This window comes from Candoia aspera, chromosome 3 (genome assembly GCF_035149785.1).
Source record: "Candoia aspera isolate rCanAsp1 chromosome 3, rCanAsp1.hap2, whole genome shotgun sequence".
Taxonomy (NCBI): Eukaryota; Metazoa; Chordata; class Lepidosauria; order Squamata; family Boidae; genus Candoia; species Candoia aspera.
Window position 1 is genome coordinate 79,571,935 of NC_086155.1, and position 119,727 is coordinate 79,691,661.

The following is a 119,727-nucleotide window of genomic DNA, read 5'->3' on the forward strand; positions in this document are numbered from 1 at the left end:
ACTTCTTAGAAGGACTAATATTTGTGGAGTTCATCTCCTAACAGATGTTTGGGTAATAAAGTAAAAAGAAAATTACTTAAAATTAAAATTAATTAAATCAATCAGATACTGCATCAGCCCAGAATCAGCTAAATTATAGTCCGATTTTTTAAAAAAGAACCCTACATGTCCTTATCAAACATGTTCAAGGCAGATAGATGACAGACTCTATTTCCTTCCTCTGATCTATGATGTTTGCGTACTGTATTTCCTGATCTTCCCTCCTTCAGTTTCAGAACAACTAACGGGATTCACTAGGAACTGAGTTTAACTTGGACATTTTATCTTTTTATGGTTACAGTGAAAAATGGTTAACATCCTGTATAAATCAATAAATAGTGGCCTCCTTCATCATTTGGGCTGGGTTTAGTGTGAAATGGACACTCATCCATCATGAATAAGTATTTTGTACAAGCTAGGCTACAATGGATTGATCAGCAAACCAAGTTTAAAAAGTCTTGCTTTTACATTATGTGAGAACCTGGACACTGGTTAGGTTTGTGTTAAGCCATAATATGGCTGTGTAGTTTGGCTTAGAGTGATGTGTGATCTTAGCTACTATTTCACAGAATGAAATTAGTTCATACAACTTGCCTAAGTCACTATTTCATGATGGTTTACTGAATGAAACATAACTCAGCTTCTACAGTATAACGAACAGTATGATATGGTTTACAAAACACAATGGCTGGGTATGCACAACACACCATGCCATAAAATACCAAGCAACAAACTTAAAGCGAACCATGTTTAGTGTGCTGTATAAAGACAGCCTAAGAATTTCCACTTGTGAAAAGCATCAGCAGGCTCCCCTTTGAGATACAGTGTTGTATCATGGTCCAGGAAGCATGGAAAGTCTAAAGAAAAGCCTTTGATAGAGGTCGTGCAACAAAATCACAAAACCTATTATCAGGGATAATCAAAGGAGGATGCCTCATGTGGCGCAGAGTGGTAGGTGACAGCATTGCAACCAACACCCTCCCCATGATCTGGGTTTGATCCCAGTGGAAGCTGGATTCTTGGGTAGCTGGCTCAGGTCGACTCAGCCTTCCATCCTTCCAAGGTCGGTAAAATGAGTACCCAGCTTGCTGGGGAAGGTGACGACTGGAGAAGGCAATGGCAAACCACCCCGCTATAGTCTGCCAAGAGAATGTTGCGAAAGTGGCATCCCTCCCAAAGGGTCAGACATGACTCGGTGCTTGCACAGGGGACCTTTCACCTTTCATCAAAGGAGGAGGATAGGTTTTCTTATGGAAGTGGGAAGTTAGAAACAGAGTTTAAATGAAATGGGGGGGGGGGCATGAAGTTTGATGGAGCACCAATGGTGGTAAAATCTGCCTAACTGGTGCTTTTTTTAGCTGTGCTAAAGGCTTTTCTACAGTCATATGAATATTACAGTATTTTCTAGAGCAGTTAAAAACTTCCTAATTTGACTCAGCCTTTAAAGGCTTATGTTACCTCAATCTGTAGCTGATGCAAACCATGCTAAGCCAAGATTATTTAATCAGCATTTACTGAATAAAATTATCCTACTTCAAACAGATTATGCAAAGACCTAACTCTCTGGAGAAAGCTTTAATGCTGGCAAAGGTGGAAGCAAAGAGAAGAGGACGATCAGGAGCAAAGTGGATGGACTCAGTTACAGCAGTGATCGGTGCACCATTTAGAAGACCTGAAAGAGCAGGTTAGGGACAGATCGACATGGAGGAAATCTATCTGTGGTCACTAAGAGTCAACAACAGCTTGATGGCTCATAATCATAATCATTTATTGAATAAACCACAATTTGCTGGATTCACACAAAAACATTATTAATTATCAGGGCTGCATTCATACATTATGAGGTATTGAAAAGTCTGAACTCAGCCTGTATGTAGCTTTTACAGACTTTCTGACTATGTAAGGTATGTTTTTATTATGTTTGTATTTTATTTTAATTTTCTAATTTCAATTGTACACTGCCCAGGAATATAATGACCAGCGCGCACACACACACAATATATATACAACAAGTAGTTCAATTAATACAGATTACATGGCTGTTGGGTAAACAGCGAATGTCTGAATGATAGGTGCTAGATATAGTGTGTTTATCCATCGTTCAACCATTTTCTAGGTTTGCACAACACACAGAATCATAAAACTAAACCATGATCTGGATTTGCATAACCCCCTGCCAACTGATTCCTGGGGACTATATTGAGACATCCATGTTGTTTCTTGTTACTTTCCACAGCCTTTTTGCAGGATGATTTTGCAACTTTCTAGTCTACAACCCAGGCATTTCCTGATGGTCTTCCAACTAAGTTCCAACCAGCTTAGTAAACTGATTAGCTCTTTTTTTAACTCAGGCAAGGTTGGTTTACTGTTTTACTGTTCTGCTGCTACCTGCCTAGAACTGTAGGCTAGACTAAGAAGTGGAAAAGACATCCAACAAGAAGACAATACAGTACAGAAAGCAAACCGCTTTTACTCTTCCCCCCAAAAAACACAATGCAACATCGTTACATCAAGCACTTGACTCCTGATCTAATCAGGGATCAAGTTTGACTGAAGGAAGAAATTACCTTTTTTGCAAAAATGCTAGGCTAAAATATGGTTGGGTAGGTTGTGCAAAATACAGCCATTAGGAAGAAGGCCTGTTGTTTCCTTGCCTGGTTGGCCATTGGTGGAAACAGGATGCTCACAGAAACAAAGTTTAGCTCCAGCTTGACTTATGATGCCTCCTGGGGTCTCCAGGCAGAGCAGCTCTGGGGCAGCAGCACTATTCCAGGGCAGTGGGATGGCGGCCCTCCTAGTTTAAGGAAGTGGGGAATTCTCCTGTTTGAAGAAGAAAGCTCTGTTTGCACCAGTAAGCCCCAGTCACCCTGGAATCTATGGACCCAGGTAAGAAAAATCATTCCAACTTTAGCTAACAGTGTAACTAGAGAAAGAAAAGTATTCAGGTTGGGTAAGTTAGTCATTACTCCTGTTCCTCAATGGAAGGATTTGCCTTGGCTCCGTAACACATTTGGTTCCTTTGCTCCCTTGTTTTTTTATACATATTTAACCAAATTCCTGTTGCATTCTCACCACTTCCACCTAAACTGCACTGATCTCTTTTTAGTAATATTAGTGCGGCTACTAGAAGTAGGATTACTGGAGGGAAATTTGGTGCATATATTGCCTCTCAGTGAATTGTGAATCACGCTATCTTTCTGGATTAAAACAATCCTTTCCTTTACAAGGAAACTGCTCGTCCTTAAAGACGAAAGGGTTAAATTCAGGAGAAATAATTTAAGTTTCTCACTGACGCGCCCACGACATCCTTTGCCTTAATTTTTTCTCCTTCCTTGTGCAAGCTTTTATTTCATGTCTTTATAGATGTGTGCTTTTAAAATATGATTGCATCATAAGTGAAGGATGGACGGATTTGTTGATTTTTTTAACATCCCGTCCTTCCGCACGTTTCTTTGCAAGATGCTTCTCTGCTTGCAATGGAGTTTGCACCCGAGGAGGTATGTTTCGGGATTGTAGCTCCGACCTGCTAAGCCAGCCCGAGGCACTCGCTGTCCTCCAACACAAAAATGGAGGGTCTAAAAATACGTTTTATTCCCAAACGGTCTATTCTGGAGTTTTGGACTACGATTCCCAGCATGCCGTCCTCCATGACAGCTTCTTCTGATTGGCCGCTCCGTGTTCTAGTTGGAACTCGGCATGTGGCTGCTGCTGTGCTGGGAGGAAGGCAATATTTTTGCTGGCTTTATATGTATGTATATATGAAAAAAGGTAAGTGAACTCTGCTGCTGCTGCTGCTCTCTTTAGAATGGGATGTTTTCCTTCCTCTTAATTCTTCCCCCCATTTCTTTGTTCCTGATCTAGTTAACGGTGAGCATTGCCCTGAAGCAGCTGCTTTCAAAAGGCATGTTTTATATTGGTGTGTGTTTAGGGAAATTTAACCAATCCGAAACTGGAAAAGCAAAGTGATGCACTGAGGATGATCCCAAAGGGATAAAGAAATATATGCAGCCCGAGAGCTGTGAAAACACCAGTAGTGATTTTTCCTCCATGAATGTAAATGCTTGCTACAGTATTTCTGTTTCTTCTTGGTGGGAAGCTTTATTAACAAGCAAAAAAAGTGCAGTCTTAATGTGGGAAGAATCGGTTTGCATTATCATTTTTATTAGCAGTTACCCTTGAAAGGACTGGTGTCTTTTAAAGTCATTGCAGAGAGAGAGAGAACTGTGAGATGTTTGGTTTGTTTATTTCAGTCCTGTTCTGCATTCCAGTTGAAATGCTGCTTTTTTTTTCTTTTAAGTTTGTCTAGAATGGTTTAGGAAGTTGTTTTTCTTCTTTCAAAAGCAGATTCTGACATTTTGAAGGACCTGAAAAGCTTTGCATCTTTTTTGTTAAAACTACTGGGAAGATTTAAGACTGCAAATTATATAGGTAATAATTTCTAAACAACAAAACTTGAAGCTGTTTTTTTTAAATGACAGGAAAATTGTGTGTGGTTTGATTTCACTTTCAACTATCACAACATTGCTGAGGATGGCCTGGAAAAGAAAATTGTTTGGACACTGCAGGTGGAGAGCTACCCATAAAATTATTCTTTTCCCATTCATCTGTGTTTTTCAAATTAAATAGGCTAAGGTTCAGGTGGACAGCTTCAGACCTGAAATTCTCCGAGTTTAAGTTTCTATTATTTTTTACACATTTTTTTCTTGCTTTTAAAGGGTGGCACCTTCCGAGCCAGAGTAACGATAAATAATTCAATCAAACAATAACCATCTCTAAGCAGTTTAAATAGTATTTTTTCAGCAAAAACCTTGAGCAGCCAGGTTAGTTATAAAAATTGAGCAACCTCTGGATGAAAATATGAGACTGCATGAGGAAGAGTTGAATTCTCTTTATATGCTAAAGTATAAGTTACATGCAAGCACATGCAGCCAATCTGTAAGATGCACTTTTGTATTGTAGATACTTTCTTTGTGGGGTGGTGGGGGAAAGGGACAAGGATTATATTGCTGACAGTTGGGTCTACACAGTCATGAGTTTTTACAAGCAAGATTTGTAAAATTTCTTGGGGCTTGATCCTTAAATTCTGTTTTCAGTACGAGCCTTAACTTTGGAATGTGATGAAGATGGGGCATGTCTTAAACACATCCTTTGCCACTATGGAAAAAGTAAAGTCTCTTTCTAATCAAGACCTGGTGACTTCACAGACCCATCTGTGTGGTTTTCTCGGCAATATGGAAGTGATTTGCATTGCTTTCTTCCAGAATGTTGTTTTGATTTCCCATTCCAACTTAAAGCCCATTTTCCTGGTAGTCTCCTATCTAAGTGCTAATTGTGTTTTCCTGATTTCCTGGTGGTCTCCCATCCAATGCTTACCATGTCCAAGCTCGCTTAGCTTTTTGAAATCAGTCCAAGTCAGCTAAATGCTGCCACTATAGAAATATAAGCAAAGCCAGTTCATTAGAAAGTAGGAAAGGCTTTCAGGCAATTCTGAGTCCTGACATACTTTTAACAATCAGTTCCATTCCCAAATTCATCTTTTCTTTATTCTTCTGTCCATATAGTGACTGAGGAAGGAAGGTTATAAATCAGGAATTTCTCATTCAAATGTCATTCCGTTCATAAGTTTCCTGACTGCTCACAGGCAAACTGCTATCCTCAGGCCCCTTTCACAGGTGGGTCCAGATCCTCCCCACTTTCACCTGGACATGAGCTTTATGTGGAACTTGGGAAGAAGTCATACCTCATCCCACCAGCCAGTCCCAGGGGACAGGGATGCCCAGGGACTGGCAGGCAGGGTGAGCATGACTTTTTCCCTGGCCACTCCTCCACGGTTATCTTGGAAGACAATTTGGTTTCTCTACCACCCCTAATATAGCCGGTCAGGTTTTTAAAACTATTTTTCCTCACTGTGAAAACATACCATAATAAGGAAAAGGCAAGGTGCTTGCTAACTGTTGGTTTTAGCATTCCCTCATTGGCCAGTAGGAAGAATAATTTCCCAAGTCAAGGGGAAATTCAGAAGACTTGCTGAGTGCTGCTCAGCAGCTGTACACTGCTTTCAGTTTGGGGACAGGGGTGCGTGCAACACCAAGCTGGTGGCTACATGGAGGAGGCCTCAGCCTTCCCATTCCCAAATATGCAGTTTGGTGCTTATGTATCCTTGGTGTGATTATTGAGAAATGCATGTAAAGTGCTTTGAACATTTGAAACCACTATATAAGGGCAAAGTAGGAAGGAAGGATGATACAGAATTTAAGCAAAGACAGTTCTATGTCATGGACTCCATTAAATTGGTTTTTAAATTCCCTTTTAAAAAATTGAGTGTTACTTGTTTTTAATGAAGTTTTTGGGTACTGCTCCTCTTTTTAAGAAAAAGAATTATTGCTATTATCATTGCATGTTTTCAGATTCTAAATCAGCCTTCCCCATGTTGTCCAGATATGCTGGTCGTCAGTTTCTTTAATTTCTAACTATCTGTGCTCTTTTAGCAAATGGATTCTTGATTCTGGGTATTTAGTGCCTTTAAAATCAACAGTTTTCAGCACTTGCCTATAGTTTTTTCTTCTCATCTTTCTCTTCATTTCTGATGTTCAAGCTTTAAATACACATTTTTTATGTAGTCAAAGTTTACTGTCCTGCCCCTGCCCCCTACCCTCTGGTACATAAAAGAGATATCAATAAGTCAGGGGAACTTCCAGGTTTACAAAAGTCTATTTCAAAATCAGAGAGAAAAAATGAACACTGGGGAAGAAGAATATGGGCTTCAGTTCAAAAGCTGCCCCATGAGGACTAAGAGCATTACAGGCATGGCTTCCGATCACAGGGGAAAGCTTTCTGGGCATTTTCTATTGCGCCAGGTCCCATATTCTACCAGCAGTGATGACAAGGTTTTGTAGAAGGAAGAAACTTCCATGGACACAAACTTGGCTATCACAGCAGGTGGAAGCTAGAACCTTGACCACCAGTGATAAGCATTCAGCAACACTGTCAACTGATGGGCAAGCGGCTGTATTTCTTTCCTACAAGAAAAGCCACATTTGGAAAGCCCTCGGGAATACTTAAGGATCACAGAAAACCAAATAGGAAGCAAAACAGAATGTAGTTTTATGGAAATGGGCACACATGATGGAAGCTGGGATAGTTAATGTGGCGTTACAAGTATTTCTTATTTGCCTGCATTTAAGATGCAGACAGTGTCTAAGCAAAATGAATACAAGTAGTCCTTGCTTAATGACCACAATTGGGACTGGAATTTTGGATGCTAAGCAAAGAGGTCATTAAGTGAATCCAACCCAATTTTATGACATTTTTGTGGTGGTTAAGCAAATTACTGCAGGTGTTAAGTGAACCATATGGTTGTTAAGCAAATCACGCAGTTCCCCATGATTTTGCTTGCCAGAAGCCAGCCAGGAAAGTCGAAATGGCAATCACATGACCACGGGATGCTGCGACTGTCATAAATGTGAACCGGTTGCTAAGCGCCCAAATCATGGTCACATGACCACGGGGATGCTGCAACAGTCATAAGTGTAAGAACCGATCATATGTAGTTTTTTTTCAACACTGTTGTAAGTCTGAACCATCACTAAGCAAATGGTTGTTAAGTGAGGACTACCTGTAATGCTTTTTCCTTTGACTTCTGTATGTACAGACATAGCTGCAGAAATACATATTCAATACCTCCCATTCACATTGTCCTTCCCATTCCACACATAAGGTATATGGTAACTGTGAAGAGGAGGTGGAGAAAATCTAGATAGTCCTCACTTACTGACTGCAATTGGGAACGATAACTCTGCCTTTAAGCAATGCAGTCATAAAGTGGAACATGTGACTGTGTCATTAAGTGCATCACCGAGTGACCACGACTTGCGACTTCCTGCAGGCTTCCCCATTGATTTTGCTTGTTGGAAGCCATCTGTGAAGGTTGCGAATGGCGATCACGTGGCACAGAATGCTGCGACTGTTATAAATGCATGCCAGTTGCCAAGCGCCCAAATTGCGACTGTAGGGATGCTGCGACAGCCACAAGTTTGAGGGCCAGTTGTAAATCTCTTTTTTCAGTGCTGTGGTAACTTTGAATGGTCACTGAACAAGCAGTTGGTAAGTGAGGACTACCTGTAATCTTCTTGACAAATGGATAAGCTTTTATGGGAACAAACATAACTTTTAAAGTTTTGGAGTTCTCTCCCCACAAAAACCCTGCTTTATGTATTTATTAGATTTTTACCCTGCCTTTATTTTTTGTCAACTAATGGCGTCATAGATACTTAATGCTCCTGCCTCCTATTTTCTCCACAACAAATCTAATAAACAATAAATGAATGGTCAAGAAATAATTTTCCAAATTATTGGAGGATCCAACATTCCAAATATGAGGATCATATTCCAAAACTTTTGGAAGATACTAAATTGGAAAATGTAAGCTGAAAAACATCCCTGAAGAAGACAAGCTACTTTCATATCGTTGCCAAGAAAACTATGTGGTTGTACCTCTGTAGTTACCAGGATCTGAGCTTGACACAAGGCATTTTTACCTTTTAAATATTTTATAATTTAATAAGCTATAAATGTTCTCCAGTAATAGTTTAGTGTTTCCTTTCTATAGTCTGTTGTGAAAGGAGTAACTGTAAAGTCACATTGGACAGGTCTCCTGTTTGCAGCTTGATGTCCAATACTTTCTCAATTGAACCTGTAGAAAAAGGCTAAAACTCCTTTGGAGCCTCTTGCATTCTGGAAATACTAAATGTGCATCCCACATTTAGTGCTGAAAAGAATCAGTACAAATCCAAACCTTACCAGCCGCCACCATTTCATCTAGTTCTTCATAAATGCTCGTGCTTCTGAAGGTAACCTAAGTGGGTCAGCTCTCTCCCCTTGACTCACATCTCACTCTTACGCAACTGAGTACAGTGAATGGAGAGGGAAAAATTCTTGATGTAATACCAGATGAGGAATGTGTATACAGCCATAACTAATAGTCCTTAGGGGTATATGAATGTGAATCAGTTTGAAATAACCTGGTCAGTGAGTGTTACTTGCAATCAAGAGAGTTATCCTGTATCTTCTAGCCACAGAATAAAATAATATATTATTTTGCTCTTTTCTTTTCAACCTCTTCAAGCCTGGTAGGTAGAAGTGCTAATGGAATTCTTCCATGCATTCATGATGAGAAAATACTCATTTGCTTTTATTGAATCTTTATAATAGCAAACATTGGAGTTACTGCTAAAGGAAAATCCAATCCAAAGAAAGTGGCTTGGGATGTAAAGTGATAAAATTAAACTTCTCCCTTGGGTTGCGTAAACACAAGCAAATTCTGGATTTTGGGAGCTTCTTGTGCTGTTCTGAAAAATACAGGAGGAATGTTATTGAAAGCTAGGTGAATGCTGTCATGGTTTCCTTTAAATTTCTACGTGTAAGAGTTGCCCCATTTTTCAACTTGCCCTTCCCAACTCACTTACTTACTCTAAACAGTCAGACACATAGGAAGTGAAATCCTTTCTGTCACTATTCTGTTTGCTGGAAAGAGAAGTAAATAAAGACAGTTCATAAAAGAAGGGCTTGCATACAACCTCTGAATCATGTTACCTAAATGGCCAATTGGTGGCTGCCTGTTGTTGAAGAATAGAGGAATCCAAAAAACTTTGCAAAAGATTTTTGCTTTGGCTCCCAAGAAAACAGTGAACATCTACAGGTCTTAATAAGTGTTGTGATTACAAAATACAGAATCATAGAATTTGGAGAAAGACTTGTCAGTTTATCTAAATGTCTGTCTGGTGCCAGAAATTTAGAATTAGTGTATACTGTGTATATCTGTTCTCTGCTTGAAAATCTCCAGTGATGGAGAGAAGTCACCACCTTATTGGGAAATTAGTTTCATTTGTTAAACATGCTCTTATCATCACCTTTTCCTAATGACCCTCCTTTAGTTTAAGCCTATGAAATCTAATCATACTCTATGGCACCACAGAGAACAAGTCTTTTCCCTCATCTGTGTAATAGGCCTTCAGGTACAGTATAAGTTACATGCTACCATCTTCCCTTCCTTTCCAGATGTAGCATTGTAAGATGCTACAAGATGTAGAGCTTGAAGAAAGCAGAAAGAGGCAGAGAGAAAATAAGAAATTCAAGCAAAGCTATATTATATTGTCAGAAAGGCAATGCCTAGGTCAGGGTGGCATTAAAAGAACTAATTTTGGATCTAGAGTGGTCTTCTTCAAAAATCAATCTTCTGATGTTTTCTGGTGACAACATCCAAGTTCCCAGCTGAGAAAAGGCTGTCTAAACCATAATATGGCGTTTTCTCACTTCAAACTCCTGCTATTATTGCATGGTTCTGCATCAGAGCCGTTCTAGAATAGCTTCTGCATTGCTTTTCCACAGAAGTGGGAAGTACAGTTACTCAGACATGCCACCCAATCCAAGGGCAAGGGTCTACATTTTCTCAGACTTGGTGAAGCTGTGGCATCTCTAAAGTTACCAGCAAGAGGAACAAAGGAGCTTTCTCACCTTTCTGGATTCTTTTCCCTTACTTGCCAGAAAATACTTCCTCTGCCTTTGTTTTTCTTGGCAGCACAGAGTAAAAAAGTTGAAGCTCTGATTGCCGTCTCCTTTCTCTTCCTTTCTTGCTGTTCTCCCAGGAGGAAGTCTGGAAAAAGGAACAAGAGAGTCAGTTGTCAAGCAATCCTACTTTTACGCAGCTTCAAAGATGCTGGGAAGATTTCTATCCCCTTCCATCCTGTCCTTGCAGACATACTGTTTTGACCCTAAAATGGCTGAACAATAGTTGCAACTCAGTGCTATGGAGTGCCTGCTTCTTCCCCATTTCAGAATTACGCTCCCATTGTCCAAATGTAAAGCCTGTGCACTGTAGGAGAAAGCATAGGCCTGGTTACACCAGATACAGCAACAGGGAACTTGCCATCAATTAGATCAGAGAAAGGTGAGAATACAGTACAAGAAACCCTAATGAGCCATAGGCTGAACATGATAATGTTTCAGGTCTGTGCAGTGAATAAGTGAATGAGGGACGACAATGTCAGATAAAAGAATTAATAAGGAACTGGCTGTTGTTGCAGGATTGACTCCTTCCCCTCTAGTCAAATTATTAAATTAGCAACTTCCTCTCTTTGCTTCCAGTTAAAGAAAGGGTCCTTGGAAAATTGCATTAATTATATCTCTTTTGGCATTGTATGTGTGTAATCCAGCAGTGTTTAAACTTTGACAATGACGAGCTAGATGATAGGAATAGCATTTTTTGTGCAACAGAAGACAATACTTTTACAGAATTAAATAGTAATGAGAGGTTCAAACTATCCTGACACTGTTGGAAGGAACTCTGTTAGGATTTAAATATCCAATATGTTTTGGATTCACCTTGGCTGACAGCTTCAGCTCCCAACTGGAGAAAAGAACAAGGCGATCTGCTGTCCCAGACTTAATCCTGACCAAGTAGGAAGAAATGATTGATAAAGTGACCTATAGACAATATGGAGGGGGAGAGGGAATGCCAACGCCATTTGGGAATCTGTAATATTAATGGTGGATATTTTCCTTGGACATTTGGAAAGATTTTTAGAAGTGCAGAAAAAAGCCAGAAAAGATCACATGATTCCAAATTAAGAAGAAAGAAAAAAAAACTTTAAGGACTCAAATACTTGTAGTATAATCAGTAGTATAGTATAGTAGTATAAATACTTGTAGTATAATTGTAGTATAGAGTTAGTACCAGTGGAAAGGGGGAGCTGATGTACCTCCACCGAGAGCTCACTAATAAAAAGAGTTTTTTTAAAACAGGTGGAAATATTACCAAGGAGGAAGACAGTAGATTATTCAAAACAAGAATAATGGTAGAAAGATAAGGTCCAGCTTAGCTGAGGCTTGTCAGGAATGCTAAAAATGGATATTTTTTTTTGTCATGCTCCAGGCAAGAAGATGATTAAGGAAAGGATAGGTCTGCTGCATACAGAAGGGTAAATGAAAAACAGTGGGAGTTGGGGTCAACCTGGAATGAGTAGAACACACACACATATACGTGGACTTGGCGCCCAGGGCAGAGAAGTAAATGGCTAGAAAACATCCATCTACTTTAATTAAATAAAAGTCTCCTGAGATTCAAACTGTACCCAAAGGCTTGAGGAAATTAATTTAGAGCTACTCTTGCAAAGTTTAAGAAATCAAGAACTCTGCATGAGATACCAGAAGACTAAAAATTCTAGAACAGATTATTAAATGGTGATAAGCATCTGGAACAGAATGCCCTGAAAGAACATGGATTTGTCAGGACAAAGTCATATCAGACAAGCTTTCTGTCTGTTCTACCAAATTAGACTCTTACAAAAAAACACACCAATACTAATTATTTTTTAATTTTTAGCCTGCCTGTATTATTTTTATGAATAACTCAAGGTGGTGAACATACTTAATATTTCTTCCTCCTCCTATTTTCCCCACAACAGCAACCCTTTCAGGTGAGTTGGGCTGAGAGAGAGTGACTGGCCCAAGGTCACCCAGCCGGCTTTCATGCCTAAGACGGGACTAGAACTCACCGACTCCTGGTTTCTAGCCCATCACTTTAACCACTAGACTTGGACATAGCCAAATGTGAGTTAGATGATACTACCGTTGGATGGATCTGCAGAAGGTTGAGCAATAGCTCTCAGCAAGTAAGTGCTCACTAATGGCCTTCAATCAACCTGGATCAAGAACTGACCAACATTATTACAAATTATCTACATGAGAATGTAAAGAGATTGATGATACAACACTAAGTGGGGTAGCAAACACCATAGAAGACTGAAGTAAGAATTCAAAGGATCTTAACAGACGGAACAGTTGGCCTGAAACTAATAAGATAAATGTTAATTGATATAAAGGCTGGCATTAAGATACAAAGAAATCTGAAATCTTTATGAGAGTGGAAAGGCTTGACTTAATAGCAGGGAATGCAGAAAGGATCTGAAGTGTTTTAATGGTCTTCAAGCGGAGTGTGAGCCAACTGTATTTTTTTATTTTTAATCTGTTCAATCGTGTCTGATTCTCAGAGGCTGCCTGGACAAGTCCCTGCAGCTACAATTTTTTTAAAAAGCTAATTCAGCTTTAATTTTCATTGATATAAACGTAGTATTCTCATGGAGGGAAGTAGTTCTACTTTGTTCTGTGCTTGTTAAATCATATTTGGAGCCCCCCCTTTTTTTTCCCCTCTCTGTGCCGTTGAGTCAATATTGACTCCTGGTGACTGCTTGGATGAGTCCCTACAGTTTTCTTGGCAAGTATTTTTTGGAAGTGATTTGCCATTGCCTTCTTCCTAGGGCTGAGAGAGAGGGATTGGCCCAAGATCACCCAGCTGACTTCGTACCCAAGGTGGGACTAGAACTCACGGTCTCCTGGTTTCTAGCCTGATGCCTTCACCATTACACCAAACTGGCTCTCTCCTTGGAGTTCTTACCTTTCTTTTTTGTTGTTGTTAGTCAATACATTTTAAGAAGGATATGGATAAACCAAAACCGTTCTAGGAAAGGGGGACCAAGAAACCAAGTCTTATGAGAAACAATAGGACTCGACTGTGCTTATCCTAGAGGAGGGAAAGTTATGAGAAGACATTATAGGAGTTTTAGTTAACTAAATGGTTACTATGTAGAAGATGTAGGATGATTCTCTGGTGCTCTAGAGGACAAGTCTAGACCATTGGATCAGCATTGCAAGGAAGCAGATTTGGGCTAGGAGAAACTCTCCTGATGTTAAATGCTGTTCACCAAGATAACAGATATTTCCCCTAAATAAGAGGCATTGAAGCAGATCTGGATGGCAATGTGTCAAAGATGCTATAGTTGCATTCTGCGAAGAGTAGGTGAAAACTATATAGGAAAACGGAAGGATTTTCTGTATTTAAACAAGCTTCTCATATTAATTTATTTCTTAATATATGTGTGAATATTTGCAAACAGACCTTTCACATTTTAAAGAATTTATGTGACACTTTGAATGAAAATAATATGAAATACATCATATCCTTTTCCATTTGGGATGGGGGAAGAAAGGCTTGGGAGAATGAAAAAAAAAGCAGTACTTTCCCCTCATTTTTCCCCATTATTTTCCACTTCTTAAATTGGAGGAACAAACAAAGAATTGATTTCACATTGTATTATTGTATTATATTATATTATTGCATTAGATTGTATTATTGTTGTAAAGTTTTAAATTTATCATATGCCATGTGTGGGATCCAAAAAGGGACTTGTGGAAAAGACATTGGTCCCAATCTACTTCTACTTGGCAGGCCCACCCAGAGACGCCACCAAACCTCAAAAAGGATATTGTAGAGCTAGAGAAGGTGCAAAAAAGGGTAACAGAAATGATTAAGGGCAACTCTTCTGTGAGGAAGACTTACAACAGTCTTCTTCAACCTTTCAGATATGTGATTTCAGTTTGACAGCACTACAATATTGGGGATCATCTCACCTATAAAATGGGAATAACTGTGTCTCCAATCCCACACAGGGGACTGACAGTGTATACTATTTTCATGAGGTAAGGTAGGCACTTGTTGGAAGAGGTCAATATGGTTCCTGCATATCTGTCCTATTCCCATTTATTCTTTCTAACCCAACAAAATGTTAGAAAGAAATTATGTAAAGGGGTTTAGGACTGTATCTGTCGTCAGGATATCTCTCCTGAAATAGAATGGGACCAAATTTGGTATGGGAGAGAAGCTAGTCAGAGAAAAACAAAGGTTGAAAATGGACTGTATCTGACCGGGATCTGCAAAGAAAAAAATAAAAAACAAATCCAGTGTGTCCCTATAAGGGAGGCAGAGGGGCAGCAGCTTGTGGTGCTGTTGACTGCTCTATTCTTCAGCCCCCGTCCTTCAGGTCACATGACCCAGGGCGTTGCTATTAAGCGGTTGGAAAGAATTCCAGGAGCCATGCCCTGCGTGCTTTCCCTACCTTGTTCTTAAAGTGATTTCAGAGTTTGCTGTTTGTGCCCACAGTTCATTCATCTGCACAGCAGTATTGTCAAGCCTGTCGCCAGAGGGAGCCCATCCAGTTTCCTAGAGCAAGTTAAGTAGGGGGCCAGATGTTGAGAAAGAAGATGAATTAAAAAAAAAAATACAAGTACTGTTTGTGGAAATGGAGGTGCTGATTTCATGGCACGTCTAGAGTGCCAGTTGCTTTCAGCTGGTCTCAGGCCACCACTGCATATTGGCATTTCGTAAATGGAGAATGGGTAAAAGAGAATAACTTGCGGAAACCTGTCCACTGCCTTTCTGGGCAAGAATACCCTTGCTGAAATGAATTAATATGCAACCTGTTGGAAGTTTTTTGTTGATTATTAAAAGACCTTTTCTTTAAACTCCATTGAAGTTGCTTTGAGAGCTATGCAGTGTGACAATCTATGTGTCTATTCTTTTTCTCTGTTTTAAAACAGTTTAATAGGAAAAGCAAGGTTTGATACATTCACTACAATGCTTGTAAATACACAGAGCTTTTTTCTTTATCGATTTAGTTCCTGACATAAAACATACCGCTGACGTCCCCATGCTGTCCATTGACATGGAAAACAAGGAAAATGGATCTCTGGACAAAGAAAAGTAAGTGGTCCTCTTATATATTGTATATTGATTTACGGAGCTGAAGTCTAATTCTTTTGGGTACCAAAAATGGTATAAATAGTTTTATCTTTAAAGACTGTTAAAATGTTATTTTGCTGACTTCACAATATAGTCAGTACAAAAGGAGTTTGTTCTGACCTTGAAATCTTTGTTGCACTAAGAAGATTATGACCGAAGCATATCTCTGATTTAAAGTATTTTATATCAACACTCTCTGGCCTCACTTGTAACCCTAACCTTTTGACACACATTGGAGTATAAGGCAGAGTTTCTCAACCTTGAAGATGTGTGGACTTCAACTCCCAGAATTCCCCAGCTAGCATCCTGGGGAATTGTGGGAGTTGAAGTCCACACATCTTCAAGTTGCCAAGGTTGAGAAACACTGTTCTAAGGGTTTAAAGAGCCTGTTTACTAAGGGGCTTCATGGAGGGTATGGGCAGTTACGCAGTAAAACAAAAAGATTGGTGGAGCAGGTTCTACTGACTACCAACCACTTAAGAACATACAGAGCTTGCTGTGAGCCCACCAGGTTCCCTCCAGGTGACTGATAAGAGAGTATGAAGAATGACATCAGTCAAGCCCCTTCCTCTGAGCTGCTGCCAGTCCTCAGGTGAAAACAATCTTCTCCCTGCCCCCCGCCCCATGCAAAAGGGAGAGAAAAGCAACTGCTAGGGCCCTGCCCCAATCTGTATTTTTAATTCATGTTGTATGCATTTGTTTCCTTCTTTGCAAACACAATCAAACAACCTAGTGGTGGCTGTAAGGGGGAAATGTCTGACTCCAAAGCTGGCATTCCTCCTGCTGCTAAAAGCCTTTTGAAAACTGTGAGGATGAAAGGAGAGCATCTTGGCAATTTTGCTATTCTCTTGAATAGTTATAACGTGGCTACACATTGCTGCAGTGGCAGAAGAAGAGGCCTTTCCCCATTTGTATCTAAGTATCCTTTTTTCTGTCATGTCCCCATAATAGAAGAGCCTGTGATGGCGTGAAAGCAGCATTTTCCTCTAAAGCCACAGAGCATCCAGTGACAGTCTCAAAGTGTGTTAAACTGGTTATGGATTCTCATTCATTAAGTTATAGGTGAAATCAGGTGACTGCTGGTGGGCGGGATCAAAGTGATGCCAGTTTCCCCTTTCAGACTTATGTGGGTGCACCCCTCTGCTCACTGGGCCCTGGTCTGGCTCACTGGCCACCATTGCACCGTGGTCTCTCTAAAGCACTAAATATAGCAGCACTGTCCCAGTGTTCTGCCAAAATTGTTCATTAACGCAAGGCTGCTTAGTCAGCAGTACCGGAAGTACATACATGTTTAGCAGAAGGCAGAAGTAGTGAAACAATGGAATGATAGGGTCAACCCCGCTTTCACCTTCCATTGCCAGCAGAACAGAGTGCAGAGAAAGCTAGAAGTCTGCATTTGTTGTCTATATAAAGAAAGGAAGGGGCAAAGAAGCCCTAAGAAAAGGTAACTCAGTTTCAAGTCATAAAGGGAGCAATTTTATTTCAGTCAAATAACGACAGAATGAGGTACAGGAAAGGGAGCACAGGAAGTCACCTAGAGATGACAACCAGACACATCCCTTCCTTGTTGCAGCCCTATGCTTTGCAGATGTGTTTCTGCCAGCATGTGAGATGCATAAAATAAAGGATGATAAAGTTGGGTCTCATCTAAGCATTTTGCTTATCATGTGCTGCACACATAAAATCAGCACCCCACTAATTGGCAGTGAATCAAAACAGATGCAATAGAGGCAGGACAGAGATTGGCAATGGGGGCAGCACATGACATGCCAATATAGGTTTCTGCTAATTCAAGGATGGCAGAGAGCACTTATTCCTGGATTAGAGTAAGGAAAGGCCCGTTGCTTGTACGGGCCCCAAGAAGAGACTGTTAAAACTCTGGGTTGGGTTGGGGAAAGAAGAAGAATCATGATCACCCTGAGCCAAAAGGCAAGGACAATAATTCTTACCAATTGGAAGAACCATCCACAAGCTCAGCAGTGTTAAAAGAAAACATCAGCTTTGCTCTCATGTCAGATAAACTACAATATAGCCCCACTGCAAAAACCATTAACTTAGTTGTCAAAACCAGCTATTGTGCAAATGCCAGGTTCCCAACATCTCATGCAGAAATGTCCTCAGGATAAAAACAAAAGTCAAAACCATCAACAGTAAACAATAACTAATAAAGAGTGAAAATTTAAAAGCTGACTTTTAGATTAAAATCACTTTCATTAATACTAATATGTATTAAAACAACTATTAAAAAGACAGAAGAATTGGGTCTAATAAACTGGACATCACAGTTCTTTCCTTTGTTCGCCTTATAGGAGCTTGAGATGATGATCTTGAGTATGCATAAGTGGGATAAGACAATTCTTAAATCTCCTAATTCCAGGTTGCTTAGGATTTACAAAGTTAGCAGCAGTACTTTAAATTGGGTCTGGAAATGGATCAGCAATATACTGTGGGATGCAGTTTAACTTGTGACAGTATTCTAATTGATGTTTCCAGGAAATCGTTAAAGATAGTACCTTGTAATCTGATACGGAGTTGCATCTAGCACATCAGACTTGGCTGGTAGGCCCTTTTGGCTCCAGCAGTGATACAGGATCAAATATGAGCTTGAATCTTCATGAGAAGTGCAAAACTATATTGAACTATCTGAGTTGCCACTGCCCATGTCAGGCCAGTTTTCTACCGACTAATTTTTGGTCTTGGTTGAATAGAGGCCAGTTTATTGGTCCTTGTCCAGATCCTAGGCTCTTTTTTTAAGTACTTCTGAAATACTTATATGGGAAGTAGACCTGGGTGTCATTAGTGCATTGATGCCACACTGCTCCAAATATCTGTGTGACCTTAGCAGATGGTTTCATGTCAGTGTTTAAACAGAAGGAGATGAAATCCTAGCAAACACTGTGGCATTATGTTATGGGCCTGGAAAATAACCTACTCCAGGAATTTGGAATTAACCTTCCAGATAGTAGAAGCAGCACCTAACTAAGGTGCATTGCAAACATGGCCAGCCTGTGAAGGAGAACATGAAGCTTAATGGTACTGAAAGTCACTGAAATCTAGAAGAATTAACAAACTTGCCCATCCTCTCTCATAAACCCTATCCATTTTTAAATTTGCCTTTTGGTAGAATTATCAATAAAAGCCATATTGTTGTTACTTACGTTTTGTATCCTTAATCATGGGGCACTTCCACATCACCGTGTCCACTCCTCAGTTCATCGATCATTTTGAATATGATTTATGTTTGGTTGTATAGTGCTTAGATGGCTATTATTCTCCCACAACCTTGTTTTTTATTTATTTTTATTATGTTTATTGTTTAAAGTGTTTTAAAGGTTGTGATATGGTTTTAATTGTTGTACACCGCCCAGAGTCACGCGCAGTGAGATAGCAGCCATGGAAGGTTAATTTGCTACATAAATTAAATAAACAAATAAATAAATTTCCACATACCATAAAGTAACGAGGATTGAAAATAACTTCCCAATCTGTCATATTTTAGAGTGCTGTAACAAAACCCTCGTCAACCTCTGTCCCATGCCCTTTTTGGGGGAAAAGTTCCCCAAAAGGGAACTTTTTAAAATGCGTGCACCTCCCACCCTCCATATCTTTTTTTTTATACCATGTGCATAATATCCAACGATGCAGAGAAAAATCAAAGCAGTGCCTGATGGGGGGATCTAAACTATCAAGCTGCCTTTCCTCTTGAAAGACCTGGTGGGATCAGATACTGGGAGGCAGGGTAAACAACATAAATTCAGCTCTTTAGCTTTTTCCATTCTCCCAATAAATTTGGTTTATGAAGTGAGGAAACCTCTGGCATGTGAAAACTGAACTAAGAGTTCATGGCCTCCTTTAGGTGTATTTTGAACTGCCTGCCAGTAGGTGTCATTATAGCAACAAAGTTGTACAAGGTGGAAATGTGAACCTGTGTTCAGCTGGGTGATTCTTGAATGGAACCTGGAATTGCATCATGTAAGCCTTGTAGATACTTTTTCAGGTTACCTCCCATGTATATTCATGTCACTATGGAATTAAGAATAGCTTCTACTACAGGTATACCATGCAGGTTCATCTAACATTTTATTTTACAACTAATTTGGAGGCAATTAAGATCACTGCACTGTTGTTCAAAGACAGAGCCCATTTAGTCTCTTACACTTATAGTTAAAGATCTCCATTTTTCTCATTTTGTATAGTATATATTATTTGCTGTATTTTTTCTTCCATTCTTTCCATTCTAATTTTAGCATATATATTTCTTAGCTGTGGGAGGAAGAACCTTACCTGGAATTGTGTTTTAATGTCATTGTATTGTGAAATTCACAATCAAAAATTTTTGTAAGATAGAAATAAATATTTTTGCCCTGCCCTCCTAATCCTTGCATATACAGGTAGTCGTCGTTGAACAGCCACTCATTCAGCAACCATTCAAAGTTACAACGGCACTGAATGAGAGGTCTTACGACAGGTCCTCGTAGTTGCAGCCGTCGCAGCAGCCCCATGGTCATGTGATTGTGATCTGGGCACTTGGCAACTGGCTTGCAATTATGATGTTGCAGTGTCCCGTGGTCACATGATCACCGTTTGCATCCTTCACTGCTGGCTTCCCACAAGCAAAGTCAACGGGGAAGCCAGCAGGCAGTTGCAAATGGCAATCACATGGCTGCTGGACGCTGCAACCTTGCAGGATTTGCCTAACTGCCGCAACTGCTGTTGTAAATCAGCATGGTTATGTGACATTGCACTTTAGGACTGTATCGCTTAGCAACGGAGTTGCCGGTCCCAATTACCATAGTTAAGCAAAGAGTACCTGTAAAGCAGTTCTGCGAACTGAGTGAAATGTTAGCAGTGCTGATAGAGGTTTTCTACACTATTTAAGGTCTTATCTTGATAACATTTCTATTTATAATTTCACAGGTGAAAGATAACATAGATAGATAAACAGACAATAGGGCTTGGATTTCCAATTAAAGGCCGTTGGAACCAGGTGTTTGCTGGGATTTCTCTTCCAGACTCCACATTATTTCATTTTAATTTAGATTAATTTGGTCTTGCATTAAAATAGCTTAAATGGGAAGCTTGCATGCAAGCAAACAGATGTGTAAGCCACATGTACAACCTTTATTTCCAAGAATATGTATGGTTCCCACGTGGTCCTCCCCATTCCAGGGTTGTGGGGGATATTCTTAGAAAATAAAAAAGTGGTTGCTTGCCTAAAGCTTTGTTTGGAAGTGCTTCCAGCTACCTAGAAAAAAGACAAAAGATAAGCGGAAGACGCTGGAGTGAATGGTAGGAAACAAGCTTGCCCATTTGCCTTCTTGTAAATAGGTATTTTCTGACCAGCTGAGGACATCATGATTGCAGTTTTGCAAAACGTGTTTTCAGGATATCTGTGAGCCTCTAAATGTTAGAAACCTTTGGTATAAGCATCGTCTTTGTTCACAGGGCATCAGTTGCTTTCAAATACTGTAGTTACTTATTTATTCATTTAGGCTTAGGCCTCTAAGCATCACGTTGGGCAGGTTGTGACACAAGTAAATAATTTATCTTCCAAGATGGAAGGCTCTTGCTCCGTATACAACGGTGCTTAAACGTTTGTGAACCTATTTGAATAAATATGATCTAAAATGTGATCAGTTCTCCACACAACTCCTAAAGCTAGATAAAGAGAACCCAATTAAACAAGTGATTCAAAAACTTGTTCGTTGATTTATTGAGGAAAATGATTCAAAACTACATATTTGTGTGAATGTCCTTTTAAAAGAAAGCCAGTTGATACAGAAACAAGCCAGAACAAAACTGTGCTTTGAAAAATATTCTACACATAAAAAGTATATTGCTCCATGGTGTGGATTGCCTTCAACGTTTAATTTGTTGAAAGACAAGGTTCCAGCCCATTTAAAAATTTTGGGACACCTCTCATAGATACATGCTGACACACATGTTCCTCCTCCTCTTGCTATTTGCCATTTCCCTGCTGTTGTGCACAACAGAACAGATATATGGATAGTGGAATACATGATTGCAGAAGTCAAGGGCAAAGAGTAAGAAATCTTACACGTCTCTTCGCTGGCAATTCTGGAAACCATCCGCTTTTTAAAAAAAATAATGTTATTAAAGATTATAATTGCAATAGTAAAAACTAATACAAACTAAAAGAAAAAAAAGTAGAAAGAGTAAAAGTGCAAAGGAAAAGGAAGGAAGGAAGGAGTGACTTCCAACCTTTATCACAACAAATATAAACAATTTTAGTAACTTTTCACCTCCTCTTAATTTGCAACCAATGATCTCTTCATCCCATGTCCCATCTCTTATCTATAAACAAATCCATAAAGCATCATCATTTCAGCCCTGGTGTCAGCAAAAGTCCATTAAGGGTTGTCAGAAATAATAAAAAAAATCTATTTTAACCTTGATCAAATAAACCAACTTTATATTCCTTCCTTTTACTTCTAACAATCTTAATCTTTAGTACATTCAAGTAATGTCATAGAGCTTGATTTTTTCATTTCTTTTTTACCCCTTCTCACAAGATTCATCCAAGCTTTAACAAGCCTCTTTTGTAAGTCCAATATAAAAGAATTATCCAGGTCATTCTCTTGGTTTATTATTTGTAATTCCCTTTTGATTTTTAAAGGATCAAACCATTTCTCTTGTATGTTCAATAAAACATCTTTTTCCATGTCATTCTTGTAGCCTGTCATTTGTAGATCCATTTTCAGTATCAACTCTGTCTCTGTCTTGTCAGATAAAATTTGTTCCTCTTCTGCCATTTCTTCCAAAATATCTTTTGGACACAGTCTATCCATAGAAGCAAACATCACTATTGATACTGTTGATATTAACTTCTGATTCCATTTTTCAAAAGTATCCTTCAGTATTTCCAATATTACATATTTTGTGTCATTCTTTAGCTGTTAATCAGGTTTATATATTCTTTTCCTTTAATTAAAATCTTTAGTTGCCTCTGGTGTCCAATTTTTGAAATTGTTAATCTCGTTCATGTTCAAAACAATTCGACTTTCCCATGGGAAAGATTCTTATGATTAATTCCAAAATCTTATTTCAAACTTATCTGGACCCTTAATCCATTTATAACTTTCTAAACTCAAAGTCTTAATTAGCTTTTTCTTGTTTATTTCAATCTTTTTAAAGTGCTTAAGCTTTTAGTTAAAAATTTCTGTCATTAAGGATTGAGGGCAGACTCAGCTGGTGTTTTCAGACTTGTCGATCCAAAGATTTCTAACAGCTGAAAAGTAGTTAATAAGCAATTTCCAAATGTGATTAGAAAAGGACATATGTGAATTTAGTGTCCTTTTAAAGGGGTCAACCGTGGTTTGAGCAAAATGGCTATTCCCTTGTCTCCCAGTGCTCAAAACCCTCCGGGGACCACTGTATTGTGGCTTCCTCGCAAGTAGCTACTGTCTGGAGCACTTGTGGGTGATCTCCTATCCTCTCTTTGTCCGGGGAGGAATTACGATGCTCTTTGAAAAAGCAGAGCAGACAACTGTAGCAAAGAGATTTTCGCAGAACTGTCTTCAGTCAGCCATTTCATCCTCCGGAAGTTTACCAAAGGTCTGGAAGTTAACAGAAGCTCAATTCTGGAAATCATTTCCAAACCCCCCCCCCAACAGAGCCTAGATAATACAGATAGACCTAACTTAATGACTGCCCTGTTTAGCAACCATTTGAAGTTACGTCAGCACTGAAAAAGTAACTTTACGACCAGTGCTTGCATTTATGGCTGTTGCAGTCCCGCAGGCATGTCATTGCCATTTGCTCGCTTCACAACCAGCTTCTGACAAGCAGAGTCAATGGAGAAGCTGGCAGTAAAATCACAAGTTGCGGTTACATGATGTCTCACTTAACAATCCATGGTGACTCGCTTAACAGCCAAATTGGACATGATGTCATAAGTCTGTCACAGTCACGTGATGTTTTGCTTAGTGACTGTGTTGCTGTGAACTCAGCTAGAATAAACATGGTTGCCTATCACACAGAAAATCTGTCTGCATTTCCATCCCTGTCTGAATCATGTAGACATTGGAGGAAATATCCTGGGGCTTAAAGTGGATTATGAGGTAGAGGTGCATCCTCAGTATCTCTTTTGGAGGCAGGAATGGCACAGGTAGTCCTGTCCAGCTTAATGCAAAACTTTATTCAAGCCTCTCAGTTATTAGCTTGCTTAGTCCTGCATAAGACTGCATTATTGGGGGAAAATAATAATAAAATGGCTCTCCTGCATTTGCAATAAAGGTAGTATGTGTGCCTACTGCCATATCCCCTTTATTAGTCCATCCTTTTTTGACAATACGCAGATATTAACTGGGTGGGGTAGTGAGAGGGAAAGCAGACTTGGACTAAGGAAATCAGGATTCAGATCTCAAGGTCACTAGATGACTTTGGGACAGCTTTGGGAGACATTTGGTATTTAGTTTTGCTTAATGGAAGAACAAAATTTATTTGCAGGGAGCTCCTAACACAAGCCCAGCTCTAAAATACAATTTTTCACTCCATTCCCACAGGATTAAAGTTATATGTGTCTGACAGTTTAAGTGCTAGGCTTGGAATAACCTCAGGCTCAAAACTCCATGCAGCCCTAATATTTCTGCCAGGAGACCTTATGCCACCTCTCTGCCCAGCCTGCATCATAGTTCATTGTGCCTGGAGGTGTCTGGAAGGAGACTCAAGAAGCATTATTTTCACAAGGCAGTCTTTTGGATGGCGCTAAAAGGTAGCTACGGACCAATGGTGAAACTAGGTCATGTTGTAGGTGTGATACCCTCCACATATGTTAACTGAGGATGATATTGGGGATTTAGTCCAACAGATACCAAATTGCTTTAGGCTTACAAGGAGGCAGGATTTAGAGTTGACTGCTTGAAGTATAGAATCTTTAAAAGGTGGTCATACTATTTCATTTTATTTATTAATTTAGCCCATTTTTCCATTGCCCATCTCAAACATGACTCTGGGAGGCTTACAATACATTAAAACAACAATGGTTCATATCAATTAAAAACATTATAAAATATAAATATACAATATAAAAACTCTAAATATATATATGTATTATAAAATATATAAGGTAAAAAGCTAAAACCCAAGATGGAAGATGTTCAAATTCCCCTGGGCTGTATTATGGCACCAGCCACACCACAATGAACTATTCCCTCTTCTGCCCCAAGCGAGGTGGCACAGCCACGTCTTAAGCCCCTTCTGGAAGGCCAGAAGGGTAGGGGCTTGCCTTATCTCTGGGGGTAGCTTATTCCAAAGGGCGGGAACTATGGAAGAGAAGGCCCTCCTCCTGGACCCTGCCAATTGACACTTTCATGGACATATCAACAAGCAAGCTAGCCTTCCTACCTTGATGGTTTTCTTTTTCTTGAAGGAACATTTAAATAGCATATGTGCCACTTGGTACGTCCATGCCAAAATTAATGTTTTGTTTGAATTTCTTAAAACTCCATAGCTTGGTAGAGAATGGAAGACCTCCTGATCCAGCTGACTGGGCAGTTACAGATGTGGTGAATTATTTCAGAACAGTGGGCTTTGAAGAACAAGCAAATGCTTTTCAAGAGCAGGTAAATCTATTTGTACAATATCTTTTTACTTTTAGTTTCCAGCTTGGGGAGATTTCAGAGTAGAGACCATTACAGGCAAATACTTGGAACTGCAAAGACCCAGGTTCAAATCTCCTCTTAACAACGCTGGGTCACCTTGGACCAGTTGTGCTCTCTAAGACCAATGTGCCCCACAGGTTTGTTATGGGATTAAAATGAAAGTCCGCCCCCCCCCATACTCTGCTTTGAGTTCATAAATGAAAGTGCACTAATGCAATAAGTAAATAAAATAAGTATTCGGTAATAGTGAATTGCTTGGCAGTTTTAAATGGGTTGAACTACATTATGGAAAATGAGCATGTGAATGTCAATCCTCTACACAGCATTATCAGGACGATGTCTGTACCCTTCCAGTCTCTTGATAGACTTGCTTAGGTTGGCATCAAGACATCTCAAATAAGCAAAAGGGAGGAGGGATAGGAGGTGATGGGTTTTGTGTAATAACATCTACATAATTGTATTTCCATTAGTTGCTATGACTGTCTAATGAAAAGCTGCTAATCCAGCAGGGCTTACTTACTCCTCAGTCTTCATTATTAATTAAATGCTCTTTTTAAGCATGCTTCAGATTTTACTGCTAAGGAAACTCAGCAGGGAACAACAGCAGGATGAGCAATTGAGCTGGCTCCAAGTTTTGAAACGGGATCCCAAAGCCATAGGGAAAGTGTGTATTTCATGCTGTGTGCTAAAAGCCCATGTACTTTGTCCATATTTTGGAGAGTCCGTTTTCCTTAACTCCTTGGTAGGACGCTAGCTTTGCATAGGATTGTGCAATGGTGGTGGTAGGGTCACTGATGGTAAGGGAAATGGTGTTAAAAGTACAGAAATGGGGAAAACAACAACTTCAGAGACTTTGAGTAGCAAGACAACTTTAAAAGAGACAAAGATCCATTTGGTCTGGATATAATCATTCTAATGGTGTTGCTGTCCTGTGATAGCGACTTTCCAAAGGCAAGGAATGTCAGATGTTTCAACCATACCCTCAGTTCTTGGATGTTTTATGTGTCTTTCTTTTTCTTTGTAATCTTTCATAGATTATTACAGGAGTCATTTTTCCATCATTTCATCTAGTGCTGCTGTAATAACATTTAAAAGGCTGGTTTGGCATGGCTGGAGTCAGTTGCACAGGTCATTCTCCTCCCCAGATATTGTGGGGAGCAAATGCGATGCATGTAAAAAAAGGAACAGGGCTTTGATTGCACCATCTCAATTTTTTTAAGAATGACAAACACAGACACACCCCAGACAGTCCTGATCCCACTAAATCCTGGTCTTCGTTTTTTGGCTTTGTGATCAGCTCCAGGCATAGGATTCTGATATTTCACCTGTTTCTGCAGTGCTGGATCTAAAACAAAGCAGTGAGAATCATGGTTGCTAGTGCATGAAGTTGCCCCCATCTTGCACTTGTTGGTATCTTTCAATTCAGTTCAATCCCTGATTCATTTTTTTTAGCATGTCAGAAAATGCTGCTGTTCCATTTAAGGATAGTCACTAAAACTTCTCATGTTGAATGACGTTGTTGGTATAAAGGACAGCTTTTTAAAAACAGCACCTTTGTATGACTTTTAAAATCAGAATTTTATGTTATTTATTGCATTTCTATCTGATCTTTTGTACAGGAGCTCAAGCAGCATACTACTGTTCCCTCCTCCTATTTTTTCCCCACAACACCCCTGTGAGGTAGATTAGGCAGATAGTGACTGGTCCAAAGGCACCCAGTGAGCTTCCATGGCTGAAGTTGGACTAGAATCTGGGTCTCCTGGTTCCTAGTCTAGCATCTTCACCATTCCACCACCTGGCTCTATTTGAGGATTTTCTTTTGCAAAACGATCAGTGAAGTTTCAACGTATGCTGCCCAGAGTCATGTTATTGGGGTAAGCAGAACATGTTTATAGAACTTGGAAAAACCTTTTTAATAAAGAGTTATTTCTTATATTAGATTCTGTCATGAGTAAGGATGGCGAGCAGGGGGCTCCCATCCAGACTGTCAAGCGCATGCGTAGCACTGATGAATTGTTCAGCCATTCAAAGAGACACAGATCGGGACCGCCTTAACCCTTGGGGGTTATATGTCTGGGTTTTCCCCACGCTTCTTCAGTTTGTTAGGATTCCTGTTAAGTACTAGCAATAAATATTAGAGACCAGTTCCTTGTCTCAGTGTGTTTCCTGGTTGTTAGGACAGATTCTTTTGAAAATCATGATCTTCTTTATAATACCTATTTTAAAAGAAACCCTTCTGACCGCTTAAATTTCAACCGACATAATGTTTTATGACATAGCGTCGCTCTTTTGAGAACAGTTCAGAACAACAGCTTTATTCTCATAATGCTCTGTGGCACACCTGTGGGAATTTAGAGTATCTAACTGGTTTTAAAGGGATGCAATATACAGTGGGTTCTGAAACCACCACAGATCAGTTTTGTGTGGATTTTTACAGCTGTTCCCAGGAACATGGATATGGAGTTAATTACCAATACCTAGTTGTTGTAAAATTCAATTTGAGCCTATTCTTATTTCCTGCTGATGTCCTAATAGATTGAAAACAAGCAGTTAGGCTTTAGTATGTTTCAAATTGAAGTTTAAAAAAAGGAGCCATGGAAAGGCTAGTTGCCTCAATTGTCTTTGTGATTTTTCACATCCATGCTGGTCACAGGAACTAGGTGTGAGATTCCTTGTACAGTATTATCCCTGCATGAGCAGAAACAAATGACACATACATTTGGTATACGTGATACGTCATAATGCAAGCAATCAAACAATAAAAGACATTGATTACATGTGAGAATTGAACAATAGAAAACATTGATTCTAGGTAACATTCCACAAAGGGCAAATTTACAAGTTACATCAGTCCCTTTCCCAGTGGGGTTTGTATCTTTTAAAACTTTCAAGTGTATTCAAGGACTTTCTGAATACTCTCCCTCTTGTTTAGTTGCTGAAAAGGCAAATTGTCCCATACCAGAAGAAACGGCCTTGGCCCAGAAGAAAAATATGCTTTCCTAGAGTTAGAAAAGAGGCCTAGACTGCCATGTTAGGAATGCGAATATCACCTTTTCTTAAAAGCTAATAATGAAGCCTAAAAATTCCAGGTAACAGTAGCATCTGTGCCACTGTTTCAGTTCAAACTTTTCCTGCCAATGTAAAAAAGGGACTATGGAGCTGAAGTTTTAAATTTTGATTAAAATTATCTGCAGATAATTATCCAGAGATAATTATTCTGTTCACTAAGATTACCAAAGAAGTGGCAAGAATGCTGTGCCTCTGCTTGATATCTACTGCTTTGTTATTTTGTCTGTTCTGGAGAAAGCAGGCCTTGGTAGTACAGCTGGGCTGAGTGTGTGAAATAATATGGATCTTTTCATATCCTGTGTTTGATTTGCCTGTAGGATAAAGTATAACTAGCACTGCCAATTCCCCCATGAAATTTTCCCCACTTCAGAATACCATGCAGCTGAACACATCTGCTCTTATTCTCTGATGTCATGCAATTCTAAAAGCCCACCCCAGAGCCAATGGAGGTGCAGTATGCAAATGAATGAAATCTTAACTGTTATTTAGCTAAAACAGTGGTGATGTCACAATCTTTTACAGGGAACTGTTTGAGCTGTTTTGAACTCAACAGTTTCCTCCTCCATAGCCTATTGGTTATTACCCCAGTTAAGATTACCAAAAGCCCAACATGGTACTACCTGCAGAAATATCACATAATTAACAGTACTATGGGTCAGAGATTTGTGAGTGTATGTTTCTTTTGTTTGCTTTCTAATATACTTTACGCTTCAACTGTGAAACTGACAGCGCTCCAAAAGGCCTTGGGCTGTTGTTCAGTTACTTGCCTCAGACAGGCCTGTTGTTTCTAACATTTGAAGAAGATGGTAAATTATTATGAGGTTTTAGGAGTGCCAAGAACTGCACCCGTGGATGATATTAAAAAGGCCTACCGACAATTGGCCTTAAAAGTGCATCCTGATAAGAATCCGGGAAACCGAGAAGCAGCTGAAAAGAAATTTGTAGAAATTTCTAAAGCATATGAAGTCTTATCTGATACTAAAAAAAGAGATGCCTATGACCGATCCAGGGAAAAGAACCTAAATGAAAAAAGACATGTGGGAGGGCTAGGTAGAGCTGAAAATGTGCGTGCCGGTGGCCATGGAGAAAAAGGGTGTGGCAGAAGGCATGACCCTAAATTCAGTTTCGTCAGACCGCACTTCAACATAAAGATGGGAGTAGATTCCTTTTCTCAAAATATCTTTGACAACCTGCTTGATGACGTTTCTGGGGTTCAGCAAAATCCCCAGAGAAATAGAAGCAAAACCGACAGGAGCTTTTCAGTCTCTATCATGGGCATCTCCCCCATTGCAGGAACCGGTTTCACTTCCTTTGGTTCCAACATCCCAGGGGGCGGCTCCTCCATCTCATCTCTAAACCAGGGCAAAAATGGCAGGTTCCGCTCCATCATCACAACCAGCAAAATTGTGGATGGCAGGAAAATCATTACCAAGAGAACTGTAGTGAATGGCAAAGAAAGTGTTGAAAAGAAAGAAGAATCCATTTGTCATTGAAGTGTTTTCTGGCTATTCCTGGTAAGGACAGCTGCTGTGCTGGAAATGATTTAAAAACTTATTCTGTATTTTGCATGTGGGCAAATTGACAAACATTCTTCCCAGGATCTGGAGCATTGGCTTATTGTGACCCCCACTTACACTAACACTTGAGAATTCTGCTGGTCACATTTTAGAACAGTGCTTTTTCAAACTTGGCAACTTTAAAACATGTGGACTTCAACTCCCAGAATTCCCCAGCCAGCATGGGGAATTCTGGGAGTTGAAGTTGATCTTAAAGTTGCGAAGTTTGAAAAATGCTGCTTTAGGAGAGCTTTTCCCAGTGTTATTTCCCTTCAGATGGATGGACTTTAAACCCCCGAATTCTTAGCAAAGACTGTGCTGACCAAGGAATTCTGGGAGTTGATTCACATATCTAGAGAGGGCTGGTATCAGGAAAGATTATTCAGAGTTATGCATTAGTAGTGATACTGTATTTTGTCTTCATGTTCAGAGTATACAGCACATTATTGCAAGATTGTGCGAAGGATGTCTGTTAATTTCTCCCCTCTTCCATCCTTCCCTAACCCTTCTCTTTCTCTGCCTGTTTCAGGGCAATGTTAGCTGAGTTGCTGTTGCTGTATGAAATAACTTCCTTTTGCTGGCATAATGTCATCCTTGTATATTTGTGAGTAAAGAAAACTGGTTAGTACAGCCTTCCCAAATTTAGTGGCCTTCCAGATGTGTGGCATCACACTTATGGCAGAGCAGACTTAGGAGTTATGGTCCCAGTTTGAAAAAAGGCTGTTCATGTAATGTGCCTTTAGTGATTTTTATGCATACTAGCAGTCATTTTTGCCCAAATAAAAGTGTTAAGATAAAATCCTTCAGTCATCTTGAGAAACATCATGTAATTTTCTATCATGGCCATTAATACCTCAGAAGGAACTGGTGGCTTTAAAACTGCCTAAGTTGAATAGCTGTGTTTTTATTTTAACAGAATTTTGGCATTCTAGTCTAGTCTAAGAGAAGGTTCTGGACAGAAGACTTCTATTACAGCTAAATTACTGTTTTTCCACATTGACCTACAATGAGTTTCAGTGATACTCCATTTTATTTGGGCAGTTTGCTAATATAGGCCAGTGTCCTTTGACTCTAATCAAGTGTTTTTACAAGTTATTTTTTAGGAAATAGAGAGTGGCTTTGATATGGATAGTAGCATTAGTCGGTTGAACACGGTTCAGCAGGTGTTCATTATACCTTATAGTGGATATGATTTTAGCACCATTATATTTCTTTTAATTCATCTTTTCACTAGCACTTTTCTTTTTGTAATGGCACTGGGAAGACACGTCTATGTGAGAGGGACAGGGAATATTCACCCAAGCGGTTTCAGGTTGGGAAGTGTGAAAGTTAATCAGAGTGGTTGAGTAGCAAGAAATGGCGCTGCAGTGGTGCCATAAAGGTGGTTTGGAGTGGCTGGAGATTAAGGAGGCTGAGACCGAGGAGAGAGTGGAGCTTGTTCAGAAGATGGAGAAATGGTCAGCCTTGCCTGAGAATGCCAACCTTGTCCTGCGCTGTGCTGGTGTCAGGGCTCCTTGGAGGTAGTGAGACAGTGTGGGAGAGCTTGGGAAAGTTGAGAAGAAAGAGCAGAGAAGATGAGCTGGATCGGCTTTAGGACTCTCCAAACATTGGAGGCACCCCTGTCTGAGCCCCATGGCAGCGGCGGCTGCTGCTGCTGCTGCTGGGTGTTTTGGCCAGAGCAGATTATATTTTCCAGCTATTGGGAGAAACGGTGGAGGCTAGATTGATTTCAGCCACCCTGTACAGGGTTGGGCCTAGCAGAAGATCAGCAGCAGCAAACATGAGAGTCAGGCCTTTGTTGACTAAGACTAAGGTGGTCGTGGCTGGGTGTATCTGCCCAAGCAAATACCATTTTTTTTTATTGCCAGCAAGAGCCCTGTGTTGGAGAATCCCACGTTCCTGCTTCCCAGGATACTAATCTGTGCCTGGAAAAGAGCTAACCATGGGTTTCTACAAGCACTCCATTATGAGATTACCTCATTAGAGGCTGTGTTTGGGAGCCTAGGATAATGTGGCACTGATGATGTAGGACAAGACATGATGAATTAAAAAGTTGGAAGAAGGAAGGGTATGATGAGATGGGTATAGAGGGAGTAAATTGAACTCTTCCCATTTGGGCCTTGGTGAGAGTGACGACAGATGGGGAAATAGATAGTACAGGTAGTACCAATCGAAGTGAATATTTGTAGCTCAGGGTTGAACTGTGGAGTCCTTGGTGCTCTCTGAGCCTTGTTGTTTTCTTGCAGACGTTTCATTGCCAGACTAGGTGGCTGCATTGTCCCTACACCTGAATGGCTCCACCTGAATGGCTGCATCTGAGTGGCACAATTAACAAGCCATTCAGGTGTAGGGACAATGCAGCCACCCTGGAAGACATATATGGGGTCCCCTTACCAACCTTTGCTCAGAAGAAGCTGCTTGGACAAGCAGCGAAACGTTCAGCCAAAAAGAAAGAAATCCAGTTCCCATGGCTCAACCTACAGAGAGACACTTTATAGTAAAAAATATCATTTGAATTAAAGAACATTACAGCATCATATCTCATAATCATTGTCTGTGGACCTTTCCCCATTGCTGAGTTAGTGTTATCCACCCATCCTTGACTCACGAGATAACTGTATTGGCATAAAACCTGCTTGCCAATCCTGATCCTTCCTCTTTTGCCTCTGTTCCAAATCACTGCAGTTACCTGATTTCCTCTAAGTTTATTATATCCTTCAACAGGGTTGGAATAATGGAGAAATAAGTACTTTAACTGGTAGAGTGAAAGATGACTCGTGCCTACTTCACTGTTGGGCGGTGATGACAAGATGATGACAGTGTTACAGGGTCATGGCAGAAAAAAGACGTTGCTGGGGCATAATTGTGCCTTAGTTAAATACAAGTGGGGAAAGGCCTTCTCTATCTATAGAGAGAATAAAATGCTCTCCAGTCTCCATCATTTTGGCAGGTACTTAATGTCCTCAAAAGCTGGGGAAGGCAGGTACAACGTGTCTTTTTATTATTACTAGAAAGGAGCTGTTTTTCAATTATTTCCAGTTTCTTCTTATTTTTGAGTCATTGCTATAATTCATGTGCAAGCATTAAATCAAAGCTATTTTAAAAAGTGTTATAATCTGATTAGGGGGCCTCATCTTGCTGAAAGACCCAGGAAAATTACTGCGGTCTAGGAGCTGGACTTATGTAAACTATTCTGTCTTGGAATAAGGAAGTTTGCCTGAAGAAAGTCTCATGTTCTTGGAAAGCCAGCTGAATTGTCTATAGGAAAGAATATTATCACTCACAGAAACTGAAGAGGCTATAGATTTAACATACTGATATTGTATATATCATCTGACACTACAGACTACAGTCCCGTTTGCCTTCTCTTTATCTAAACATACCAAGTTCCTTTTACCACTCTTCATAGGCTTTAGCCTCCAAGCCCCTGACCATCTTTGTTGCTCTTCTCTGCACCCTTTCCAGTTCCTCAGCAACCTTTTTGTATTGTGATGATCAGAACGGGACACAGTATTCCAGGTGTGGTCTGACCAATGCAGCATAGAGCAGTACTACCACTTCCCATGAACTTGACACTAGACATCAGAGTTTGGATATAACTTACCCTGAATAAGACCTGTTCCTGAATGTTTTTCTTTATATGACATGAGACGTTTTTGTCGCTCCTACTATAGCATCTGTGTTTGTGTGTGTTAGTATTTCTATATTAGCCTTTTTACTGCATATGTTCTTTTGCTCCTCCCTTTGCAATATAAAACACACCAGAAAGCTTCCAGTTAACAAATATGATTTCCCATTTCATTCAGACCAGGAAATATCATTACCAGCTTTGGAACATACTTGCATTTTAAACCAGTTTCAAACTGGTTTAGTATCCTGGAGTCCTCTGAAAGTGTAGCCATAGTTTCTCAATTTAGATAAACAGGAAACTAGTTAATTAGGAACTTCCAATTGCTTGTGCCATGAAGGAAGTAGCAGAGAACTTGCATGTGTGGGCAAAATATTCGTGCATATCTTACATGTTCAGCTAATATACAGTTGTCTAAGTATTGCCTATATCTGAAAAGTCTTCATTCATTTTGTTAGGTTTAGTTTAACGTATGAACTTGTTAGAAACAAGTTGTAAACATATACTCTTATTTGAATATTCTGATGTTTAAAATCACTGGAAGCTTTTCTATTATACTGCAGGTGTCAGAACTGTTTAATATTGATCATGTGGCAGTTTTAGTGACTTCTGTTTGAAAAAGTTGATCCTGCCTGGAGCATTTTTGATAGGAACTTTTGTAACATAAATTCATTACAGATAAATGTATGTATGGGTTTCCTATTGCTCTTTATATATTCATGTAATTAAGTTTGTTTATTTTTCAAATTTAACCACTGCCCATCTCCCCCGAGAAGAGGGACTCTTCTCTTTAAGTCTTAAGAGTCTTAAGAGGGACTCTTTAAATTGCTTGGCAACTTTAAAAAGTACATTTTATTTATTCAGCAATCCCAAAGATCTGAGCACACAGCAGGCAGGTCTCTTAATTGGCACGTTTCATTTATAAGATATAAAATTAATAAGTGTAGGTTTAGTTTGTCAATGTCTCCCTTCACATGCATGATTTTGACATAGCATAACATATGCTGCCATTAAAGTTAATTGGAAATATTCCCAATATGTATCAATAACTTACATTTTGGATGCTGAACTCATATCAAAAAGATTGAGATTTGGTTGAATATTTTTTGGTGTTACTTTTTTCCTAATAGGCTGGTGTCTACAGTAAATCTTAGCTAAACGGAATTTCAGAAGGGCAGAAATTGGCCAACGAGCTGACTAACCCTTAGGACACCCAATTTCATAGCTTAACTTTATTAGTCAGACTTTAAGACTCTTGCTAAGAGCTTTGCCTGTGAAACTGATAAACTGCAGAAGTTCTCTGAAACCTGGTCATTCGCAGATGTTTGGAATTCCTAATCCACATGCCTGAGTGGAAATTTTAGGAGTTCTAGACCCAAAATTTCTCAAGGCACTGCATTCATGATGACTGTAGTAAGTATCGCCATGGGTTAGAGCCATCACATTTGGCTGCAAAAATGCAGACAATAGCTACAAAGTGGCAAAGAGTTAGAATAGGGTAGTCCTCACTTACTGACTGCCTCGTTCAGCAATTGTTCAAAGTTACGATGGTGCTGAAAAAAATAACTTTACGACCAATGTCCTCATTTATGACCTTTGCAGCATCTCTCTCAGTCATGTGTTCGCCGTTACAGTCAGCATGCATTGTCCTGTGCCTGACCCTTTTTTCCTTCCCCCCGACCCTGCAGAGCAGAGAGATTGCTTAAACAACTTATCTCTTCCTGAGAGGCTTTTCTCCACAGGGCAGCACATCCCTAAAAAGTGCTAACTGCAAGTTAACAAGCTCAGATCTCTGACCTTAATGAGTTGGTTAGAATTCTCCTGGTAGCTCACCTCTGTTGCCTGAAATTGACAAGACCTAATAAGTTTCACACTAAAGGCTTTCTTTTGCCTTAGCAGCTCATGGCAAGCATGCTAGGCAAACAGTCAGCACCAGTAAGTTCCTTTTGATGTGCGTTGCCCATTGTATGCCTGCTTAGTCTCTTGTAATCCCTTCCTCTTCAATGAATGTGAATGCAGACATTAATTCCCTTCTTGCTAATTATCCCAGCGCTGGGGTGAGGAAAAAGGGCTATAAGAATTGCCCTTTTACCTGACTTCCTCATGAGTTGAGTTCTTGAACCCTTCCCCATGGTTTGAGCTCACCTGGCTGTTTGGGGTTGTATCCTTCTGAGACTATGAAGCAAAGGAAAGCTGAAATAAAATCATAAGCATAATTGGGGTCATGTGGTTTTTCACTCGGCAACTGCTTCCCTTGATGACTGAGTCACTGGTCCCAATTGCAGTCACCGAATGAGGACTATCTGTATGCAATGGAAGTAGCAGGCCTCTTGTTCTTTGTATTCAGTTCATAGGAAAATTATGCTAGGCTTCAGAGCAGTATCATAATTTCTGCACAGACTGCTTGTTCTTGCTCTTTAGAACTTTCTGACATGACCATGTGACTGCAGAGTTGCAGAGGTACATAGCCATCCCAATAAGGGCTGAAAGAAGCAGGGATCTCTGCAAAGAGCCCCACACTGCTGGGAGTGTGGTGAGGATTTTGATTGTTTAAAATTAAAGAAAAAGAAAAGAAACCCAGTTGTATTGCATATTTTCAAAAGTGAGTTAGGATTGTTTTCCTGGGAAAGAGCAAATAGTGGTCAGACTTTTTTCTACTAGTATCTGTCTTCCTGTGAATAATTTGGGCATTGTAGGGGAACCTGGTTTGTTTGGACAGAAGTTTATAGGTGAGTAAATATAATTTAAAATTATGCTGCCAGAATATGAGACCAAAACGATAAGAGTTCTTAGCACCTCTCTTAGCAGTTTCTTTTCCTGCTGGCATAGTAGTTTAGGAGTTGGAGGGCATTTTATTCTCTCATTTACTCAGAGAGGCAGCTGATTATGAACAATTTAAGAATATCATTGTATGAAGACGTAAGATACAAGCTGTTTCTCTTTAAAAAGGAATGTCAACAAAATTCTAGCTGAGTGCTTAATTATAAAATCATTGTTAGAAAGTCTACCATTGTTCTTTTTCCTTTATTTATACCAGCTTTCCTTTTCTTTTTTCCTCTGTCGGATTATCAGCTGCCTCTCTGTATTTTCAACCTTCCCTTAGTTTTCTGTCTTCCTTATAAGAAGATTTTCAGATTACTCTAGTAGAACATAATCTGTTTCATCACTAAATCAGCTCCCTTCAGGGTACATGACAAAATTCTTTTACAGTTCTGTCTAGTTCTGCTTCTGTGTCAATTGTTGATGTATAAGAGAGGCTCCCCCCAACACAAGTCAGGGGGAACTTTTAAAAAAACTAATAGATGGGTATAGTGAGAAATTTGTGAAGCAAGTAGCTCTTATGCCTGCCAGATCTGGGCTGCAAAAATTTAGATGACTGCTAGAAGGCAGCGGAGCAGTAGTTTTCTATATCTGTTTGCTCCCACCTAGTGGCCATGTGGATTCTGCAGCCTGGATATAGAACACCTGTTGGAGTTACTTGGCATGCAGAAGTGACCATCAGCTGGTCTGAAACAAGTAGACTTGATTAGAACAAGTAGAGAAGATTTTGCGCTGTCCTGAATTTCCCAGCTACTGTAGTTACGGTGCAACTCCTGTTTTGTGTAGCAATAAAAAAAGGTACAATGGGTGTATTCTCAGGTCACAAAAGACCAGAAGCTGTTTCTGTTCATGATTTATTCTATTTGGAGGAAGCTATTCCTCTATATTTCTCCAAAATAATCAGTATAATATAATCTGGATCCACAGACAGGCTGTAGCTTGATGTCAAGGAGTGTACTTTGTGTACATAAGATCTCCAGATTCAATCTTTAGCATTTCTAGTATGGTTGGAAAAACTGGCCTGAAACCCTGCAGGGTGGCTGCCAGTCAATGCTGAGAATGCTGGGCTAGTTGGACCAATGAGTCTGATTCAGTATTTCTGGGACAAGAAGTCAGGATGGTTGCTAAATGCCTCAAATTCTCCTAGCCATCATAAAAGGGAAAGCAGCATTAGCAGAATCTAAGGATTATGCTGGTCCTTTTGGTCAAAACAGGAACCAGGATCTATTGATAAGCCTAAAAAATGCCCCACATTCTGGATACCTTTAAAAAACAAATGAAAGGGTTTCTTTGATCTTCCATTCCTAGATCGTTTTAAGTATTTATTCATTTTTGCTTTAGGAAATTGATGGGAAGTCGTTACTGTTGATGACAAGGAATGATGTACTCACTGGACTTTCATTAAAATTGGGGCCTGCATTGAAGATCTATGAATATCATGTAAAGCCTCTACAGACACAGCATCTGAAGAACAGTTCGCTATAGTGGATTTTCAAACTGGGACTGTCTTTTATCCCTGCTTTTCAAAATAAATAAGCAACATTGGTTTTGTGGCGCTGGAACTTTATTAAAAACAAAAACCAAACCTGTATGTGTCCATAATGAAATTAAACCAAATGGCACTGATATAAATATATTTATATTTATACATATCCTGTTGGATACCTTTAGCAATATGCTACTTTAATAATTGAAATGGTAAAGAGTAGAATTTCTCACTATTCAAACAAAACATCAGTTCAGTATGCTTCTTTTTCATGACTCCATGGGATCACAAAAAGGTAACAAAACAAAGTGGTACTTAATAAGTAGATACACTAATTTTTGTTAATTATTGCTTAAAACAGAAGGATGCTACCTATGTTCTTATGCAAAGCTCACTAAAGTGCAGTTATATCTTTGCACAGATCCCTTTCATTCTCTTCTCTGGGGAGAAGTTTGAAATGAATTGTTTCTAATTTGGAAAGGAAACAGGGAAAGTGTTAGATAACCAAGACACAATTCTAGAGCTTCTGCAAAAGTCCTAACTCTTTCATAACATTAGCAGCAAGTTTTTGAATTTGCCAAAATAATGAGTTTTTTTCCCCCCAGAGGGAAAACCTATTTTTATCTTACTGAAGTTTGTTCAAAGAACAATGTTTTAAAGTTGTGTGGTCTATATCCTAGAACCTTTTGAGAAGGACAAAAGCTGCATACAGAGTTGTAAAATTTCCACTGTTCTTTCTACTTTCTGCTAAGGTTTTTTTGAACTTGAAAGGATGTTCTGTGAAGGAAATTTTAGAGAATGAACTGCTTTGTGAGACAAAATTCATGTTGTTGTTCTAATTTATAACTTATTTGCTAAAAGTTTGGTTACAGTTGTATAAAAACTGTAATCCCTGCATATTTTTTACATACTGTATTTTGTGGTGTTGTAAAGAATTATATTGCTATGTAATTTGATTCATGAGCCAAATATCTATTTCCAGAAAGCTAAAGAATGCTGTCCCATGACTGTAAATCTCTGCTAAGGGAAGACTCTGTTGTTTCAATCTGTTTCAACCAGTTCATGATTTTAATTGCAGATATTTTGCATCAACAAAGATACTGCCTATGTTCTGATTCAGTTTGTTTTTTGACTTTTTCTTTTGAGAGTCTTGCCTTCCATTGAGTGTCTTTCATGTTGATATTGAAGTAGAGTCATCTTAGCAGAGCTGACAGGACTTCTGTTCCTTTAAGAACACGTGCAGGAATTTATTTATTTCCACTTAGGAGAAACTTTTCCCAAAGTAAAAGTTTTCTCAATCTAGAAAAGTAAACCACTCACACAAACAACTTTAAGGAAAGGTGGAAATTGTGAAAACAATCTCCAGGCCTGCCTCTTTCATTGACTTCATCTCATAGTTATTCCACCCATTTCGGTCTTTTCTTACCAAGAAGATTAATAATCTGCTCCTTGCCAGCCATTAAAAGTTGTTTAGATTTATCATGGTCCTGCTTAAATTTATTATGAGACACATTATTGCTTTTTGAGCTACATGAATATATCAGGGCTTGGCTGGAATACACAGATACTACTAGTAATATACAGAATCAGTTCCAAAGGTAAGCAGTTTATCTTACTGACATGGCCATACAACTTTACAAGTTGGATTGTAGGCATCTGAATACCCAATACCATGTGACATTCACATATTTTACTAAATTTTAGATATGCATTCCTAACTAAATTGTGTGTGAGGTGGTTTCTGATTTTTTTTTCCTGCAAGCCAGAGAAGCATAAGATGTGAGATCATTTCTAAATCAATTAAAATACACCATCTAGAATTATGTCACCTTATGAGACTGTAAAAACTTCCTGACTAATCCTGCAAGTTTCTTTCATGGTGAAATTGTCTTACTGGTGAGTAGCAATTTGTGATAATAACAGTGTAATTACCTCAAAGCAGCCTTTTTGGCAACAGCAGCAGATTTTAAATGGGGCAACACAAGCCTCTGGATCGATGTGCTGCTTTTTCAAAGATAAAGGCTTGAAATTTCATAAGAGATGCAAAAAGAAATAATAGATTACACATTCTTACACATTAATTGAATGTACTGCTTAAGTGCAATGTTAGCCTTCAATTGCTTTTTAGTTTTACCTGTAACTGCTGGTTTGATGGAATATTTCAGAGGCTTAGGGCAAAAAATGACTAAATTACTTGAGCATGTTGAGCACAGTTCCTCACTAAAGCTTAAAGATGAGATGACAAACTTATTTAAACTGTAAAATAAAGTTTAAAACCTCATTGGAAAAGAATGTTGCAAGCCCCATCATGTTCCAAAGATGCAAAGGAAAGTTGCTAGCTGAGCTCAGTCTAAATTCTATTGAATTCAGCCTGATTTATATCTGTGTAATAGCTATGAAAAGCATCTTTGGTAGCAGAGAGCAACCTGCTTGCGCCATTGTCAGCTGTGGGAAGTGAAAATGATCTGTGCAAATACCACAGGAATATGCGGGAAATGTTCAGCCTTAGGATGCCCAGGTTTGGATTGCCATGAAGTGGCAGTTCACTTGCACACTACTAAAGCACATCAAGGGCAAACTGGAGAATTGTAATAAGGGCAAAAAGTTCCTCAGAACTGGGGGTGAGGGGGAGGGTTGAAAAGAAGGAGAGGAAAGGAAAAAAAGATAAGCAGAATGTAGAGAAGAACAACCTGTGTGACAATCATTATGGAAATAAAGATGTTTAGTTGATGTACTTTTTAAAGAGAAACTTGCCTTTATTGTCTCTTTACATAATGTTTTGTAACATACAGGACAACTGTATGTACAATTCAATCATACAGTGTACCATATTCATACCTATACTATAGTTTTAACTGTCTGGAATCTACTGGCCTTCTAAGCAAATGAGAGAACATAAAACCCTTCTGCGCATCTGTACACCCCACTCAGATATTTTTCACAGGTGGCATCTGGAGGGGGGAGGGACAAGGCCTTTCACAGCCCTGAATCTGACTTGTTATTTCAAATCCATTTATGGCTTCCGCCATAAATACGAAAAAGGTGGAGGACTCCCCCAATACTCCTGACCCAGAAATGGCATTCCAGATGGGATGAGCAAATGGGCACAGCTCCCATCTCGTTCCAAACTTGAGTTTGTTTTGAGGTGGGAAGTTGCAGAAATGGGCTACATTTGCAGAATGGGCTGAGCTTAATTCATTTTCCCCTTGGTGGTGGTGTGATTTGTTCTTAAGGAACCGTGCGAACTAGCCCGTTTAACTACTTGTAGCTCAAGATAATTGCATGAAAACAGCAAATGGTTTAATTCACTAACCATTTTAAGCTTGTTGTGTGAATAGAGCTGTATTGTTCAATTACCTTAGACCCAACAGCAACCTTGAGAGAAAGGAGTCAAGAGAAAGAGAATGGAGCAGTGGTTAGAAATTGGCTGAGACTTGGATGACCAATATTAAGATTTCTAAGCAGCTATGAAACTATGAAATGACTTTGGGGTGATAATATCCATACATACAAACAGTGCAATTTATATCGTAAGATAAAGGATAAACAGCACTGAGAGGGAAGCTGGGACAAAATGCAGTACATAAATGCCTTCCCCATAATGTCTTGTGTCAGTGACGGTCCCTATGTTCAGAATGATAATGTAATTTTTGCCTTTAGTGCTCGTTATATCCTCAGAACAATCTTGTAATATAAATTGTTTGCTTGCATTGGCTTAAAGCCACCCAAATTGGCAGTGCAACCCATCCTAGACCAGTGTGTTATATGTAAATGAGATCACTATGGCTTGCTTGTGAGAGCTTTTCACTGAGATCAGTCTTGATTGCACACAATAGTTAGCCATGTGAAATGTGGAGTCCTGAATGCTCCATTGGGTACTGACTGAAACTATATGTGTGGCCAGGTCAAAAACTGATATTTTATTATGTAAAAGCATTTATTAATATGTAAAAGCTAATTTAAATCAGCTAACTATAGTTAATATGAGTGCTCCCCTATGTATTTAATACTTTGTCTATTGATTTAAAAATTACAGTGGCAACTCTTGAAGGAGCTTTGGAGGATACCCTCAAGACTCTGGGGCCTCCAGTTGTACACCCATGTTGCACATAATTGTTCAAGAAAGTTTAACAGCGTTAAGAGTAGATGCAGTGTGCAAGGTTCTTTCTAAATGTGCCTTCTTATCCAGTGGACCGTTTCAGGGCTAGTGTCAGTCCAGCAACTACTAAGCCCAGGAACCAAGGCAATGACTGCTCACAGCATACCCAGTAAGTTAAAGGAAGCCTCTCTTGTCTTGCCCCATTCTTTCAAGAAATCTGTCTTGATGCGAAGGGATCCCACTCCTTTTCTCCTCTAAGGCTTCAAGGAAGGAGAGAGCATACTTCAGCTGGTCTCCAAGAAGTTTGAAGCAAAATAATGAGAATGATGGTGATTCTCACCTTCCAAGGTACACAACATCAAGATTTCACCAAGTGGAAATGGAGAGGGGAATATCAAAGCAAGCAAAGTACACTCTATGGTCTGCCCCAATTTTATCATTGTTTAAGGAAACCTATTGAAGCTTCTTGGCTATGGGTCTATAATGTCCAAGAAGCTATTTTACACTGCTCAACCAGCTGAGAAGAAGGGCTCTATTTGTGTAGTGCTACCTTTTGCATTTTTGCTACCAGTTCAGTTTATCAGTTCAACTCTTACTTTCACTGTTTGCAAGATGAATAACGAATTGTATGGGTCTAGAATCTTGAATAATTATATGTTTATATTTTGATACCTACAGAGTTACATATTAAATTGAATAAACAGATTCAAACTTTTTTGTCTTTGCTCTTTATTCACCCATAAAAAGATACATAGAAATTTAGAAACCTCAGAACCGATAAACTGATAGTAAAGAAAAAAGACATTTGAGACACTCTAATACTACTATTAGTAATTCTGTAGTTGAAAGATAGAATGGGATTAAAAAAAAGTGAACATTTATGCAGTCAAATTTTGAACAACAGAAAAGATGGTGCTATTTGACATTGATTAACCCATATTTTGGTAGAATCTTCTCAAGGCTGGGCTTTCCTACTAAAAACCTTATTGATAAGGCAGTTATACTTTTCTATAGCAATATGTAGATTTTCTTTTTAGAGTGGGCATGTCCCCAAATTGTAAAGCCGTGAACAAGGTTTTTTTTCTCCCAATAGCTCACATTAATCAAGATCTCCAGTTCATAAGAATACAACTTTAGTGTTTATCTCCCAACAAAAAGCAGGTGTCAAAGATGCTGGGGAATATCCTTCTCTGCTGTCTTGACTTCTGTAAATGAAGAAAAGACATGCCACAGAGAAGAGACCTAGAAATTCTTCACTCATTGCTGGAGAACTTTCATTTCCTCCAATTTAGGAAACAAGCCTAAAGAACAGGTCACAGAAGACAAGAGAAACTTGAGAACTACTTACACCCTGATTAAGTAAAGGAACAATAAACGAAAAGATTTAGATAAATTTGTTCCATACTGCATGTGAAGAAAAGTCCAATTTTGAAAGACTGAATTCCTTGACATCTTTTTTCCAACCAGTACTACTACAAAGGATGAAATCTAAAATGGAAAAGTTCCAAGGTATGTTTTTTTTTTTTTTTGGAAAGCAGACTAAAGAAAGCTTATGTCAGATCTGTTGTCCTCTGAAAATACACGGTGTAAGACAAGGAAAGCTACAAAGATACAAGTATGAATAAGCGATCGTATTACAGGTTTCCTTGAATAGCCTCTAGCTTTGAGGCCATAGCATGTTAGATTGTGTTTTTTCTAAACTTGCAGAGGTACTCATCTGGTGATAGGTTATTGTCTACCTGCAGGGCACAGATTGTGGAAAGCTGTTTGAACAAATTGTTTCTAAATGATGGCAAATTACTGCAGTGGTTTGGTGGATAGTCAGTCTGGCAATCAGTTTCAAATCTGATGATGAAATTCTGGCTGCAATCCAGAATTTCTGAACCAAATTTCTAGTACTTTATAAATAAATTAATGTATTATAAATTTATAATATATTTAAGACTATTTATGGTTTTCCCCACATGATGGACAGTTGGTTGTGTGGAAACTTTATGCCAGTAAATAAATAAATTAATGGGGAGAAATGAATCTTGTTTGCATTCATGAAACAGAAGCTTTGTTAAAAGTAAATGAATGGTCCGCAGTGAATATCATAATCATTTTTCTCGTCTGGCTCCTTTCATCATCTGGGGTTGGATCTTCTGATCTTCTGAAATCTTCTGTTTAATTGGATTAATATATGCTTTATGAAAATGAATATGGAATCCTCAGTAATTTTTAGCCAAGATAAGTAACTTGAATCTCAATATTCAGCAGCCATATGTTTCGAGTGGAGCTAGACGATAGCTTGAGAATGTCTTATGATTATATAAATGCATAGCTGTTTACCTTTTCACATGTGTTCCAAGGTTTGGTTATGAAAGTAAAATGCGAAAAAAGCACACCTGTGTCACTGAAGTGCCAGTCAGTCAACAGCCATAGTTATACTATGATGAACAATATATATGCAACACTGCAGTTCTTCTGCTTCATTTACCAAAATTGGTCTAATTAAACTTATGTAGACAATACAGAATTTATTAAATGGGCAGGAAAATGATCTCCAGCTAGTCAATTCAAGGAAAGTAAAGGGGTCTTAGCATATTGTTTTCTTCATCTTCTCAGTATCAGTGAAGATAAACACAGTAATAATTATTTGAAAGTACCTACCAATGCTTCCCATATATCACATCAGTTTACTCAATGAGCATCAAGTAAACAGATGTGGTATATCTGGTTAATTTATACAGGAATCCTGCAACATTACTGGATTGGATCCAGACTTAATCATATTAGAATAGACTGTAATTGACATAACTACATTAAATCTTCTAAGTATGATTAAGTCTGGATACAACTACTGTGTTTGCACTGAGTGCTTTGCATTTGGGTGTTGGTTTTCAAAAGAAAAGGAAATTCATTACGATGTTACTATATAATTTCCTTGAAACTCTGAAAATACAATTGATAACTGCCTTTATATGGTAACATGGAGAAAACCATGGAGTAAGTAATGCCTCCTGGTGTGATTTGAGTTTTGTGTGATACGATATTCTAGGAAAGGAACTGAGTCTTCAGTGTAATCCACGGCTAAACTTCCATTCAAAAGAGCAACGGGGTTTGCAGTCTACTGGCATCTGACGCAGTCTCTTTGAACAGTCCTTCCTACGTAGTGTAGATGCACAAGCACCAAAGGGTGTCTCCTGAGGTGTAAAAATCTGTAAAGGAAAGATGCACACATAGGAATGATTGGTCTCTAGCCTAAACACCCATTATTATCATGAGAGAAAGCAGGACCATGTTTCTTCCTGCATAGTCACACAAAGAATTTAACAGTCTGTACAGTTAATTTCACCTACAAGGTGACTCTGGCAATTCAGAAGGGCTAGATTGTGAGTCAAAATGTCAGTGCTGTACTTATCAATGATAGTTTTTAACAGTCAGGCCAGGTAGCTGATGTAATAAGCCCAACACAATAGATGAAAGCAGGAGTCTCTGGGATAATCTTCCATTGGTTACAAGATTGGTCAGGTTTACTCCCATAAATTCAGACCCTAAAGAGGAATTCCCCCACTTTTCCACTAGCCTCCATGATTGTCTTCTTCCAGTGTCAGGAATCCTTGGTGTCAGAAAGGTCTAAACATGCGGATGATGTTTGTTTGTTTTGTTTTGGAGGCTAAGTGACCCAAAGTATGTAAATTTTTATTAAATGATCCCACTCTTCCCAGTGTGGTGGTGTTTATTCGTTTAGTCGCTTCCGACTCTTCGTGACATCATGGACCAGCCCACGCCAGAGCTTCCTGTCGGTCATCAACACCTCCAGCTCCCCCACGGACAAGTCTGTCACCTCTAGAATATCATCCATCCACCTTGCCCTTGGTCGACCCCTCTTCCTTTTGCCCTCCACTCTCCCTAGCATCAGCATCTTCTCCAGGGTGTCTTCTCTTCTCATTATCTGGCCAAAGTATTTCAGTTTTGCCTTTAATATCATTCCCTCAAGTGAGCAGTCTGGCTTGATTTCCTGGAGGATGGACTGGTTTGATCTTCTTGCAGTCCAAGGCACTCTCAGAACTTTCCTCCAACACCACAGTTCCAAAGCATCTATCTTCCTTCGCTCAGCCTTCCTTATGGTCCAGCTCTCGCAGCCATATGTTACTACGGGGAACACCATTGCTTTAACTATGCGGACCTTTGTTGTCAGTGTGATGTCTCTGCTCTTAACTATTTTATCGAGATTTGTCATTGCTCTTCTCCCAAGGATTAAGCATCTTCTGATTTCCTGACTGCAGTCAGCATCTGCAGTAATCTTTGCACCTAGGAATACAAAGTCTTTCACTGCTTCTACATTTTCTCCCTCTATTTGCCAGTTATCAATCAAGCGGGTTGCCATAATCTTGGTTTTTTTGAGGTTTAGCTGCAAGCCAGCTTTTGCACTTTCTTCTTTCACCTTCATCATAAGGCTCCTCAGTTCCTCTTCGCTTTCAGCCATCAAAGTGGTATCATCTGCATATCTGAGATCGTTAATGTTTCTTCCAGCAATTTTAACTCCAGCCTTGGATTCCTCAAGCCCAGCATGTCGCATGATGTGTTCTGCGTACAAGTTGAATAGGTAGGGTGAGAGTATACAGCCCTGCCGTACTCCTTTCCCAATCTTAAACCAGTCCGTTGTTCCATGGTCTGTTCTTACTGTTGCTACTTGGTCGTTATACAGATTCTTCAGGAGGCATACAAGATGACTTGGTATCCCCATACCACTAAGAACTTGCCACAATTTGTTATGGTCCACACAGTCAAAGGCTTTAGAATAGTCAATAAAACAGAAATAGATGTTTTTCTGAAACTCCCTGGCTTTTTCCATTATCCAGCGGATATTGGCAATTTGGTCCCTAGTTCCTCTGCCTTTTCTAAACCCACCTTGTACATCTGGCAATTCTCGCTCCATGAATTGCTGAAGTCTACCTTGCAGGATCTTGAGCATTACCTTACTGGCATGTGAAATGAGTGCCACTGTTCGATAGTTTGAACGTTCTTTAGTGTTTCCCTTTTTTGGTATGGGGATATAAGTTGATTTTTTCCAGTCTGATGGCCATTCTTGTGTTTTCCAAATTTGCTGGCATATAGCATGCGTTACCTTGACAGCATCATCTTGCAAGATTTTGAACAGTTCAGCTGGGATGCCGTCGTCTCCTGCTGCCTTGTTATTAGTAATGCTTCTTAAGGCCCGTTCAACCTCACTCTTCACGATGTCTGGCTCTAGCTCACTGACCACACCATCAAAGCTATCCCCGATATTGTTATCCTTCCTATACAGGTCTTGTGTATATTCTTGCCACCTTTTCTTGATCTCTTCTTCTTCTGTTAGGTCCTTGCCATCTTTGTTTTTGATCATACCCATTTTTGCCTGGAATTTACCTCCGATGTTTCTAATTTGCTGGAAGAGGTCTCTTGTCCTTCCTATTCTATTGTCTTCTTCCACTTCCACACACTGCTTGTTTAAAAATAATTCCTTATCTCTTCTGGCTACCCTCTGGAATTTTGCATTTAATTGGGCATATCTCCCCCTATCCCACTGTTGCCTTTTGCTTTCCTTCTTTCTTGGGCTACTTCTGGTGTCTCAGCAGACAGCCATTTTGCCTTCTTGGTTTTCTCTTTCTTTGGGATGTATTTTGTTGCCACCTCCTGAACAATGTTGCAAACTTCTGTCCATAGTTCTTCCGGGACCCTACCTACTAAGTCCAGTCCCTTAAATCTATTCTTCACCTCCACTGCATATTCCTTAGGAATATTAGTGAGCTCATATCTAGCTGATCTGTGGGTCTTCCCTAATCTCTTTAGTCTGTTCCTAAATTGTGCAATAAGAAGTTCCCAGTGTACAATCACAATAATAAATAGTTTGGACCACGAAGAAAAAGTAATTATCACCTCCTTGTCATTGCTTAATCCCAGTTTTTCTAAATTTGTCACTGAATAGTGGATGTTAGACAAGATCACTTCCACCTCTTCAATCTGAAAATACAAAAACACCATTATGACTTATAAAGGAAAACATATATACAATACTAACAGATAAATGCAATAAAGTGGACTGACTTCCTGGTATTTACAGTTTTGTGTCTGATAGTTTCTTGAATTATCTGAAGTATTTTATTAGTTAGATTTATATCCTTCTATCTATCCCTTCAAGAGCTTAAGACAGATTGCAGGCAGTTCTCCCTTCATTTATTCCCCACACCCCTGGGAAGAAGGCTAAGCTGAGCTGAGACTAGACCATAAACATCCAGTGAGTTTTCATTGTTGAGGGGGGACTTGAACCTGAGTTTCCACTGTCCTAGTCCAGCACCTAGTGCAGTATTTCTCAACCTTGGCATCTGTAAAATGTGTGGATTTCAACTCCCAGAATTCCCCAGCCAGCTGGCTGGCTGGGGAATTCTGGGAGTTGAAGTCCACACATTTTACAGATGCCAAGGTTGAGAAATACTGATCTAGTGACTACTACACTACACTGGCCTATCTGATATCCTTCTCCAGGTAAACTTTATTCAGAATTTAGGTTGCCAGCTACCAGCAGTAGGGTCTTTTCAGTTATTGTAATTCCATTTGTCGAATTAGCAAATACATCTAACTTCAACACTGCCAACTTTTCAGTAGGTAGAATCTATTTTTATACTGAGATAGCATTATTTGAGGTATGTACAATACAATGTTCTGTGTTTGCATGGCAACACCATCCATATTTGTCATTCCCTAGTTGTTATGGAGTGAGATTATAGCAGAGTGGTTTAATTTATGGCGTTTATCCCCCCAAAAAGTGATCTTGAATTTAAGACAGTCTCACCAAAACAGAAGATTAGATAGAAAAACCTCAGCTACTATTACTTTATTGTTAGCCAATCTAAGATGAATATAATCAACTATATTCATCCTTCCATTATAAAGTAGATGGGGGGAAATGGTCTTCCTTTCAGGTACAGGTAGTATACATTCCTTAATTATTTATTTAGTTGACTTTTTTTTTTTGCCTGCTGTGATCAAGGCCAAATATACCATAAAGTATGTTTAATACTGAAATAGCAAGGGTGAGAAATATCTTTGCCTTTGTCTACTGGGGAACCATTAAAAAAAAATTAATGGGCTCCATGCCTCAATCGTCTGATTCATCTTAAGATACGGTATTGTCAGCATATCTTTGGAAATAAACCTCCATTTTCTGAAAATGCTAATAACATAAATCACACTGAAAGCCCCAAGTGAAATAAAGCTACTGGCCTGCGGAATTCTTTCCAGAATTAATGTCTGAATGCAGTTGACTGTCTTCTGGTAAGATGGTGAGTAATGGCCTGTTTCCGGTGGCCCAGCAAAAGCATCAAGGACACTTTCGTGGGCACTTCTCCTTTAAAGTTGAAAATAATGTAGAACATTTAGGATCAAACTACAATGGATAAAATCTACACTTGTAAGATAACACGTATGGGCATTAGTGGTTTTTCACTAGATGCTCTGTCATTCTGCTCAACTTTGTGTGTTGCGCATATAATGTTAACACTGATGTAATTTTCATACTGAGGAAATCAAGAGATGGCAATGTACAGTATATGTGCATAAGATTCCCAGACACTGCACATAATCACAGCCAGCCACAAGTAGGACTCTGTGACTGTCTGGGAAGCTTGTGATACTGCAGCACTGTTGAAGCCAAACAGCCAGGAAGCTAAACAAACCCTTGATGGAAAATTAGTCGAAGCACCCAAAATAAACTGGAGTATAAAAACATAAGAGTCACTGGGAGTCAGGTGGCGTAGAAGTTGTTGATGCTGATTGTGATGATGATCCTATATACATGTCAGTCAGAGTTCAGTAATGTGCAATGCTCCTCTTAGAGGCTTTTCATTGGTCATATTATAATAGTTTATGTATGCACAATAGCAGAGGGTTGGAAGACTTAGCCTTATGGTCATGTTATCATTCACCTTTTTAAAAAAAGTATGTATATTTACAGTCTAAGAACAACCATCAAAGCACTAAAAAACCCAACAACTTTAGAATAGTGCCTCACCCTAGAACTGTGGATAATCCTAAACCTCATCTAACCTATACAGATTTTAGCAGAAATCACTGACAGTGCAATACTCTGAAAGAAATGGGAATAAAAACAACAGATTCTCAAATTACTATGCGGTTGGGAGAAAGGGAATGATCAATACAATGTCTGGGAGCAGAGAGGGGAGTGAAATTTTCAAACTATTACCTTTCAGTGCTCATAAACTGCGAAGCCCAAGCTTCAAGTGTACAGATTGAATAAAAATGTGTACCAGCAAAGACAAAATAAATGCACATTTATACTGCATTCAAAACTGGTAAGGTCAGGGAATCATTTTTGTAATGCCTGTGCCTTTGCAACTATGGAGGAAAAGCCCACTGCAGACCACCTACGCTAATCCATTAAAATAATGAATTAAATAAATCTTTGATTAGTCTAGAGTCAAGCCACAAGCAAAAGTAAAACTCTTAGAAAGTAAGTCAAGACTATATGTGGGTCAAAATGAACTCTCAGATATGGAAATCTGGTGAAAACCTCCCTTAGAAAGAGATCTTATCCATTGCTGGTTTTAGTCCTGTTGTATGTAAGCCCTTTCCTCCACTATGGAGAAATGTCATGTCCCATCAGTTACAAGGAATCCACATAGAAGTTTTTACTGTACCATATGCAGTCATAATCCAGGCCATCTAAGCATTCACCGTAGCACCACTTGATGAGTGTTTCTACCGACAGCACTCTATCTATTCTTTCTGGAAGTGTGGTGTATTTTTCTTTAAGGAAACCCTGAAATCCAGACTGGGTTGTTTTCATAAGTTTTAGATCCTTAATGCCAGAAAAAACAATTGGAGTGCCTAGAAGAGGAACAGAATAAATTAATTTAATATGGGCCAGGGTATGCTGATAATCCCATGGTCACATACACAGCTTTTTCCTCAAGATGCAGTGATATCTGCAAATCAGTTTACAGCACAGCACAGTGAAATTTATTTCCAACTAAGCATGCATAGATATGCACCTCTATATGGCTGCCTGAAAAATTGAACGTTATTGGGAACTCAAGTTTTTAAAATGTAGTATATTCTTGTGAATTCTAATAATGTATGTTTGGGGGCCAAATAAGTTTATAAGGAAATCTGCCTGTCAGATTCAGCATGGTGTATTTTGATTAATTTGTATAGGAGCTGAGGCCTTGCAAACAGCTTCACTTTGATCTAACAGATCAAATTTTGCCTTTTTTTTTTTTAAAGAAGAGCCCTGCTAGATCAAAACAAATATCATTAATGCAACATCATATATCTGACAGGGTCCAGCTTCGTTATAGGAAACTCACAAAGTCATAAAGATGTAGAGGAGTATTAAGATAATTCAACGTGTTCTGATTTGATCTGAATGTTTAGTTCAGATCTGATCTCAAATATTGGAGAGCAGAGTAATTGTCACCAAAAGGGGCTTCAGGCTGTTGTGGATTCTGTTGCCAATGTGCAGTTTACTTATATGTTTATTCATTTATATCCCGACCTATTGATCTTTGAGAACCAAGTTATGAAATAAACAACTTAAAACAATATTTTAAAAGATTACAAACATTACACTTTTAAAATTGTGTATTAAAATTGACATAGTAGATACATTCCATAGTATATTGCCAGCTCCCAAAGTGTTTGTAGACCTTACAACAAGATACTGGGTTATAATACCTTGTTTGTTTGTTGGATTGACTGATCGGTTGATTGATTAATTTCTCATCTCAAGGCAGCATACATTGCAATATCTCTTCCAACTGTTTCCCAGAGCAGCAACCCGATGGGATAGTTTGGGCTGAGGGAACGTTGACCAGCCCAAAGTCACCCAGGGAAGCTTTCACTGCTGAGAATGGAAGAACAGAATTCGTACATGCGAAAAAAGCCTACAAGTCTGTGTTTTCTTTATTACTTGTTTTTTTTTTCATTTCAGACCTGGTCTTCAAGAATAACATGAATGAATTTATCTTGTTTTCAAGCCTGTGAACAGCTACCATTGCAAATATGAAGTTAATGTTCCTACTGAAGGAATTGAAATCATTTCCTTACTGTCCTGAGTCTGTTCCACTTCACAAAATCGAATTCCTTCAGAGCTGTAGAGAAAAGCATGGGCATGGGGAGTACAGTCCTAGAAATTAAGGATGACACGTTAAAGTTGCAAATAAAGCCATTTGATCTTACACTTGGAACTGATAAAAATAAATGAAATAGCTGACTCACCCTGAACTGCTGCTGCTCTCCTTTCCAAGCTACTGTCCTACTGAACCTTTCCCTGCCCTTGTTATATGTGGTATTCCTTTCTTTTCATTGTCCCTTCATGCATTGCTTCCCTACCTTTGTGCAGGGAACTGTGCATCCTGTCTAGAATGTGACCCAAATGTATTCACTGTACCTTTTCTAGACGCTGCCATGGAACCTCTTGGATAAAGGCATTGCAGTACACGACGTGGCAAAAAGTTTTAATGAACTGATTGCAGATATCAAGCCCAAACTCCTCTATTGTTCTGATCTAAAAAGAAAAGGCATTAGATATGATCAGGTTCCATCTTCAAAACAGTGATGAGAAATAATATTTCTTACGTATTGCTCATCTCAAAAGATTTATCGACTGGATGTGGCAGCCCAGCTCTGCTCATGAGAAATTATGTCCAGTTATGCACCAGTTACACACAAGGAGATCTATAGTTGCCATAATAAGCAGCACAACACACACTCAATTTCCAACAAGGATCAAAAGTTCTGCTCAGACTTGATATTTTGATCTTGAGCAAGATCTTAAGCAAGATATTTGCATGAGATCCACAAAATATGAACAATAACAGCTGACCACCCACTGCCTATTATAAGCTATTGTTGAAATTCTTAGCACTTTTTTAAAAGTAAATTTTATACAGGCTTTTTTTAAAAGGCCAATGAACCCTTGAGTTCACAGAACTAAAACTCCGTGGTTCCTTTAAACCTTGAGTTCTGCCTTCAATTCATTTCATTCCTTTTTGTTTATTTTATTTATTTATTTATTTATTTGTCTATCAAATTTGTCACCGCCCATCTCCTCCGAGCGGAGGAACTGTGAGTGGTTTACAATATAAAACAATAAACATATAATAACATTTCAATATAAAACACACTATAAAACAATTTCACAGAGCTACCAAATATAGTAAAATTCAGATGGCTATGGTCTCATTCAGTCATTGTATAGGAGGGGCACTTCAAGGCACTAGCCAGCCCCAAGTATGTCTATTCTCCTCCCTGCCCCAAGCCCAGTGGCAGAGCCAGGTCTTCAACTTCCTCCAGAAGGCTAGGAGCGATGGGGCTAAGCTCACTTCCAGGGGCAAGATGTTCCAGAGGGCGGGTGCTACTGCAAAGAAGGCCCGCCTCCTGGACCCCACCAGATGGAATTCTCTTATCAACGGGGTCTGTAGCCTGCTCGCTCTGCATGATCAGGTGGGGCGGGCTGATGAAATGGGGAAGAGGCGGTCCCTTAGGTAACCTGATCCCATGCCATGTAGGGCTTTATAGGTGATAACCAACACCTTGAATTGGACCCAGAAGCAGACTGGTATCCAATGCAGCTTGCGTAGCAAAGATGTTATGTGCGCCCTTCTAGGGGTGCCAAAAATAGCCTGCGCAGCCACATTCTGGGCCAGCTGAAGCTTCTGGATACTCTTCAAGGGTAGCCCCATGTAGAGCGCATTGCAGTAGTCTATATGGGAGATAACAAGGGCATGAGTGACTGTTCAAAGGGCCTCCCGATCCAGGAAAGGGCATAACTGGTGTACAACATGAAGCTGTGCAAAGGCCCTTCTGGCCACGGCTGCCACTTGCTCTTCAAGCAGGAGCCGTGAGTCCACGAGGACCCCCAAGTTATGTACCGGCTCTGTCTGGGGCAGTGCAACCCCATCCAGAACCAAAGATGACAAAGTCCCGGATACGGAAGAGCCCTTTACCCACAGCCACTCTGTCTTACCAGGGTTCAGCTGAAGCCTGTTGTTCCCCATCCAGGCCCTACAGCCCCCAGGCACCTGGAAAGGGCAGCTACAGCATCACTTACCTCACCTGAGATGGAGATACACAATTAAGTATCGTCAGCATACTGATGATACCTTATCCCATGGTAACAGGTGATCTCACCCAGTGGTTTCATGTAGATGTTGAATAGGAGAGGAGAGAGAACCGAACCCTGCGGCACGCCACAAAGGAGGGGTCGAGGGTTGGATCTCTCGCTCCCTATCACCTTGGGACCGGCCCTGGAGGAAGGAGGTGAACCAACGTAGAACCACACCACCCACCCCCAACTCCCCGAGCCAACCCAAAAGGATACCATGGTTGATGGTATCGAAAGCCGCTGAGAGGTCAAGAAGAGCAAGGATGGATGCACTACCCCCATCCCGCTTCCCATTTATCTGAATTTCATACAGATCTTCTATTTTTAAAAAAGACAACAGCTCTTAGCTTGTCACCTGTATCCTGTGGCCCTCTGAATTTTGAATTATTCAAACCCTGCACATTTTGTATTGTTATTAAAATAATATTCTTCCAATATTCTTCCACCTGAATATTGGTGCAATCTATTTTAAAATTAAATATAATATAACCATGTTATAGGAAGTACAGATAAGACAACCAGGAATAATGTTCTTGGGATTTTTTTAGAAAATCCAAACAAGATAACATACAATGCTTCCAAATCTAATTTAGAATCTTTCTCCTCTCCCCATCTGCCTTGCTTTTCTTACGTAGCACCAAATCCTTTTGTTTGTTGCTTTGTCTGAAGACTGATTCTATAAATGACAAAAAAAGAAGAAATGCAGTCCACTTCTAGCTATAAGATAAGATAAATGATTTTACAACATACCCCACGGCATTTGGCCAACGCTTGAACTGTATTCTTTATGGTGTCTGTAGGGATGACTCTGGAGTTGTCAGCATTGAAGTATTCATTCACAGTGTTGAGTCTTATATGTACAGAGATTGCCAGTTCTTTAATGCGGTGTATCTTGCCTTCTCGTCTAACATATAGGATTCTCACTGCATTCTTTCCATATTCAGAATTCACATATTCTACATTCTTAGGCTGCAATAAAGAAAATACACATACACAAACCCACCCTTTTTAATCAATACAGCTTAGCATTAAAACAACAGAGAGAGAAGCTAGTTCAAACTAATTTGTACCCGTATGTGTTTAGAATCACTTTACCAAGAATGTTCAAATTTTGGATGCACAAGGTCTAAGATGGATCTGACTATGGCACACCCTTGTGTGTATTCTGTCCCTCTGCCAGAATTGACCCATATTTTCAGCCTTATTTATTTCTTTATTTGTTTGGATTTCTAGGCTGCCCAACTATGGGCAGCTTCATAAAATTAAAAGAACAACAGTGTTGTACATACAACAGATACTCATTAAATAACAATAAGAAAACAAAACTATCTATCCATATCTCCGATCGACTCAAAGGACCTATCCATCCATTAAACCAAGGCCTGAAGGAAAACCCAGGTTTTTGAGGAACGCCTGAAAGCAGGCAAGAAGGGGGCCATGCAGATCCCTTTTATCTACACTCTCAGCTAGGCATGTTCAAGATGCTGAAGGAAGATTGCTTAATCTGTATCCATATTCCTTACAAAGGTTCGATGTGTGTATTCATTACTTAAGCTATGCCAGTGCCTGAGCGAGGAAACTGCCCCCAGCTCCTTGGCCTTATCCCATATTTCTCATCCCTCCAGTCAGTCCTATTCACATACGGGAGTGGCAAAGATGGTAGGAAGCCTGGTCTAAACACATAGGTGCCACACACAACCTTACACCCTCTTCCAAGACACATGGAGAAACTGTGGATGGATAACAGACTCTTCGTGCGGCTAGAATTACATGTCATTGAAAGGATAGGGCCAGGGCACTTTGCTGCTTGAGACAAAGGACAAAAGGGGGCATAGATACGGCAATTAACCAGGTTAAACTGTTGAAGCAAAGCACGTGTCATTCGACAGCATCTTCTCTTCCAGCAGAGGCCATCTATTAATTTAGAAGAATAATGCCAAGCCCTTGAGAAACGATATGGGACTTTGCTTTTATATATGATCACAGCAGTGAGACATTTATATGCACAGGACTCACAAATATCTACAGTGGAAGACTGGATTATTAAATTGATGGATTTGGCCCAAATGACTTAGTTAACGGCTTTAATAAGAGAAAATACTTTGTCTGGATTTATTTCCACTTGGCAATTGCTTTTAGACAACTTGCTTGTGTTAGAAAAAGATAAAGTATTGTTTTTAGGTTTTACTGATTGAATGGTTTGTACTGATAGAAATAATGTTGTTAAGGTTTAATTAATGGTAAGAGATTATATTTGAAATTATGTGTGTGTGTGTGTGTGTGTCTGTCTGTCTGTCTGTCTGTACTGGAGATAGTTGGAAGATACTTTCTGTTTCTGTTTTCTAACTATCTGCACTTTTATAGTTTTTTTCTTTTTTCTTTAGCTCTATCACTTTTCTATATTTTCTGTTTTGTATTTTATCCATACTTTGAAAATCAATAAAGCTTAATATAAGAAAAGAATAATGGTAAGCCACCTGGCACATGGATTTGTCCTCCAACAATTTGATGTTGCTTTTTGACTCTTAATGTCTCCTGCTAGTGAAACTCCTAAACAAATCTTTATGGTTTCTTTGGAAAACAATAGCTCAGACTATTAAACGTACTACAGATGTTTGGAGGAAGTTCAATACCTGATCCATTGCCATTATTGTTTCTTGAATATATTAATTACTTTTTTCTTACAACATCTGACTTTTATACAATTCACATTGTTATATTATACAAAAATAGATGCCTTCTAATTTGCTCAGCTGACTGTATTGTTTTGTTGTTTATTCGTTTAGTCATTTCCGACTCTTTCTGACTTCATGGACCAGCCCACGCCAGAGCTTCCTGTCAGTCGTCAACACCCCCAGCTCCCCCAGGGACGAGTCTGTCACCTCTAGGATATCATCCATCCACCTTGCCCTTGGTCGGCCCCTCTTCCTTTTGCCCTCCACTCTCCCTAGCATCAGCATCTTCTCCAGGGTGTCCTGTCTTCTCATTATGTGGCCAAGTATTTCAGTTTTGCCTTTAATATCATTCCCTCAAGTGAGCAGTCTGGCTTTATTTCCTGGAGGATGGACTGGTTTAATCTTCTTGCAGTCCAAGGCACTCTCAGAATTTTCCTCCAACACCACAGTTCAAAAGCATCAATCTTCCTTCTCTCAGCCTTCCTTATGGTCCAGCTCTCGCAGCCATATGTTACTACGGGGAACACCATTGCTTTAACTATGCGGACCTTTGTTGTCAGTGTGATGTCTCTGCTCTTAACTATTTTATTGAGATTTGTCATTGCTCTTCTCCCAAGGATTAAGCGTCTTCTGATTTCCTCACTGCAGTCAGCATCTGCAGTAATCTTCGCACCTAGAAATGCAAAGTCTTTCACTGCTTCTACGTTTTCTCCCCCTATTTGCCAGTTATCAATCAAGCTGGTTGCCATAATCTTGGGGTTTTTTTGAGGTTTAGCTGCAAGCCAGCTTTTGCACTTTCTTCTTTCACCTTCATCATAAGGCTCCTTAGTTCCTCTTCGCTTTCAGCCATCAGAGTGGTATCATCTGCATATCTGAGATTGTTAATGTTTCTTCCAGCAATTTTAACTCCAGCCTTGGATTCCTCAAGCCCAGCATGTCGCATGATGTGTTCTGCATACAAGTTGAATAGGTAGGGTGAGAGTATACAGCCCTGCTGTACTCCTTTCCCAATCTTAAACCAGTCCATTGTTCCATGGTCTGTTCTTACTGTTGCTACTTGGTCGTTATACAGATTCTTCAGGAGGCATACAAGATGACTTGGTATCCCCATACCACTAAGAACTTGCCACAATTTGTTATGGTCCACACAGTCAAAGGCTTTAGAATAGTCAATAAAACAGAAATAGATGTTTTTCTGAAACTCCCTGGCTTTTTCCATTATCCAGCGGATATTGGCAATTTGGTCCCTAGTTCCTCTGCCTTTTCTAAACCCAGCTTGTACATCTGGCAATTCTCGCTCCATGAATTGCTGAAGTCTACCTTGCAGAATCTTGAGCATTACCTTACTGGCATGTGAAATGAGTGCCACTGTTCGATAGTTTGAACATTCTTTAGTGTTTCCCTTTTTTGGTATGGGGATGTAAGTTGATTTTTTCCAGTCTGATGGCCATTCTTGTGTTTTCCAAATTTGCTGGCATATAGCATGCATTACCTTGACAGCATCATCTTGCAAGATTTTGAACAGTTCAGCTGGGATGCCGTCGTCTCCTGCTGCCTTGTTATTAGTAATGCTTCTTAAGGCCCGTTCAACCTCACTCTTCACGATGTCTGGCTCTAACTCACTGACCACACTGTCAAAGCTGTCCCCGATATTGTTCTCCTTCCTATACAGGTCTTGTGTATATTCTTGCCACCTTTTCTTGATCTCTTCTTCTTCTGTTAGGTCCTTGCTATCTTTGTTTTTGATCATACCCATTTTTGCCTGGAATTTACCTCCGATGTTTCTAATTTTCTGGAAGAGGTCTCTTGTCCTTCCTATTCTATTGTCTTCTTCCACTTCCGCGCATTGCTTGTTTAAAAATAATTCCTTATCTCTTCTGGCTACCCTCTGGAATTTTGCATTTAATTGGGCATATCTCCCCCTATCACTGTTGCCTTTTGCTTTCCTTCTTTCTTGGGCTACTTCTAGTGTCTCAGCGGACAGCCATTTTGCCTTCTTGGTTTTCTCTTTCTTTGGGATGTATTTTGTTGCCGCCTCCTGAACAATGCTGCCAACTTCTGTCCAGAGTTCTTCTGGGACCCTGTCTACTAAGTCCAGTCCCTTAAATCTGTTCTTCACCTCCACTGCATATTCCTTAGGAATATTAGTGAGCTCATATCTAGCTGATCTGTGGGTCTTCCCTAATCTCTTTAGTCTGTTCCTAAATTGTGCAAGAAGAAGTTTGTGATCTGAACTACAGTCAGCTCCAGATCTTGTTTTTACCAACTGTATAGATGTTCGCCACCTTTGGCTACAAAGGATGTAGTCAATCTGATTTCAGTGTTGTCCATCTGGTGAAGTCCATGTATAAAGCCGTCTGTTAGGTTGTTGGAAGAGAGTGTTTGTTATGCAGAGTGCGTTGTCTTGGCAAAATTCTATCAGCCTATGTCCTGCTTCGTTTTGTTCTCCCAGGCCATGCTTACCTGTAATTCCAGGTGTCATTTGACTGCCCACCTTAGCATTCCAGTCTCCCGTGATGAAAATAACATCTCTTTTGGGTGTGTTGTCCAGTAGGTGCTGCAGATCCTCATAGAACTGCTCTACTTCAGCTCTTTCAGCATCTGTGGTTGGGGCGTATATTTGGTCACCATAAAAATAGCATTGGTCCTTTTAATGTAGCATCAATTGTTGAGTGACATAAAACATCCATCTCTACCCCACAGTGGAGAAGTCCTTTCTTCCTTTCCATCGTGCTTCTGCAAAAGTTAGTTCTTTCCAAAAGGAATTACATCAAATGAGGATTTCTACAAAGTATGCTTTTAACATTCATCATTTGTTTTCTCCAATGAAAATTTATTCAGTTTTGTACTTTCATACAAATCACAAGCTTCTTTTGAAGTTCTGAACTTGCTATATTTACTCAGGTGAGATTCTTTATTAACTTATTCAGTGTCTTGGTGAATTGGAAGGGTGAAGATATTGAATATCACCCAATCTGAGTCTCCAAAACAGGAGTAATAACAGTAAAATAACTCAATCCCGTTAAACTTACTTGCAAGGTAGACCAGACAGGAAACATGGCCAGATGAGCTAATTCTACTTTATTGTAAGGTTACATTAACAGAGTCTTGCAAGTCTGAAAGTATATCTCTCCCCCCATCCCCTTTACAGCTCAAGAAACAAGGGAGGGTCTCTTCTGAGCTGCTTGCCCCATCCACATTCCTGTTGTGGGCTATGCTGTCTCTTATCTGTCCCCTAGGCAGCGTCTCTTTGCCCTGTCTCCCAAGGTCATTCCCACATACCATTACAATGAGATGTCTTTATTGGTTACCTGGAAAAGCTTTACTCTCATATGAAATTGGTTTTCTAATTTCTAGATAATAAAAAACCAAACTGCTTATCATTTAAAAGTGCTGAATTCTGGAGAGAACTTATTCTAAGATAGTTTTCCCTATCCAAGGGCCTGTGTTGGACTACAATCTACAATCTTCCAGGCAGCATGCTATGCTGGGTGGTTCTGTAATGGTTGCCTATCCCAAACACTCAGACTCACAAGAGGTCGCTAAATGAAATCTGATTTATTAAGAAATTAAGGCAGATACAGAGAAAGCTGAGAATGACAGAAAGCGCACCAAATACAAACTAAAAACCCTCAGCTGCAAACGTAATCCCTCCCCCCTACCAGCCAGAGCCATCACCCCCCCCTCCCAGGTGCTGGTAACCGTCTTCCACACATCCTGGGAAAGCAACCTTGAATACATGAGATAACCCAAATACATTCCAGCCCAGCAGCCAACAGATAAGAACTCCCTGGAAAGGAATCATCCTCCCTTGTGAGATCAAACACGTATCAGGCTAATGACATGTGAAACGTTACGATGTACCAAGCACGTTGAAACGGTGAACATGACAGGTTCTAGATGTTGTAGTCTCAGTTTAGCTAGATTGGGAGAGGCATGCCTATAATAAAGGGGGGAAAAAACATTCTCAAGCAACTCGGTTTATTTCTCTACTATATCTGTTCATACTTTCATTGCACTAATTGTGAAAATTCATAGTTTATATAGAGTTGTAAGATGGAAGGAGAGGGGTACCAAAACCAGAAGGATGCCTACAGGAGTAAATGAGGAGCAAAACTCACAAGTAATGGTTTCAAAGGGAAGTTTCTGCTGATTGCCTGCTATAAATGGAATCTTCTTGAAGGCTACTGAAGGGGGGGCATCCTCTCACCTTCCCCATAATATATTCTACAAGTCTGTAAAAGTAAATAGAATAGGCTGCATTTTCCAGTAAGATATAGAAGCAGTGACCTTTGATTTTGATCCCATGAATGTTTTGTGCCCAACCACACTCGAGTTCTGATGTGTATCACTGAATTTAATAGACACTGGAGTGTCAGGCTGTGTCTCTTTTTATGCTCAGCCTATATCTTATCAAATGAATGCAAATAAAATGGCATGCAGGCCTCAGATGACCTCTTTCCAAATGAGGTTAAACCTGAAATTTCCCACTGCATAGAGAATTCAGGGGGAGTAAAACAGTGTACTTTAACATTTCATTTTAAAAGCTAAACAGCTGTGCCATTACTAACCCTTAAGTGTAGTAATATCTAGATGGTCATATTTCTCTCTCATCTTCTCCTGGAACAAAAGTGCTTTGCTAAGGCTAGAGGCAGATCAGGGTAGGAACCTGACACTGTGTTTGCCTCTTTCTCTCAAAATTCTACTGAAAACCCAATACCTTCTACCCTAATTCACTCTGTCTGGAATCTCCATCCCAAAACTTAGAATAAGTGCAGAGCTCATCTCCCCTCCTTCAAAGACAGGATCCTTCCCCCTCTTTCCTCTTTTCTGTATCATTTATTTCAATCAAGAGTTCTTGAAAAGTAAAAAAAAACTGCACACTATGTTGTCATATTTTTATTGCTTCTGATAAATGTATTGAGCAACTCTGGAACCCAATAGTAAGCTTATGGATGAGGGAAATTAAATGTCTGCCCTATCATTTGTATGCACCTTTTCTTCCCATTCCATAAATATAGCACCAATTATTATTCATTTCTGTTGGCTCATATTATTGTCCAACTTTACATTTCTACCAAGGTGCCCACAGCTAGTGGTTGGTTTATTTTTTATTTTTTATATCCCGCCTTTATTGTTTTTATAAATAACTCAAGGCAGGGAACATTCCTAATACTCCTTCCTCCTTCTATTTTCCCCACAACAACAACCCTGTGAGGTGAGCTGGGCTGAGAGGGAGTGACTGGCCCAAGGTCACCCAGCCGGCTTCCATGCCTAAGGCGGGACTAGAACTCTCCGTCTCCTGGTCTCTAGCCTGGTGCCTTTATATGATCAGCACATTTATTAGGGTACTTTTTGGACTTGTGAAAAAGGTGACATAAAGAATCTGTTTTAAAGCCTTTATACCTCTCCTGAGTTCCCCAGGAAGTCCTGACTGTGTGCATAAAAGACTGGAACAAAACCATCTCTTGCTGTACAGGTTTGTGCATGAAAATTACATATTACCTCATCTACATCCTAAAGGGACATTCTCCCCAGGGCAGGGTGGACAGAACTGACAAGTGTATCATATGTGGGGCTGGGGAAAATGGAAACTTAATTTTCTGCAATACAGTATTGTCCCTGAGCTGGCATGATACTTTACAGTGGCCTAGTTCTTACTGAGTAACTGTAATTCAGCTGGGAATGCTCAAACAACACAAAATTCACATGCCCAGAAAAATAATCCTTTCTCTGTCACATGGAAGATGTTTTCTATGAAGATGGAAAGCCACAGAGAAAGAAAGCATATCCTGTCATGCACACTTCTTTAGGATTCTATAGTTGTATAGGTGGGTGGCTGGGGAATTCTGGGAGTTGAAGTCCACGTATCTTCAAGTTACCAAGGTTGAGAAACACTGAAATAGAGGATACATAAATAAACTAAAACAGCAAAAATAGTGATAGAATAAGTGTCAGCCTTGCAAGGTAGACCAGACAGGAAACACACCCAGATGCGCTAATTTTACTTTACTGTAAGGTTACATTAACAGAATTTTGCAAGTCTGAAGGTACTTCTCTCCCTCCGTCCCCTTTACAGCCCAAGAAACTAGGGAGGGTCTCTTCTGAGCCATTTGCCGCTCCTGCGTTCTTGCTGTGGGCCAAGTTGCCTTTTATCTGACCATTCGCTTGGCTGCATCTCTTATTCCTGTCTCCCAAGGTCATTCTCACATACCATTACATCTTGAGACATGGCATAAAACAGGCAAGAGATATATCAGAAGACATAATTACCTTTTGTTAATTGCATTAGGAATAAATATGAACATAAATTTATGTTGGTCATTTGTTTAATGATCTGCATATGAAAGCAACTGTATTTATATTTACAACTAACAGAATTTTTAGCACTGTAAGATTAAACAAGGTTTCTTGTGTGAAGGCCCTTTGATCACCAAATGGAGAGAAATACAATGTCACCTGTACTCACAGAGGGGTTTCACAGCCCAAGTTGCTGTTACTCTACCCCTAATAAAAGGCTGAAACCAGCACTAACCCTTTACTCAGCTGAGGACAAAGTTAATGATTTTATAATAGCCACAGAAATGGGTTTACACCTTCTATTTTATATAAAAACTTCCCCCTTCATCCCAACAAGTAAGAACAATTTTAGTAACTAATCACTATCTCTTTAAATACAACAAATGCACTCTTCTTCCCATAACTCAAGTCATAAACAAAACCTTAAAGCTTTATCATTTATTCCTACTAGCAAAAGTCCATTAAGGGCTACCAGAAATAACTATATATCTATTTTAACCTTGATAAAATAAGCCAACGCTATATTTCTTCCCTGTACTTTTGACAATCTTGGCTTTTAATCCCTTCAAATAATGTTCTCGAACTTGATTTCTTTTAATCTTCTGTTTGTCTCCTCTCAGCAGATCCTTCAAAACTTTAACACATCTCTTTTGTAAATCCAGGAACAAAAGATTATCCCAATCACTCTTCTGGTTTAACGCTTGTATGTCCTTTTCAAATATCAAGACATCAACCGATTTCATTTGTATACACAATTTATCACCGTTCTCCATATCGTTCTTGTCACTTGTCATGTTTAAATCCAGATTCAAATCAATTGCAGTCTTATCCAGTACAGCTTGTTAAGTAGGAAACAGTCATCTAGGGTAGTATATGCTGTTTACTAGAACACCAAGTGCAAAACCTGCCAACACAACACCTCTGTAATTATTAAAAATACAAATTCAGGCAACAAATTAAAATTTATTAATGCAAGTGCCCATTGCAGCATATGATCCAACTGCATCACAAGAGGGACTTGAAAAACTATGTGATATAAGATTAATCTCAAATAGAATTTGACTTTAATTTCTCTTACCATGGGTCCACAGCCTTTTTCATCTGCTTGCCCTTTGGCACTATCCTTTAAGGAATTTGTAAGATCTTATTGAAGCACATGCTTGAAGGTACAATAATGTCATTTTGTGGTACAAAAGTACCGGATGAACAACAGACACTAAGCTGGTTCACTCATGTAAGTATATCACTCTGTGGCACCAAATAGCAATGTGCATGGATGAACAAGACACCATCACAGTAGTTATTCATTTGTGGGCAAAGTTTTTGCTTCCTTTTGTTTTCTTTCTGGGATTTCTCAATCTGTTGGGAAATTGTTGACTCATATTCTATATGTAAAAAATTATAGTTTTTTTAGATTATGATATCTAGGAATGTCAAGAGTATGCATTTTCTTTTGACAGCAGATACTGATTCAATGAAAAGTGCTCCATTATCACCAGGTGGATCTAACTAACTTCACTGGGCTGTTATAAACCTAAAAAGGGAAGGAATGAAGTATGTCATATAGAGCATCTTGAAGAAAAGTCAACATATCAAGCAAGCTTCCCAGATCTGGGCATATTCCAAATATGTGGACTTCCACCTTCATAATTTCCCACCCAGCATATCCATTGCTGAAACTTCTGAGTGTTATTGACACACCCAAAAGGTGTCAAGGTTGGGGAAGGGGTTTTTTATTATTAATTTTTAAATTGCTTTTTAATTAATAACAGAAAGAAAAAGAAAGAACAACACACAAAAATAATAATATTAAGATACATACACTATCAAAAAACCATTAAAAGATGCTGTTACAAAAAAGTGAAGAAATACAACAAAGAAAAAAACTTGTCACAGTTTATCATTATAGTTACAAATCTATATATATATTGATCTAACGTAAATTTTCAAATGCATATATATTTCTAATACATTTATATGACTATCGTGTGTGTGTGTGTGTGTGTATAAACCCACTCTATTTAGTATAAATGAGTTCCATATTATACTTGTCCATACAAAATCTACATCTATAGGCAATCTGCTTGTAAGTAGCAAGTGCAGTCAGGTTTTCAATCCATTGAATAAATGGGGCCATACATTTATCTTTCCAATGCTGCAATATCAGTCTTTTGGCCATAGTAAGGGCCCGGAGAATCCATTTACGTTGTCCAGATATCCAATTCCCTGTACTTGGTATACAGTTCAAAAGAATATTATCCTCCGAGAATTTTAGCTTTTGTCGCACAATCATATTTATATAGTCCACTATTTTCTCCCAAAATGTAATAAGTATAGGACATTGTAAAAACACATGCTTTAAAGAGGCATTGTCCTTATTGCGTCTCCAACAAAATTCTGTTTTTGACAATCCTTTTCTATACAAACGTTGTAGAGTCCAGTAAATTCTAAATATTATCTTTTGTTGTATAAGTTGTAGATTAAGGTCCATTAAGGTTGGGGAAGGTTGATATAAAGGAATAAATTAACCTGGGATTTCTTTGTGCCTCTGCCCTTGTCTCTGAATCATATTGGCTTTCTACTATAGCATCTTACTGGCTGTTTCAGGTTGCTTACTGTAGTTCCACTGGGCCCTGTTGATAGCTGACTATAAAGTGAAACTGAACTGCATGACAGCAACTAGCAAACTTCAGGTAAGGTTAGTATGCTTCCTCTTGGGATTTGTCAATCCTCTACGGAATATATTTCTGTCATTTGGCCCTATCCTGTCTCCGTGGGCAGCTGAAATGGAGATGGCAAACCCCTGAGAGCAAGTATGTGGCAGGAGGAACCTGATGCATCTGAACATAAATATGATGAAGCTCAAGCACTGGGCTCTTCCTTTAGGGAAAATAATGAGCAAATTAATTAAAGTGGCTTTTGAACTAGAGTGAACCGATCTAGGAAATGAAATGTAGGTTACTGAAATCTAATTAGTTTTCTCTGCAATTTAGGCATGTCATCACATTATGACTAATTGCAAAGTACTCACAGAGGGCTTGTTTCCTTTGATCAAGAGAGAAAATAATTATGCATTACAATTCCAAGCCTCAGGAAAAGAGGAGCATTAAGAATCGCACGTACGTTCAACTGCATTTCACAGATGTGAAGTTCTATCCTCTCGCCTTTTCTTCCTGGTACACAAATGTGGGACAGGGAAATCAGAGGTAGCTATTTCTTAACCTCACAATTTCTGTCTAGTTCTCAAACAGTCATCATCTTTGAACTAATCTACCTCCTTTCTTTTACAGTTCTACCACAGTAACAAAAACTCTGAAAGTGAATCACCTTTCATTTTTAAGGGTGATTTTACTAATAGTAGGGGCAAGGCAGCTTGCAATAAGGAGGAATAAGTTGCTTATTCTATCATATTTTCTTCACTAGGTATTTATATCACCACCAGAATGGCCTGGCAAGCTTACTTGTACTCTGCCACAACTATGCTGGCTTTCTTGCATCCCAGCCATGAATTATGTAGCCTTATGCTGTAGTATTTTGGGGAAAGAGGACTTGGAAAATGTACCATCATGAGAACAGTTCATTCAACAAGGGCAGGTTCCACTAACTTTTGCCAATGGGGGCAGATTCTATGTCCATGGAGGCAAACAGTTGCATCAATTCCCATATTTCATGGGAAATACTTCTGAAGTTTCTTCAGATTTCTTCTATGCTCCACAGGCAAGTGTATGTTCATACTATGAGTTCCAACAGGATCAACAGAGAGGGCCATGTGTTCGGTTTTACAGAGGACAGTCCAACACAGCAAGCCATGATGATGATATGAAAATCACAAAATGCAGGAGATGATATCATCACACATAGGCTGCTCCTTACATAATTGCACCCCAAAAGTACTATATATAGGTCAAGGCATTTGCATTATGATATAGTTACACATAGGTTATCATGTGCCCCTCCATGGACTCCTACGACCCGACATTTGAAGAAGTCCTGTCTTTGAAGGACCGTCAGGTTGGACTTCAAGGAACAGAGGCCTTGAAACGGATCATCAACAGCTACCTCCTAAGCAGTGGGCTAAGCAGACACGGATCACCTAGTACTATTTTCTCCATTGTAGAGAGAAATAATGAATTTTTACTTAAACAATAGTAACTAATGATGTGCGGTATTCAGATCTGAAATGGAAAAGGAATGTGCTCAGTGCATCTATTAGTGCCTTTTTAAAGAAGCCATGCTTTCTCCAGGGCTGGCACTATAGCCCTGTAGTCTCAGGAAATACATGTTTGTGTTAAAAAGGCACCAGCAATGTGCAGCATGGTCATTGTATGCTGTCACTGTCTCCTTAATGCCTCCTTAACACAAACCTGTATTTTCCTGAAACGGCATGGCTACCATGTGAGCCAAAGAAAAGGTGCGGCTTCTTCAAGGTGGTGCTTTAAACAAACTTCCAGTTCTTCCTCATGCTTCTGTGGCTGATCTAAAGAAAAAAAAACTGTTCACTTCCTTGAAGCTACCCACACTTTCATAATACTTCTCAAATACATGGTTAATCCTGAGTAATGCATACCTTCTTTTCTTACTCTTTCTCAATATATCCTCTGAAAACAGGCTAATTCCTAAACCCTACCAATTATTTTTTATTTACTTAATCTTCTTCAGAATTATATTCTTTCTAAATTCCCCAAGTATATGAAATATAAAAACTGGTAGAACTGGATCAGAGTGCATATTTATAGATTCCAGCTTGGAAATGGAGTAAACATAACAGAGGGTGTTCTGGGGCAAACATTACAGCAGCTCAACCAAATTTACAAAACCAAAGCAAGTGATAAGAAATGCAAATGAAACAAGATGAGAAAAGGCTTTAACGCTCAAGAGCGTTACATCTCAGTAAGCGTGACATCTCAGTAAGAAAGCAAAAAACAACAACAACATGAGTGCTGCCATACAAAGATTTTGTGTTGCAATTGTTTTGCCTTAGCTATTTGTGGCATTTTATTAGGAATCCAGACAATATCACCCTATATATGTAATCCAGCCATCTTTTCTCCTTACATTTTAATGTTAAAAATGTACAATACAGAAAAAGGTGAATTAGGTAGGCTTATGAGACCTCTATCTGGAAGTAATCCAAGGATATAATCTGGTATACAGTAGGCAAGGCCAACTTTTAGCATAGTGAATGTACAAGAAGCAGAAGAGCTATGACTTAAGCCATCATAAGCAATGCAATTACCAAGCTTTTTCCATTCTACATATATGATTTCCTTTGTGCTAAGAAAGGTAATTCAGAAAGAGGAGAGACACAGCAGAGCCTGTGTTCCCCTATTATCAGCAACTATCTCTCTCAACCTCTATTGCACTGTAAGAAAGAAGGAGAAATATAGCATTCATTGCTCATTGGACTGCTCTCTGTCGTATTTAATACAGAGAAGTAAGCCTGCTTTTCTTGCTGGTATGTATCTCAGATATCCAATTGTTCATAATAAGGTAGCATTGTTCCAGGTATCTTTGTTTGTCACCTTTAATGCTCTACATGGCATAAAGCTAATTATTTGAGGGGCTGTATCTGGTTTCTGCCTGGGAAGGTTTGGCAGAGTTGGTTCCCTCCTGCTCTCATCAGTGAAGCAATGTTACCTAGCAGGACCTAAGGAGGTGGACTTTCACTGGGGTAGCATCTGCCCTCTGGAACAGCATCCCCCTGGATATTCACATGGCCACCGCCTTACTGGCCTTTAAAAGAACATCAAAAAGTGGCTCTTTCCCCAGGCCTTGAGTTAGGATGATGAGGGGAAACGTTTGTTCACCTTCCAGACTCTCAGAAACATTTTCCCACCGTTGTTCATGGCTGCAATCCTCACAGAGCCAAGTGCTCCCCATGACCCAACCAGCATCTTCTCCAGCTGACTTACTGTCATCCTCATCCTTCCTTTCTTGTATTTGCTTTCATGGTGAGCGGAAAAGGTGGGTTACTGTGTGGGGAAGTGGGAAAGCCACCCCTGGATCTAATGAAGAGATATCAAAGGGCTTCATTAGCATATAGTTTGGGAGGGGAAGGGCCACAGAGCCAGTGGTGGGTTGAGGTAGGAGTTCCTACCAGTAGGAAACAGCTCAATCTAAAGAACCTGCTTTTATCATGCAAACAGCATTTGCAACTTCAGAGCCAGAAGTTAATCGGCTCTACTGCAGAACTGCTGAACAATGGCAGCATCATGGGCACATGCAGAACACAACCTGCTATTTAATTACCTCATTGGTCATCTACCTTAGACTTCAAACTTAGTGTGTCTCTATGGAATCAAATAATATGGTGTGCCTTACTATGTGCAGTAACACCAGACATATTACAGGGGAAATGGTCCTCTGAAAAGAGCAAAAAACATTCATTCATTCATTCATTCATTCATTCATTTATTGGATTTATTCATTGGATTTATTTACCGCCCTAATCTTACTTGTACTCTAGGTGATGTATAAAATCCAAGTAACACAAACAAGAATGAAATGGCATTTTCAGAGCTTGACAGAAAATCACATTCCCCAATTATCAATTGAAAGAACAGCCTCCTGACCACACAGTCCACACAGAGACGATGAGTAAAAGACAGAAAAAGTCACTGCTTTAGCACACTGGGAGATAAACTGGATTATAAAGTGAAACGAATCCAGATACTGAGATTTCTGTTAACTTGTTCCTATCCCCTCTCAATAATTCTTGTTAAAAGAAACTGTGGGGAAATTTTGCTTTCTATGAGGAGGTATGGTGGCTCAGCAGTTAAGACGCCAGGCTTGTTGACTGGAAGGTTGCAAGTTCGGCGGTTCAAGTCCTGAGCACCGCATGACGGAGTGAGCTCATGCACTCACCCCAGCTCTTACCAACCTAGCAATTCGAAAGCATGCAAATGCGAGTAGATAAATAGGCACCGCTTCAGCAGGAAGGTAACAGCGTTCCGTGACTGTCATGCTGGCCACATGACCATGGAAGTGTCTTCAGACAACGGTGGCTCTTCAGCCATGAAATGGAGATGAGCACCGCCCCCTAGTCATTAGACACGACTAAACAGGAACCTTTACCTTTTTATGAAGAAGATTGTCAGGAGCTGACAAATAACATAATTAATGGTAGTAATACCAATAATTATATTAGTACCCATCTTGGCACCAGTGACTCTACACTAATCAGTCCTATAAGGCAGTCTAGAGAAGCTAAGTTTTTACAAGTTTTTGGAAGGCCTGGACAGTGGGAGCCCCCTTCACCTTGAGGGCCAAGGAGGAAAGTCCCCATGGAGAATGCTGCCACTGAGCCCCTTCTCACTGCACCTGACAGTATGAGGGAACTTCAGCAGTTGCTCTCTGGCTGCATAAGTTAGACTTGTGAGGTAATCCAGGCAAGAAGCATCCCCAGAAGTACTAGCTCTGTCTTTATTATAAAGTTACATTAACAGAATCTTGCAAGTCTGAAAGTACCTCTCCCCCCACTTGCCTTTACAGTACAAGAAACTAGGGAGGGTCCTTCTGAGATGTTTGCCATGCCCACATTCCTTCTGCAGACTCAGCTGCCACTTATCCGACCTTTGTCTAGTCTGGGGCTCTTCCACCTGTCTCCAAAGGTCGTTCCCACACACCATTACAGCCTAGGAGACAAGTTATTTACTCCTTTTCTTCTATGCTATTTTCCAACTCCTCCCCTGCCCCAATCCTAAATTACAGGAAGAAAGGATTAAGCATAATTAATGGGCATACAGAGAACTCTGACTTCAATGTTCATGAAACTTCCCATAATGGGATTCTATACAGCACCACTGACCTCATAGGACATATTCTGCAAGGCATTCTGTTAATGTCTCCCTTCTTTGTTCTGTTCTCATTTATCACTTGTGAATATCTTTCTTGCACACTAGATTTTTCCCAAGATAGGAATATATTACATCTTTTGGGATCATTGGTAGAGAAGTGAAAGGTACAGAAATTAGGGGAAGATGGGATATGAGCTTAGGTTTACCATAAGTTTCTTCATTGGCTTGAAGTTTTTTTGTAGATGTCTTTTTTTACCTCTATAATGAAAATAGGTAAAATATTAAAAGTTAAGAGTGATGGCAAAATAATATAAATTAGGCATTCTCAAAGAAAACCATTACTATGAAGAAACATACAACAGGATTTGTTTTTGGTGCCATATTATAACAATATTCCTGTATCCTTGTATTTGTTAAGCCCCTATTCACGGGTTTCTGCTTGTAATCAATATCAAAATTTCTCTGTTAATTACTGTATTCTCAGGATCCTTTTGTTTCCTGGGAAGGGTTATAAATATCCACTGGAAAGAACAGGCAGTCTGTCATCCACATTCCCAGTTACAAAATAAGCAATAATAAGTTACTGCTTGGGAGAGGCTTCTTATTGATATAAAAATCAGGGCTGGTCTGAGAGAACGCTTCATATGGTTGTTGTATTTATTACCTTTGACATGCTGTAGGTCTGTTTTAAAGCTTACTAAGGAGTGAGCTGAAAATAAAGTCAGTGATTTTATTATGCTGAGTTAAGAGCTAGGGACCAGGTAAGCACTGAGGCCAGGTTTGACTAGGTTTCTAAAGACTTGAAGGTGAAGGGCCCCTTGTTGGTGCTTGCTGCTAGAATGCTCCCTCCTGAGGCTTCCTACCTTGGGAGCAGCTAGGAAAGCAGGAATTTTCTACACATGGATATCTGGCATTTCATCTGCTTCAGGCTCCTGGCTTGCTCTTCTTGTAGCTTGTAAAGAGGAAGAAGGCAGGGACTCCATTTTGGTGGAACGCCAAAACACAGGCTTCCTGGTAATTTCGTCGCTCCTCACTGGCATATGAGCCAAGTGGGAGAAACCTGCATGTAGACCTGGAGCACTGCAGTTAATCTGCAAGCTTTCAATGAACCTGAATATCACCATTATACCCATGCCAAATTGCAACTGGCACAGGGATACTCTTATTGAAATTTCTACGGCCTCTTTCTATGCATGTTTCTTTGGAAAATCTATCCAGTGGGGATAACTCCCTTGAAAGTATGTTTATGATTGCACTCTTATTCTAAAATTTGAAACCCAAAATGCAAAGTCATGATGATGTTGTTTATTCGTTTAGTTGCTTCCGACTCTTCGTGACTTCATGGACCAGCCCACGCCAGAGCTTCCTGTTGATCGTCAACACCCCCAGCTCCCCCAGGGACGAGTCCGTCACCTCTAGAATATCATCCATCCACCTTGCCCTTGGTCGGCCCCTCTTCCTTTTGCCCTCCACTCTCCCTAGCATCAGCATCTTCTCCAGGGTGTCCTGTCTTCTCGTTATGTGGCCAAAGTATTTCAGTTTTGCCTTTAATATCATTCCCTCAAGTGAGCAGTCTGGCTTTATTTCCTGGAGGATGGACTGGTTTGATCTTCTTGCAGTCCAAGGCACTCTCAGAATTTTCCTCCAACACCACAGTTCAAAAGCATCGATCTTCCTTCGCTCAGCCTTCCTTATGGTCCAGCTCTTGCAGCCATATGTTACTACGGGGAACACCATTGCTTTAACTATGTGGACCTTTGTTGTCAGTGTGATGTCTCTGCTCTTAACTATTTTATCGAGATTTGTCATTGCTCTTCTCCCAAGGATTAAGCGTCTTCTGATTTCCTGACTGCAGTCAGCATCTGCAGTAATCTTTGCACCTAGGAATACAAAGTCTTTCACTGCTTCAAAGTCATGATACATATTCAGTAATAAAGATGCTGGTTTATCATTCAGTTCTGAGCCTATGTGAAACACAGAACCAGAAATAAAATCTGTGGAAACTCTGGCCCCAAAGTAGAATGTTAGGCCCACACTGCACTGTATAGAAGCGTATCTATTCAGAAGCTTTCAAGAAACCTAGTTTGGCACAAGCAGAGAGCAGGACACGAAGTCCTCTGACAAAAGAGAAACAATGTCATGGGAGAAGCCCACAATGCTGTTTCTCCCCAGAGTGATAGGAAACTTGCGGTCCATGATCACAGTCCTCTGTAATGCAGAGAAGCAGGGAATCAGTGGGTTGTAACACCAGTGTCATGTAGCTTGAGAAGGAGATATATCTGACATGTCCCATCAAAAATATTTATACAAAACCACCTACATACTTCCTTCTAAACCGGGCTAGCATGTACACTTAGCAACTTCCCTTTTTTCCTAACATGCCTAACTGTAGTCTCAGCTAATCTTTTTTTGTTTTGTTATACAATTGATATGCTACAATTCAAGTACATACAACTGTTCCAACCCAGTACATTTGTGGCCAGAGCTTTTCAGTCTGTAGATACTCTGTGGATCAAAGGTGGCTCCAGTCTGTAGGACACAAAAACACATCAAAGTGCAGCCATTCCAGGGAGAAATATTTATTAGCTTTGCTAAAACATGCTATTGTTCTAAAGGTAGAAAAATCCATCTGGAAGAAGTAGGGGTATTGATCTTTACAAAAGAATTAAAATAAAAATAAAAAAACGAAGTTTCCCAAAATGACATTAACATATCATACTCTGGGTGACTTTGGGCCTGTTACTCTTTCAGTCCAACCTATCTCACAGGGGTGTTGTGGGGAAAAGTAGGAGAAGGGGACATTATGTAACTGCCTTCAGCTCTCAAATGAAAGGCAGGATATAAATCACAACAATAGTAACAATAGCATTCAAATCACCCACAGAGAAAAAGGAAAAAAGGGGATTTTTTTAGTGACTTGTAGTCCACTGAGGGAACATTGCCCTCTTCTTCTGTTGCCTGATATCTCTTTCAGAACCAGCATTAGGGGTGACAATTCTGAGCACTAACCAAGCCCATCACCAGCTGAGGCTTGCTACAACTCTTATAGCTCTCTAGCCACACTGGGTCTCTCTTCTTATTATTGCTGCCTGTTCACCTGTCATCTTCAAGCAATAAGAATACCACCAGCTGTGTCTTCTCTCTCTGAAAGATGATAGCAGCTGGGCCCTTCAAAGAAGCAAATGAATGAACAGTTGCAACAGCACTGAAGAAAAGTTGAGCACTTCTCAAGAATGAGGCTCAGTGCCTATATCTTGCCCAAGTTCTCTGTGCCTGCCACCAAATCACTGAACTGGCACTCCTCCCTGTACTTTAGTGGGGCTATCAACTATTCCAGATAGAAAGTTGTGTTTTTTGTCTATTAGTTGTACAAGACATTTGGTTGACCTACTTGGTTTGCATAAGCTGGTCTTTCTATTGTCAGGAATATAGTAGTCATTTAAGCATTGGCAAAAAAGAAAGAAGATGCAAGAAGATAGGTCTGCACTGTTTTTTAAAAAGTATGTTAAGGTAGGTAGGTAGAAACTAAATTTTAAAAAAGTTAGAGAAGCATGCAGAGTATGGTTTTTAAAATTCTTTCTCAGCCAACTTCTGCCCCTACACTGAAGTTGGTCCTATTTTGATTAGTTTTCAGAGAGTTATTGGGCTAATGGACAGAGTCTTGAGCCTCCTTGGGTTGGAAAGAATAAAAAGTAAGCAATGACCTCACCACGGTAGGGAAAATAATATTCCTGCAGTGCCCCTTGTCCGGGTACTAACATTTGATGAACAAGCTCAAAGTCATTGATCTCCCTTTTAGGGTACTTTATTTTTACACCCAGTGCTTGAGCCTTTCATATAACAGATATTTGTTGTGGAAAATGGCAATGAGGAAATTAGAAGAGCACAAAAAAGTAAAAGGAAGGAGGCAAGAGTACTGATATTATTATTTGCTACTGAATTAACATTTTGAGGAAAAAGTATCTGATTTTTGTGAGCTTTTCCTGCTTACAGAAGGAATGTTTACTGGTCATGGATAATGTTTAGATACCCTTGAGGGAAGAGAAGAAAGAGAAGGGGAAAATTGGTGGCCCATTTTCATGGGTATAATCATGATTATTAGTTGCTATCTTCCTCATATACAAATTACACTGTAGTAGAGACCTGAACAGGACTATCTTGCTTCATAAATGTATTCTCTGCTAAAACTTCCCAGCTATATTGCTGTTCCAATTTATAAGGGCAGATGCCATGAACAGCAGAAATCTCTTCCTTTTTTCCTTTCTCTTGAATTTATTAAACAGAATATATAACCAAGTACCAAGATAGTTTACAATAACACGAAGATATTAAAACCAGAAATACTTGGAAACAATTAAAAACCATTTAAACAAACTGTTCCCCTTCCGATGGATTTCAGCCAGGATGCTAATCTGACCTGGGAGGCAATCATGCTGGCTTGTAACTGAGAATAGTTTCATTACAATATGATTAGAGAAGAAAGCTACATTTTTGCGTTTATTGAAGCCATTGGAGCCCAAACCCAGCTGCTTCCATGGTTGTGCTGTCCTCTCCTATGATCCTGGGTTTAGCTTCCCACCATCAAATGAGCTGCAGAAACACTGATCTTTATGAAGCAGCTGCTGCTGCAGATTGAACCAAACCAAGCAAATGGCACCGAAGATTTGAAACCGACATTTTTAATGTCCCAGCAAATTGAAACAACTATCTCCTGTTTCATTATTTCACCTAGAAAGCTCGGGGGTTGGTACTCTATGTCCTGTTGGACTTGGATGTTCAAGGCTGAGAAGGACTTAGGAAAGGATCAGAATGGTTCTCCCTGTCAAAGCTCCAGCCATTGCCATAGCTATATATGATGGTACCAGTGAAAGCTGTGATGTTCTGAGCCAGAAAGTGAGAGTGTTTTGGTTTGTTAGTCAATGGCAGACTGAGCAGAGACAATAACCACTGTGTGTCTTGTTGTTGCTACTGCTGCCAGGGACAGGTATCCTTGTGAATGCTACCACCTGGAATCTAGTCACCAGGCAGAAATGGAGAGGAAAGAAGAGATGGCCCACCATTTGGAGGAAAACACCTTGGAGGAGATGGGGGGTAGGTGGTGACAGTGAGACAGGACCAGGAGCCTGGAGGGGAGGAAACCTTGTCTGAGATGGTTGCTAGCTACAGAATCAAGACTGTGGAGGTTGTTCAGTGCAGAAATATTACTGCAGAGAGACCCCAAGTTTCTTGGACAGTCCTACTGGATGTTAATGGTTGGAGCTGGTTGGGCACCTTCAGCTGGGGATATATGGGGGATTGCTCAGCTAGTGTCATGGAGGTCGCAGGCAAGGAGGGAGGAGGCGCCTTCCAGGAGAAGAAGCGTGTTCACAGTGTGGGGGACCTTGGGCACACAGCCAAGAGAGTCAGGCAGGATCCGCCTTAGACCCTTCAGGAATTTATCCTTTAGAGCCTGTTAGCTCAGTTTGGCAAGATTCTCTGTGTATGTGAGAAGCAATAAAGATTAGAGCTTATTCTGGGTTCAGCATCTGTTTCTTTGCCTAAAACCCAACATCAATCTTGCCGAACTCTTACGGATGACCTATTGCAGGGCTTGGATAAGGGGAGTGCAGACTTCTGCATGGATCTCTCAGCAGCGTTCAACATCCTCGGCAGCTTTCAACATCCTCAACCATGGTATCCTTCTGAGCCACTGGCAAACGTTTTGGATTGGAGACACTGTTTTCTTAGTTCTATGTTTTTGTGAGTAGGCTACTTCATCTGGGGGAGGAGAGGAAGAGAGGTTGAGGTTGAGTCTCCTCCATATTGTGTAACGTCCATACAAATCCAGTGGGAAAGATTATCCATCAGTCTGGGGTGAAATATTATCAGTACAGAGATGATACTCAGCTGTATTTCTTTGCTCAGCAGGAAATGTGGAAGTCTGGACCCAGTGTCTGGAGGCTGTGAGGAACTGGATGGGGAGAAACAAGCTAAGGCTTAATCTCAGCAAATTGGAATGGCTGTTGGTTCAGATGCTTTCCAATTCCATCTTTAGCTGTCAACAGTGTTGCACTCCTGGTAAGGAGCAGGTCCACAATCTGAAATCTTCCTGGACTCATAGCTCCTGCTAGAGAAGCAGGGGGAATCTATGGCAGGAGTACCTTTGCCCAGCTTCATCTGGTACACCAGTTGTAGTTTTTTGTGGAAAAGGAGACACTAGTAACTATCATTCATCCCCTGTCACCTCCTGGTTGGACTACTGCAATTTTCTCTGCATAGGTCTGCCCTTGAAGACAATCTGGAAACTGTAGCTATACAAAATTCAGCTACTCACCTCACAGAGGTGACAGCTGATTTCTGTCTGTTACATCTTTATTGTAGGAGGGGAGCGGAGCAAGATGGCCACCAAGTGACAGCTTTTTAGTGAGCTCCTAATCCTCTTATTTTATTTATCCCCTATATGTAGTTTTAAGTTAGTTTATTTTATTTAATATCAATCAGTGATCTTAGTAATTTTAGTTTTTCTTATTAGGATTAGCAATTTTAGGTTTTTAGATTCGGGATTAGATAGGATTAGGATTTTAGATTTTGGACTCTGGAACTCATCAGCTGCAGACACCTGTCAACGAAGTGAGAGTAGGACTTACAATCCTGAATTACCACTCAAGGATGCAAAATCAGAAAGCAAGAATAAAAACAAAAAAGAACTTGAAAAGAAAGTTCAAAAGGAGTCACAGACTGGAGACACAGCTGAGAGGAAATCCAAAACAAGACAAGGCTGAGATGACTCTAAAGCAACCAAAGATAAAGGATTTATTTCAATCAATAGACACTGCAAGTAAGTCCCCTTTTCCTTTTTCCTCTCCCCTTGTAACCTCCATCAACAATTCTTATTCCCTACTGGACTGGGATGTGGATGATTGTTTTTCCATTGAAAATGAGGTTTCAACAGGAGATAGAGGGGAGGACATGGTTAATACTAAGAGCAATGTTAAAGGAGACTTGGACCTGGTTGCCAAGAACTGTCTTTTAACTGCTCAGACAGTCATTGCTATATATGATCAACTCTCGGAAGCCAATAAAAAGATAGATGAACTAAAGACTCTAATGGGAAATTACATCTCCAAATTAGATAAGAAAGTAAATAGTAACTCCCATACTCCAAAACTTACCCCTAATCCACAGACACCACAGGAGAAGACATGGAGGAAAGGCCAGTCTTACGGAGACACAGGATTTTGCTCCAAGTTGCCGATATACCTCTGAAAAGGGCTAGGTGGCATAACAGAAGAGTAATACTGAACTCCCTTTCTCAACTTTTACACTGTAGGGTATATTCTAATGAATTAATAGAGATCTCTTGGCTCTCTAGTAGGCATGGATGTAAAAGAATATTGTTAACTTTTGGACAGATTATTTATCCATCGATGCTCTTTAGGCTTGAAAATTCTTTAAGGAAATATCATATCTGGCCAATTTGTGTGTTTTATAATACACAAACTCAGTCCCTGCTAAAGTCTGGGCGGAGAGCCAAGTCAGCGAGGGAGGACGACATGAAGCTTGAAAATCCTAAATGTAACTGTTCACTATCAGTAAAACCAAGTACTCCTCTATTAACAAAGACAGAACAAGATAAGGTTAACAGAAAAAAGATCCCAGATTCACTTAAAGGGAAGATACAGTAAAGAACTGCATTTGTTGTTTATTCGTTTAGTCGCTTCCGACTCTTCGTGACTTCATGGACCAGCCCACGCCAGAGCTTCCTGTCGGTCGTCAACATCCCCAGCTCCCCCAGGGACGAGTCCGTCACCTCTAGAATATCATCCATCCATCTTGCCCTTGGTCGGCCCCTCTTCCTTTTGCCTTCCACTCTCCCTAGCATCAGCATCTTCTCCAGGGTGTCCTGTCTTCTCATTATGTGGCCAAAGTATTTCAGTTTTGCCTTTAATATCATTCCCTCAAGTGAGCAGTCTGGCTTTATTTCCTGGAGGATGGACTGGTTTGATCTTCTTGCAGTCCAAGGCACTCTCAGAATTTTCCTCCAACACCACAGTTCAAAAGCATCGATCTTCCTTCGCTCAGCCTTCCTTATGGTCCAGCTCTCGCAGCCATATGTTACTACAGGGAACACCATTGCTTTAACTATGCGGGCCTTTGTTGTCAGTGTGATGTCTCTGCTCTTAACTATTTTATCGAGATTTGTCATTGCTCTTCTCCCAAGGATTAAGCGTCTTCTGATTTCCTGACTGCAGTCAGCATCTGCAGTAATCTTTGCACCTAGGAATACAAAGTCTTTCACTGCTTCTACATTTTCTCCCTCTATTTGCCAGTTATCAATCAAGCTGGTTGCCATAATCTTGGTTTTTTTGAGGTTTAGCTGCAAGCCAGCTTTTGCACTTTCTTCTTTCACCTTCATCATAAGGCTCCTCAGTTCCTCTTCACTTTCAGCCATCAAAGTGGTATCATCTGCATATCTGAGATTGTTAATGTTTCTTCCAGAGATTTTAACTCCAGCCTTGGATTCCTCAAGACCAGCTTGTCGCATGATGTGTTCTGCATACAAGTTGAATAGGTAGGGTGAGAGTATACAGCCCTGCCGTACTCCTTTCCCAATCTTAAACCAGTCCGTTGTTCCGTGGTCTGTTCTTACTGTTGCTACTTGGTCGTTATACAGATTCTTCAGGAGGCAGACAAGATGACTTGGTATCCCCATACCACTAAGAACTTGCCACAATTTGTTATGGTCCACACAGTCAAAGGCTTTAGAATAGTCAATAAAACAGAAATAGATGTTTTTCTGAAACTCCCTGGCTTTTTCCATTATCCAGCGGATATTGGCAATTTGGTCTCTAGTTCCTCTGCCTTTTCTAAACCCAGCCTGTACATCTGGCAATTCTCGCTCCATGAACTGCTGAAGTCTACCTTGCAGGATCTTGAGCATTACCTTACTGGCATGTGAAATGAGTGCCACTGTTCGATAGTTTGAACATTCTTTAGTGTTTCCCTTTTTTGGTATGGGGATATAAGTTGATTTTTTCCAATCTGATGGCCATTCTTGTGTTTTCCAAATTTGCTGGCATATAGCATGCATTACCTTGACAGCATCATCTTGCAAGATTTTGAACAGTTCAGCTGGGATGCCGTCTTCTCCTGCTGCCTTGTTATTAGCAATGCTTCTTAAGGCCCACTCAACCTCACTCTTCAGGATGTCTGGCTCTAGCTCACTGACCACACCGTCAAAGCTATCCCCGATATTGTTATCCTTCCTATACAGGTTTTCTGTATATTCTTGCCACCTTTTCTTGATCTCTTCTTCTTCTGTTAGGTCCTTGCCATCTTTGTTTTTGATCATACCCATTTTTGCCTGGAATTTACCTCCAATGTTTCTAATTTTCTGGAAGAGGTCTCTTGTCCTTCCTATTCTATTGTCTTCTTCCACTTCCACGCATTGCTTGTTTAAAAATAATTCCTTATCTCTTCTGGCTAACCTCTGGAATTTTGCATTTAATTGGGCATATCTCCCCCTATCGCTGTTGCCTTTTGCTTTCCTTCTTTCTTGGGCTACTTCTAGTGTCTCAGCAGACAGCCATTTTGCCTTCTTGGTTTTCTCTTTCTTTGGGATGTATTTTGTTGCCGCCTCCTGAACAATGCTGCCAACTTCTGTCCAGAGTTCTTCCGGGACCCTATCTACTAAGTCCAGTCCCTTAAATCTATTCTTCACCTCCACTGCATATTCCTGAGGAATATTCGTGAGCTCATATCTAGCTGATCTGTGGGTCTTCCCTAATCTCTTTAGTCTGATCCTAAATTGTGCAAGAAGAAGTTCATGGTCTGAACTACAGTCAGCTCCAGGCCTAGTTTTTACCGACTGTACAGATGTCCGCCACCTTTGGCTGCAAAGGATGTAATCAATCTGATTTCGGTGTTGTCCATCTGGTGAAGTCCATGTGTAAAGCCGTCTCTTAGGTTGTTGGAAGAGAGTGTTTGTTATGCAGAGTGAATTGTCTTGGCAAAATTCTATCAGCCTATGTCCTGCTTCGTTTTGTTCTCCCAGGCCATACTTACCTGTAATTCCAGGTGTCATTTGACTGCCCACCTTAGCATTCCAGTCTCCTGTGATGAAAATAACATCTCTTTTAGGCGTGTTGTCCAGTAGGTGCTGCAGATCCTCATAGAACTGCTCTACTTCAGCTTCTTCAGCATTTGTGGTTGGGGCGTATATTTGGATCACTGTGATGTTAGATGGCTTGCCCTGAATTCGAATTGAGATCATTCTGTCGTTTTTGGGGTTGTATCCAAGCACTGCTTTAGCCACTTTACTATTAATTATGAAGGCTACTCCATTTCTTCTGTGGTCCTCTTGTCCACAGTAGTAGATCTGGTGGTCATTTGATGTGAAGTGGCCCATTCCAGTCCATTTCAGTTCACTGACGCCCAGAATGTCTATCTTTAATCTTGACATCTCACCAATAACTACATCCAATAAAGAACTGCATTAGCTACTGGTTTATTTCCAAGTGCAGTTCATGAAGCTAGAATGTAAAGCCCTATACGGCTGAACTCCATGTAGAATCTGCTTAACCAATATGAACTAAGGGGAGGTCATTTTTCAGAAACCAGCTTTCTGGAATACTCTGCTCATCAAAGTTATTAAGTTATCCCTGTAATATTCAGGAGGTCTATTAAAATTCTACTCTACTGCAGTCTTCAGGAAACGAGTATTCTAATTTGTTCAAATTTAAATGTGTTGTCTTGTGAGTTTTATGAGAGGCTTTTGGTTAAATTACTTTTTAATATATATTAATAATTATTCTGTTGGTGAGATGGCTTTATTTACTAATTGTAAGCTTCTTAAAGTCTACAACTGAAATGGCACACACATTTTGTAAACCCATTGAAAAATAAAGTATTAAGTCCATGTTTAAGCCTGAACATTTACAAAACAAAACAAAGTTAAAAATCAATTCACTGAGTAGAAGCTAGAATGTTAGAATGAGGGGTGGTGGAGGGAGAGATGGCCAGAAATATTTTGCTACTTGAGGTAGAAGAGAAAATAGTGTCCCCTTCAACTCTACATAAAAAAGCCAACTAGACTGAATCTACTTCTTGGTAATCATTATATGAAATGCTGTGTTTTGTTGCATTCAGGCAAGTAATAAACTCTAAATTATCCCTTTAAGTATAGCCCAGATTCTGTCCACCCAGATTTGCCTTTGGACTAGAACAGCTTTCTTTATCCTGGTGATTTCTGGATGTGCTAGTATATCTCCTGTTACTCCCAACCAGTACAACCACTTTGCTCCCAACATCCCATATTACATATCCCATAGTCAGATAAGATTAACATCCTACTTTAGAGTAACTAGATGAAACCCTGCAGCAGGCCTCTTATCAGATAGGTCTTGTTCACAATATCTTTTATATCAAGGACATGTGGATTATGATAATCCTAGTTCAATAGATGACATTTGCTTCTGATATAGTTGGAAAAGATATCAAAGATAATCCCACAGAGAACACTTGAGAAAACTACTACAGTATTTGAAAAATGCAGAGTTCATTTATTAAAACTTTACAAGGTTGTACAAAACAGGTAAGGAATCTCTGCATTATGTGGTTCTTGGCCCCTCCTCCTGTCGCCTTCAATGTGCCTTGACAGCTCCCAACATTTTAATTGGCTTAATCAAGTTGCCACTCTGTGGAAGATTGTTGGATACCACAGAATACAGTGGCTAGTGATATATCAAGACTGACACTCTGGTCTCTATTTTCTGTGATTGTAGTTCGTTGTTATCCTACTGATTTCCTTACACTTGTTTCTTCTCCTCCTGGTATCAGCTTGACGGAAGGTTCCTAAAAGGCTGTAGAGAGGAGGGGGAAGCTTTTGAAATAAGTTTTTCAGGGAGACTTTTTTTATTTGAAATCATGGATATGGTGGGGAAAAAGACCACAGAAAGAGACCCATAGAAAGATGTTGCTACTTGTCATGTAGGGCTATACAGCACTTTGGCTTTGATCTCCAAAAGGTGCTTAGAAGATGTGCAGATGTGCAAATATAGCACCCATCTGCAACACTACAAACCAAGTTTCTCTTTTTGTGGAATCATACAGCAGCTGGAAAGGACATGGCTCCTTTAAAGTGTTGTTTCATTCTACTTAGCTTAACTGTCATGACTGTCTATGAGACCAACATTTTAGGAATGTCAAAGAAGAAAATATGAATTTATATGTACATAAAATTATATAGACCATGGTATGTAAAATTAAACTGGCACACATTTTTTATTTTTTGAGTAGTACATTAATCTTATCTGGTTATGGGGTGTATAATATAGAGGACAGGGCATTGAGAGAAAGTGGTGGCTATGGGACAGGACAGAACAAGAAGCCCTGAGAAGTTCTCCCTATTTCTTGCCAATGTTCCACCCCAGTTCAGCCATTCCAAAGCCATGCTGACAGTTTCCTCAATCTTGGATGTTCAAGTTCTGCAGGAAGATCCCCAAGCTCTTTGTGGCCCTGGGAAAGAGTGTTGTGTTGCTTCAAAGGAAAGATGAACCTGTCCTTCTTGCATGCCAGGAATGCTACTTCTTCAAGAAAGCAGGTGAATGGCTAATTGACCCATGATTAAGGTCTGGATTATAGCTTCAGCGGTGGCTTGGACAAAGAATTTACAGCTAGAGAGGAAGTTGAAACATCTGTAGCAAAGACAAGTAACACCAACCACCAACTGCTGCATTTGAAGATTCATTCGAAATCTATAGCAATTAAAAACAAGTTGATCCAAGTTAAGCTAAAGTTGGCAGGCAAGAGCCCAGGGAATGTTTCCAGATTACAGATGTAAAGAGCGCAGATACAGAGGATTGTGGGGACCTCCTGTATTATCAATGTGTTTAAAGTTAGAGAAGCTATTTCTGAAGTACAACCATTTATTTTTATAAGAAACTGAAGTAAATGAAAGTTAATGTTGTCAATAAAGATCCGTTTATTACCTATTATGATTTATGAACTACAGAAGAAAGAAATGGAATATCTATACTTGGGAAATAAGTGGGTCCAAGTTTTAAGAAATGTTAAATATTCTTATGATTTAAAGAGGAAGTTAATCCATCAGAAAATTCTGTTTTGTAACTACTGGACTCTCTAAAGCAGTGTTTCTCAACCTTGGCAACTTGAAGATGTGTGAACTTCAACTCCAATATTCCCCAGCCAGCATTTATTATTACTGTTGTATTGTTTCTTATTCCTGTATGTTAATTTCATAATAATAATAATAATTGTTGTTATTATTTAAAAGTTACACTTACATATTGCAGCCTTCCAAACAACCATGAAGTAAGTACATTGCAACAAGGACAAAGCACACCATTGTAATTAAACAAAGACTGGTAATTATTAAAGAACTGAAGGCAGCTCCGTGCTTGTTGAGCATTGTGTATCATTGGGAATGTACTTTTTTTTCCATAACTGAAGGTGTGGGGAAGAAGACATTTGCCAGAATTCTTACTTCCTCTTGTTTATACACATTTATAATAGAAACCTGAACTTTGCTTACCAAAATGCCTTGCTCTGGTAAAAGAAAAGAATTTACTTTATCTCTACACATGGCCCCTTGCTGCTGCTGGAACTTTCCCAGCTCTGCCATGAAACTAACATTGGCTGGATCATCTGTGAAGTTGGGCAAATTATAACCGGTGATGAATCTTTTTCTACAATAGATTAAGGACCAAAAACAAGGCTACTTCCTCTGAACTGCCAAAATCTGGATAACTACTAGATGGCAGCAGAGTTGGGGTTCTGATGCTATACAGTGGTAGCCTGGATGTTACCACTCAGATATGTTAGCCCACCTAAGTACTATTAACGATGTTCAGCATTATTAACTGATTCACTAATTCTGCTAAACCACAGTTCGTTTAATGATGCTCTAACATCTACACTGCCTAGCTTTGCACAACACATGTAACCATAATTCATGGTTTACAAAGGCTACGACAGGGTTCACTCAACATACTACATCAAAACAAAGCGAGCCATTTTATACAGTTTGTTAGCAGATTCCCTGAATCTCATCAGTTGCTTAAGCTTGCAATTCTCAGTATTCTTTCTTGAGACCAGGTCCACTGAAATGAGTATGATTTATTTCCATTAACATATGGCTAGAGAAGGGCTGTTAGAAACCCTAAATAATGGTAATGTGGTATAGTGGTTAAGCATGCTAACTGGGAAGGGTAAGGAATTGTCATTCATAGTTGCAATTCATGAATGGGACCTGTCACAATTTTCTTCTTTTTAAGATGGCAATATACAGATTCACACACAGGTAGTCTTGGGTCTTGGATCCCTTGTAACAAAAACGATAGGAGAGGGGAAAAGTAGATGATGGGCAAGAAGGCTGCTATTTGTGTGGCTTTATGAGGTGTCTAATATTACCACTTTAGATATAACTAGGGGCATCTATAGTGGGGTCAACAAAGTCAAGATGGCAGATGTGACCATGCAATCAAAACTACAGCTTTTGTACATGCTTGGTACAATTTATCTTGAATTATACATCAGATACCAACTGTGCTCTAGACAGATGAAATTCAGTTATTTAAAACCTAATCACATTTGTCTCTGAGATCCCAAAGTAAAGCAGGGAGGCATTGCAAAGCCCAAATATAAGTACCAATTACAGTATATATGTATGTGTGTGTGTATGTATACACACACACACACAGACACATACAAATACAAATACATACAGAAACCAAAAGCCAAAAAAAGACACTTTTCTTGAGCAGAGATAACAGTGTTTGACATTCATATTGCTAGTTTTTATTTGGCCTGCAATTGCCAGGGAGCACTATGAAATCTTTTTCTGTTTTTATGAAATAAAGTATATTTACCATCTGAAATCAGTGGTATTTACTCCTGAGTACACATGATTACTGACTGGAAACATCTCAGGTATCCTTTGGCTGTTAATGAAAGTACCATCACACAACAATGTAATAAACAACAGGATCTCATCTCTTACATAGCCAGCCAGATGCTTCCAAGAAGTCCATGCTCAGGACTTTGGCTTTTAATGAAAGTACCATCACAAGACAATGTAATAAACAACAGGATCTCATCTCTTACATAGCCAGCCAGATGCTTCCAAGAAGTCCATGCTCAGGACTTTGGCTTTTAATGAAAGTACCATCACAAGACAATGTAATAAACAACAGGATCTCATCTCTTACATAGCCAGCCAGATGCTTCCAAGAAGTCCATGCTCAGGACATGAAGGCAACACAATACTTCTTTCATCAAATGTCCCTATTCTCTAACAAACAAGAGTATACAGCTTCTAACCACAAAGATCTCTTCCATTAGATGCCATACATAATCACTGTTAAGCCTATCCACTGCAGCTACCTAAATCCATTTTAAAGCATTCTAATCTTTGGTACTTATCCACTTATGGCAGTGAGTTCTGTAGGTGAATTATGCCTTGTATGAAAGACTGCATCATTCTTTCTTCTCTGAATCTATATCTGGTCAACTTCATTTGCTGTCCCAAAGGGAGAAGATTTTCTTATCCTCCTTCTCCCTAACTTTCATAATTTTATAAACCTCTATTATCCTGTTTTTTCTCTTAGCTTATTTTATACATATAAAAGAAATTTGATGAAGATCTGTCATGTACATTCTTTTCAAAAAGGCACTGAGCAGATGAGTGGTTCATGGAGAAACTGCCAACAGTAAATAACTGAAAATAGCTATAATTCAAATGCCTAAATTTTTCTCTGCTAAACTTATTTATAAAACAAGAATCCAAAACAAACAACTTTTAACTCAGTAGCTTTAACAAAACACTTAGAAGGCATCATTATGAGATAGTGATTTGGGTAAAGAGTAAAAAAGTATATGCAGTTTCAGTCACAAAATATATTCAGAGCTGCCAAAGAATGTGGATCAGGAATAAATTCCCTGATTTGATAAGGGAAACAACAACCTTCTTTAACAAGAAATTATTTTTATATTTTTTTATGCTCGTTGCTAATCCTGTGGAAATAGCACACTATTTAAAATAATCACATATTTCATCTTGATAGCAATATGCTCAGCAATTGGTTTTATTAGAAGAATAATTAGGGTAATTTAATCTATCCCACATTTGACTCTGTGTGGTTCTTTTTCCTTTCATATATCAATAGTATTTTTTCTCTCTCATGTGTAACCAACTTCTCTTCAAGAATTATTTTGGAAATGCAAGGTGTATCTTTCATTCTTTATTTTTTTTATTTTCCAATTTGTTATTGTTGTCTTCATGTTATTTGTAATTATGAAATAAAAATTCAGTTAAAATGTTTATTTTTTTTAAAAAAAAGAATAGATCTGGTGTGGAAAATATAAATATAAATGTTTTTGCTGGGAAAAAATGCATAAAGACTTCTTAATGGTAAGAAGCTGGAATCCAATGACATGTCTCCCTGTGAATTTTATCTCAGAGATTTCCCTGAAACTTGAAAGACAGTATTCCAAAACAAGTGGGTCATAATAATAGCTTAAAGAATTACTAGATTTGCTCAAGGATTTTGTTCAGTCTGTATTTCAAAGCAATCCAGCCTGATCTATACCATCTGGAATAATGAGCAAATCCAAACACAGCATGCATAAAAATTATACTATATGGTGCCGCATAGAAAAACAGGTTTATAGATGTGCATTTTGACAGAATAGGTATTCAATAAATGGCAGGTTAATATGGAATACAGGGTTGTTCCTCACTGTAACAGGGACTTATAACTAAGCATAAATGAGTGGACTCTTTCATCCCCCTTCCAAAGATTTCCTCTATGAAAGCTTTATTTGTTGAAGAGCACGCATTACCTTTTCATATTTCTGGATGTTTGATGCTATACGATTTGTAGATGGATAGCTACCTTGAAATAACAGTATCTTTTATTTAGAATTACTACATTCTAAATCCTTGTTCATATGTTTGTTATTCCTGTTCATATTCTGTGGTGGTTTTCCTAGGCATTTTTACATTCAGTGGGTCCAGCACTAAGATGCTGGTGTTGTTTTAGAACAGTTCTAGAAATGTATAGAAATGTAACTCTGCACTTAGGTCCATTCAACTTGCCTACTGCATAAGGAGAAGGAGAAGAAGGAGGTATGAATTCAGACTTACGGTAAACGGATGTTCAATAGGTCTCTGCATTTTTGTCTCTTGGAGGTGTCGCAGGGAAGCAAGAACGACTCAGACCTATAGCTGGCTGCAAAGTGTTGCTGCTAGTGCTTTATGCAAAGTGTCATCTTCATAATGTGTGAGGTGGAGCAGTGGCTGAGGGGTTGGCCTAACAGATGTAAGTTCTACACAGTAGAACTGCATGTTTTTTCTGCCTCCGGCAGAAATGTTAATGAAGGAAAATATCTGAGACAACAAAGGAAATAGTTAGGCAATGGGATAAATCTGCTTGTATTAGAACAATGGAAGCTTGCCATCAATATACCAATATTTGAATATTTATGGGAATAGGACTTCAGAGATAGTGATGATGATGACAATATGTTTTCTTCAAAAGTAAAGGCAACCTTCTAATTTAACATGAATTGGCAATATACATCTAGACCTGGGACTGAATGTGTTTACGCTGCATTAATAACTTTGTCCTGCATGGCATATTAAAGTTGGTGCCAGTTGGCAGGAAAATCATACTAAGATGCCATTAGTATTGATGGGACAGAGTTCACAAAGACAGGTTCCTGCCCCCCAGAAATTCAGCACAGTGGAGACAACAGAAGAAGGAAATGAAAATAAAAGTAAGTTGGGAAAAATAATACATTTATTGCAATTGCATATTCCACTTAGTGTTATTAAGGTATGGGGACATAGGGTCTCATGGGAACCATGAGTTTTTAAGAGGGAAAAGAGGGAGGGAGGGAGGGAGGGAAGGAAGGAAGGAAGGAAGGAAGGAAGGAAGGAAGGAAGGAAGGAAGGAAGGAAGGAAGGGGAATTTTGCATCTTGCAGTTGTTCTGGGGGGTAATTCCAAATATAAGAGATATTGACAAAAAAGACTGAAGCAGATGATGTTGCAGGAACATTAGGTACAAATCTGAAGAGAGAAGAAATTAAAATATCTGGGCTGCTGTCTCATGTACAGCCAATGAACCGTCACAATAATTTTAAGTTATGGGTCAATGTTATAAGAGTGAATGCAATAAACTTCAGGACTCCCCACTCCTGTAGTACATCACTTCCTTCTCCAAATGGCTGCAAGAAAGAATGTAGAAGCTTACAGTTTCTTTCTACATTAACTACAGTGTGTTAGCATCTGGGCTTCGACAAACGGTGGTTAATGTTTACAAAGTTGGCATGTTTTTTATTAATCATGGTTGAGATGAACAATATAATCCTTAACTGTGGTTAATCTGATTAAAACAAAGCAGAAAGTTCTAATCTCTCACCCACACTAGAGGAGAAAAGAAGGGATTGTGTAAGCCATATACAAGATGTGAATCAGGTCAGAGACAAGTTTAAAACATGTTTCTTTATTGGTGCAACCATCAGCAAACTTTTATTTAACCATCAGAGACCAGACAAAATTATTTGGGGAGGTATGTTTGGTGTACACGTCGCCTACCAGTTGAGTATCATGATTTACACTGTGTTTCAAATAATCCTTTTTAATATAGTGGCACTCTGAGAGAATACTGGGCCACAATGGAATTGTTTTCTGAATCCCAGGGCAACTTTAGCTTTAGCTGTGAGTGTGCATGTTTCAGTAAATTACTTTAGAAACCTTTATAAAAAGTAATTGTTGTATTATTTCCGACAATACAACGAGCAAGGAACAAACTCTTCTGCAGATGTATGTCTACCTCTTCCTATCGGTTTGGTAAGATCCATCCATATTGTCAGATGGAGCTGAGAACAGAGACGTAGTTCTATGTTCAACAGCCACTGTTGTATTCAGCCATTCCAACAGCATTGGCTGAGGGCTCCACAAGGCCTTGTGCCAAACAGGATCTCTTTCAATACTAGTATTTTCTCAATTTTGCTATGTATTTTGAAAAACCTATGACTAAATGTATTGATTTTTTCAGGTGTACAAAGAAGAAATGGCACTATGTTAACCTAATCCTAACAGAAACCAAGAACAATAAAATGGGGGAGGGGTAAAAAATGCTGCACACAAGCAAATCCTAGATGTCTATATGAAGAATTACACCATGAGAACTGAATGCTCCTGTTGGTGACTCCAACGAGTTCTACCACCTTGCTGACTGCAAACTGGCAGAAAGAGAAGGGAACTGTTGTCGTCCCGTCCCCCCCCCATTTTTTGTAAGAAGGAAGGCAAAATAGAGAAATTGTTTTTTGCAATGAATAATTTCACTGCATACTTTTGTATCAGAAAACAGCAAAATCATTTTTACTGTAGCTTTAAGGAACAGGGTTGCATCAACTTGATGTTTTGCTCTACTTTCCTTGATTTTATTTTATTTTTTTCAAGGAAAGAACATTTTAAAAATGCATATGCCCTCAAGAAAGACAAGAGACAGGATTACTTAGTATTGATGGAAATAAGATAACTTAATCAAGGGATGACTGGCACATCATTTTCATTCCAGAGTAATCCTTCAGTTGAATATTGGCAGACCTATCAAACGGAGTAATTATTTGGCATGTACCCAGGTTTTACAACAAGATATTGTTGGCAGAACACACTGTCATGCTACCAGCTTCCAAACTAATGTCTACATATTTATGTGTGTATATGTGAATTGATTTAAACTAACCACTATCTAGAATAATATGACAAAAAAGTTCTTTGGAGAAAAAAATAAATGAGCTGGACACAATGTTCATATATTTTTGGAAACTAATTGCTATCATATGTGGGTTGATTTCTGTCTAGCTGAAGAATTTTGTATTTATTACTGAAAATGATGAAGGGAAATTGTGTATTTAATCTAATAATGTGTTGGGGAACTCCGTAACACAGTGATGCTATATAGCACTAACTAATTTAACAAGCACTAAGATACATGGAGGTAGTGCAGTAAAGCTCTCACTCTCAAAAATATTGGTGAAGGCTGACACACATAGGATTGAGCAACTAATGAATAGACTTGCTAAAACCTGACTTATATAATTTTCCCCGTAATAAAAGAAAACCAGAAGGTCGGTCTAGTTTTGTATCCTATTTTACAGTGGCCAACCAGATGCAGATGGAAGACTCAGATATGGTTTCAGTAGCACGCTTGCATTAGAGTTCTCATTCAAAAGCATTAGTAGCTATTAACAGCTTTATACTCTATTACTGTTTAATCCTCTTTCAAAATCGTATCACTTAGTGGCCATCTGGGAAGTGAATTCCACTGAAAGCTGGTACTCTGTGAAGTATTTGCTTTTGTCTGTCGTGGCCTCCATTTCGCTTCCAGGAAGACTTTTGTAGAGTCTAAGAGGAATTAGCCAGACATAACAGCAAAAGGTCAAAGTGACTGAACATGTGGCAGGCAATGAAGCAGCTTTGGCTCTTTCAGAGAGAATGAGCCTTTGCATCTATCTCCAGATAATCTTAACAGAATATGTTCATTCTTATGTTACCTGCATGCAGAGCACACATAAGGAAAAGCAAGAGTGATATAACTTGGCTTCTAGGTATCTTAAGGACTGTATTCTCCAGGAAGACTGCCTGTCCTATGTGCTCATTCTAATTGGGGATACATTTTGTTCCCCATGCAAAGGAAGTTAGATGGGTAGGGCCCAGAGGTAGATCTTTTCTGTGGTGGACCTCTACCCTGGGGAACAGCCTCAACCCAGAAGTCCAAATGGCACCTATCCTGGCATTGTTTCATAAAGCTGCCAAGATGGACCTTTTGAAAGCCCTTTGAAAGTTAGTGTTGCCTTGCTTGGACAGTGTTGACACTATTGTTTGTCTTATTTATTCAATTTGATTGTTTTTAAGAGTTATTTCTTACACTGATAAGATTAGCAGTTACCAAACAGTCAACAGATACATTCTGCCCCATCCTCATAAAAGAACCCCCTTCATTGTAAGAGTATGAGAAAATGGATAAGAATTTTGCCACCATAATTGTCTATTTATAAGTGTCTTGTTTGAAAATAAGATGGAATCCTTGTGTTGTAAACTTAGCCTTCTTTCTAAATAATATTGTTAATCAGAGCTCTGAGAGACTTGCTCCTTGGATTAACTGTTTCCAGGCCAGTCTTACAAGAAGGAGGACTGGCATTATGCATGTTTTCACTCAGATTTTGATTTTGATTTTCCAGCTGTGATTTTATGTTTTATGAGTATTGCACTGTAAACTGCTGAGTCTGCTCAGATTGAGTGGCATATAAGCACAGTAAATAAAGTACAGCTGGCTCTGTCCAAGTCTCACACCACTAGATTAGCCTTGTCTTGTCTTCTGACAGCTACATAGTCCAGTCCTGATACTCAGAGATTTGTTTATCGATGTCTACATTCAGGCCAGGCTTGCCAGTAATGTGAAGTCTGTGAAAGAAAGAAATAGGCTAGAGTTTATTAGATTGAGGGATAGCTGTCTTTGAAGTTTATGTATTTATATGATTTATTCATCAATCCATTTGCATGCTGCCTCAATCACAAAGTTTATGGGTCATCTGATACTATAAGGTGACCTAATTCCAGCATATCCTGAACCAGGTGAGCTTTCTTCTTGCCCAGTTAGCTAAGATTTAGATTGGCTTGTGATCCCATTTGAGGACTATCAGTCCACCATGCTGGAATTATACAACAGCATCTCTGTCCCATTACCCTCTGGAACAAAATGAGGGGAAAAAACTTAAATGAGGGTGACTTTGGAAGGGATGGCAATTGACATGTTCTGTAAAGTAGGGTCCCAGCATAGAAGTACAATCTCAGTCCATGAACCCATGTAGAAAGCTGTACAGAACTGCCCTTGAGAATGTTTTTTTCTTCCCTTAGGTTTTTAACAGCAGCTTGATCAGCATAAATAAACAGGTTAAACTTTAAAGCATGATTAAAAAAGGGGGGGGGTTATCACCTCTTCCCATCTGTACATCAGACTGCTACTGTTTGCATAGCAGGAAGAGCCAACGGGGTGTACCTTTCAAGTGGCTTGAGCTGCAGCGTTTCTCATTTTGGAAAATAAGTGGCTGTCCATAAATACCTCAGTTAATGATAGGTGAATGGAAGGGAGATGAGCTACCTGGCTATCATCCCAAAGTGAAACTCAGGGGGTGAGAATGGAGAATGGCTTCCAACTTGCATCATGAGAGATCATTAGCCACAAGCATCCTGTGTCTGAATGCTCTACTCTTCTGTTTTAGGTGGAATGATCAATTAATTTGAGATAGAACTTGAAACCACACCAAAGGATAAATTATTTCTTTTCTTCTTCAGGGGTCCAAATTCCTGTTTGTAATATCATTTAAATGCTTTTTATAGCAATATTACATTTATTACAACACAAGAAGATTTCTACTAAGGGTATTTTCGTAGCTTGGTGTCTTCTATGTTGGAGATCATCCTCTATTACCCCCACCATTCCCTGTCTACAGCCAGATGAGAATTATCATCCATGTCAGCGGGAAAAACCTCCCAGAAGAATTCCAATCCACAAGGTTCGATGATGCAGAGAAAAGAGTTTATTTGTAACGCGTTTGCAAAGGCAGGTTCCTCCGTGCAAGAAGGAACCAAGAACAAAGTTAACACAAAACTTTTATACCCTAGCGTCCCCCTCATACGAGGGCTCAGCTCACAATCTTTCTATCTATTCCAAAACATTTTATGACCTAATTGCCATATTCATATGTTAGCAGGATGTTCCTGCAACTCTTATCACCTACTTGTTTCAGGGTCTCATCCTACTCAACTATATCTTTGCTGGCGCCAGCCGGCGGTTTATACACAATTAACTACACATTTCTAACCTAAATAACTTTATCTAACACCCATGTCCTCCATTCCCGCTTCAGTTCAGGGTCCGGTGGCATATTTCCCTTTTCATGAGTTTGAGGCACATACAGGGGTTTTTCTTCACCTTGCCCCCCACTCACAATTCCCCCCTTTTTCTCTTCCTCATTGCCTCAAACTCAAGCAACATTATTTATTCCTCCTTTCTGAGATCACACCACCCCCATATCTGGGTTAAACACATTGAAACACATTGTATACAACAACACATAGCAAGTAACATGGTTATAATAATAATCCCTATAACTAATAACTGTTTTATCCACCCGAATCCTGGCAGCCAGTCCCATAACCAGCTCCAATCATCATCTTCTCCCAGGTTCTCATTTCCCCATTGTTGATGATGCTGTTTAACTGAAGCTTCCCTCTCTTGGATGGTGTGAGTTATAGGCACCAGCCCATAAGACTAACAAATCCAAACCAGTGGATTAACCATAGTTCCATACTACAGGTAGGCTGGATTTCAGAACTGTACCCTAATCCCTTTTCATATGGAAATATAAATTCCCTATTGTTCTAAATTGAGTACATCTTCAAAGCTTCCCTTGAACCCTGTGACACTCTTTTCCAGGTCCAGGGACTATTATGGTCATCAAAACTACAAGGTATTAGACAAAAAAGTTCAGGCACATTTTTTTCTTTTTCTGCTCAGTCCAGTGTCCAGCAGTATTTGGCAACACCAGTGTCTTCCTTAGGGTTTTTCCCAACTCAGTTGCCGACTCCCCTCCGTCTGGTTTAACTCGATTTCCAGACTTAAAAGGATGTGCCTGCTGTTCCAACAGGAGGGCTCTGTGTTCCTGTAGATAGGGAGACAAGGACAAGACTTGCGCAGATAACTGTTTCAAATGCTTGCAGACAAATTTCTTTCCCATGACATGCATGTCTCCTACTTCTCCACTAAGAATCCAAGATAGAGCCACCCATCTCAAATGGACTGACTCCTAGTCTTTTCTTAGGAGCAATCCAGAGACTTAATATTGTCACTAAAAGGGCTTGTGTCCATGTTAATCCTGCCTTTGGTCCTAGCCTCTCCAAGTGTCTTTTCAGCCTATAAAGAAAGCCTTTCACCCATTCTAAGAAACAGTTCACCCCAGGGCCACCCCCCTTTGGAGGTTCCCCTGGAGTTGAACCTGGTTGGTCTTTGGGTTGTCCTTTCGGCATACCACACATCTCTCACACACACCTGTTTGGCTTTCAAAAAGATTCCAGGACAAAGAAATATTCTAGGCACACAATCCCCTAGAGCGTTTGTCCCATGTGACTAGATTGGTAGGTGTAGTTTTGGATATATCTAAGCACTACTTTGGATACAACTAACTTCCTGCCCTAGCAAAATACCACCCTAAGTAAGTAGGCTGGCCATCTCTTCGCCACCTGACCTAATTGCTTAAACAACAAGTCTTTTTCCAAAACCCCCAAAATTGGGTCAAGACTTTCACAGCCAGACCACTAATTTTAACAACTTCATTTCTCTTTTCCAATAAAACCATATTATATACTTCACTTGCCAATATTTAATTTCCCAATAACTTCCTTAAAATCAGAACTTGTAAAACAATCACCACAAAAAGAAAGCATTGACATAAGAGCCCATCTAGTGTTTGGACTGTTTCCATAACCAAAATTGTCAAAACAAAAACAAAAACAGAAATTCAGATAGATCATACCAGTCCATGGAGGCTCTACTAAACCCATATATTGTCCAAATTTTTTTTTTCTCTCCTGTTTTTATCATCATGTGCTATGTTGAGGAGTGATTAAAATTTAATCCATATAAAATTTATAAAAACACACACACTTTTCTAAAACTGGAATGCCAGGGGCAGAGCAGAGTGGAGCTGTGAGAGCAAAGGGGTGCCCCCCCTTCCTCTGAGTCATTGCTTCTCTGAAACTGCCCACATCCCCCCCCTTTTCACAAGAGGAGTAATCATTTCCTTCTACAGCGGAAAGAGAAATCTCTGAAACTTAAAAGATTGTCTCTGATGTGTGTAAAGGCACTGCAAAAGGAAGGATCCTAAAAAGATGGGGGAGTAAAGGATCCTCTATAAAAGCATTGCCCCTCCCCTCTGTCACCCTTCTCTCCCCTCATCTGGATCCTCAAGCCTGTAACAAGCAGGCAAGAGGCAGAAGAAGGGGGGGAAGTTTGGGTGAGACTGGGCAAATAATGAAACACACATACTCCTCAAACAATTAAAAAAAGTGGGAAAGGATTGACAAAAACCTTTCAACTTTCCCATCATATGCATTCAAATCACACAAATCACAACACACACACAAAACCAGAATAAATGGTGGATGCAGGCATGGCCAGAACCTGCAGCCTCCTAAGGAATAGACTCACACAATCTCTCAACTCTCTTTTCTCAACCTTACATGTACGGGCACATTCAGACAGACAAATGCTCTCAAAAAGAAAACCGCACACCAATGCCTCAACAGGCTGTTGCCACATGCACTCCATCAGAGCCCTGCAGGAACACAGAAGCTCTTCCTCCCTGCCTCTCAGCCAGGAGAAAGGAATGCTTTATTAAAAGGGCGATGGCTCCCATCAAGATGAATCTAGCTGCTCCCAGGCCTATTGGAGACAATCCACACTCAACTGCCCTATTGTAATTTAACTCAACTCCTCTCCCCAGAGAGCCTGCGTCTCTCCAGGGCCTTCCTGCGCCTGTCTGTTTCCCGAGCCCTCCATTCTATGGAATACCTCCTCGACCAATCTTCCGAGAACTCCCCCTGCCTCCCCCTCTTTGGGGCCGCAAACCTTGAGCTGAAAACAAGGCATTCCATTTCATCTTTCTTTTTCTTTCATCTTTCTTTTTCTCTCTCTTCCTGGGGTTGCCCTGCAAACACCCTGTTTATTTATGGGCTCTGCCAGCACCCCCCTTTTTCTCTGGCAGCTCAGTATAGTCTACCTGTGCCCTTTGAAACGGCCAGGAGGCTAACGGTCGCCCCCCTTTTTCTTTCTTGCTGCCTTTTTGTTGACTTTTAAGCAAATTAAGCATTTCCAACACACACTATGGGCTATGGTCCACATAGTTAAGCACCAAAACTTCCTTTTACTGCTTCAACCAGAGCATTGGTTCCCCAATGCCCTCCTTCATGCACTTCTTCCAGAATTCCCCTCATAACCTCGGGAGATACTACTTCTCCCCCTCCTTCCATTTGCCATCCTTTCTCCGTCTCTCTGCAACCCTCCTCTCTTAACTTTTTCTTTCCTTGCTCAGTGGGTTTCCAGATCGGGCTCTCTAGAGGGTCCAAAATTGGCCAGCGGCCTCCTTTGCCCATTATCTGCCCACCGATTTCCCACCACCTCTGAGCTATGGCCTCTCTGATGAGCTGGTATATAAACTACGGCAAATTTATGGGGTCGCATCAGCATCTCCAAAGTTTGTTCCACCTGCTGAGCATGCTCCACCTGTTTCCCATCAGCTTTTATAAGACCCCTTTCTTGCCAGATTTTCCCAAAAGTATGAACTACTCCCCACGCATACTTCGAATCAGTCCAGATGGTGATTTCAATTCCCTCAGCCAATTCAAAAGCTCTGGCCAGGGCGTAGAGTTCACCATCGCTGTGCCGACCAACTTGGAGGCAAAGCTCCCTTCTCCATCACTTCCCCATTCCCTTCAACAATTTCAAAACCCGACTTCCGCTTTCCCTCTTCTACTTTGCTTGATCCATCCACAAACCATCTTTCTCCGGTGCTTAATTGTGGTGTTATTACAGAGAAAAACTTCTTTCCCTTAAGTCCCCTCAACATCACAAGTTCATTCTTATTTCTCCTCCACTTTATTTAATTCACTTTTACCCAATTCCCTTCCACACAAATTAAATTGGTCACCTACTCACAGCACTGAACACATGGCACAATCAAATCCCATGTCCCTCCATTCACAGCAAATAACAGAAGGGATTGCATAGCCAGAAATTTGGGAGACCCGCAGCCTGGCCAGGGCTATGGATTTCCAAAAACCTGAAGCATTCCCCCTTTATTGTGGAGGAGTTCAGTTCCTTAAAGGGACAGACTCACGTTTAACTCCTTAAGGGAATAGCTTCTCTCTCCCTTCCTTCCCTCTTCAGACTTTCTCTCCTCAGCTCAGGACAGATGCCCATGCCACACACACACACATGGGCACACACACACTCTGCACCATTTCCCTCAACAAATATACATACCAATACACAGACAAAGACCTACAAACAGAAAACATTTTCACATACTCATACAAATTCTGACAGTCCTGAAGGACTCCCAGGATTGATTTCTACCAGTTCTCTTCTTCCCCGCCATTTCCACACCTATACTTTCCTCATCTCTGAGTGGCGGCGTCCTGCTGTGTTCCCTTTGTCCACAACCTCCCTTATTGTTGCTACCATGATCCTGCCCTCCTGCTTACGTTTTTCTCTGTTTCTTTTGAGAGATCCTCTATACTCTCCTCAGCCCATCTTGCTTACTGCCTTCTCTCACCCTGATCCTTGATCAGCACTAGCCCCTCTCGACCTTCTGATTGTTTTACACCCAAGGTAGAGTCCTCCAGCCCACGCTGGATTTGCTTTCCAGCAATTTTAAGCCTCTGACTGTCGGGGGCAAAACCGGGCCGGCCTCCCAGCAAGCGCTGGCTAGTTTTAAAGTCCGACCTCAACCTAGGCATCGAGACGAGTTTAAAAAGGCATTCCTCATCGCTGCTGTCCTTTTACTTACAAAAATGCCTGTGGGCGGGTCTGGCCCTTCCCAAGACACATGATACCAGACTTCTACATAAGGCACCTGGTCCGTGAGACCATGTTCCACAATATAGTCCTTTTATTGAGTGATCCAATATCCATCAGTCATTCCCTCTTTGTTCCAATAGTATGGAGCTTCGGGATTAACCAATGGATAGGTGGGCCACTGCTTCATACACAACCTAATCATTTTTAACTTGCTTAAGTCCCTAGTATACTTCTTCAGCCAAGGCATATCCCACTGATTTATCACCTGTTCCAGGGGCACATCCGGATCTGGCCCCCTGCCTGGCGCCACTGCACCAGGACCCTCCAGTCTCCTAGGTAGTTTACTCTGTCCTTTTCCCATGGTTGGTCACCTTCTAACTGATCTCGCCTTAAGGACTCCAGCCCACGCTGGATGCGAATTTTAAGCCCTCTCTTTCACGGCGAGATCTGATCAGACTCCCAGCAGACGCTGGCTATGTTTAAAGTCTGACTCTTCCTCTAACCCGTCCCTGAGGGAACACTACAGCCGACCTGAGGCACCGGACTCTCACGGCTACCTGCAGGAACTGCGACTGTTTAACCACCCACACAGCTTAAACTTGACCAACCATCCGACAGATCACACAGCAGCCGGTATTCTGAACAAGCACTCACCTATTCCAGCTCTCGTCAGAGCCTACGACTGGACTCACCAACCGATCACACAGCAGTTGGATTTCCTTACCGCGGGCCGACAGATCACACAGCAGCCGGACTTCACCTTCCTTTTCCCTTTCTCTGCACCGTCTCGTTTAATCGGGGCCCTGGGAGTCGCCCCAGGAGGACCGGGCTAGGTCACTTCAACAATGGGAAGTGGTGGCCACTCACCTTACCCGGGTCCTACCAGACTGACATCTCTTCAAGGGCTCCTGGCTGGCTCGCCAAATTGTCAGCGGGAAAAACCTCCCAGAAGAATTCCAATCGACAAGGTTCGATGATGCAGAGAAAAGAGTTTATTTGTAACGTGTTTGCAAAGGCGGGTTCCTCCGTGCAAGAAGGAACCAAGAACAAAGTTAACACAAAACTTTTATACCCTAGCGCCCCCCTCATACGAGGGCTCAGCTCACAATCTTTCTATCTATTCCAAAACATTTTATGACCTAATTGCCATATTCATATGTTAGCAGGATGTTCCTGCAACTCTTATCACCTACTTGTTTCAGGGTCTCATCCTACTCAACTATATCTTTGCTGGCGCCAGCCGGCGGTTTATACACAATTAACTACACATTTCTAACCTAAATAACTTTATCTAACACCCATGTCCTCCATTCCCCCTTCAGTTCAGGGTCCGGTGGCATATTTCCCTTTTCATGAGTTTGAGGCACATACAGGGGTTTTTCTTCACCTTGCCCCCCACTCACATCCAGCACCTCTAAAGGGTGTCACACCTGACTGTTTGGGAGATTCAGTTACTGAACAGGAGAAGTAAAAGCTGGTTTTCCTCTCCTCTCCTTTCCTCTTTTTAAATTAAACTTTGTTTTCTATATGTGCGCATACCAACTGGCCAGGAGGAGGTGGCTGCATTAGTGTATCGTATATGCACCATCTTTGCCTGCCAGAAAAACTCATCAACCAAATGCTCTTGCTGTGATCTCCAGGAAAACAGCTGCGTCATCATCATACATGGGGATGAACTAGTCCTTTGGAGTAGCCACCATCACTGCTTGCAGTCATATTCCTCAGCAGCCCAGCCAAGAGGATGCCCAGCATGCTGAGTCATAGTGTGAAACTAGGCTGAAGCTGCCATAACTAAAGATGAAGCAGGCACATAAGCAGAGAGGACAAAAGCCAGGAAACTTGTCTAAAAGATCCCTTCAGGGAGGTAGATAAGAAGGAAGCAAGTCATTAAGGAAACAAAGGAAGAATGTCACCTGAACCAGACAAAGGAAGTTGGGCCTGAGCACATGGAAACCCCCCATCCCATCAACAGCTACTTTGGGGGATAAAAGGGGTCCCAGAGCCCGCCCACTCCTTGAGTCGTCTTTGGATCCAGACTTGGCAGCTTCTGTCCCTCTAGCTAGTGCCTGGCAGCCTAGCTGAGAAGGACGTGGGTAAGTGTGGTGTGTGTGTGCACGCGTGTGAGAAAGGGCAACCAGTAAAGTTTTTGCTGTTACTTTAAATTCATTAGGTGTCCATGTATTACAAAGAGCCTGTTGTGCCTCAGTGTTGGGTTGAATGTTATTTGTGTGTGTCCCTAATTACTTCCCGGCTGTTGACCAGGGCTGGGTCTTGTCTGCTCAAGCCGCACCTATCTGGAAAACCCAGGTTGAAAGCAAGGGGGGGTGATGAGATCCACGTGCCTCAACAGGCTGTGTGTGAGTGAGTGACCATAAGCTGAACCTGGGAGCAGCATGTGACAACAGACCCTGTTCCAAAAACACATCCAGTCATCCCCTGTACCAGTCAAGCAGCTCACTGCTGTATACCTACAGTACACAAACAAGGATGGCTGCATCTGTGTTGGCTTGGGACGTGGTCTGTCTAATTGTCCATCAGCAGGATAACTCTCCAAAACTGAACAGAGCCAGACCAAATCTGGTGTAGGGGGAGAAACTGGGAAAAGAAAAATTTAGTTTGAAAATGGACCAAGTTCAGCTCAGTTCTGCAGAGGAAAAAAAAACCAAGATAAAGTCCCCCAATGCCCCTTTTCAGAGGGGCAACTGGACGGTGGCTCAGAATGGCGATGACTGCCCCCCTCCTTCCTGGTTGTGTGATCCAGAGCCGAGCATATGCAGCTTGTCTTATGCTTCCCAGGGCACACACAAATAGAAATACATACAAGGGGAGAGCAGAAACACTAACACGGAGTTACAAGGCATTACTTCATTACACGCAAGAAAATGGCTCTTGCTATGGCCATTACTGATAAAACAGCTGCGAATTCCAGAAACCATGCTTTGTGTGCATTCCCAACTGTCCTTTCCTATTTCAATTTCTTTACCACTTATTCTCCAAGCCAATGAAGAAAATCCATGGTGATGCAATCAAAGTCTATAAAACTATGGAAAGGAGGTCTTGCTTATCTGCTCCCCCTTTCCATTTATTTTCCCCCATTCCCCTGTATAGCCAAGGGGAGGTGAATACCAGCCCAGCCATAGAAATGAAACTCCACTTTAGAGACCCTCTGTAGGTCTTGCATGAGAGGTAAGGAAATGATTTATTAATTAACCTCATGATCAGCACTTTCCACGACCCAGGGCATGATTGGGTCTGTTTAGAGCAACATTTTCCTCATTTACCCAATTAAGTATGTTCCCGGAACAGGGCCAAACAGTCACAGGAGAGCAGCAGTCGCTGGAGTGATTAACTCATTCACCTGCAGTGGATTTAATGGCAAAAAGGCAGATACCGAGAGACAGAGAGAGAGAGACAGAGAGAGAGAGAGAGAGCGCTATTCTGCCCAGTAGGCTCACTCTGCTTTTTTTTAGTTGTGTATTCAGGCTGGTGGCAAGATGGCCACTCTATTGGCTCAGCCTTGGCATAGGGAAAAGTGCTACCACTTCAGGTAGAGGTGTCCACCTGGATTTAATTGAAATGATGAAAGCACCTCATTGAGTTGAGATGCAAGGTCCACCCCTTTGGTACATGCGTGCAACATCACAATGCATATACCAAAGGAACTTTCATTGCAACAGCATGGCATTGCTTTTCTTATTTGTTCACTTCTAACACCCACCCACCCTCCCAACACCTCTGATTTGAGGCCTCATTTGCCAACTCAGTTGGCTTACCCAACCTGGTACAGCAATCTCTAAAAAGTAAGAAAATATGATAGTGATGAATGGCTATATTGCTCAGCCCATCAAAGGAAGCTAGCAGAAGCAGTCAGATAAAGCCCATCCTCTATCCTGATGTGTGTGTATTTATGTATGCATATATATTTGTGTAATCAGAGATAGAGAATACTGGATTTGGTACTGTATACATTCACATTACAAAGGATTTCTGTCATACTGGTAGCTCAATTAATAGTATTTCTATATGGGACTTTGGCACTGCACCTTCCTGGATCTCTGCTGCACCCTTGTGGTCTTGTTCCATTGTCAGCAGTGGGCGGCTAAGCTGGTTTACTACTCTTTAGCCATGGTACCTTCAGCAAAGGATCGTTACCTGGTCGTGGTGCTGGAGCTTGAGCACCTGAGTGATGCCATGAGCTAAACCGTGAAGGGCCACCCAAGACAGGAAGGTCATGACAGAGAGGTCAGACTAAATGCGATCCCTGGGGAAGGTAATGGCAACCCACCCCAGTATTCTTGCCGTGAAAACTAAATGGATCAGTACAACCAGAGATATGTCGGTATACCATCGGAAGATGAGACCCCCAGGTCGGAAGATGGTCAAAATGCTACTGGGTAGGAACAAAGGATGAGTTCAACTAGCCCCAGATGTGATGACGTGGCTAGCTCAAAGCCGAAAGGACGGCTAGCGGCCGACGGTGCTGGTGGTGAACGGCGAATCCGATGTTCTAAGGATCAACACACCATTGGAACCTGGAATGTAAGATCTATGAGCCAGGGCAAATTGGATGTGGTTATTGGTGAGATGTCAAGATTAAAGATAGACATATTGGGAGTCAGTGAACTGAAATGGACTGGAATGGGCCACTTCACATCAAATGACCACCATATCTACTACTGTGGACAAGAGGACCACAGAAGAAATGGAGTAGCCTTCATAATTAATAGTCAAGTGGCTAAAGCAGTGCTTGGATACAATCCAAAAAATGATAGAACGATCTCAATTTGAATTCAGGGCAAGCCATCTAACATCACAGTGATCCAAATATACGCCCCAACCACAGATGCTGAAGAAGCTGAAGTAGAGCAGTTCTATGAGGATCTGCAGCACCTACTGGACAACACGCCTAAAAGAGATGTTATTTTCATCACGGGAGACTGGAATGCTAAGGTGGGCAGTCAAATGACACCTGGAATTACAGGTAAGCATGGCCTGGGTGAACAAAACGAAGCAGGACATAGGCTGATAGAATTTTGCCAAGACAACTCAACGTGCATAACAAACACTCTCTTCCAGCAACCTAAGAGACGGCTTTATACATGGACTTCCCCAGATGGACAACACCGAAGCCAGACTGACTACATCCTTTGCAGCCAAAGGGGGTGGACATCTATACAGTCAGTAAAAACAAGACTTGGAGCTGACTGTAGTTCAGATCACAAACTTCTTCTTGCACAATTTAGGATCAGGCTAAAGAGATTAGGGAAGACCCACAGATCACCTAGATATGAGCTCACTAATATTCCTAAGGAATATGCAGTGGAGATGAAGAATAGATTTAAGGGACTGGACTTAGTAGATAGGGTCCCGGAAGAACTATGGACAGAAGTTCGCAACATTGTTCATGAGGTGGCAACAAAATACATCCCAAAGAAAGAGAAAACCAGGAAGGCAAAATGGCTGTCCACTGAGACACTAAAAGTAGCCCAAGAAAGAAGGAAAGCAAAAGGCAACAGTGATAGGGGAGATATGCCCAATTAAATGCAAAATTCCAGAGGTTAGCCAGAAGAGATAAGGAATTATTTTAAAACAAACAATGCATGGAAGTGGAAGAAGACAATAGAATAGGAAGGACAAGAGACCTCTTCCAGAAAATTAGAAACATCGGAGATAAATTCCAGGCAAAAATGGGTATGATCAAAAACAAAGATGGCAAGGACCCAGCAGAAGAAGAAGAGATCAAGAAAAGGTGGCAAGAATATACACAAGACCTGTATAGGACGGAGAACAATATCAGGGATAGCTTTGACGGTGTGGTCAGTGAGCTAGAGCCAGACATCCTGAAGAGTGAGGTTGAATGGGCCTTAAGAAGCATTGCTAATAACAAGGCGGCAGGAGATGACGGCATCCCAGCTGAACTGTTCAAAATCTTGCAAGATGATGCTGTCAAGGTAATGCATGCTATATGCCAGCAAATTTGGAAAACACAAGAATGGCCATCAGACTGGAAAAAATCAACTTATATCCCCATACCAAAAAAGGGAAACACTAAAGAATGTTCAAACTATCGAACAGTAACACTCATTTCACATGCCAGTAAGGTAATGCTCAAGATCCTGCAAGGTAGACTTCAGCAATTCATGGAGCGAGAATTGCCAGATGTACAAGCTGGGTTTAGAAAAGGCAGAGGAACTAGGGACCAAATTGCCAATATCCGCTGGATAATGGAAAAAGCCAGGGAGTTTCAGAAAAACATCTATTTCCGTTTTATTGACTATTCTAAAGCCTTTGACTGTGTGGACCATAACAAATTGTGGCAAGTTCTTAGTGGTATGGGGATACCAAGTCATCTTGTCTGCCTCCTGAAGAATCTGTATAATGACCAAGTAGCAACAGTAAGAACAGACCACGGAACAATGGACTGGTTTAAGATTGGGAAAGGAGTACGGCAGGGCTGTATACTCTCACCCTACCTATTCAACTTGTATGCAGAACACATCATGCGACATGCTGGGCTTGAGGAATCCAAGGCTGGAGTTAAAATCGCTGGGAGAAACATTAACAATCTCAGATATGCAGATGATACCACTTTGATGGCTGAAAGCAAAAAGGAACTGAGGAGCCTTATGATGAAGGTGAAAGAAGAAAGTGCAAAAGCTGGCTTGCAGCTAAACCTCAAAAAAACCAAGATTATGGCAACCAGCTTGATTGATAACTGGCAAATAGAGGGAGAAAATGTAGAAGCAGTGAAAGACTTTGTATTTCTAGGTGTGAAGATTACTGCAGATGCTGACTGCAGTCAGGAAATCAGAAGACGCTTAATCCTTGGGAGAAGAGCAATGACAAATCTCGATAAAATAGTTAAGAGCAGAGACATCACACTAACAACAAAGGTCCGCATAGTTAAAGCAATGGAGTTCCCTGTAGTAACATATGGCTGCGAGAGCTGGACCATAAGGAAGGCTGAGAGAAGGAAGATCGATGCTTTGGAACTGTGGTGTTGGAGGAAAATTCTGAGAGTGCCTTGGACTGCAAGAAGATCAAACCAGTCCATCCTCCAGGAAATAAAGCCAGACTGCTCACTTGAGGGAATGATATTAAAGGCCAAACTGAAATACTTTGGCCACATAATGAGAAGACAGGACACCCTGGAGAAGATGCTGATGCTAGGGAGAGTGGAGGGCAAAAGGAAGAGGGGCCGACCAAGGGCAAGGTGGATGGATGATATTCTAGAGGTGACGGACTCGTCCCTGGGGGAGCTGGGGGTATTGACGACCGACAGGAAGCTCTGGCGTGGGCTGGTCCATGAAGTCACGAAGAGTCAGAAGTGACTAAATGAATAAACAACAACAGCCATGGTACATGAAAAATCACTTGTTTTCTGTTCTTAAGCATCAAACAGTAGTGTTCTTAGCGTTTAGCCAAGATTGGGGCAAACTTTTTCCAATTGCTAGAAATTGTTCAGTTTCACACTTTGCAGTGGCTGTTTGAGAGAAATAAAAGCATTACAATCAAAGATACTCCCTTGCAGCCAAGGAGATTCCATTTTTTTTCATATGGAAATTTATGGTTGCTCGGATCTGGGGGGGCAAATGGCCAGACAAATGCACCCAACAAGGGCTGAAAACATGGATGGGGGCGAGTGCTAGCTAATCATTTTCCTTCCCTTTTGTATGGGAGAGGCAGGAGCAGAGAATTTTTGTTATTCCAGGAGCTGCAGCAGCACAGGGGTTGAAACTAAAATTGACATTCAAAACTGCAGTGAAACCAGTGTGCTTTTCTCTTAAGGGTCTCTCTCATGGGTCTGCTGGAGAGAGATTTGATTGGCTTATGAAGTCCTCTATCCTCAGCATTTTGAGGTTGGCAGAAGTGGAGAGAACTGCAGGGCTGGCTTCAAACAGCTCTAAAAGGACTAGGGAGCAAAAATGCTGGTAGTGTGTTGTTGTTGTTAGTTGCCGTCGTTTACGACTCATGGCGACCCTATGTATAACAGAACAAAATGCTGTTCGGTCTTGCGCCATACGCCTGACTGTTCCAATGTTTGCATCCATTGTTGCGGTAATTGTATCAATCCATCGCATTGAAGGTCTTCCTCTTTCCCACTGGGCCTCGACTTTACCAAACATGATGTCCTTTTCAAGTGATTGGTCTTTCCTGATGATATGCCCAAAGGGTGAGAGTCTACACCTAGTTATCTTTGCCTCTAGGAAACATTCTGGTTGTATTTCTTCTAATGGTAATGTAGGAGTCCCTAAATCAGTTTCTCTCAACCTTAGCAACTTTAAGATGTGTGGGCTTCATCTGCCATGCTGGTTGGGGAATTCTGGGAGTTGAAGTCCACACATCTTAAAGTTGCCAAGGTTGAGAAACATTGCCCTAAATTATCCATCAAAACACTACCATTAATACAGGAAAAACACAGCAACATTTTTCATCCTAACTACATTCCTTATGAGGTAAACAAGTGGTCCAAAAAGCATGCCAAACTGGGCTCTTTTCAATCCTGTCATGAGCAGGGCCCTGCTTCCTTCTACGTGGTGGGCGTAGCCAGCAACACTTACTAGCTAGATTAAAGATGTAAAAAAAACCCTTTAGTGATGCTGTTCTGTGGTTGCATTTGAAAGAAATAATTAGGAGCCTGGCGTCAATTTTTTACAACAATTATTGCTCTCTTAGCACAGCTTTCCTAAGCCTGTGAGACCAGTTTGCACACAAAGCTTGGTAAGGTTATTGTGCTGTAAACCTTACATCACCAAGAAACTGTTAGTGGCTAATCAGGACCTTGGCGGGCATGATGTGACTTCCTGGAGGGGTACTGATTGGGTTTCAATAAATACAAAAAGTTGCTTCTTGGTGTATTTCATCTGAGCACATGTATCTGCAATAAATTCCTCTGCCACCAGTGCACATTTCTTAGAAAGGAAGCCTCTTTTGGTCCAATCTAACCTATCTTTACTTAGAAGTACATAACTCTTGCCAAATTCAGAAGAAACATAATTTTAGTAAAAGCAGGATTAGATGTCAATTATAAACACTAGTGACACAAAAGGAAAAGGAAAAAGAAGAAGAAATCCAGTCTCTTGGGGAACACACTCCCTCTCTACCCATAAATCAGATTAAGTGACCAGGTGTCATAACCTCAGATTATTGATCATAAGGCAGAGCTGTTAGCCAGTGAGGTAATGCACAAGGAAACAGGGTCAGAAAACAGATAACTTTCAATATTCATCGCAGAGGGGAAAAAGGAGACTATTCTACACAAGGTGTTATTATTGCAAGCCCTCTTCATCGCCAAGGCCACATGCAAAGTCCTTTTTTTTTTTCCTTTTAAGAGCCTCAGAAACCCTCACCGACCATGACAGATGGCCCAGTTTCCTGCATTTTCAGGTGAGAAAGAAATAAAAACTGTAGCATAAGCCCTTAAATGAATCATATTCCAGTGAAAATGGAACTTCACCAGAACTTATCTGCTATCCTCTCTGCCCATGACTTTAGAGCTCTCGGACTCCCCAAAATGTTCAGTGCTGTCTGTTTTTGTTTTATGCTGGTCATGGACCAAAATAAAAACTATCTGAGGCTGTCTGAACACTACTCCCGGGCACAGGAAGAATGCTACTCCTGGCCTTTCTGAAAGGCTAAAGTGGACCTATTATACCATTCTGCCCCCACATATTGTTGCTGCTGCTGCTGCTGCTGCTGCTGCTCTCAAGATTTGCTCTCCCCCCATGATCTTTCAGGCAAAGGAGGAAAAGTTGGTGCAGTTGCAGTGGAAAAACAACGGGGAGGGAAAACAGTGGCAGAGGACTCTTCCAACCAACATTTCCTCACTGAAAATTCCCCTTTCTTTTCTGAATATAAGTTCGCAAACTCAGCTGTCTTACGGATCTAAGAACGAGGCACAGATTTCCCATTTTCAGTGCAGATAAGCTGAAGAAAACCCAAGCGATCCAGACATTAATAAATTCAGGAGGTGTCTATTCACCCAGAAGTTCCATTCAACACAGGGAACTACACTGATGGACTAGCTGAATAAATTTCAAGGAAAACTCAGTGAATGTGTGAAGTATTTTTAAAAAGCAGACTGCCTAACTTCATCATGATGTTGCTCAGCTCAGTTTTTCATATGGACACTTACGATCACCAGTTCTGTTTTGAATTCCAAACCTAACATGTATTCATTTTTTCAATGTCCACACCACTTTCGGCCCTGAGTCCAACTCCCTGCTCTGTACAGGACTTCAGATTCATGCATCTCCAACCAGGCTTTCTAGCCACTGCTGAAGCGCATCCTGTGAAAGGGAGCCAAATACCTTATGGGTAGTTGGTCCCACCATCAAACTGCTCTTACTGGTAGGTAGCTGTTCCTACATTCCATTATAATGTGCCTTCCTATAACTTAAAATCCATTATGTTGTGTCCTATACTCAGGAACAATAGCAATCTGATATTTCTTGGGGAAAAATCCTTTCAGGTCCCTCTTTAGTGTCATCTAATGGGAACTATGAGATGCACTTTCTCTGATGCTGCACCTGCCCTTCGGAGCAAGGCCCGCCCCGCTCAGGTCTGGATGGCCCCTACCTTACCAGCCTTTCCTAGAGCCGTAAAGACCTGGCTCTTTTTCTGTGCATTGGACCAAGATGGGTCCATTCTTTTGTGAGAATCAGTGCTTATACTTAGCCTTGAGCATGTGGCTATATGTTTATTGGGATTTGCAATATTGGTCTTTAGTATTTTTTTTTTTTTGTAGATTCTGATTTTTTTAAATCAATGTACATTGGCCAGAGACACAAACTGTGAGTCAGGCTGCCTTAAAAATTGTTTAAATAAATAAAAATAAATAATAAGAGTGCTATCATAGCCCCTTTCAATCTTCCCTTCTCAAGGCAAAGTAGGACCGGCTCCCTTAATCTTTTTTCATAGGACTTAGTCCCTAGGCCACTGATCATACTCATTACTTTTCATTGAACCTCTTCCAGTCTCTATATCCTTTCTAAAGTGTAATGCCATGAACTGAACACAAGATTTGAGGTGGGATCTGACCAAAGTAGAACATAGTAGAATTATTACATGCTGTGATTAGTAAGCCATATTTCTGTCAATGCAGACTAAAAAATGCATTTGTGTTTTTTTCAACCACATCACACTGCTGACTCCTTCCCACTTTGCATCAACTACCATTACAAGATTCTTTTTCACAAGCACTATTACCAAGCTGAATACCCCTCACATATACCTCTTTCCTGAGTGAAAAACTTGGCAGTTGTCTCTGATCAATTTTCTTCTGCTATTTTCAGCCCATTTCTCTAACATTTCATGGTTGTTTTAAATTTTTAGGGTATTAGTTATTCCATCCAATGTTGCACCATCTTCAGGTTTTTTTTAATGTTCCCTTCACCTAACCATCTAAAATCATTAATAAAAGTTTGAAGAATGCAGGACTTGTGATACTTTATTCAATACCTCTCTCCAGTTAGATGAAGAACTGTTGATGAGTACAGTTTTTGAGCCAGGTATGTATTCACTTGTTATGTCATCCAGAACACTCTTAACTAACCTGCTACTCCAAATATCACAAGTGCTTTGTTCAAATCAAAATATATTATGTCTACAGCATTCCCACAGTCTGTAAGGAAATTACCTGATCAAAAAATAAGATAAGATTAGTCCAACAAGAATTTTTCTCAACATATTCATGCTGACTTCTGCTTATTGTTGCATGTTTTCAAGGTGTTTACAAAGCAATCTCTTTATGGTCAGTTCCAGAAACATTCCAGGTATGACTATCAAACTAAATTGATTTGTCCTCCTTTTCCCATTTTCAAAAATTAGTTTTTGCTCTCTTCTAATTAATCATATGGCATTTCACCTGCCACTCCAGGAGTTCTTGAAAATAATGCATAGAGGTTTAGCCAGATCATCAGCTAGATCCTTTAGAGGGATGGAATTTATCTGGCCCTATAGCAGTAAACTTATTCAAAATACATAGATATTCCCTGGCCATATTTCTGTCAATCATAAGCTTCCATCTTTCCTTTCCATCTTTCTTCGACTGGTGACATCTAAGCCCATAAATTACTACATCACCTAACAGAACTTATATTTCATGTTCTATACACTCTGTGTGCGTTTTGTGCTATGCAAGGAAGAGAAGGATGAGGGGGTTAAAAGAGAGAAAAAAGTATTCATAAATAAATGAGGTCACATCAAAAAGTGTTAAGGTCTAATATGGAATGATTAGATATATACTCATCCACACATTGCTCTGATGCAGTGAATGGGGAATTCTAAATACAGGTAACAGGGATAATCATTGACTGGTCAGCTTGGAGAGCAGGAAGCACTGAAGATTTTCCCAACTACTGCAGCAGGCAAAATGTATACCTCTCAGGATTGGGGGGAAAAGGATACAAACATTTTAATACTAATCTGACTGAATTTAGCAAGGCTTAGATAATGGCATGAGCTACTTTTATTGAACCATCCTGGGAACTGAACTAAGTAACAGCTGAATTATATGTTTCTAAAAGTACAGATCATCCATTGTTTCTGAATGCTTCATCCTAATATCTGCAATACCTGGAAGGAATGATCTAACCCATTCTTCAATTTATATTTTGAGAAATAGTGGCATTAAGTCATTTTTTTCTTATCCTGTTTCTATTGCCCTCTTATCCCTAATCCCAGCTTTGTATAGTACTAGATTAAAAAGTTCTTGAGAATTCAAAAATACTCACTAGTCTGACACATTTTGATTGGTCCAAATACAAGTACAGGTAGTCCTTGCTTAATGACCATTTGTTTAACAAATGGTTCTGAGATACGACGGGGCTAAAAAAAAGTTCCTTATGACCTGTCCTCAAAATTACGATCTCTGTACCACCCCCATGGTCACATGACTGCAATTTGGGTGCTTGGCAAGTGGCTCGCATTTACAACCATTTGCAGCATCCCACAGTCATGTGACCTACCCAGCCAGCTTCCCACCTGAAAAAGCAATTGGAAACAATTGACTCACTTTATGACTGTGGTGACTCACTTTATGACTGCTGCAAAGATGGTTGTAAAATCAGGTCTTGTCAAGTGGTGCCTTGCTAAATGATCACATCACTTAGCAACTGAAATTCCAGTCCCTACTGTGGGTGTTAAGTGAGGACTACCTGTATTGCCAAATTACGCATGTCGGCCTTTTTTTTCCTGTGTCAACCACTATATGTTGTTTAAGTGGGAACAAGGGAGTAAGAGCCCTGCACAGCTCCTGACTAGGGCCAGCTTTATGCTAAGGCCGAGTAGGCAGTGGCCTAAGGCACCAAAGCTTGGCAGGTGCCAACACCACTCCTCTGCCTGAAGCATTCTAAAAATGCAGATCTTGGCATCAGCAGGATGTATTTACTCTTCCAAACTTGAAGCACCATTTTAGTAAAAACATTTTCAATCTGTTTTATTCTAGAAATATATTTTGGGTGAAAAAACCATTGATTTATTACATTCTTTGGCTCTAATATCATTTCAATTTGGATCCATTGTACATGCAAAGCAAAAAACAAAAACAAAATGCCATTAACATTTACAACTGTGTGTGTAACAGAATATGTACAAGCTTCAGAATGGTCTGGTAAAAGCTCAAATGATTTCCTGATCACATCATTCAACATGAGCCAGTTTGGTCTAGTGGTTAAGGTGCTGGGCTAGAAACCAGGAGGCTGAGAGTTCTAGTCCTGCCTTAGGCAGGAAAGCCGGCTGGGTGACCTTGACTTCCTCTCAGCCCAACTTACCTCACAGGGTTGCTGTTGCCAGGAAAAGAGGAAGAGGAGGGAGTGTTAGGTATGTTCACTGCCTCAAGTTATTTATAAAAATAATAAAGGTGGGATAAAAATTAAATGAATAAGCAAACATGTTTGTCCTCACCAAACTCTGACATAAAATCAATAATACAATTGCTACGAATTGTATAATCTAGTAATTACATTTCTCTAAAGTTCTTAGGTGGAAATGTTCACTGGATTGTAGAGGAATTTAGTCTAATCCCACCACCTATCCAGAGGTGAAATGAAACAGGTTTCTGCTTATGATACAATTTGAAAATGTAGTAAATTAATACTGTTAAAGGTTCTGAATTAACAGTAAAGTTCTGTGAGTTAATGTGCCTTGTTTATTCATCTGCTAAAAGCAATAATTAATATGTTTTCTAAACCTTTTTGGTTACAGGTGAAGGATTAACATTTTCAACGACTTCATTTAGCTCTTGATAGTTCCCAGATTTTAACACACTTAAAACCAACAAAACCAAAAATAATTTTATATAGCAATTATTATTGCATGAATGACAGCAAGCCTTTTAATTTACTACATCACTTCTAAGTCTTACTAATGAAAGAAATGGAAAGTATCTATTATAAAATTATATTTATATCTGAAAGCAGTGTCTTTGAATTTCAGAAGACAAAGGAAGCTATATTTTAAAAAATCACTTACATTCAGTCTTCCTCAATAATTATAATTAAGATAAAATATATTATATTTTTTGTTCTTGACTTAGGAAATTATTGGTAAATGAGGAATCTGGATGGTTTGAAGTGGTTATGCTACAGCTTAAAAATTAGGCAGACTTTGTTCAAAAATCTCTTCAACCTCAATCCAACTTCATGCTTTTCAGAACCTATATTTGTGTACATCTGTCCAGTAGCAATTTTGTCTGGTGCAGAAACATTCTTAGAGGTTGTTGTAAAAGAAAGATTACTATAATGGGAGGGAAGGTTGAGTAAACAAAATGAAAACAAAAACACTGAAACTCTCCAAGTTTTCCTAGCCAACTTGCCACCATTCCTCAGTTGTCTTTAAAAGCTCATGTGATCTATGAATGGAAAAAGCTGGCATATCAACAATTTTGCACTCTGGTCCTTTCCTCATAGCTGCAACCGTGGTTACATGTTAGAGCATTTTTCGGACATGCTCTAACCGAAGTATATAAGAGTCAAACTTTAGGAATAGGACACTGGACTCCTGTGTGGGAGATGGGTGGGAGAGAGAGAAAGAGAGAGAGCATGTGCAGCAGGCTAAGTGGGGCAAAAAATCTTGCTGGGAGAATCAAATAGCTTACAATGTCTACAGAGCTGCTATAATCCGAAAGAAAATGTCAGCTTTGCTGCTGTTTCCAAAAACTAGGGCAGACTCAAAAAACAAAACAAAACTGACTCAGCTCCCCAAAAGACAGCATTGTGATATCAATCAGGCCTGCAACCAATCCCCAAATTAGGGCAAAGTATTACTTAAAGAGAGCCAGGTTTGAGTACTTGGGGAAAGAAACAATAGCAGAGAAATTGTCTTGAAAATGGCTATAAAATGAAAATCTAGCTAAAAGAGCAAAGAGAGAAATTCCTCCAGGCATCTTCTGGATTTAGTGGTAGGTAGGAGGTAAATGCTGGGCTTTATTTTTGTGTAATTAGGTATAGGTTTAAGTGTTATTAATTATATATGTATGAGTGAGTGAGAGAAATAGCTTCTAAGATGCTGGCTGTATTGAAAATAACAAGCTTCTTTCTTTCTCTTACATCAATTTGGACATTTTTTTTTAAACCCAAGAACATAAGTGGTGTGGTTGCTGGGTTGGGGCTTGCACGTGCATACAGACCCACAGAAAGTCATTTATCACAGGACCACTGGAGCTCACTAAGGAAAGAAGAACTTTCTGGTCTATCTCCAGGAGTCTCATGAAAGGTCCAACTGACCACAGCAATCCTGTTCCAGATTGCTTTTCTCTGTTGATGTTACTGATTTTGAACAAGGTCTTTCTGAATGAAGGTTCACACACTTCAGATCAATCTGCTCAAAATCACTGCCATTACCACAAACGAGTAAGGACAGTGAGTGCTAGCTAGTGAACTCCATATGCCCCCTCTCTTCTATCTATGGATGGGGGTTCTCCACCAGCAAGCATGTTCTCCAAGGCTCTTATAAATGTTTCCCTCTGAAGGACAGTTCCCAACAATGCAGCACTGGGGGTTGCAGGCAGTGCCTGTATCAGATGGGAGATCACAGGCACTGCATCAGATGGGAGATCACAGCCATAGCCAGCAAAGACAACATGGCTGGTGACAGGAAAAACTAGGTTTCCAAAACCATGTGGGAGATACAATTTGCCATCTCTTCCAAGCTTCAACCTGAAGTGAGGCTCTCTAGGTATGGGAGGATTAACCCTTGCCTAGCCTACCTCTAAAGGGATCATGTGCCAAACAAGACCTGCTGTGCCATTCTTGCCCTCCCTGCAAGTTTACAATATTTAGAAACCTTGCTGTGGCAGAAAATATTGCCCCAAACATATACATGGCAACTGATGCATTTCTGTTGCAATACACCACTGGTGAGCATATACAGAAGCAGGCAGCTTAAACAAACGACACCAGTCAAGTCAGATTTTCCAGAGGTGTACTGCCAATATGGCAACAAGTGAATATTTTAAAAATTGTAAAAACAAATACTGCTGTACAGTACTATGGTGCTATAGCGTTACAGGCACACCCATCCACCCACTCACTCTCTATCATGTACAGTACAGCACAATGCAGAATTCCTGCTCTGGCTCACAAGCGTTGTGAGCACCAGGAGGTTGTGTTTCTTGCCAGGAGTAAGAAGGGAGGCTGTCCTTCCCTCGCACATGGCTGGCTTGGGAAGGGACAGAGTATCTGGTAGCCTCAGCTTTCCAGTTCTAAAGCTCTTCCTAAACAAGAGAAATATCCCTTCACTTGTATACAGACATAAGCCTCCTCCACATTTTCAGGAAAATTAGCACCAGTGTACTTTGTTGTAGCTGCGGTCCATTGAGTCAACCCTGAATCCCAGTGACTACCGTTCTCTTGGCAACATTTTCAGAAGTGGCTTGCCCTTGCCTTCTTCCCAGGGCTGAGAGAAAGTGACTGTGCAAAGTCACCCAGCTGGTTTTGTACCTAAGAGAGGACTAGAATTCATCTCTTGGCTTTTAGGCCAGGACCTTTTTAACCACTGCAACAAACTGACCGGAGCAACCCAAATCTTCCCCCTGGATCTCACAGTGCTGGCTTTACAAGTTGCCAACCCAGAATTTAATCAGTCTTCTGTTATCATTTTATGTTCCAGAATTAGTTTTTCCTGCTTAAACTTATAGGGTCATATCACAGCAACAAATATATAAAATGCTGCTTTGCAGTATCTTGGGCAACTACGTCAGATGACCTTCTTCTGGGTGTTGACACAGTGTGGGCATATCCAGAGATGTGGTTGTATCCACTTTTCACTCACTGCTGGCTTTTCTTTTCCAGCATTTGCCCCTTGATTGAGACCAGGTCCTCTTTAGGACCATTTCTTGACTGAATAAACATACCTTTGCTTTTCCCAACTCACTTCTCTTTCCCTTATCCCAGTTCCTAACCATCCCAATACAATACAGCAGGGGGAAAAAGATTTTACAAACAACATGGGCTAAGCAGAAAGAGCATATCTGTCCATAAGGTGCTTAATCAAGCATAGTATAGAATTTTTAAATTTGTACTAACAGTCAATAATCAAAGGATGATATCTCAGGAATACTAATAATCCTAATGTGAAAGCATCTCAGACATTTCCTTAAATCTGGAGATGGGGAAGTTCTGAATAATATATTCTTTCTTGTTTCGATTTCATGGATAAATTAGAGTTTGTTTGTTTGGCTACCAATAGGGAGTTGCTTCCACCTGGATAGTGTAGGAGGGTGGTTCTATAAAGGATTTCCAGTGGAGACAGAGGGCTTAACTCTTTATGCTGACTTCCTAATCTCTCTCTCTCTCTCTCATCTATCCATCCATCCATCCATCCAATCTATTTCATCTTCCCCCAACCATTGCCACAATAGGATGACAATCCCAAAACTAGGGAGGAATTGCACGTCATATCCCTCCAAATCACCACATTGCCTGTAAATCAGGTGGCAAATTTGGGAGTGGTGGTACAATTTGTAGTCAGCACTTAATGATGATAAATTGTTTGCAGAAGGCTTGTTAATGTTCCCCTTGTTCTCTGAAGAATAAATTAGATATATTCAGAATAGCCAATCATGTGTGAAGAGAGAGACACTGACAATTTCGCATAATATGCATTTCAGGTCATCCTGATTTTGGAGCCATAATTAGCATAACTGCTAGCAATTCCACACTTCTCTACCTCAGGACTCGGATGACAGACCAATCTGCAACCATTAAATTTATTAACACTTCTGGCTTTTCCTGATTTGCACATTCCAGATGTTCTCTTGACACTTGATATACTTAATCTTGGTGATACAGTAGAGGAAGAACTAGTACTAACATGCAGAGAAATAAAGGGTTTTGTTTTGTTCTGTTCTGTTTTAAAGATAAAGATTCCTTCAAGTCACTCCTAGTGACTTCCTGGCCATGTAAATACAGTTGTCTTGGCAACAATGCAATGCCACTCTGCCTTCTGTGACATTTTTATGGTCTAGTCAAGCCTGCATAAAAACTGAGACGGAAAAGGGAGGAGAATCCCCTCTAGTACAATTCTTTTCACTCACGGCATGGTCGTTTGCTCTCTTCCAATCCTAAAAGTAGTACCAGGAATGCCCAAGTACGCACAGGCTGACCACCATATCAAAACAATATCCTACATAATTTATGCTGCCAGCAATATCACTGGACAAAATGGGGTGCCTACTTTGGCAACAGGCAACTGGGGAATAAAGGTCTCTTCTCTGCCATCTTAAAGTTTCTGCCACCTTAAAGCCAGCCTGCTGCCCACCAGGATGACAGAGGACTTTGTTCTGTTGCCAGTGTAAAGGTAATTGACCAGCCTGGTTGGAGTTTGTAGATGAAATAGATTGAGAGATTACCTGGTTATTTGTTTCAAGATAAATATCCCGGCTATTTCTGACCTATCAAAAGTACCAATCCCCAAAATAATGTTTGAAGAGATCTACACTCTACAGTCCTATTGACACTTGAACCCTGGCACATCCCAGAGATGTCTGGGAAGAAACTGTAGCTTGGCAGGGATGTTAAGAACTTTTTTTAGAAATCTTTGTCCATCCCCTCACTGAAGTATATTTATCAGCATCTCTCCATATATATGAGTAGCATAAGCACAGAGATCTCCTTTACTTTAGCTCCCTGTCTAAACACACTTTGAACCTTTAAAAAAAAAGACCATAAAGTGATAGAAGAATACAGTTTGGGTTTTTTTTAATGTTTTAGAATCACATGAGCCAAATGTTTAAAGAAGCTGTTTATGGATTTCAGTTCAGATGAGTAAGTCATTCTGTAGATGCTCTCAAGTGTCTTACCTGACATATTTCTGGTTTGAAAACTAGCATTTATAGGTTTCGGGGCTGAGCTTCTGTTCAGATAAAGCATGCTTCAGAAGCATGCATAATTTTGCAAAACAAAATGAAGCTGCACAATATTACAGTACGTTTCATTTATTGCCTCTAATCTGATGCTCTGGTTAAGATACATTGGTTCCCCAGAAGACTTAAGAGCCTTTGTCTGACAAGTTGATCAGCTGATAGGATGCTAGGATTGAACTGATTCCCAGATACGCAGACAGGCTGTTCTCCTGGTAAGAAAATGCTGTCTCTGAAAGAAAAGGTGTAAAGACAATTCTTGACTGTGGGAGTACTTTCTCATGGCTGTTATTGAATTTAATTCAAATATTCACTGCTTAAAAACTAGCCTTCCGCCTACAGTCATCAATATTAGCATAAGATATGGCTTTCATGTGATAAAACTTCCAAATCTGTGATATTTTCCTACTTTGAAAATGAGAAGCCACCATTCCCACTGAGGAGCCATTCCATTGAGAAAAAGCTTATGCTCTGACAAACTGGGAGGTTGTTTACTGTATTAGCAAGATTTTGAAGTTAAATGCTGTTTGACAGATGTCTTATTTCACTCTAAGTTTAAATATTATAGTACACTGTTTTACATGATAATTTATATCCTTAATGAAATACTGGGAATTGGATTTTGGTTTGAGAAAGATTTTTATTAAAGCCCCATATGCATTGTAAGCTAAATCTAGTAAATCACAAGTGAGTACACCTTAGGTCAATGAACTTAAATTTCTGCACATAGAAATGTGATGACAGTGAGGCTCTATACTTCACTGAAAGGTTTGTTAGTGGTTTGTTTTGATAATTCTATTTTTTAACGTTGAGTTTTTAAATCAGGGTATTAGCTCCTTTGAGCATAAACTCATGAGTGTATGTGGGTGTGTGAATATGCATGCATTTGTGTATATATGCATTAGCAGGACAATATTCTGGATCATCTTTCAGGGTTGGGGGGGAAAGAAGAGCATTTGAAGGTCCATGAAAAGTTGCATCTTTATTTATTTGCAACTTATGCATATGAAGCTTTTAATAACAATTTCCCCAATGTGTTCTTGTTTTATGTAACAATGCACAGAAAAATGCAGTTTTCCCCGTCCCCAACAAAATGCTATAGTAGATGTCTTTGTGCACGTAAGTGTGGATTTTTGAACAGAGAAAGACCACTTCTATTAAACTCTATTTAGTCCTGCTGCAGTGTAGATCACATAAACTCATTCAGGAGTTATTTTAGGAGAGATATAATGCACTATCTTGAAGTGGTAGGATGAGGTTCTGATATTTCAACATGTTTTGTGTTGCACTATATTGTATCAAATGTATTTCTAAAATGAAGGCAATCTTTATGCAGTAATTTGGGTTCCAATTTCACCTTAAGAAGAACTGGCTCTATTTGCGCTGATCAAATCATTACTCATCAGCTTCACATCCTGTAAATGTGGACCCTTTTTAATATGGCTTATGGAGAGCAAATAAAAATAGATGTTCTTCCAATCAAATGGCACTGTAGAAATAGTTGTTGTTATAAATATTTGCATTGCACCAATAGTGTGCTAGACCCTGTTCGCTGTCAGAAATTTTATAACCTTAAGAAAGAAAAAACAGTGGCACTCATTTCACATGCCAGTAAGGTAATGCTCAAGATCCTGCAAGGTAGACTTCAGCAATTCATGGAGCGAGAATTGCCAGATGTACAAGCTGGGTTTAGAAAAGGCAGAGGAACTAGGGACCAAATTGCCAATATCCGCTGCATAATGGAAAAGGCCAGGGAGTTTCAGAAAAACATCTCTTTCTGTTTTATTGACTATTCTAAAGCCTTTGACTGTGTGGACCATAACAAATTGTGGCAAGTTCTTAGTGGTA

General features: G+C 40.1%; 3 protein-coding genes across 3 annotated transcripts; 2 read left to right on the top strand and 1 right to left on the bottom strand.

Annotated features, from left to right (window-relative positions):
• Window positions 1-15,541: 15,541 nt before the first annotated feature.
• SAMD13 (sterile alpha motif domain containing 13) lies at window positions 15,542-38,142 on the top strand. Its single transcript, XM_063300150.1, has 3 exons — window positions 15,542-15,631; window positions 25,143-25,254; window positions 37,708-38,142. The coding sequence occupies exons 1-3, from the start codon at window positions 15,579-15,581 to the stop codon at window positions 37,849-37,851; spliced, it is 309 nt and encodes a 102-aa protein (XP_063156220.1). The 5' UTR covers window positions 15,542-15,578; the 3' UTR covers window positions 37,852-38,142.
• On the top strand, window positions 29,166-29,855 carry LOC134494895 (dnaJ homolog subfamily B member 6-like). The gene has a single exon (XM_063300148.1). The coding sequence runs from the start codon at window positions 29,166-29,168 to the stop codon at window positions 29,853-29,855; it is 690 nt and encodes a 229-aa protein (XP_063156218.1).
• A 6,865-nt stretch (window positions 38,143-45,007) lies between the features above and the next one.
• LOC134494612 (uricase-like) lies at window positions 45,008-63,847 on the bottom strand. Its single transcript, XM_063299864.1, has 8 exons — window positions 63,613-63,847; window positions 54,850-55,103; window positions 52,384-52,500; window positions 52,041-52,119; window positions 50,633-50,822; window positions 49,200-49,323; window positions 47,856-47,939; window positions 45,008-45,151 (listed from the first exon to the last, which is right to left on the bottom strand). The coding sequence occupies exons 1-8, from the start codon at window positions 63,845-63,847 to the stop codon at window positions 45,008-45,010; spliced, it is 1,227 nt and encodes a 408-aa protein (XP_063155934.1).
• Window positions 63,848-119,727: the final 55,880 nt, after the last annotated feature.

What these genes read in the sequence shown, in the direction of transcription:
- LOC134494612 (XM_063299864.1), bottom strand. Translation starts at nt 63,847, where the DNA reads ATGGAGAACGGTGATAAATTGTGTATACAAATGAAATCGGTTGATGTC. An exon ending in CGTTGGCCAAATGCCGTGGG is followed by an intron (nt 52,501 to 54,849) that starts GTATGTTGTAAA and finishes TTTTCTTTTTAG; the next exon opens with ATCAGAACAATAGAGGAGTT. An exon ending in CATGGCAGCGTCTAGAAAAG is followed by an intron (nt 52,120 to 52,383) that starts GTACAGTGAATA and finishes CTTAATTTCTAG; the next exon opens with GACTGTACTCCCCATGCCCA.
- LOC134494895 (XM_063300148.1), top strand. Translation starts at nt 29,166, where the DNA reads ATGGTAAATTATTATGAGGTTTTAGGAGTGCCAAGAACTGCACCCGTG.
- SAMD13 (XM_063300150.1), top strand. Translation starts at nt 15,579, where the DNA reads ATGCTGTCCATTGACATGGAAAACAAGGAAAATGGATCTCTGGACAAA. An exon ending in GGATCTCTGGACAAAGAAAA is followed by an intron (nt 15,632 to 25,142) that starts GTAAGTGGTCCT and finishes AAAACTCCATAG; the next exon opens with CTTGGTAGAGAATGGAAGAC. An exon ending in CAAATGCTTTTCAAGAGCAG is followed by an intron (nt 25,255 to 37,707) that starts GTAAATCTATTT and finishes TTTTTGCTTTAG; the next exon opens with GAAATTGATGGGAAGTCGTT.